This window comes from Solea solea, chromosome 14 (genome assembly GCF_958295425.1).
Source record: "Solea solea chromosome 14, fSolSol10.1, whole genome shotgun sequence".
Lineage (NCBI taxonomy): Eukaryota > Metazoa > Chordata > Actinopteri > Pleuronectiformes > Soleidae > Solea > Solea solea.
Genome location: NC_081147.1, coordinates 19,841,303 through 19,963,198, shown reverse-complemented (window position 1 = coordinate 19,963,198; position 121,896 = coordinate 19,841,303). Strand labels below are relative to the sequence as shown.

Below are 121,896 nucleotides of genomic sequence, written 5' to 3'. Positions count from 1 at the left end.
ATCACATTCTTTCATTTGACAAGAAAGAAGGACAAAAATAGACCACATACTGTTTTCTTTTATTAGTAAAGTAAACCTATTCTCTGTCATTTTGAAATGTATATAAATGCAAATATAATTCATAATGTGTATTTCTGTACTTCTAGGCATCCATTGCCATTGTCATTTGGAATGGAAAGGCAACCTGTGGTGTATTTATCTTCAGTTCAATAAGGCATCAATAACTGTGGCGTCTTTGATTCTCCACACACACTGATGAAGTGAATAAAATACACTTTTGCAGGCTGATTGGTGAAGGAAAATGCAGGTGAGCATTTTTCATTGTCAGTGACTTGAGCTGAATATGAAACGAAATGCAGCACTTTGCAAAAAAAATCATGCGAGGAAAGTTTATGCTTCTGAAGCGACTGAAGCGTTGCCAGTGACTCTCCCCAACAATGTGACCGTGAAATCAGAACCTCAGTGATGGACAATCTGCCATGAAAGTCGGTGTCAACTGTCAGAAAATGAGCTCTGCAGCACAAACAGCCTTTAGAGAGACCTTTTTGCATTTGAAGCTTGGAAAGCAATAGAGTGGTGGATTTAGTGCATTTGCACACGAGCAGAGGGATGGAAATAAGGTATTATAATAACTGGAGAAACTCAAAGAAAGAAAGAAAGATAGAAAGGTGAAGTATGGTATGGTGTGGCAGGGGGGAGAAGTGAGGTGGTGGTAGTGGTGGTGGTGGTGGTGGTGGGGGTTGCATTTATTATAAGGGTGCAGTATGTGTATAAAGAAGAGCACCTACAGAGTAAAGTCTACTCCTGACACTTTAATGACAGTGTGTGTTCCCTCTCAGCATCAGAGGAGCTGCTGTGCTGTGGCTTCTGTGTGTGTGAGTCCAGCATCAGCTCCCTCCTCTCCATCGCTCTGCTCTCCCCTCACTGCTATGGTCGTCCACACGCGCGCTTGCAATTTCAGCACCACAGACAGCTCCCTGTCCGGCTCCAGCATCAGCATCATCGCCGCCGCTGCCGCTGCTGCTCCTCCGAGTACCGGCGGGCTGAGCCGGACCGGCCACACGGTGGTGGCAGTCTGCCTGGGCTTCATTCTCGTGGCGGGGATCCTCAACAACCTGCTCGCGCTGCTCGTGTTTGCAAAGTTCCGCTCCCTGTGGACCCCCATCAACCTCATCCTGCTCAACATCAGCGTGAGCGACATGCTGGTGTGCGTGTTCGGGACGCCCTTCAGCTTCGCCGCGAGTGTGCAGGGCAGGTGGCTCATCGGGGAGAGCGGCTGCAAGTGGTACGGGTTCGCCAACTCCCTGTTTGGTAAGTGGCACGTGCAGTGAGGGCAGTCGTAAAAGTTCTCACAAGTGTTTGAGAAAAAGTGTTAGTTATTAGTAAAAGTAAGTGCAGTTTTATGAAAGTGTAATGACATGTTACTCAAAATGGAAACTAACTTATCATTAGTTAATGTTTAAAAATTAACAACCAACTCGCCATCCGTTAGTCATCTAATCATTAGTTAGTGATTCATTAATTGTTAGTGATTAACTAATCATTAGTTAATCATTGGGTAATGTTATATTATGATTAACTTATCATTAGTTATGTGCAGGTAATCCAAATGATTACTTGATCATTTAACTTATAATTAACTTAAACTGATTATCAGTTAATGGTTAACCAATCAGTAAATAACCATTATCGATGAGTAGTTAATCATTACATAATGATTATCAAATGATTAACTAGTCATTAGTTAGTGACTGATACATGAATGCCACAGTAGATAATCCTTAGAATTACTTCATAACTAATAACTAACTAACAATGGACTGATGATTAGTTAGACTAGTTAGTCATTAGGCAATGACTACCTAATGATTAACTAATAGTAAGATATTGTTTGGTAAATATAGGTAATCTGAATGATTATTTGATGATCACCTAACTTATAATTAACTTAAACTGATTATTAGTTAATAGTTAACCAATCAGTTAATAACTATCACTGATGATTAGGTATTACATAATGATTAACTAATCATCAGTTAGTGTTTGGTACATAATAAACAAATGCCCTGAGTAATCCACACATCTACTGGATGATCACCTAACTAATTACTAACTGATCATGAGGTAATGATTAACTAGTGTGTGTGTGTGTGTGTGTGTGTGTGTGTGTGTGTGTGTGCATCATTAAATTATAAAGTGTGATGTGGAAGTTGAGTACAAAAGCCAACTTGAATGTACTTTACTTTTTACTCTACTTTTTAATATAACATTTAAATGAAAACATCCCTCATGTCAGTACTGAGACAGAAACCCAGTGACTATGACTTACATTCTGCTAATGAAAGTGAAGATGATTCATGTACAACGTGTAAATTCATTTCCTTTGAATCTGGAACACCACCCCCACTCCAGCCTCGACACCAGACAAAAGCTTTCAGCTAAAGGCTTTTTGCAACTCAGACAGAAATGCGGATACGGTTTCTTCCATTTGTCAGACAAAAGAGGAAATTGTATAATCGCCACATCCAACCCGATGAGTCACACTTAACGCTCAGTTTCTACACCGTTCGACATGATAAGGTAAGGCCAGTTTACTTAGGCAGGATTATTAGAGACACAAGAGAAGTAGTGAGGAGCTATTCACAGACAGCCTAACCAGCCTTAGTCAGACCACACACTAACTACTGTTTACATCGTAACCAGAGCCACATAAATCAGGTTCTGCCGTTCAACTACTGGTCCAGAAAAACTCAGCGCTTATACCATGGACTTCCATTGATTTGGACAGAATAGACAAAGCATTATCCCTATAACCTAAACCATGAGATCAACCCCCATTTACGTAAGTTTAATATAGGAATCACTTTGTAAAGGCCTTTGTCCTTTTCCATTTATTTTTCCCTTGTACAAACCACGTTTTGCGTACTTTTGAACAGTAGGTCTGTTAGGTCTCCACCTCACTCTGCAGTGAAGTAGGCTAAGGTTTCCCTCAGTAAAATCAAATTTCCATTTTCTCCTCTTTTTGTGCTCGTAGGCATTGTGTCCCTGGTGTCTCTGGCTGTTCTCTCGTACGAGCGGTGCACCACCGTGCTGCGTTCCTCCCAGGTTGACATCTCAGACTTCAGGAAGGCCTGGCTCTGTGTCGGCGGCTCCTGGCTCTACTCTCTCCTGTGGACGTTGCCACCGTTCCTGGGCTGGAGCAGCTACGGGCCCGAGGGACCCGGTACCACGTGCTCGGTCCAGTGGCATCTCCGCTCGGCCACCAGCGTGTCGTACGTGCTGTGTCTCTTCATCTTCTGCTTGCTGCTGCCCTTTCTGCTCATGGTCTACTCTTACGGTCAAATCCTGCTTGCGATCAGGAGGGTGAGTGCACACGATACCTGTTGTACACAACAACTTACTAAGCAGATATCGGCTGCTGAGATGCAGCACTAACAGACTAAAGGATTCATTTGTCCACGAATGTGTTTGTTGTCTTGTCATACATGTTTGTTTCTACTGGCTGTAAAACTAATTGCCCCTCAGGGATAATAAAGCTTCTTGAAACTTGAAGCAGGAAACAACCAGATATTACAAGCAACATTAACCCTTTAACACTTGAGCCTGAAAATGTCCAGTAAGAAATGAATGCTTTTGCCCATTGTTTTCTTTCAGTATCTGGCAGTTATTTACAATTTACAATGTAGTTGTACACTAACACCAGATTCTGAGTGTTAAATGTGACATTTGAACAGTATAAAACATATTTAAAATAACGTTTTTTGAGGTTTTGTCTCAATGTCCAAAAACAGGCCAAAAATGGAAACTATGTACAGGCATTTTTTCCCCACTTTTTCCCTCTTTCTCGTGACAAACAAGCGGATTTGCCGGCTTCCTGCAACAGCTTTCAGAAACCGTTGGAATTTTTCCGTTAGCACATAATTAGCACGTAATTACGGTAATGCAAAGTGCACTTGGGAAAACGTGTCGCCTGCGATACACGCGGTGTTAAAGGGTTAAAAAAAAAAAAAGAAAGAAAAGAATTGGGTTCTGTAGGTTTTTGTGATTATGAATGTAATACAAAAAGTACATGATTTCTCTTTCTTGTAATAGAGGGGGATGGGAATTTCCTGTTTAAAAACAGCTTACATGGGAGCAATACAGTGAAACCCATTTCTCCCTTTTAGTCATCACTTGCCACGTTCTGTTTTTAAACACATATCATCACAGATATCATCACATATGTGTGATCTGTGGATTTTCTGACACTTGTGGCATTGCCAATGTCTCCATTCAACAGGTGTCACACACACACACACACGGAAGGTGTGCTGTGCTCTGTGAGCTGCAATTTTCTCAGGATAATGTGCTCAAAGTGCCACCTTTCACCATGCGGCTCGGCTAAATGGCCTCCATTTTGACACTTAAGCTGCCGGTATATATTCGATCGTAGCCCAGGAGGTTGTGGAGCTGCTCGCAGACTCCCACTCATGTCATGATGAGTTTCCGAGGTCATTTTTAATCCCAACATTTGCAACATCTTGCAGTAAATTCAGTCCCTGGCTTCGTTCTCGAGGGCGATGACCCCCTTTTTCAGTTGACCGTGACTCATCCGCACCTCAGTGTGGTTTATATAAAGCTGCTGTGGCACAAATAAAGGCTTATAATGGCCTCCAAATTGGTGGCGGGTGTCTTTGTAGCTCAGATAAATGAATCACCCATCATGGGGGGGCGGCACCTGTTACTAACGGATACCTGATATTATGCAAGCACTACCGCTAAAAAAAGTCAAATAAAAACGCAGTGCAGAGCCATGAAAGAATGTGCAGACTTGATTAACGTGCCCTTGAATGCGGGGTCAACGGTGCCGTGTTTGCCCTCTGACAGCGTTTTCCTAAAACACAGAGCATCTGAATATAGAACCTCCTGGTGGCCGACACGTCAGAGGCAGTCATGTGACTCAAGCGTGTGTCTCTGTTTCCAGAGCAGCAGCATCATATGATAGAAATGTGATGCTTAAACCAGAAAAATCTAATCTAATAGCTTTAGCATTTCAGCTGCTTTTCTCCATTACTAGATTTAAACGTACAGAACATACACAGGCTATAAGAATGAATATAGAGTGTCTTATATCCTTTTTTTTTCAGCACAACCTAGGCAATCTGATGGAAAAAAATTATAACGTTTACCAACTATCTAAATGTACTGAAATGTTTCAAATCGGATTGTTAACTTGGCAAAAACAAAAGTAACACGGTCTATTTTTGTGTCCTCTGCACAATTATTGCTACTTTATATCACTACGAAAAATGTCATATAAAATGAATCTTAACGTTTGACTCAACAACACATAAGAAGACGGAAAAAAACGGAAAGTTGCAGAAATTTCGATTTTTGAGGTGAGACGAGAACTGAGACAATGGCAGACATGAACAAGGAGACGGTAACAGTTCCTCTGTCCTTCTGCCCGTGAATCTCAAAGTTAAGGTTTATCTTTGGTTTGGAGGAGAGGAGAAGGTCATACCTAGAGTCAACCTTGGGCAGAACTGTTGTTGGTCCTTTGCCCCGGTGAAGTTAGGTTCAACAAAGATATAATAAGGAAGGAACATTTTGGGTTACCCAGAGGCCTTTGTGGTTTGAGTTGCAGCTGGCCTGATACGGAGTTGTTTGGTTTGTGCTTGGGGATGTAAGTTGCTGATTTAAAGAAGGCCGAATTATAGGTTTTTCTCTTGCACAATCCATATACTGTACCAACGATGAGAGAATTTGGCCCACATAAAAACAACAAGGCTGCACGGTTCTCTATGGGACAAACTGCATTCGTCCAAACTGATCCCTTACTGTCACTGTGTCGTCTTCCTGTTGCATGATTAACATGGTTTAACTGTACTTTTTTTCACGAATACAACTCATGACGGAAATAATGTCAGGACGCGCAGAAATCATTGCTGAATAATTATAAAAGAGAGACAGAGGTCAAGACCCAGTAGCTGTGTAATTAAGTGGGTTATCGATGCGGAGTAATTTGACATAAAATGCCTTCGCGTTCAAATCCACGAAGCGCCGCGATGAGCAGCACAGTGGTGATTACACAAGGCCGTGACCACCACAGTCCACATGAAATCAATAGGGAGGAAGTCACAGTCACTGCAGATTACACAACACTCCGGCCACGGCTCATGATACACGGCACACGGGAACTATTTTTATCCCACAGATGCCGCGGCATCAGGAGAAAGCAGCAGGACAGATTTAATGAAGCGCGCAGGAGCTCATGTGTGTGGTGGTCACAAAGCTGCCGGCCAAACTTAAACCATCAGTGTTTCTATGGTTACTGTAACATGACCATTTCTGAGTCTTATATTTATATACTGTATATATAGATATATATTGGATCTGTCCAACTGCTCCACAACAGCAGCCAATCATAAATCACACGTTAAGGCTCCCCAGTATTGTAGGTCGTTACTTTTAAATTCAGTTTACACTCATAAGAAACGGTGCTATCCAGACGTAAGATGTCGTGTTTGTGGAGCTTGACCCAAACATAACAGAAAATAAATGGCACTGTCTCTGCCTCGGTCTCTTTTGAGATCGACTTTAACTGTCTGAAATTAAAAACTAATGACACCATTCATTTGCCTCAGAGTCCACAGGAGGGCGCTGTAAGGGACAACAGAGTGTGTCAGTGTCCAAAGAGACATCTTTACATAACTGTACGTAGTGTTCCGTGCAAGGAAACACAGGTCAGAACTATCGTATTTTCCGGAGTATAAGTCGCGCTTTTTTTTTAGTACTTTGTCTTGCCATGCTACCCATATTTAGAAGCGACTTAGATATCAAAAATATACGCTATGTTATCTATGACCACAAGAGGGCACCGTCCACACTTGTGACAATTGAGCGCTGCTGCTACTGCACCACCGGAAAAATGACACGACTAAAGCGTAAAGACGGAGAACACGGATAAAATGCACCAAAAAGAAAAAGCTACACTGCAGAATTTAAACTGCAAATTATAAAGTATGCAGCCAAAAACGGTAAGTCGAGCAACAGAAAGACACAGAAATAAATGCGACTTATGGACTGATGCGACTTATATATGTTTTTTTCCTCTTCGTGGTGTCATTTTTGACGTATAGTCCGGAAAACACGGTGAATAATAAATGAAATGAAAACAGAACAAGGCAATCAGCGATGGAGCAGACTCCACCCCATTCACACAACAAGCCTCTGGCGGCCTCTGTTGGCCATGTTGGCAAGTGCAAGTGCAGAACACTCTGTGGGGTGAAGCGATAAATGCTCTTGGGTTGTTTAACCCAGAGAATCAGGAGCCACAGGGATTTGGGGAAATAAGGCAAACTGGGACACCGCAAATTGACCGTAGGTGTGAGCTTGAGAGTGGACGGTTGTTTGTCTCCATGTAGCCCTGTGATGGACTTTTTGCCCTATGTCGGCTGGGATTGGCACCATGTGGAGGATAATAATAAAGCAGTAGAAGATGAATGAATGAATGAATGAATGAATGTTGGGGAAATGGAGGCTCACCTTTTTCAAAATAATGTCAGGTGATTAAAAAGTGGATTATAAAAAGTTGTCCCCCCCCTCTTCCTGTCTCCAGGTGGGTAAGGTGAACCTGCTGGCTGCTCAGCGCAGAGAGCAGCACATCCTGGTGATGGTGCTGTCCATGGTGTCGTGCTACATGCTCTGCTGGATGCCCTACGGCATCATGGCCCTGGTGGCGACCTTCGGGAGGCTGGGGCTGGTCACTCCCACGGCCAGTGTGGTGCCGTCAGTGCTGGCCAAGTTCAGCACCGTCATCAACCCAGTCATTTACATGTTTTTCAACAACCAGGTGAGAGACGTGTGCAGGGGAGGGTGGTGAGGTGAGGAACAATGACTCGCAATCACTCTCATCTTCAAAAAAAAATGTGATAGGTGTGCTGGTTCAGCTTCTGTAAAGTGAAGAGGAAGACGAGGCATACCATTCTAAATGGTTTCCAGGCGTCTGTGACGTCATCCTCAGCACTTTTTACTCTCAGGGCTTATTAACAATCACTTGTCGGCCGCTTCTCGCTGAGAAGCCGGCGTGCTTCCACGGTAACCGCGAGAACGCAGCAAAACATTTTCCTAAACATTTACAAATCAACAAATGTGACGCAAGTCGACACAAAAGGAGCCCTAATTAAAGGATATGCTGCATGCAGAAATGACAAACGTGTCCAGGCAACGCAACAAGTGACTGAATGTGTGTGTGTTGGAGAAAAAGCTTAATTGTGAATAACTCAAAGTGTCATGTGTCATGTGTAAATGGCTGCATTGTTGTATTTGCAGTCGCTTAATAATCATTTTTATCACATTTCTTGAGACATTAATCATATGTTTTCTTAGTTAGCTTGTCATTTATCTGCAAGCTGATTTATAGACCGATTAATCAATTGGGAAAATAATCAGTTGCAGCCCTAGATGTATCCGTTTGCTCTCCGACCAATTTCACAAAATATCAAGTTATGACTTATTTCTGTATGTTTTTGCCTCATTAATAGATTCACTTTGCATAAATGCTTTCCTGCTGTGAACTATGTATCTTCCAAGCCAAAACAAACACTTTTATTTTGAAATGATGTGAAATATCATCATGAATATTGTAATTTCGATTACAGTATTGACATATTTGGACTTTCCATAGTAGTTAGACTTTTTTTCCCCACATGACCGACCCCCTACTGTGGGTTTGAGACCCGTGCCTTAGCCCCTTACATGTGATATACTGTAGATGTCCCAAATAAATATTGCGTTCAATGTTTTTTTAAAAAAAAAATCTCTCAGTTGCAGATTCACGATTGTTATGTATAGTCTGTTGTTGCTAATAGCTCAATTAGCTCAGGCTAGACTCAGAGAGGTCAAAATCAGACCAAAGCAGCAAAGATATTAAAAAACATCGACAGGCAAAGGTTAGGTCAAAAAAGAGGCAATGGACAAATTCACTAAAAAAAAAATTAAACCCTGGGACTCAAAGCACAAGAGAAAGAAGATCTGGCAAAGAACTGACTATAAAGACACAGAGAGAGGGGAAGACAACGACGCACAGGTGAAACACATTAGAGTAGACGAGCCAATCACAGAAGCGGGAAACTTGACAGGAAGTGAAAAGAAACAAGACTGGGACTACCAAAATAAATCAGGAAACAAACTATATATATGTATATATATATATGTATATACACACATATATATATATATATATACATACATATATACATATATGTAAATATATGTGTATATATATATATATACACATATATATACATATATAATAATGTTCCCTTCTTATATGAATACTAGTTTTAATTTAAACAGCTAGATTTTATTTTTCATTAACTGCAAATCACCCAAATAAACAAGTACTACGATCTCTTTCTATTTTTGTTGTCACGCAGTTCTACAGATGCTTTGTGGCCCTGATGAGATGCAGCAGAGAAGCCCATCACATTCAAGAGGAGGTGCATCCCATTCCGAGGGCGCAGCACTCAGACTTCTCCCCCCTCTGTCGACAAATGTCTGTCAGCACCGCACAGCCTCGAACCCACAGCAGCTCCAGAAGTGCCGTCCACTGCAGCCGACACAAGGAGCCCCACGCGCTCGTCGTTCATTTCACCCCATAGAAGTGTTTTGTATCTTTGTAAGGACAGACTGTGGAAACATATCCGTTAGTTTTCCAATCTCTCGTCTCCTGCCATTGATTTCGACACGTGACTGAAAATGAATGTGACATTTGAATGTAAACTCAGTGCCATGAAGCTCAGCCTTTGCTTGAATCTGTGTTACCCAATTCTGGTCCTTCGGGTATGAGGAAAAAAAATAAAAATAAAATAAAATAATAATGTCTTCAAAATAAATCAAAAAGTCATAATTCTGAGATAAGAAGTCATAATTATATGAAAAAAAGAAATCATGAGCTAAAAAGGGGAAATTATAAGTTAAAAAGTCATAATCATGAGATAAAAAGTCATAATTAATAGATATTAGGTCAAAATTATGAGATAAAAGTAATAATTATGAGACAAAAATGATGACATAATGGCACCTTCATCCATGGCTTGCTGGCCGAACCAGCTGCAAGTGTAATCTAAAATGAGTTACACTGAAAAAAGAAATTGAGAAACTTTAAAAAAAATAATACTTCAACTGGTAACAGCTAAATGAATGAAATTCACTCAAACTAATGTTAGCAGGTTGTATGCATATAACTTGGTAAATTAGTTTGAATTAACTTAATTAATTTAGCTGTTAGCAATTGAAGTAGTATTTTAAAAGTTTGTCAACCATTTTCTTTTTACAGTGTAACTATAACAGGTGACTTTAGTTACATGTTAGACATAATCGTTCAGTCTTTTAAACGACTAGATTAACGATTATGTCCAACATCCGATGCAACTAAAGTCACATTATCTCAGAATTTCGACTTACTTTCAGGATATTTTTATTATCTTTTTTATTATTATTTTTTGTCTGGCAGAAATGGGATTCCATATTCGGGGACACCTGTCCTGCATGTTTTTACATGATTCTCTGCTCCAACACACGCAGGGCAGGGATTGGGAAACACTGGCTTAAATGCACTTGGACACATGCAGGTCATTTATATGTGATACTGCCAATGTACAGTGTCGTATATGTTTTTAAAATAATCACCTTCATCGTGCATGTGCCAATTTTGTTTGCAGCACATGCACAGACATGAAAAATGTGTAAAAATCAATGAATGTCTTGTGTCGTTTGCATAAGAATAAAATGACTCTGTTATTACTTAAGTGTCGTTGATTTTGTTCATGGTCATACAGTCAGATTAACTTTAGTGACCATGCACACTGATGTTGTATCAGGACACATTTGGAGTAAACGTGTTATTTCTTGACCTTCGTGTCTTTACCGCACAGTATCCAGGCTGTGAAAACACCACAGAGACACATGGATACACTGTGTGGTGTAAAATGTATCATGCTTGTATTTGTTATCGTTGTAACACACCATTGTACTCTATTACTGTCATGCAGACATTAAAGAGTGAGCCAATGTAAAACCAACCAACTCAAAAATGTGTCTCACTATTCAACAAGGACACAGTTTGACTCGATTTTTTCTTTCTTTTATAAGCCTCTGTTTCATAGTGTCACAAGCCTCAGATTTTAATGTCAGCTGCTGCTTATATTACAATGAATTTTCTTTACTCGTATTCTGTAATATTCTGTGATATGTCTTTTGTAGCCCGTTTGCCAAGAATAATTTCCCTGTGGGGACAATAAAGTGTATTCAATTTGACAATCTACTGCACACTGCAAGGTGACATGACAGAGTTAAAAAAAGGAACAAGGTGTTTCACATGCAAGCACACATGAACTCACCAAAGGTCACGTCTCTTGTACGTTTGCAGACTTCACAGCTTCCAGGAAGTAGCGAGTAAAACTGTGATGCTTGAGAGCACAGAAGCTCACAAGTGCATGGGATGTCACGGACGCCAGGCAGTTTTAGATTCCACCACCACCACCACCACCACCACTCTCTACCATGATCAACACTTACCAGACCAGCATGGCTCCACCGCCGGTGCCTCCGCGCCTCAATAGGTCCCATCCAGTCCTCATCCCGGCTCAAATGACCACGCCGGGCCACAACAAGCCTCTCGTCCGATTCTTGGTGATTGTCGTGGTGCTACATTTACTGCTGTCAGTCGGAGGATTCATCTTTCTGTACAACAATGACCAGGTAAGAAAAAGAGTCTCTAATACATTTTGAAGTAGTTTGAATACATGAAAATATTTTTTTACATTGGACCTTTGGATGTAGATGTGTGTGTATATATATATATACACATGTGTATATATATATATATATATATATATATATATATATGTATATATATATATACATATACACACATGTATATATATATATATATATATATATATATATATATATATATATATATGTATATATATATATACATATACACACACATGTATATATATATATATATATATATATATATATATATATATACATATATGTGTGTTGAAAATAAACTTTTTTTTAATTTAAATACATGAAGCCACTGGTCATATTTGCTGTCAACCCAGAAATAGAGCTCATTTATAGATATACGAAGCACAGGAAATGATCTCTATAGAGCTGGTGAGGTGTAATATGAACACAAGGCACAAAGTCCTGTCACATTTACAGAGCAAAGACAGAAATATGATCAACAATAATGAATCACTAGAAAAATCTGCATTCATACCTGTCGTAGTGCACCAACTTTAACCGCTCGTCTTGATTTATTCTTACAGGAGAGACATCCCCCAGCTGCAGGAAAAGGTAGAATTCTTTATGTTATTTCTTTTTTTTTTTTCTTTTTAAAGAAAATATGTATTCATACAGAAATGCAGTCAGGAAATCTGTCCGTGACCCAGTGTTGACTCTCACTCTCTCCTCCAGCTGCAGCTCTGTCATCAGAAAAACAATCAACTTACTACAAAGCCTTGGCAAGAATGGCAGTTGACAGAAGTACATCTAAAATATCCACAGGTAAGACAAACATTTCTAACAAACATTTAGTTTCTTTAATAAACAAATATGATTTGTACTAATAAATGTCTCCCTCTGTCTCCAGGTGGTTATCTGCAGTGGGACATTAAGCACTCGGTTCTTAGTAACATCAACTACTACCAGGACAGCTGGCTGACGGTGCTGCAGTCCGGTGATTACTACGTCTACTCCAGAGTGACCTTCTCCAAGGGCGACTCGGTGAAGCCGCAGGTCAGCAGAGTCAAGCTGAGGAAGAGCAACGGGGAGGTTGGGGGTATTTTGATGGAGGCCTACTGTAACCTGGGCGCTCGCACTGGCATTCCTCATATGTGCACTGCCACACAGGGAGAGGTGGTCACACTAGAGGAGGGAAACCAGCTGAGCGTCTGGATAGAAAACCTTTCACTGGTGGACTACGGCGACAGAGTCACAGTCTTTGGGATGTACAAACTGTAGGGACGTCCGTATGAGCACGTGTGTGTGTGTGGACCTCAGCCCATTCAAACGCCCGGACTTGGAGATGCAGTGAATCTGCTTGAGAACAACGTTCAACACTGCGGATTGATCGATCCTCGTTCTTTTTGTGGATTTCAGAGCCGAGGCCACATTCATGGACTATAATTTATTAAATGACATATAATTGTTTGTTATTTTGTGCTTATATATGCCAGTATTGTGAATCACTCTTCTATATTTATTATGTATTATTCCTCTACGAGCTACTCAGGAACCCAAACTTTAGACTGCAAAGTGTACGGCAAATTTTTTGCTCATTTGGTTTTACTGTGGTTTGAAATTTCTAGGACACAAGAAGCCACACGAGCAAACGTGCAGTGTCTCATGAGGCTCTGCCGCAAGAGTCAGTCTCACTCGAGATGAGTTACCACTTGAGAGGCTTAACTGCCCCGCTCTGCAACACCAATGTGTATGTGCGTCAAACTACGAGTTGTTTTCAGTGACACAAAAAGACACTTTCAATCGCAATTGCAATACAAGTCTGACTTTCTTTGTTGCTCCTTTTTTTTGGTTTCTTAAGGAAACTGCACTTTCTACTTTGGGTTATATATTTCATTCATTTCCAGGCAGCCATTGGTTTACATTCATTTTCACACGGCGTATGAAGTTAACCAATATTCTTCGATCGTTGTCAGGGGATTTGATCGCACAAACGTATTCTCGACAGTCGGGTAGCAAAACAAATGATTATAGACCCACTTCTGTAAATAGTCATGCAAGGTGCAGCCAGTGATGGCATAAAAACAAACAATAAAACCCAACAGGAAATGTCTGAACTCCCTTCACATTTTTTTTTATCATTATTATTATTATTATTATGTTTTACCCTAACCCAGATTAAGTATCGACCTCTTTTAAATCTACAACCATGTGAAATATATTCCAAATCACTGTGACATCTCAAATCTTGTCATGGCTCTTGCAGCCACTGATGGAAATTCAATTTTCTACTGTTTGCGTGACTATTACCATAAGTGGGTCTAGTGCTACTTGACTGGCTGCACTTTTTTTCTACAGGTCTGAGTTTGTAACTTCCACCTGCACAGTGACTAATAATAAGTGAGTAATACAATTTTAATATGTATATATATATACATATATATATATATAAATAAAAAAAAAAGGTTCTACCCACCCCTCCCGTCCCCTCGCCATTCAAATCTAACAAGTGCAAGTTACAAACCCTAGCACGGAAACTATGATTATCTATGGAGGTGTGTATAGATGCAGAGGCGACACATTCTCACAGGATGTCATCTATTCTAGTCACTCCTTCCACCGTGTGAAGTCTTCCTGCAACCAAAACTGAACAACCTACAAATTCCTGAAGCGCACTTGCTGCATGGAAAAGCCCATCACGTTGGGTTTTCCACACTGAACCAATGCAGAATACGAGAGGGAAACGCAGACGATAAACGTGGTGGTTCAAACGTTTTCCGTTCATCACTTTGCTGAAACAGATGTCAAAAGGCTAACAACTGCACTTGTTATACATATATATATATATATATATATTTTTTTTTTTAATAAAAAGAATGACCATACCAAACAAAGTACAGAGTGTCTAGAAAAAAAAAAGAAAAAAAAGCATCACAATAATCGCAACAACAATAATTGCATAGAACCTTTGAAAAAAACAAAAAAAACAATACACACAGTGTGGTCTTGAGACGTGATTTCACACAGACCACGTGTTCAGCCCCCTCCCCACCAGTAAGTGCTTGATGAGGCCACTGGGATTTAAAACTACAGTATGTGATACGTGAACGCAAACCGTAAAAAGACAGAATGAGCAAACAGCCTTTTTTTTTTTTTTGATCTCGACAGCAAAGACGCAGTGAGACAGTCACACGTCTGTACAGGCAGCAGAGAATGTGGTCGCACATCCAGCCCAGCAGCTGTGTACAAGTTAGCCTGGCTGTTAACGGATGTAACCGGGCGCTGCCGTGTTGTACCTTACCACAGTGATATGTCCTCGCTGTAGAGAAGTACACGATACAACATTTGGATGAAAGATTGGGACCAAGAGACTGGATTAAATAAAAGGCAACACAACAAACGCACAGCACAGCCCTTTTTTTTGTTTGTTTTGGTTAATAATCTGGGTTAATTCATTCATTATTGCAATTTTTCCAAGAAAAAAAAAAACGTGGCCTACCATGCTGAGACTAAAGAGGTCGATCAGTGAAGCAGTCACTTATTGCATTTCGTTAGCGTCCAACGCATCCACAGCACGAATAGAGAACAGTGCTGACAGTGCACACAGTCGAGCTCATGAGGACATGTACCGCAGGGAGGTCCTTGCAAAAGACGGCACTTCTTTAAAAACGCCGAGCAGAGCCCTGTTCCTTTATTTTTCTTTTTTTTTCCCCTTACCCTCGCCCCTACCTGATATACACCCGTTAAGCTTGAGCCGTTACAGTAATCCATCTCTGACACTTTCGATGCAAATCACACATCGAGGCCCCAGTCTGGTCTTAAACTCACCCAAGTTTATCGACCCCTTTGGGAGGCACTTAAACAATAACACGCTACTCTACGCCAATCCGATACATGTCGTCAGTCCGACTCGCTCCGCTCGGCACAGACCTGTAAGAAAACTCTCCAGTCAGACTCCACATTACAGTCATGTTTCCTATTGTTTTTTTGTTCCTGCCTCCACACATCACTGTAGTTTTAACAAATGTTCGGAGCAGGCGTGAAGGCAGTGAAAGTGTATCTACAAAAGGCAAACACCACAATTAAATGGGTGTGCAATAAATAAAACAGATATCCTTTCAAAAAAATAAAATAAAAATACAAAATAAAGCTAGGCTATTCAAATAATATGGCAAGGGTTATAATTGGATATACTTTAGTGAGACGAGCGGGGGGGGCGATTTGAGTACTCGTGTGATAAATGAGACATAGTTAACCCTCTTCCGTTTTACGATGCCGCTGCATCCCTGATAGCTTAGGACTGACTATGTGTGAAGATTTCTGATGCAGAGTTTCTACTGTAGAAACACAGACTCCGGCAAAGGAAGCATCGGGAAACGACAAACGAGATGACCTGATGGACAGATCAGTCTGGAAACTTGTGATGTAAACTGTCAAGAAGGTTACGTAAAAGGCCACACACTCATGAAAGCACAATAAACCTATTTCCCCACTGAGCGGGGGTCCTCGAAACAAAATAAAATATGACAACGACAAAGCATCAAAACATGCGCAAAAGAAGACAATGGTTTCCCCTTGGTAACGGCGAGAGAAGTGCATGCAAAAGAATACATATTGGACTCCATGGCTTTCGTAATCTGCTGCCAAACCAAAGCAAAAATAAACGGAGAGAGAGAGAACTGTATTTTTGTTTTCAAGTGCCGGCAGCGGACAAGCCGTGATGTTTGAAACGTCCCATTTCACCAGTCTGTGTTTCAATGAGCTGCTTCAGGCAAAAAGGCATACACTCGTAGTCTCATCTTGTGAGGCCGGATAAGGAAGACAAGAGTTCAATGTGAGACATCAAATCAAGCTCCAGCACTTAAAAAGCCAAGAAACTCCAAGTGTCATCGTCGGAAAGAAAAGGGCCGGGGGGGGGGGGGCAACAGTCCGACTCTTGTAACGCGAGATTGAAATATGGAGACGCAAACACGGCCGTACACACGCATATACAAGCGCGCCTGGAACTTCCCTGTCCCTCTGCACGCACGCTCACATACAGTAAAATGTATCCATACAAGCAACAGGCACACTGATGATTGTGGGGGCACGCTCAGTGGCTGCTGTCCTCCCAAGCGCAGTCGTTCTTCTGCTTGGCCATTTTTCGGACCAGCCTCTCAAGCTCTTTGCGAGACTTCTGCTCCTCCTCCAGAAACTGCTTCATCCACCTATTCTCCTGTAAAATGAAAAAAAAATGGCAATGTTTTAGAAGCCATGTGCCTTAAACTCAAATGACCAGGCCCAGGTTTGCATTTATAAGCAATATATAAACATTTAATAAATAGCATATGTATATATATATATATATATATATATATATTAACTCGTGGACACTTTTACAGCGATTTCACGAGGAACAACCATTAGTAAAGCAGCACAGGCGGAAAGTTACACGCGGTGTTTGTGAATCATCGGTCAGTCTCATGGTCAAAACAAAACTCGCACCTTTTTCAGTTCATGAACTTCATCCTTTAATGCGTACACAGCATCAACGAGGCTCCTGAAAGAAACACGCAGACAGCGGTTTGGTTAAGGTTTGTAACAACAAAGTCCGCGCGGCATGAACGTCCAAGCTGAGGTCATTCCGAACCGAGATACAAGCCTCAGCGGCTCAAATAGGATCAATAACATATTTCTGAATCTAATTACAGAGGAAATCAAGGTGGAAAATCAATTGACAAAATCACTTTTGTCCGAACAACTTTGAGTTAAGGTCGAAAGTCAAATTTTCAATGCGCTCACTTCTCCTCAATGACCGTCTGCCCGTTACTCCTCATCTCCTCCACAATGATCTTCTCTTCTTCTGGTAGGAGCACCTGAGGGACACACTCTTTCCGCACCGCTGCACACAAACACACACACACAAATGAATGTACAAACTTGCAATGTACAAAAGGTATCAGAGTAAAAACACACACACACACACACCTGTGGTGGTCTGGTGCAGACTGGCTCCCGTGCAGTACGCCTCGATCACTCTCAGGATCTGAGCATCTTCCTCCAGAGCAGCCGTGCCTGTCAAAACCACAGATGATCAATGTAAGTAATAAATGACACTGAACAGTTTCATGAGTGTCGTTCAGGATGCTGAGGTGTCACATGTACAGCACCGTGTTAAAGTCTAAAGGCCACACGCAGCTTTGCTGTTTTTACGTCAGTCATAGAGAGTAGGACAAACACAGAAAACATTCATTAGGATTTCAGATTTCAGATTTCAGATTTCTTATTAGGATAAGCTATTTTTTTTATTATTTTAAAACTGACTACATGTTTCCTGTATTTGTTCCTATAAAGTAATTACACTGTATGGTCATGACAGCAATGCTAAAATAGCAAATCATAAGGACTTTTGCATTTTGCACTATTTTTTGTGCAGATGCCAGAAACAATGATGAGGAAAAAAATATACATATATACATACTGATAATAATTCCACTCTTTGCCTTTATGGACAACAGTGTTGAATGTAAAGTGGAAAATATTCACAATTAAGAAGCTGAAAAATGACAGAAAGTCAAAAATATTCATTTAAGAAGCTGAAAAATGACAGAAAGTCAAAAATATTCATTTAAGAAGCTGAAAAATGGCAAAGTCGAAATTATTCACATTTAGGAGGTAAAAAATGACAAAGTGGAAAATATTCACATTTAAGAAGCTGAAAAATGACAGAAAGTAAAAAATATTAATTTAAGAAGCTGAAAAATGACAGTGGAAAATATTCACATTTAAGAAGCTGAAAAATGACAGAAAGTCAAAAATATTATTTTAAGAAGCTGAAAAATGACAAAGTGGAAAATAATCACATTTAAGAAACTGAAATATGACAGAAAGTCAAAAATATTATTTTAAGAAGCTGAAAAATGACAAAGTGGAAAATATTCACATTTAAGAAACTGAAAAATGACAGAAAGTCAAAAATATTATTTTAAGAAGCTGAAAAATGACAAAGTGGAAAATATTCACATTTAAGAAGCTGAAAAATGACAGAAAGTGGAAAATATTCACATTAAAGAAGCTGAAAAATGACAAAGTGGAAAATATTCACATTGAAGAAGCTGAAAATGTTGCTTATAACATAATATATATCATAGTGTGTAAGAAACACCCCAAAATAACACCAAAACAAAAAAAAACACCCTACTTTTCCTTATGTGAACCTCGTCATCAGAGGGCTTCCGCTCTTTCTTCCTGTTGCCGGGCAGGAACTTCTTCATGGGCCGCGGACTCTTGCTGGAGTCCTAAAAGGAAAGGAGTGGCGGCATCAAATATTAGTCCACCTCTCTCCACGGAGACGCTCACGCATGCACACGCTACACACAAAAGGTACACACACCTGTAAAAAGGGGGCAAGACTCCAAACCAAACAGAACGCAAGCTCACAGGGACGCACGTCCCTTATAAAACAAACATCAAAGAACAAAATACCATCGACAAACAAGGCAGGCAAGCATGTGGTGATGACTGGGGAACAAAGCGCCCCATGTGAGCCATCTGTGCTAATATGAGTCCTGCGTTACAGAGTGATACAAAAAAAAAACACGCACAAAGAAAACCTAATATTTAATTTTGAAAAAAACCTCTTTTGTAACTTAATTAACATTAAAAAGACATTTACCCACCGCTGACGTCGGTCAGGACAGGAGAGGATACCTCTGATAAGTCGAGATATGATATATCTCCACCCTTATACACACAAACAACATAACACTATATCAAACCACAACTATCTGGTTTTTATGAATGACTTTTCCCATCTGATAACAGTCACAGTTACTTTTTCCCTCTTCTTAGAACAGCAAACATGAGGCGTTACGTGATTAAATCGACTCAGGAAACAAACAGCAACTGAAATGTCCCTGTGAATGTGCGGTGCTAGCGTGTGACTCGAGGATGACATACTCTCCTAACACCTCACAGGATGTCATTTGTTAACGTGGCCTTCCTCGGCTGGAAAGGAGAAGCTTAGACGACCATGTCGAAACAGGAAAACAGGTGTAAAAGAAAAACAACTGAATCATAACTGTGTGTGAGGAACATTTGAAGAGGCCAAAGTTCCAGTGTGTAAGAAATAGTGACATATAACAGTGTGTTAATTGAATTTAAAGGAATACTTCACCAATTAGCATTTAGCTTTGTGTTACTACAATAGGGGTAGTATTTTTAAAAAAAAAAAGAATTGTGCTTCCCAACGTCAGTTCTCCCCCGAGTTAAGAAATATCATCATTCTTGTCTTTGTTAGGTGCCCTCCACTGACACTTCCTGTTAGCGTAGCTGTTAGCAAAAATGGTGGACACTGTTTACATTCTGGGAATGAGGTCCTACAATGCTAATTATGCACTTTTTAGACCCACTCGTAGGGGGACGGGACCTCGTTCCCAGAATGTAAACAGTGTCCGCCATCTTTGCTAACAGCTACGCTAAACAAGAAGAAGAAGACATTGAAGATATTTCTCAACTCTGAGGTTGGGAAGCACAATTTTTCAAAAATACAATTTTTTCTAGTGCTACAAAGCTAAATGCTAATCGGTGAAGTATTGCTTTAACACCACACTATAGCATTATTGTTGGGAAGAAACAGAAAATGCACTTTGCAATGTCTGATAAATGGATTTCAAGAAAGAGGAAACCAACGACACCATCTAACCGTTGACGCCATTTTGCACTGCTGATTATTAAAGACTGTGGTACACGTGTAAGTATGCTCAGGGTTGAACGACAGCCAACTTCACTACATACATTTCCAAAAATAGCACCTGTAGTAAAAAAAAAGAAAAAAAGAAAGAAAAAATGCATGTTTTTTTGCACCAGAGAGTTTTTTTTCTTTTTTTCTTTGTGTAGTCAGTCAAAGAAGGCTCTCGCCCCAGAGTGAGAATGAAAAAAAATGCAGACACGCAGTGCCACAGAAACAGGAAACCAACAGATGACAGTGAAGGAGAGGTGAAAACAGAGCAACAGCATACCGGCAGGCCACACACACACACATACACACACACACAGAAAAAGCCAGAGTGAGATCTACCCTTACCTTCATGATATAAGACATCCTCTACAGAAGGCAAGATGGAGAAAGAGAGAAAAACGGGAAATGTGCATAAAAACTTTGATGAGAGAAAGACGTGATAGAGTGTTATGGTGAACTTTTTTTTTTTTTTTTTTCACACCCTCTTTACAGCTCACCTTATCTTTTAAGTGTTTCCTAAACCTTTAGTATGGGGACACACTTTTTAAAAAGGAAAGTCCATCACGACGCGTCTGACAACTGCCATTTCGGTAAAGTTAAGATATACAGTATGTTTGCCTTTATTTTTTTTAAAAACATTTACACATAAATCTTGAGTAAAAAGCTGGAGGAAAATGATATAAATTCACTTGGCAGGCCCCCCAAAAAATCTCCCATGACCCATCGAAGGGTCTCAACCCAGGCTCTATGCATGCACCCTCTGCAGCTACAAGTCTGTTTTCTTCTCACGGTGGACACGGGTGTTCAGAAACCATAATCCTTAACACAGTGCTGGAGTGTGGGTGGGCAATCGCAATCCGGGGTTTCTAAAGTGCTGACTGTGTGAAAATGTTCACCTCCCACGTGAATCTCGAGGTGAACCGGCCGTCATCGCGCGTGAGTAGCGGGTAAACCAGTAGGTCACTCGGTGCCAGTCAGAACTGAGCAATACCTCTGCTGTTTACTGGAATGAACTTATTCAAAGCGAAATGGCGTAGACCGCCGAGGGTTTCAAATAATACCATGTAACCAGTAATGACATTATTATTATTCTCTCGCAGCCCTCGTTTGGGAGTTCTTGCAGCTTGTTCTTGACACATCATCCGGGCAGAACTTTTTTTTTCATGTCATGTGACACTGAATCCGGCTCACTGCTGCTGTGTGGAGTGTCAGCGCATGTTTTATCGTTTAAAAAAAAGTCATTTAAATCCTCGCGTTTCTTTAAAAACAACAGTCTTAGACGATATTGTCTTAGACGATTGTCTCGCCCACCTCTATTTTAAAACGTGTCAAATGTCACTAATGGGTGGATAATAGCGGTTTTGTTGCAAAGACGAAACCATTAAAATCCATTATCATTTATACTGGAGTGCTTGTATAGGTTGAATAGGGTGAATCAAAGGTTTGCTGGAAGTCTTCGTGTCAAGCAGCAATACCAGAGGTCTGAATCAAGTAGACGGGGGGGGGGGGGGGGGGGGCACATTTGAAGAAGAGGGAGCCTTGTGGTTTCAGAGTGACTTCATGACTGCTTACCGGAAATGCACATTGTGTAGGTTTGTTTGTGCAGCGCTACATCCGCCTACCTCTTTGTAGCCCAGAGCCGCCGAGGGTTTCAGGGGGGGTGCAGGACGGAGGCAGCTGAGAGACCAGGGCTTGCTGGTCTTTGGCGGTTCCAAGGGGCCACGGCTGATGCTGCCGAGGTGGGACAGGTGAGTGGAGGTGCCGAGCATGCTCAGCGGCTTTCCTTCTACAGTCTACATGAGACAATAAAAGCAAGTAAGAGAAGTGCGGGGCAAATGCATTTGCGGTGTGTGCAGCGAAAGATGACAGTAATATTTGTCACCCGCAGGATGAGTGTTCACACCTTGACAGTGAGCAAGGTTTGCTGTTAGTACTGGATTGACTTTATTCCACGTGTGTGTGTGTGTGTGTGTGGTTGTGCATCTGTCCTAACCTTTGAAATGGTGCCTGCTGGGCTTCCTCCTTTGGTGAAGGGCTGAAGGTGCTCCAGCCACTCCTGCAAATCCTGTGAACTACTGCAGAGCACAGTGACGCGCTCAGCGCCTCCTGCGACATACGAACACAAAACGGACAAACACAGACAAGCGGAAAGTTACACACGGCAAAGAATCGTGCAGAGTAAGCACATGCAAATGGTATGCAGGTGCCATTTAGAGACTTAAAGGTCACGTCCACGATCTACATAATAAAGTTTCCCCAGTTTGTTTTGCAACACTGTAATCATGGACTAAATGTAAAGTGGAAGCCATCACATCACATGTCCGTATGTATTTGATTATTTGTGATTTGTGTTTTATTTGGAAGTACATTTTCTTAAACAGGTTAACACACCAGATGAAGACCAGCTACTGCTTGACTTGGGACTTGACTCATTATAGTATGTTATGACACTGCCGTATCCTCAGCTATGCCAAAGAAGACGGGTCATATTTTCTCCTCCACAGCTTCAGAGACAAACCTGTGATGTCAAAGGCATAGTGGGCACTGTCGGCATCGTCGGCGTGTCTTGTTACTGTTGTGCCCGTCAGTGACAGTCTTCCCTGAATGAGACAATGAGAGGGAGAAGAAATAAGTCACCGGATATAAACATGACACACTTTTATCTCTGAGTAAAGAAAAAAGTTTCTTTGCTCCACCATGACAGCTATATGAACGTTTTTGGACATGATCTAAGATTTTTATGGACCAAACAACTAATATTAATGAACAGAGAAAATAATTGATGATGAAAACAATTGTGTGTTCATTGCATAAAACTATAGAAATGAGTGGCATAGATAAATAACAAATCTATTAGACCACCTGTCATAAAAATGAGAGAACACACATATTTATAGAAATCTTTGAAAAACATGTTTTTATACCCAAATTTGAACCTGCTCAGAAGTTGGAAATCAATCAAACAGGATATTCAACCACTAAAACCTCCTAAACCACTAAAAAAAAGTAAATAACTATAATTTGACAAATAATAGTGTGCTTTACTAATTTTTTTTTCAGGTTTTTTTTGTAAAACAGTCCATTTGCAAACAATGCAAATGGGTAACAATAATAATTATATTTTAGCATTAAAAATACCACTTTGGTTAAAGAGCTTCTACATGCTGGTGTATTAACCATTACAGAACCATAAAAATATAATTTTGATAATTAGCAATGCTGTTAATTTAAGGCAGCTGTGGCATAAACCTTTCATTGGGTAGTGGTCTAATAAATTGGTTAAGTGATTTTTTTTATTAGTTTTAATAATGAATGTATTCATTTACTTAGTTTTTTTTGTCGGCACTTATGTGAGTGCCGAGAATAAAATCCCATTGACCACTATTAATCACTGTGGAGAAATATTTTTGTTACTCAAATAGTTTAAGCAACAGAAAATGTGGAGATTGTAAAAGTCGTTTGTTTGGAGATTAAAGAAAGATTAGCATTTTTGTGTGTGTGTGTGTGTGTGTGTGTGTGTGTGCGTGCAAACAGATGAAAGGCACATACGCAGTCGCTCACCTGATAAATGAAGCCACTCATACGGGGACTGGCAGAGAGCATTACCAACACACTGGGGAAAAGCATTAAATAACGCTCCTCTTTTTCCTGTAAGAATGAACAAATTAGGGTTCTTTATTAATTAGGGTTGCAACGAGATCACGCCAAGGACATACGTGCAACTGTTAGTTAGCTGGTTAAACAAAGGTTTTCTCCTGAAGCCGTTGTTTTTGTATTTGCACTGTGAGGAGCAGCTGAAGCCGTTCATCATGTTGTTCATGAAAACACAATGTGTTCCACTTTATTCTGCACCCAGACCCCACTTGTGCCCCACTGTGCTGGAAAATTGAGATGAGCAGACTTTGAGATGAAAGAAGAGTTTGAGATGTAAAAAAAAAAAAAGTGGTACGGTGGTTGGAAAGTGGTTGGCAGTGATCAAAATATGGTAAATCCAAATGTATACGTTGGGCTTTATTCCAACCATCAAATAAGGTCGACCCCCCCACATAGAAACCACACACAGAAAAGGAGTAGGCTTTTCAGCCTGCGTTTGACTGACATTAAGTTCCTGTTTTGATACAGAGTTAGTAAAAGCACATGTGATTCATAGACTGTAGGAAATAAAAACCCATTCATTCACATTTAAATTGTGGATGAACGTAAACACATGCATTCTCATCACAAAACGTTAAAAAAATGGGGGTTGGGGGGTTAGACCAGGGCTGTCAAACTCAAATGACCTGAGGGCCAATGAGCGTCTAATCTGGTCAAGAGGGGGCCGGTCTAGAGAAAAAAAAAAAGTGTGAAAACACAACTTTTCAGTAGCGTGTGGGCAATATAACAACCATTCACTCTCACAATCACACCTACTGTCAATATCGAGTGTTAATTTAATCTAATCTGCATGTTTTTGGAGCGGGGAGGACGCTGGAGAACCCGGAGAGAACCCACACACACGAGGTGAGCAAGCAAACTCCACACACAGAGACACATGGTCAAACTGGGATTCAAACCAGCCGCCTTCTTGTCTCGTGCCCCGTCCAGTTAGAATTGTGAAGATGAGCGAAAAGAGGGAAATTTAGTGCTATGCCTCCAATATCACTTTTTCCTTTTTCACCACTGATGTTAGATGTGGTAAAATCTCACATGCGTCTCACCTCACTGGACCCATTTTTCAAATGGACCTGGGACATGTAGGCTACATGACCCAGGCTCTTCATACTGTCCCCCTCCCAGCCCCGCACAGGTTCCAACAAGATCTGGAGCTCCAGGTTCTTGCGCTTCCTCAGTTCCTGGCACTGTGTCTAAAAAAAAAACAAAAACAAAAAAAACACGGACACAAATGTAAAAATCAGTCAACGTAGATGACAAAATATTTCAGGATTCTGTAAAAACAGAAACTTTATTTGCTGGTTGTTTCTTAATAAGCAGCAGAGGATCTTTTCGAACTTTAGAAAACGCATCCTTTTGTTTATGACACATATGTCTGCATAACTTTCATTACTTCACGGTCACAAGTGTAAGGAGAAACCTATAAAATAAGGTAGTTTACTTTCAGGTGATATGCCGGGGTTCTCCCCCCACAGGCAGGAAAAGTGACAATGCAACATAGGCAACTTTCCACGGCACTTGAAACAAAAATGGTTCTGTAGGGAGGCCTGGCTGCCCGTCCACCCCCACACACACACACACTGAGCATTGCAAATTTTAAATGTCAGTATTGTGCCTCTTTTTTTTTATCTCTCACTTTCCTGTGCAGCCCTGTCAAAGAGACAGGTGTGAGTCACCTCACCTATTCTTACACAGAACCCAGAGCTTTACCAGGGAAATGTGCACACAAGCAAGTGCGGTTGATCGTTTTTCTAATCCAACTTTTCAAAGATGGCATTTCCTGTCACACCCACTGTAGGAACAACATTATCATTCTGTAAATTACAATGGCATTTAAGAGCAATCCCTCTGTAGTAGTAAACAAATGGAAAAAAAGAACCACAATGAATGGTTCAGTGGTTTGATTGTTTGACTGGAGATTGTTAAATTACACACGATAACACCATGACGGAGAATTGATGTCAAAGGCTTACAGGTTTCGTTTAACGGAGACTTGACTCTGCTCAACGTATATGGAGACCAACATCAACCAACTTTATACAGACTAGGGTTCGTTTCCGCACGAAAAGCCCACTGGATTTCCAGACTTACCACTAGGCTCCGAAAAACTGCAGTTGCCTTCACAATGTCGGCGTAGTCGGGGTGGGCTTCCTGTGGTAAAGATAAATCAAGACACCACATGAAACACAGCAGGTTAAATCAAGCCGGCGCCCTCACAGTGACATAGCCCACGCGCGAGAGACGGGCTCTCTCTCTCGTTATATTTCCGACGCGTCTCCTCCTGTACCTCCACATGCCGCTCGAGCTCCTGCAGCAGGGTGGGATACTTGTCGAGCCTCATGAAGGGCTTGCTCAGACTGGAGGTCAGGGTCAGGATCCCCGGAGCACTTGCTCCCTGGCTCTCCATGAATTTGTCTAGTTCATCACTGTTAAACACAGAAACACACACACAGTTACGCTTTATGTCTTGTATTGTTTTGGGGGGTTTTTCCCTCCAAAGACACAAAATAAATAAAGAATACAGAGCATCCTGACGACATAGGAATATTTTATAAGACCTTTATAGCACCATGAAACCTTAAAAGGCTTAGCCTAAAACATAGCCTGACTAGAGCTGAAACGATTAATCGATTATTAATCGACTACTAAATTAATCGACAACTGTTTTGATAATCGATTAATCGGTTTGTTGCCTTTTTCATGATTAAGACAATATTTCCGATTGTTTAAGCTTCTTAAATGTGAATATTTTCCTCATTTCTTTGCTCTGGATAACAAAGAAATCATTAAGAGTCAATCATTTTGGTTTGTGAGAACATCATCATTTCCAGGTATGACGAACACTGATCAACATTTATTAAGGTTTGGTTTGAAAATAATCAACAGATTAATCGATTATGAAAATAATCGTTAGTGGCAGCTCTAATCCTGACACTGAAAATCAGCAATTTAAAAAGTCACACACGATATTTTTTTTTTTACTATAAATAACACATAGCAGGAGACCGTATTATGAAATACAGTACATTGATTATAAAGCTATGGTCACCGGTGCAGTGTATAGACAGCACTGCACGTTTGGGTTCACGTAGGAATCAAAAAACTACAGCAGGTTTCTCAGGGGCCCTTGTTCAGAAAACAGGTTTATCGCAAACTCTTGAGTTTGTTAAGCCTCAGACGAGGGAAACTTAGAGAAGTTTCCTTTCTCAGGATAAGTCACCTCAGTGTTCAGTTCAGAATCATGCTCAACACTTGCACTTAAACCTGCTGGAACCCAGTTTTGACAACATGATGTGGTAAACTGAATTCGTCTCCATGTTTGATAATAAATGCAATATTTGTGCTCATTTAAAAATAAAATAAATATAAACTAATAACTGATGAGGTCAGGATAACCTGGCATCACATATAAGCACACTTCCCCATTCATTTGTCACTGTAGCACATATGACTAACACATGTACCCAATTGCCTTAATAAAACATTAAAAGCAAAATTAGGTCCACACTTTAGCTTTTGCAGCTTTTATCAGCTGTTCACTGCTCTGCCTGCGAACTTAGTGAGAGACGCTCATGAGACGCAGAACACACTTAATGTGAATGAAAAACAGTGGCTCGCTCGCCTGTGACCACAACTGTATACATCCTGTCAACAGTTGACTTCTTCCGCATCTCTATCTTCACCTCTTCATGTAGAATCTGGCGAGGCAGTTCATTTGAAAAGCAAACCATAGCCATTTAAACTTCTGTGTTTGCACACAGTCTCAGTTTACCCTCCAGGTAACTTACAGATGGAACGCCTGACACCTTGTGGCTCTCAGCTAAACTACAGGTCACCAATTTAAGTCGTCCTCAAAATCGTAGGGTAATAGAAAGGTAACATTAACATTAAAACAGTGGAAAGGCATTTTTTTTCTGCCTTTGACTCATTAAATTAAAAGTACATGACTTGAATATCTTTGAAATAACTACATGGGAGTTGAAAAGCCGAAACAAAGAGAAGGGAATACAGTTTCGTGTGAGAACGTTTTTGTCATGTATCATTTCGACTTCGGTAAATCATTTCATGAACCATCACTTCATCATGTGACCTCTTGTTGGGAACCACTGGGTCAAAATATAGTTTGAAGGAAGTGGTTTCTGTTTTCGTGAAGTTTTCCGTGGCACGATTGACATTCAGTAAGTCAAAAAAGATTTTTAAAAAAGGACCGTGAACACTGAATGTTTTCATATCGGTGATCTACTGTACGGCTGTGTGTGTGTGTGTGTGTGTGTGCAGGGGCTGACCTGTGGTCAGTGAGGATGCACACAGCTGAGGGGTGGCTGGAACAGTAAGCCAAGTACAGAGTCTTGATCTGACACATCAGGTTTAAATAGCAGCCAGCCACTCGCTGCTGGCCCTCTGGAACTCTGCAAGGTCAGACACACGGAGACAAGGTCAGACACACAGAGACAAGGTCAGAGAAGTGGACCAAAAGGCGAAGTACAATAATATCACAGTCACCAAAAGGCATTGGCTGATATTATTTCTGTTGGCTTTATCCATCCTAAGACATTTTCAGAAAGCATTTTTGAAAAATGTAATTTTTAATCAGATAAGATATATTTTAAATTACAGTTGTGAGTTTGGCACAAATGAAAAAGCCATTGTAGACTGTACATTGTTCACTCTATCGTTATATTTGTGCCATGTTTTGTACACCTATTTGATGTTTTCTGAGCGCATAATCCCCGAGTGCTCACAAACAAAACAGTGTCTTCGCACGTGGTACGGTCTGCGCCACAATTCCAACCAATCACTGACTTACTGACCTCCTCCGTATCACCCAATCAGATCGCTAGACTGATATGGGAACACTGTAGGGTTGCCAGACTACTACGAAGAGGCTGTTTAGTATGTGAGCAGCCATTGTGTGCGCACAAAACATTGATTATGCACCTACAAAACAACAATGTGGCACAAATAGAACGCTTTGTGATGTATGAACCCAATTTCCTTCCAGTAATTTTAGATGTCTCTGTTTCCCCACCCATGCAATGCATGCATCACATAACATGATGAAAGAAGTTGTATAAAGACAGTATACACTTTAGGTGTATTTAGGTGTCATGTTGACTGTGATGCGTTTGCCTGTCTGAAACAAAACAGCAGTTATTGTAAAAAAAAAATATAAAGAAACTAATAGGAATATGGTGTCTGGGAGGAAGGAAGGACGTGAAGGCAATAAATACGAATGTATGTGTGCACGGTAAAAAAAATAAAAAATAAAATGGTCTTCGAAAAAGGACCTACTTGGTACAATCCTCCAAAGCCGCACATAGTCCCTGCTGGAAGGTGAGTATCTCCTCCAGGTTTCCACACAGGGTGGCGCTGTCCGCACTAGTCAGCCTGAACAAATACAGCAGATATTAGACGACAAGGAGTGTGGTTCAACTTCAGTACTGAAAGGATGTTGAGGATGAAATTATTGCAGTCGGTGTCATTGATTATAAATTCCATTGCCATTGCTTACTTACTTCTTACTACTGTCGCTGGCCTGCAACGGTCGTAGGTAACAAGTCAGCAGGGTTTGTAATTCTTTGACAAACTCTCGCTCATGTTCCACGATGTCTTGCACCACCTGCAACAGCAACGCGGTCAGAATGTTAGCATGTTAATGTCAGAGTCCAATAAAACAACAAGTTCGTTAAAAAAAAAAAGAAAAGAAAAAAAGTAAGTGGTTCTTGTTGTTTTTTAATTTAAGCTCACTTAAAAAGGTAAGAGGACAATAGAGTATACATTGAATTAGAGGATTCACACACAGATTAGAGGGTTGCGAAGCTTTTTTTTTTGACAAAATGAAAGCTATTATTCAAATAATAAATACAGTGAGCTCCACTAGCTACCCTTAGCCACACGCATCAAATTCAAATCACTGATGCTAGCCTACAGAGTGCTCCATGGGGCTGCTCCCACCTACTTAAATGCTCTCATAAAGGCTTACGTTACCCCTGGACTACTCCGTTCATCAAAGGATTGACGTCTGGCGGTGCCAACACCCCGCACAAGACAATCCAGACTCTCTTCGTGTGTCAGACTCTGTCTTTGACAGACAGGGGCGTCCCTGTCTATCTTCAAGAAGCTCTTGAAAACCCAGCTCTTTCAAGAGCATCTTCTGTCCTAGCACTTAGCCTAAACCCCCCCCTCCCCTGCACTCTCTCCTTCTGCACTTGGATCCACCTCGGCATGCTCACCCTCCGTCAGTCCACTGTTTCCATCTAGTGGATTTCTTACCAAGACTACGTCTATGTAGCTTGTTCCTCTTTTGTACGTCGCTTTGGATAAAAGTGTTCGCTAAATGCTTAAATGTAAATGTAATAAACAATCATTGTTCAAACTGTGACCATACAACCTCAGGAAAAGAAAAGGGCACAAAATAATAATTCACTCACCACGCTGTAGTAGTTCTTGGTCAGCTGAGTTCCTTTGGGAGACACGGGCTTCTCTATAAAGGAAATAAACATCCATCATGAAGGATTGCCAAGTTCCTACGGTTTTTTTTAAAACCTGCTTAAATTGAAATACATTATTGTTATTATGGATTTTTAGAAAACTTCTGTTTCTTCTGCACACAATGCCTTTTACGTCTTAGAACATAAATAATGCCAACTCAAGTCCCATCAAGCCCAGAAATTCATGATCATATATTCGTGTGATCCGACTCACCGCAGGGTTTGATCTCCCGTACGTAGTTGCTGGGAAACCAGCCCGTCTTGCCATTGAGCGTGCCCTCCCACCATCCTCCCTCCTCCTGCCGCGTCACAAGGATCATATCGCCTTTATTGAACGACAGCTCGTCCTCGTTGTTCTGCTTGAAGTTGAAGCGAGCCTTCACCATCGACTGCCCGCCGCCGCCGCCACCGTTCTCAGACATCTCCTGTCGGAGCGATGATCAGACGCGGTCAGCGACACGCGTGCAAATGTACAAATATACGATATTTTCTATTTGTGTTTTGTGATCAAAGGTTTACTCAATGATCTGAATGTAGGACATGAAGTGAGCAGACAACACAAAGACACAACAGGTAGAAATCTATAGAAGAGACTGTACCAGTGATTTGGATTGTCTACGCAGTGAGCCTTTGGATTTGGCAGAGGAGACGGTGTGTGACGACGTTGACTGACTAGGAGAGGAGGCACTGGACTGTGAGCATGACCTCTCCGCCGCACAGTCTAAGGACACAGAAGAAATGTGGAGCCTATTATTTCTGGTTTAGGTGTTTGAACATGATCTGACACAGGTGCACAAACTTTACTATACACACACACATACATATATCTCAAGCAGCAGCAAAAAGAGAGGCAACTTCCAGTATATAGATATAGAAATAATCAAAATAAACATGTCTCAGTCCAGGAAGTGCAACTAATTAAAACATACTGTTTTACATACTTTCCTACAACTCCGTCTCTCCTCTAAAATGCAGTCTGGCGGGTGAGTTATGTTACAGACGGCCAAGGCCTCTACTGTGTCATCAGAAAGCTACTGCAGCAGAGGAACAGTGCAGTGATTTAGGTTCAGGATCTGCCAGCTGTTCTGCACAGAGTGCAATTCTTGAGATGCTCTCACAGAGGTTGCAATTTTATTTCCATTACTCACTTGAAAAGTGACACATGGCTGCCCTGCAATGACGTGCAATCCCTCACACAAACGAACAAGTGCAAACACACTGGCTTAAAAAAAAAACAAAAATCCCTCTCCAAATCCAGCTGGACGCAAGCCAGGTCCTTCTGTCTAATCTCATTGCAAACAGCAAATGAGGATGAGCATGCACCACGGGCCTTCTAATTCAGATCTAATACGGAGTTCATCTTGGGGCCAAAGAACTGACACTCGCTTGAATGTAGTTCCACTGAGGGGCATTAAAATGTGTTATGGCAACACTTTCTGTGATACCCCTCCAGATTTTTATCAGCACATCATCTGGAATCTGTCCATGAACGTTAAAGATGGAAAAGCCAGAGATTCCCCGATGTTTTCCATACGCAGAGACGTCAGGGTGCATCTCGGCGAGGCATAACTGATGCAATGAAAATAACCCTGAAATCAGCAGGACAGTCCGCACGTACTGGTGGGACCCACTTATCCCTCATGCCACTCCCCACATACAGAGTCATCCTGTAAAGCTCTGTGGTTACTTTTGTAATTACTGTACGCTGACAGCGATCAAAGTATTGTTCTTAAACCAACAAATACTCAACACAAAAACTCCTGAGGGAGGAGCGAGGCTTGGAAAAGGACTGTTTGCCCCGTGGTTATATGCCTCTGCCAGTCTTCAGAAAGTAAATGTTTTATTCACTTTAAGAAAAATGTTTTGAGGACATTTTTAGCTTAATGGAATTACATGTATCATATAAATTCACCTTCAGCCCAACAGGACAGACACGTGTCTACAATCACGAGGGTTTCAAGATTAGAATCACTGATTCAACATCTGACCGAATGGGAATTACAGTCCTATTCTCCCATTACAGTGTTTCCCCTTGACAACGGTGTTGTTGTGCTGGTGTTCATTTGAAAGCGACACTGGCCCATGTTCATGCGAGTCGGAATATATTTACATTTCATTACAATTATTATAAATATGATCATTCATTCATGTTCATCGTTTGTGTCTCCGTTAACAGATGTTGAGATGTTTTACAGAACATTTTGTCAACACAAAACAAACTTTCATAATCTTATCAGGCAACTATTTAACACCCCCTATATGCTTCATATTCCCTTCTTAACCAACCAGATTAATAGAATAATCTGAAAATAGAATCAATATAATGCAACATAAAGCCTCTGCCTTTCAGGTGCATGAACACAGAGGTCTTGTTCACCTCTGAAGATGGGAGAGCAGCTGCTACTGGCGAGCATGTCAAAGATCTGCATATTAAACTGAGCCACTGTGGCATGCATTACCCTCTCCATTGATGTGCACAACAAAGTTTGATCAAACATAGTGCAAAAAAATCCAAAAAAAAAATGGGAGGAGCAGCAGAAAATGTATCTATTTGACAACTTTATCTTTTTAAAGTCACCTGTGGAGAAGATATACCAGACGTTTGCTTAATTGTGAGGATGTTGTTCTTGTGCGAACATGTATGTGGGTTTTCATAGTGTATTCATTATTGGAAAACACCACCTCTGACTCTGCTGGCAAACAGCCGCAGCATTCTGTTGACACGGCGTCCTGACATTCATAGATGAATCATCAAATATTAATAGGATATTTTCACATTAAAATAACCACCTCGCTGTCAGGCACAAGCTAATCCAGGTATGTCACAAATACAATGATCTGAAAACAGGCTTGAACATTACTGTATATTAACACATATGCAGAGGTGGCAGACTGTTTTGTTAACCTGCTAAACAATCAATATCACTGGATCTCAGGGCAACCGTGAGCTGGATACTTGAAGGAATCTACCTCTTCAGTTCAGCCCAAACAAGGGCTTTCAAGCAAAGCAATTAGACCTCAACTGCTGTGGTGCTGTGACACTGTCAATCAATTCAAGCTGTAGCTGTGTCAATATTGAACAAAAACACTCCTAATATGGACGCACAAAACGTATACAACAAAAAAAAAGGACACACATTATTCATTGAGCATATATGGATGCAAATGAGACAATATGGCCCCCAGCATGACACAAACACACACTGTCATGCCAGCTGGTCATAGGTAACACACCAAATCATGCTTCAGAATGGCTGCTTGGACAATATGCCCACCCAAAACACCATCATAGCACATATATGATGCAAATGACATCAGCTGTCCACTACTTATACAAAGCGGAGAAGTAAGAACACTTAAAAGACGCATTTATTTATTTATTTATAAATGACTTGAATTACTTTCGACAGTCGATGCCTATTTTTTCCCTTTGGTGCATCGGGAAACTAACATTACACTAACATTCTAAATTTCAAACCAAAACAATGTTAGGAAACAGTCCCCGATACAGGGGAATGGAGGAAACAGAGAGAAATCGCAACTCGTACCTTGTGTGGCGAAGTTGAAAGCCAGCAAAGTGGTGAGTACTTTGCCAAAATTGTCCCCAGTGTATAACCACTCCGGTTCAAATCCCTGAAGACATAGAAAAGGCACAAGACAACGCATTACAACCTCAACAAATAAGCAGCCCCAAACAATTTATTAACTGGAGTGCATCAGGTCATGTGGAAGAAAATACAATCCAAATAAAAAGAGATCGAGACAGATGACTTACTCAAGGCTGCAACAAACAATAGAAGCACAGTGAAAAGCAAACGGGAAAACTGACATGCTGTGCACTTTTAATAAAAACAGATAGTGCCAGACTCATTTGTGATCTGCACATGCCTACACTCCCAATCTCTCACGGCTTGCTCGCTCTGTCTTAGACTGCTATCTTCTTTCCTCCAGCAGATAAGGTTACACATTTTAAATAAAACATCTTAAATATAGCGTTTGAGTAGTACAGCCATGGTCATGAGTTGTATAGACCCTCATCCAGAGTTAAAGCAAATGTAACCATTACATTGTGATGTTATGGGATCAGCACAAGTTTTTACACAGCATGCTTTTTGACATTGACAAAAAAAAAAAAAATACTAGGAAGATGATGTTTTATTTAATGAATTTTCACCACTGGTATTTAAAGGATGGGGAAAAAGCATCCATTCGCACTGATAAAACAAAAAGGAAAGAATAAACGGGACCTTGACCGAGGCTGGGGTCAGTAGTTTCACATGAGTCATGTTATGAATTCATGTTACTCTATTTGACTGGATTAAATCAGCGCAAAGAAATCATACCATGCAGCTCATAAAACAACAAAAACCCTGAGCAGTAAATTGATGCTTCCTCTTTAAGCATTTCAGGGCAGAAGTGAAAGCAGTATGACTGCTCTCTTTGTGTAGTCACAGGACAAGTGGGCACAATTCAAAATAGCAACAAAAAAAAAAAAAGTCCCTTTACCATGATCACATCACTGACCATAGGATGGGCAGGGCTCGCCGACTGATACTTTTGACAGTGGCTCTTCAAAAACCTCAAACGTTCTAATTACGGGTTACGGCAGGGCTGATGGATAAAAGGCAAAAAGGGACCTCCCAGACATAACAAGCCAGCTGCGTGGAACGACTGAACCACTCGACTTTGCAGTGAGCCAGACCTGCTGACTCAATTGGCTGTTTAAAGAAAACCAACTGAAGTGATTCAAGACCAGAGAGGATTATTTATAAAGCTCAAAAAGAAAACGACTGTCCAGTGTGGCAGTCACAAACAGGCTGACATCTGAAAATGATTGGACCCCTATAAATGTAAAGGTATTTATTTTTAGCAACCCTGGCCTGCCTCCGCCACAGGGGCTATGTTAATTATGAATTTGGATGGAATTTTCTGGGGATAACGTGTATGGCCCAAGGAAGAAATATTAAGATTTTGGTGGTGATTCGAATACAGATCAGAATTCAGGAGTGTTTTTGACCCTGTGGGAAACTGAGCAGCCTTAACTGAGGTTTGAGCTCTGAATACTTTCTGTACTTTTTAAAGACATGCAGCAAAAAACAAGCCACTGCAACATGAAAGATAAGTTAAGAGGAAGTTAACACTGTTGAATCACAGGTTGTGCATCACAATACTAGTCCAACAGCTTCCCTCAGGTCTGGTCTGTGACTGACAGCATGCCAGGCAGGCACATGTGTGGAGAAAACATATGCTAGCTGCAGACCACAATACAAGCAAGAGTACATGTTGACGGTGTCCTCTTTGAACCGCAGTGGGCGTAGAGGGTTAAGTGAGTGATTTACTGACCGAGAAAAGCTCAGTCCGAGACAAAACATCACACTTGAGGTAACTTACCTCCACTTTCAAAGACGAGCATCCTCTCAAAAACTCCTTGATATTGGAAACGCAGTCGGCTTCGGTCCTCGGATCCTGGCAGTACTGCACGGACACACGGACACACACACACACACACACGACACAAATATATAAACAAACACCTCGGTTTAGTGTAGGTTATAAACACTGGACACGCGTTCTTGTCTGACGCTCCCTGCAGACCTGACATTCATTTGTTGTGTCATAAAAACGTGCTGTAGTGATACAAAGTAACCTACAGTAAACAGAGAGTGGAACTGTGGCTCAAATATTCCTGCGTCTCCACACACAACCATTTACAGAGCAGAAATGTAAAGTGCACCCGATTTGAACACAGCATCCGCCCTCTTTTCTGACTTCCAAAATAAAATATTAATTAACATTTGAAAAGGTGCGTAGAGAAGCTTAGATTTTCGCTGATTGTAACTGAATAAAAAACATGTTCATTTGTGGGGAAAAAAGACACTCGACGAGATAGAACAACAAGCAAGACATGACTTTAGAACATATAAGGTAAAAGTTACTATTTCCTGTTTAATTCTGGGTTTCCGGTTACATTGACGCCGCTTTACGTCTGAAAGAGACTTTCAAGAGGAAGTGACGAATTAGCTGTACAACTGTTATTCATAATTATCAACTTTTATCATCTCAGTAACGAAGCGTTATCAATGTTAGGGCCGTCAAACGCTTAACATAATAGAAAGTGTCTCTGAGTTCGTTAAAATAAACTCGTGCTCAGTGTCTCCTGATGTGTGTATGTTTCACGCACTTCTCGCTTAAAAATTTCTTCTGTTTTGGTGGGTGTTCACTCCTGCTCACTTGTGTCAAGAATGCGGAACATTCTCTGGGCTTCACTGGAAACCGTATCTAATAATTCCCTTTAGTGTAAACCCCACAGAAAGCAGATGTAGACAACCGCTGTACGGTGTTTTAACGAAAACATGAAAACTCAACGAGACCAATCTCGATAACTACAACAATGTATGAAGGCCCAACTGCTGCGGGGAGAAGTTCTCGGTATCAGTTACATCTGAAACCACTCCCTTCCCTTTTATTGAAAGCCGTCGGTCATTAGACATTCGTTAACTTGTGTTAGCTCATATCAACCTCTCACCTTGGGTGTGAAGCCAGGTATGAGCCGCTCGGCGAGCTTGCACAGGACGACCCCATCCTTCAGCGATGTTTTCAGAAAGTCCTCCGGGTCCGCTATATTCTTTTTCGGCGAGCTGAGCACTCCCAGTGATATTAACCACGTTACGGTTTGCTCCTCTGGATTCATCGCTCCCCAACGATCATTGCCTAAGCACGCATTGCTGTTGCAAGAAAACTGGCGGCCTGTTCCGTATCAGTATGCGACTCACATCCGCACTTCTGCCACAAGTTAAAAAAAAAAAAAAAATACGAGGCGGTGGGGGAAGGACGATGGTGTTTCTACTCTTTCAAACTGATGATGATCACCCCTACTGGCAAATAGGCACCTCAACAATGGACAGGAGCCTTTTCCTCTGCTAATGCAGCATACAATTTCTGACGTGCAACAAGAGATCAGATATTTATCTACTAAGGAAATAACTCAGAATAAGGCTAAAGTTACTGTAAAACCACCTGCGAATAACTAGAATAACTTACAGCAGGAAATTGCCTCAATAGGTCAAATTCACTAAAAGCACATCAACATTAAACTAAAGCATTGAGAGAGCACCTACCTTCACCACAGCCCCCATTTTCCCTCAGTGTCAATATACTCCCCCACTGAACATAGCAATTGCTAAAAATAAATCCCATATCTGGATCCCCACCATCTAATCATTTCAACGTTAAACCAAACCCCTTCATCCCCCAGATATTCGATCCAAATCCATAATTTTCCTTTAGATTTATGCTCTTAAAAAATATGTTTGGAAAGCCCATAATCAAAGATTACAAAACATCATCCAATAGTCTCAGATACCTTATGACATTTGAAATACGTTTGCTATTTCCTTTTTCTTTAATGACTGACAACACAGGGGGAACACTCTTTTCAAAGTCTTTATTGAAAACACCAGCAACTGTGAATTTGATCAAATCCTCAGCCTGTGTTCTTCCCACTTTCAACACGCTCCGCTTGAAGAAACCAGCAACTTCAACAGATGCCTGTCCGCGCCATTATCTGAAATGCTGTACACAATGACAAGTGATTTCACATGGTTTAATGTAATAGCAATGAAGAGTAATAAAAAAAAAAACAATTACACCCCGATGACAACCTTTTAACTTCTTCAGGAGTAATTAAACAGTTATTGATCTATATTTTTTCCATACATTCATTTTTTCAAAAAACAAATACAGTAAATATTTAGACTTACCTGCATGAGTGCACTGGGCTTGGTCAGTTTAATAACTTGAAGACACAGTTCAGGTTAAGTTTCAAGGGCAAGTGCCTTCAAGGGATGTTCATCCTGCAATGAGAATACAATATTAACATGTTGCCCTTGTCTTAATCATGTATTCATAAAATGTGAAAGCATTTTTTTTTTAGTCCTTGGTCCGACTTAGAATTTTGTTTTGTTAGTGTTTGTTTCCAGTTTGGCAGTTGTGACGATGGCATTCTCCCAGAGGTCTCCATTGTTTGAATTGGCATGCTTGTGGAAAAGGTTCTGATTCTGAGTAAATCACTGTTAATTTAAAAATGCCTTTTTAACCTAAAAAAAAAAAAAGTAACTTGACATTTCTACACGATAACAAAAAGTGCTGTGGCCAATCATTTGATTGTTGAGTGGAAAGGCAAAAAGGTGTTGTTTTGAGGGCTCAGTTGGTGTCAAAGGTTTCATTGTTGGAAACGGACGAAATGTCTTGAAATGCTCCTTCACTTGACAACTTAGCTGCTGAAAACTGACTACAATGAAAAAGCCTCATTTGGTTGACCTCCATTTGTCTTTTGTCCCTTGTGGCAAAAGTTGTCTTGGATTTCACCCCTTTGAGTGGAGATTGCAATACAGGACAATGAGAAACTCACTTACAGATGAGAAACAAAGAGGTTTGCTTTGCTTACCAGCTCTTGACTATCGGTCGAGTTGCATTTGGTTGTTGTGGCCTTTGGTTTTGTCGTTGCATGCCATCAAATGGCTCATAGGGAGATGGGTCCATTTCCAAGGAGACTACATTGGAACATTTCTAGAGTAACAGTTGCCTAACCCTTGAAAACAGCAGCGTCCAGTTGGAAGAATGAACTCAAGTTACTTGTCTATTTGTATAGTATGAGCAGAGACTCACCTAAACTTCAGGACACTTCATGGATATCATAGCGTTACTGAGATTCATGTTAACGCCTCTGATCTTGTTTTGAAAATGGATGAGCGGTGTTCAAAGTACAACTAAAAGCTTTATTAGAGTAGCCAGGCTTATAGGGCATTGCAGATACCAACAGCACTGAATGTACAAAACACTCACTTGGTAACTGTACTGTTACATGAGCAAGAAAATACTTAAAAAAAAAAGGTTTACACATAAAAAATTGGAAAAGTCAAGATACAGTTCAAAGCTACGGTTCATATTCCACAGATTTAGACATGGCTAGTTTGTCTCGTCAGATTTCTTCCAATGCATGTTTACTGTACACGGAGACTATCATTTGCTTTAGTTCAATTTCCATGGTCAGTTCAGTATCTGCTGCGAGCCATTCCTCTATCAGCTCGATTGCCCCCACGGCCACCTCGTGGCCCTCCACGGCTTGAGCTGCTGTATGAATCGCGAGGAGGGTAGCCTCTCTCAACAGGGGGAGCTGGGCCCCTATCCTGCCTGCCCATTCGCTCACCACGGCTAGGTGGGTATGGTTCACTCCGACTGCTGGGGTAACTGTCACGACTGCCATAGCCATCCCGGGAACTGCTGCCATAGTCATCATAACGACTGCTTCCACTGCTCCCACCATAGGATGGTGGGGGGCCCCGTGAAGGTGGGGCGCTGCGAGAGTTACCTGCAGGGTCAATGGGTCAGGTAATTGGCAACGTTTAATTTATACATTTTCTCGCACTGTAAAGTGCTCATTCTTTTGCCAATAGAAAAATTTCATGAACGACATATTTAAATGTCGCACCATGGATTCAAGCTTAAATGTAACATGGATATTTATAGTTGATATCTGCAGTAATATATCCAAGCACAGGAAATAAATGGTCAGTGTTACCCATCTCAGCATGCCATTGATTTGAGAAGCCTTTTTCCTTTTAGAGCTCCAAGAGTTAGAACTGCAGGTTAAGGACGAAGTTTTCACAGTTGTCTTGAGGGTTTTGAGACGGTTACTCCTTGAGGGAGTGGTTCGCTAGGCAACACATACTGGGTGGTCAACAGATGTTTCCAAGGACTTTTTGGAGTTCCTTTTTGTTTCAAATATTACATGTTACTTCTGCATATTGCAAAAAAATGTATGTAATTGCTTTTCATTTAAAATGCCAATGGTCCTAATTTTCTAGTAGCTGGAAAATGCGCAACAGGGATTTCATGTCAGAGACGCAGAAAATGGAACGGAGACGTTTAAAGAGGGTTTCTGTAAAGTTGTTTCCTCTGGGGAGGGGAGAAACTGTGGCATCTTCTGAATGGCGACTGTGGTAGTCGATACTATGATCTGGTGCGTTATTTGTGTAGCTTTTCCTTGTGCCACGGAGTTTTGTTTTTACATTCAGAGTCATACATATCTTACCATAACCATCATATGAATCACGGTAGGAGCCACCACTAGGGCGATCAATATAGCTTCTTGGTTCACGGCCTCCCCCATAATTATCACGATCACTATAATGTAAGAACAAGTGTTATTAACCAAGTGTAATATTATCTTTTAAGCCTTTCGAATAACTGATGCACTCACCTGTATCCTCTTGACATTGAGCCATAGTCATCTCGGGAATTGGAATTAGAATATTCTCTGTATGAGTAATCTCTGGGGGGAGGTCCATAATCCCTTGAATCTCTGGAATTATAATCCCGGCTGGAGTAGCTGTAAAACAAGCCACAATTAACTGCAGCGCTGTCAACAGAGCTAAAGTAAAAGTAAACTGAAATGAAAATGTCTTACCTGTCTTTAGAGTTGTAATGGTCATCTCGTGGTGATGGATAATCATCTCTCCTGGACATCATGGAGTCTCTGCGAGGTGGTGGACCATAAGGATCTCTGTCCCTTGACATGGGTGCTAGAGAGCAATCACAAACCCGCTCCTTGATGACCAAATTCACCCAAGTCACACGCACACAATTACTTGAAATAGAACTAAATGATAAATGATCAAATCTACACCCAAGGGTAACACAGCTGCACAATTCTAAAACGTTGGATACATTAAGCATAGTACAAACCAATTTCCTCATGCTTACCCCTGCTCATAGGACCAGATGGGGCCGACCTCTTCGCTGGGGGTCCTCCATTACGTACTGGGGGTCCTCTTTTCATTGGAGGGGGGCCTCGGGATGAAATCCCTTTAAAGAATGATTCTCCATTTCCTGAATTATCATAGTAGTCTTAAAAAAAAAAAGAATTTAAAATATTAACAAACTAAAAACATTTAGTATTTAAAATAACACATTCTATAACTTTCATGCACAAATAATTTTTGCGAAAAAATTTACCTCTGGATGGTGGGCCCCTCATACCGCCAGGACCTCCCCTTGATCCACGGGAGCCTCTGGGCGGACCACGACTGCGTGAGTACATGGGTGGGGGTCCTCGCCTGCCTCCACTCTCAAACTGGGGCTTTGTAGCTTGCTCCACTTTGATAGCCTTGCCATCAAGTGACTGTGGAAAAATGAACACAATTTCAGTCACAACTGATTCATAACAAATTTCTTAAAAGATTATGGTTAGCCAAGGACAGACTTACCTTTCCATTCATCTCACGTGCGGCATCCTTTGCATCAGCCGGACTTTCAAAAGTGACAAATGCAAATCCCCTGGATTTGTTGGTTTCACGGTCTTTCATCAAAATAACTGAAATTTACAAAGAGTGGGTACAAAAAAGAGCATGACGTCCAACCTATATTATTGGTACAATGGTAACAATTTACCCTACAACCAGTTGTGTTGTGTACATACATACATATAAAAAGTATGATATAATTACTATTTCCATTTTCTCACTACTGTTAACAGCTTTATATTATTTCACTTTTTCCCCCCCATTTCCTACAACCAAGGTCCTTTCCATTCAAGCCATCTGAGAATAGTGCATGCTGATGCAACTGGATAGGATATAAATGGGTGTAAATGTTTTAAATGACCACCAAGCAGATGCTGGGTGACTACATTTGCAGCCAAGCTAGGGCCATTACATGTACTACAACTTACAGCGCCGACAGGGAAAATGTGAGCAACATACAAAATAACTGGAACGGCATGCATATTTAACATTAAACGGTTTGACTGCGCTGAGAATAGTGGCTCCATTCATACCTTCGACTATCCTGCCATATTTGCTGAAGTACTGCTCCAAGGCCTTCTCAGTGGTCTCAGTGTTCAGACCACCGATGAAGAGCTTCCCTGGTCGATCTGCCTCTGCCATGCTGCAGAATTTACCACCAGCTACGAAAACACATAAAATGGTCACATTAACAATCGGGTGTTTATTCGGCATTACAGTAAATCGTCCGCCGTGGTCGGCGTCATCTGTACATAGATATTTCTGAAAGTACCTTGCTCTTGGTCAAAGTCGTACGCTGACGAATTCGCAAAATGGCGATGAACGTGCCAGCAGTAACACTTAGCTCCGTTGCTAACACCAGCTAAAAAATATCCGGGACCGGGACACCAACCGCCGCCAGCTACTTTTGAATCATAAACAACGAAACTACCGCGATATTTAAATTAAGAATAGGAGTAGGCGGCCGCTTTCTCCCCACGAAGGTGTATCTGTGAACTAGACGATATGAACGACACCCACGTAACTTCTTCTTTTGTTCCTTTTCCGGCGGCCTCAAAGCCCCGCGGCTTAACACTGCCACCTACAGTCCAAAACTAAGAATGAAGATTTTTACAATTTGCTCTTGGTATATTGTAACAAATCAAGTGACTGACCATCATGACTAATGTATATACAATATAGATAAAATGTTAACAATTAAAATGAATGTGTTGATTCAATCACCTGATATGTTATTACTTATGTACTATTGCCAAAATTTTCACAAATCAGGATTTGTCAGGTGTTAGTGGGCTTTACGACCTGTGTGTGCATGAAGGGAGACACCTCTGGAAGAACTGTAGAGGTGGGATGCCTTTTCCAGAAAGGTCAGACGTGAATGTGTACTGGGAAGAGGAAATCTTGTATGGATTGAACAGTTCCCCAGGAACTTTACGTGTACACACGGCACACCTTTGTATGTCTTTCTGATTAGGGGTGCTAGTATTATATCAACATACTGTATATTTGATCATTTTTATTATGAAGATCAACTGACATCAGTGACTTACTCAGGAACAATGGGTGTATTTCCATTACATTGGAACATTTACCAAGAGAAAAAAGATGACATATTTACGTCTGATCAGCCCAGGATTTAACAAACACATGAATGTCGTTTTCACAGCTCCACCCCTACTTCATACAACTACAACTGTGCCCATACCTGTTTTTCTTGTTTGTTTGGTTGTCATTTTCAATGACAATGTCAGAATAAAGTGCAATATCCGGTGTTTAAAATTTCAAATTAAATCTTTCCCTTTATACGTAGTCTGAAAATTCGGTCGGTTCGAAACTTTTCTTTTGCTACTTTTTACAGTGATATAGAACGTGTATATATCAGTATTAAGCGCACACGTTTAAAATATATAAATACGGAAGATTAAAGCAAAATAATTTGACTTCCGGTAGTAATCTTGTGACGGAGGCAGAGCAGGACGTCATCAAAACTGGCAGGTTAGCTCTGCCTTTGCGTCGCGAGTGGACAGTCCAAGCTAACACTGCCGAAAAAGCGAGCGTCTCGGCTTGAGAAGTGACCCTCTCCTTTTACAATATTAACCGTCGGAGAAAACGCGCCTCAGTGTTAAAATGAAGAGGCGGATACACTTCGGGTTTGTTCTGATTTATTCGCTGGTCTCGTATTTTTCTCCGTGCTCGGCGTTTTATCTTCCGGGTTTAGCCCCTGTGAGTTTCTGTGACGACGGCAAAGCGGGTGAAGAGTGTCAGGTATGTCGACTTCATCAAATTTAATATAATCATCTCACACAGCGTTTTTTCTTCTTATTTAATGGCCCGTAGTTGCATATTCATTTATTATGTTTCTTCCTGAATGCTTCTTACAAACGAGTGCTCTCTACAGGCCCCGGCTACCAGGAACACGCACTACATTCTGATGCATCGATGTATTTACTTAAATGTATCAACAAAGGCTGTGTTACAAGGGGACATTTGTTTTGTTTTATAATTAATCAGGTTGTCAGCAGCTTTGCAAGTAACTGTCACCACATTAAAAAATATCAATTACAGCAAGGTCCTTAACTACCTTGGTTTGGATTGCACTAGCTCATCGACAGTGCTTGTAATATGCAGCCGGAATCAAAAAAAGCTTTGTTTTTTGATTCGTTTTTTTTTTGCTTCGTTACAGTCATTGATTCAGCTGTTTGTCAATCGCTTGGACTCTGTAGAGTCGGTGTTGCCTTACGAGTATGACGTGTAAGTATTTAAAACTGTGCTTCATGTCATTCGTGTGCTGTTTGCATATAGGCTTCTCATTGTTCTATTCGTCATACTGTGAATTTTTACAGGTTTGACTTTTGCAAAGATGCCAAGGAAATGAGGCCTTCTGAGAACCTTGGACAGGTGCTGTTTGGTGAACGCATTGAGTCATCGCCATACAAGGTGTGTTACCATTCCAAACCTGCTTGCGGGCTACAGTTTAGTTAATGTTATGCCCACTGTCTGTGATATTAGAAAATATGAGATTATTACAAATGAATTCACTTGGCTATGACATCAAGTTTTATGATGATGAGGCATGGTGCAATGCCACTTTTTTGTGTCCGATACCGATATTTACAAACTCGATATCAGTCCAATACAGTCCTTTTAGACCTTTTTAAAACTATGAAGAACAACCCATTTGTGCTCTCCATGTGAAGCATTCGATATATAGGATTTTTGGATTGAATCACACTGCACATTTTAGCTATCTGATATCCAATCCAGTGATTTTGATCAGCTCACCCCTAAAGATGACACCCATTGAATCATACACTGTAGAAAAGAAGATATGACATCAGTAGGTAGTAGCAGCACACCTGGGTATTCAGATCTGAACATCTCTGAACATGGTACAGATACGGGGAATGCACCCAATGCATCCTCAATGCTTCCTTGCTTCTGATCTCAAAATGGTTTGAGGATGCATGTTGCCACATTCAAAATGCATGAATGCCATCTATCCTTGGGATCCATTAGAAACTGCCTCTTCATCTGACGTCCTTTGACTGGGTGCAGTTTTATAGTGAATTCAAAGTATTTTCTACACTTCTCACCTTGGGGACCATAAGGTAGAGTGCTGTGATAGAATCATTGATCTACATCTAAGTTAATTTTTCTAATGGTTGAAATCTAAAACATCCTTATGATTTTTTTTTCAAACAAACATGAAGTCAGTTTGTATTTGAATATAGCACGAGTGAAGCGTAATCTGATCACATGTGGTCATAGGAGACGTGTCAAGCTATTATTTTAATGCCAACGGGGCATTGGTATGATTCAAGAATACTGTTTGAAAAGGATCATGATGATTTACTGTTGTCTTGGACAGATCAAAATTGTGTGTATTGTGTAGCACACTTGAGATTTTAAATCGCTATCATTGGTTGACAGTATATGATGTACTCTCTTGATGTAACAAGACTCTCATCTATCTTTTTTTCCCCAGTTCAATTTTAAAGAAGATGTTAAATGCAAGACAGTGTGCACCAAAAACTACAAGAAAGGTGCCCAGGAGGATATAACCAAACTTGATTTTCTCAAGATGGGAATGCAGTTAAACTACCAACACCACTGGTAAGTAGATGATGCACAGGACTGTACTATAGCTCACAATGTGTCACTGAGTCACACTATGGAGTAGTATGGGTGTTTTGTTTGTGGTGCAGTTTAGCAAGTTTTTTTTTTTTCTAATTGGAAGCTGTTGATTACAAATTATTTTCTTCAGGATCATTGACAACATGCCAGTCACATGGTGCTATGATGTGGAAGATGGTCAGAAGTACTGCAACCCAGGCTTTCCTATTGGCTGCCTTGTTACAGCAGATGGTAGACCCAAAGATGCCTGTGTCATCAATGTGAGTTACGATCTGAAAATGTTGTGTTTTCCCTGCAGTGGTCACCTACTTCTAAAGTAGTCCCCAATTTTGTTACCTGTGATACTCACATTTATGTGAGACGTCTGAGGAAGACTTAATTTAGCTAATTCACTTTTATATGATTTATCTCTGCAGTGATTTGAGAAAAGTCATGAATTAAAATGTACATTTGATGTCATCAAAACGCACATACATTTACAAAACAATACAGAGCCCTGCCAAGCGTAAAAAAACCCCACAAGTGATGCAAGTAGTATAAAGATGAAGTCAGATGTCATTTTATAAATTGTTTAAATTGGACAATTTCACTATACAGGGCAATCAGGAACACGTTTGGTTAGGAATGTTACTCGTAGGAATCTGGGTAATTGATGTTGAGATTTTTTTTTTTTTTAGGCTGATTTCAACAAGAAGAACACATTTTACATTTTCAACCATGTGGACATTAAGATCATCTACCACAGTGGAGAATCAGAAGGATGGACAGGGGCTCGGCTGGTTGCTGCCAGTCTGGAGCCAAGGAGGTAAGTGTTGTGTGATAGATGGGTTAGGTTTTGAACTATGTCTGTCATTACATGCTGCGACTGCATGACGGTTAATTATACAAAACTAATCGTAGAATCCTTAATAATCTGAACTGAATGATTTTGTGTGCAATAGTATCAAACAGACTGATGAGAAAAACCCAAACTGTGAAGGAACCGCCCCGATGGAGATCCCCGTGGAGTTCAATGATGATGCCTCAGTAATTTACACCTACTCCGTCACTTTTGAAGTAAGATTTTACTTGTTACTTATTACTGTATGTCACACATCTGTTTAAAAGCATGTTGTGCTGTAATTTTTTTTTACTAAGACATTTACTTAATGCAACAGCAAAACAATGATATCAAGTGGGCCTCAAGGTGGGACTACATCCTGGTCTCCATGCCTCACACCAACATCCAATGGTTTAGGTATGAGGATATTTTTTACATAGTACACTACAGAAACATCCTCTCCAATAATCTTGGCAGTCCTTGGTGCTTGTAAGCTGATCTTGTGTGTCTTGCAGCATCATGAACTCTCTGGTCATCGTCCTCTTCCTGTCGGGCATGGTTGCCATGATCATGTTGAGAACCCTCCACAAGGATATTGCTAGATACAACCAGGTGGACCAGGTAAAGCTAATGTGCACGTGAAGCATTTGCATAACAGATTCCCATGTTGTGAAGGCGGATTTGTTTGGAATGCCAAACAGGTTGTACTCGTAAGGTTGCATGTTGGCTTTTATCAGTCTTTTGTCTTATTTGTCTACTGCTTGACACCATGGTACCATGTTATCACAGTGCAAACAAAGTAGTGCTTGTGCTTGGTTCTTTAAATTAAAACCCTGCTCAAAGTTTTAATCCTAAAGTGGATAATAATATTTTAATTCAGTGGAAACTCAAAAAAATAGTTTTACTGACGAGTAACTTGTACACTGGTCATTTTTATTACTATTGCTTAAACTTTGAATTGTGAAATGCCACCTTGCACACCAGGTGCTCAGTTCCTAGAATTGTACACATTTTGTTACATTTCACAGGCAGACTTGATAAAGCTCCCACAGACCAAGGAAAAATCCTCTCTACCCTATGTAAGCTTATCAAAAATGTTTTGAACACAACTCTTTTGTGGTCACGTAATCAAGTGTTTTGGTGTGTGATTGTAACTTAATACCACGTTAAATCAAGACTTAAATTGCGGTGTGTGGAAACATAGTTTTTCTGAACGGTGTTAGTACTCACACCAGGTGTCGGAGAGTTCGGTATTATTCACTGCTTGGTGGTTGGTTAACCTTTTAACTTTTAGTATGTGCACATGGTAACCACTTCCCGGACTGTTACACTTCCTGTTTTACTGACTGCCTTCTTTTTAGGAGGATGCGCAGGAGGAGTCGGGGTGGAAGCAGGTGCATGGGGATGTTTTCCGTCCCCCAAGGAAGGGCATGTTGTTGTCGGTGTTCCTGGGACAGGGCACCCAGATCCTCATCATGACCTTTATCACTCTGTGTAAGGACTATTTAATATCGAATTGCAATATATCATTAATGTAGTAATTGCACACACCGATCTAGAGAGCTGTTTTTATGAGCTGCTGTAATTAATTGACGTTATGCCGCTCAGCTACACAAAAAAGCTGAACAGCATATAATTAGAGGCAATTATTACATTCTGTATTTCAGCAAGGGCCTGCTTTGCTATTGTTTACCAAAGTACTGACATTGTATGTCATTCTGTTCTGCATATTAAACAGGAAAACAGGGAATGTGAAACTAGGACTGCAGCTGACACCATTTTTCACCATTTTCTCAATTCATTGATGAGTTGTTTAGTCAATAAAATGTCCCATAATTTTTATATATATATTTTGATAATCAGTTTGAAGCTTTTTTCATGATAAAAACAAGATGTCTTTTTCCTTAAAAGTTAATCATTTTGGTTTGGCATTTTCTTAAGGTTTTCTAATATTTTTTGGACCAAACGATGAATCGAGAAAATAATTGACAGATTAATCGTGTGAGCGTGTGTGTGCGCGCGTGTGTGCACGTGCGTATTATACGTGTGTGTGTGTAATATACATACATAATATACATATAGTTGATTGGTATTTCCAAATTTTCAGTTAACATTCAACTGTTGTTGTTTGACCCCTGTAGTCCTGGCCTGTCTGGGTTTCCTGTCACCAGCCAACAGAGGGGCTCTCATGACTTGTGCCGTGGTTCTCTGGGTGCTGCTGGGAACACCTGCCGGCTATGTGTCTGCACGCCTTTACAAAAGTAAGAGAGAAAAAAAATAATCCATCACGTAATTCATTTCTGTCTCAACGGGTGACACAGATGACAGTGAAGTAAATGTGGCGTTATCATGTTCTCACCAATCTGTTTTTATTCTCAGCTTTTGGGGGTGAAAAATGGAAAACAAATGTGCTGCTGACAGCGCTCCTGTGCCCAGGGTATGTTCACATAGCTATTGTTGTTTGAGGTCAGGAGTGAAACATCACACTCGTATGCCCACACATGATCCCTGCACGATGCTCGAATTTCTCTAACACGTCTACGTTTTCTCTCTACTTTTCTCGTCCCTAGCATTGTGTTTGCAGACTTCTTCCTGATGAACCTCATCCTCTGGGTGGAGGGTTCCTCAGCAGCCATCCCCTTTGGCACCCTGGTGGCAATTTTGGCCCTGTGGTTTGGAATCTCTGTGCCCCTCACCTTCATTGGTGCCTACTTTGGATTCAAGAAACCTGTGAGTTGGGCCACTGCCAGTCTTGCTTAAAGTGACTGTTTACTTTAAAGTGAAACTAATAAATCTGTTTTTTTTTTTTTTTTTATTATTGTGCAGGCAATTGAACAACCAGTCCGAACAAATCAGATCCCACGTCAGATTCCTGAGCAGTCTTTCTTTACCAAACCCATCCCCGGGATTGTAATGGGTGGTATCCTGCCCTTTGGCTGCATCTTCATTCAGCTTTTCTTCATCCTGAACAGCATTTGGTGAGAAGAAAGGAATGTGGTGTTACCCGAATTTCAGGGATTTGTACTTTGGCTGACACTCTGCTTACAGTAAGGGTTGTACATCGCTGCGTGTTGACGTCCTGTCCCGGTTATGCTTCGTTTTCCACGTAGTACAATTTGGTTCAGTTTGTTTCAGCACGCAGTATTTAGATATCCATTGTCGGAACAATGAGAAGAGTACCAGAATAACCGGCCTGCCCGTACCAATTTTTTTCCACACCCCTCTGTTGGGGTTCCAAGCACAGCGGTACGGCTCATAAGGTGGAAATAGTAATGCTGCACTCGTTGAGGGATCAACAGAGAATCACAATAATCACTATAATGTATGATGCTTCTCGGGCAACTCCTGTCTTTGTTCACTAGTGTCAGTTTTTGTGTAGCTGATGCAGCGATTGCCGCCCAGCAGTCGAAGCGCAGCCTGTTCCGAATCCGCACAATGGGAGGCTGACCTTCGCTGTCCGTGTCTGTGTTTTTAGGTCTCATCAGATGTACTACATGTTTGGCTTCCTGTTCTTGGTTTTCATCATTCTACTCATCACCTGCTCCGAGGCCACAGTTCTCCTCTGCTACTTCCATCTATGTGCTGAGGTAGGAGAGTTTTCCCGCAATTTAACCTACTTCATTTAACCTTTAACAGTTTTTTTAAAAATGCATTCAATGAATCGAAGCAATCAATTCAGATTGATTTATTAACTTAGTCATAGTCATATTTCTAGTCCCATGATATAGACTTTTTTATAAAGCAGAATAAAAGTCAATGTGATGATATTATAGCATAGCATATAGTCTTTCTCATCTGGTCCAGGCTTAATATTAAACTCTTGTCCCATTTTTGTTTTTCATGTGTCCAGGATTATCACTGGTGGTGGCGTTCCTTCCTGACCAGTGGCTTCACTGCGGTCTATCTGTTCATCTATGCCGTGCATTACTTCTTCTCGAAGCTGCAAATAATCGGAGCGGCCAGCACCTTCCTTTACTTTGGATACACAATGATTATGGTCCTTATCTTCTTCCTCTTCACAGGTGAGAGAAGGATATCCTGTTTGTCTTGTCATAGCGCAGTGACGCCTTGGTGTATCTATTTGTTTTTTGGTTGTGTGGGTGTGGGTGTGGGTGGGGTGCGTGTGTTCCATGTGTGTGTTCCATGTGTGTGGGTGTGTGTGTTCCATGTGTGTGGGTGTGATCTGTTTAGCTATGATGATGTTTTAAATTAGGATTCAGGATCTCAATCCACTTCTTATGAAGGAATTCACACGTGTTTGGCCATTTGTTTGTTAAAAAATAAAATAAAATACAAGCAGTGGCCTTGTATCTGCACTGACGAAACAAAAGCACTATGTCAACTAATTGCTAAGAGCATTTATTTGCAAGAATCCTATTTGAACTGTCATTCTTAAGTCTCTTTGAAGTTAAACGAAAGTCAGAGAGACTTTGGGGACATGAGATAAGAATATTAAAAGTCCTCCTTGGTCAGATCTACCTTTGGAGATTTATTTGGGACCATTTTACCATCTATTGCTGTTTGACAAGTTGTTTGTTGTTGTACTTTTTAAGCCTTGTAGTATGACTAAGATTGTACAGATCATGGCTTTGCAAAGCAAGTACGAACAAAACATCGATTCTGCTTTGGTCTCTATGTTAGACGACAGAGAATGACCTTTGTTGACATGGTAACGGCACACTTTGATCTGGTCCTGTCCAGCTCTCCCTCCCTCTCTCTCTCTCTCTCTCTCTCTCTCTCTCTCTGATAGACTCTGCAGGGAAAGTATAGTAGTGTATTTTCAATCCTGTCCAAAGTTGTTTCTTGAGTGGATGTAGATATGAAGGTAAACTGGTTATACACTTTCACACTTGCAATGTTTTAGTGCTTTTGGCATGCATTTTTTTTCAGGACCGTCATCACCGAACCGATTCCTCGATTTCTGTCCCATTTTATTTTTATTTTGTGATAACTTTTTAGCAAATAAAACCTTCTAACTTAATTTATTTGTCTCCTCCAGGAACAATTGGCTTCTTTGCCTGCTTCTGGTTTGTAAACAAGATCTACAGTGTGGTCAAGGTGGATTAGAGGACTTGGGGAGAGACAGACTCGCTGGTGCAGCACTGACCTCTGTCTGCAGTGCTGTTTTGTGAGATGAAGCAGTTTGAATGGACCTGAAAGCATCACTAATATTAAGACCAGGGCTCATCCTCTTTTGTGCTTTAAACCTCTTTTGCTATCGTTTTCTTTTTTAATTAAAATATATATAATTTTGTGTTCACTGTTGACCAGTAATATTTTAAGTGGCACCTTGAAAATCTGTGTGGGTTCCATTGATCTAGTTCATAGTGGGCAGTTTGTTTGGGTGGGTTTAACAAATATTTCTGAAGAAAGTAAGAAGAAAAAAAAAAAACCCTTTGTATTTTTGATTATTTTATTTTATATTATGTCTTAATGTCTAGATTTCGTTTTTTCCATTTATTACTTATATTGTAAAGATAAATAAATTGTGTACATATACTGTACAGAGGGAGCGAGTGTGAAAGTGGTACTTGGATGAGACCTTCCTTTCTTGTCAAAGGTAATGGTGGCGTTAGAAATCTGGAAATATTAGCTTGTATTGTAGATGAGAAATCATATAAAACACTGTCATTGCTATGATACATGTCTATTATCTTGTACTTGATGGCTACACATTTTCAAAGCATTACAGGTTACTCTTGGTTTAAAAAAAAAAAAAGATAATAAAAAAATAGCACATCTGTATAATAGAAGTTGCAGTTTTGCTGCACAATGGGGATTTTCTCTCAACGAGTTAATCGTAACGCAGGTCATCAAGTCACTCATTATGTGTGTATGCACCACTGAGATGAACCCAATTTGGGTTTAATAAGCAGTTTGTTAGTGTAACTACATACACTGCTGCCTTTTGGCTTCAAGCAGTGTGGAGTCATCACCCAGGGTGATAACATTTATTCAAATAAATGCCGTTAATTCAAAGAGAAGTCATGTTCATTTTTGCGGTTGGGGGTAAATAGAATTCACACAATCATATTCTCAATTCAAAATCATGGGAGTGTGAATTTTGGCCAATTTGGCTGAAATTAAAATTATGGTAAGGAAGGGTTGATGGTTGATCTAAAAGTTATGAGATAATGCTTACATGAAAAAGAGTATGCTGTTCTTGGTCTTGTGGTACTCTCCCACTGTATTGTCATTTTTATTTTTTTTATTTAACCAGGAAAAGACTCATTGATTTTAATAATCTTTTTTGCAACAGTGTTCTGGCCAAGACAGGCAGTGGCAAAGTCATACATACACACAAACACAAGGTGGACACAAACATTACCTCACTTAGTATCCAATACTGCAACCATTTCAAGGTCGGCTGCAATAATAAAAATCCTCAGGCAAAACATCTGCAGCCAGATGTTTCTGCCTCCAGGTCATCTAATTTCCCCTTAAAAGTGTTCAATGAGACCAACTTCTTTAGTTTCAGAGCTTTTCTGTAACATGTTCCGGCAAGAGCAAAATCCCGAGACCGAAGACTATAAGTTCCAGTATTATTTTGGTTAATGTAGGACAAAAGGTAGGAAGAAGGAAGTAAACCTAAGATAGCCTTGTAAATGAGAATATCCAGGTGTCTGAGTCTATGTGTTGATATGGAGGACCGTCCAACCCGATCATACAGTGTACAGTCATGAGTAAGCGCTTTAAAACCAGTAATGAACCTCAGAGCTGATGATGATACAGTGTCAAGAGCATGCAAGCTTTGATTAGTCACTGTTATCCATGTACTGCAAGCATGTAACGTAATAGTCTTTTAATTTATATGTAGTTGGTTTTTCACTCGCATTACAACAGGCGCTAATGTTGACACCTATTAAAGTTAAGTTTACCAATAGTTCAATCTGAGAAAGTGCTGAGAATCAAACAATCGTATTTTCTTATCATATATATATATATATATGTATGTGTATATATATATATATATATATATATATATATATATATATATATATATATTACTGTACTTGGAGTCTTTTTAGGTCTTTGGGTTTCTGACTATTTGCCTGATGTTAACCACAAAGACCTGTCTGCACAGACATGGTTGTTTTTTGTTTGCCAGTCTCTAAATTCTGGTGTTTGTTTATGGGGACATGGAGGAAACCACAATCTATCTATTGCATTGAATATAATGCCGTGACACATAATACATATAGTACACTTTTATTCAACAACAGAACGCTTCATCTAAACGATAAGTAATACAAATGCACAATATAAATCACAAAAATATGTCGATTTAAAGCACTTAAAACACAAATGTCTTGTATCTACGTTGCTCTGTACCTCATAGTCCTGTACAGGGAAACACGATCAAACTTACTGAAGCTTGATTGTCAGTTAAAATACTGTGGTGTGGACTTGTTTCCCCCAAAACAATCACAGTATTATAATAATAATAATAATAATATCAATAATAAAATACATATATTTCTTTTTATCTAATAGTTACAAAATGTGAAATAATGCACATAATGTCATGCGACTGTACGACATCATCTATCCAATCAACTCACTGAATTGCTGCTCGATGTGATGAGTCATGGTAGTTACACAACATAAGTACTCACATGAGTGCTAATCCTCTCCGTGGTAGCTTTGTCCACTCAAATACTGTGTCTGTGTGGTATCTTTACAAATGTACAAGGTTTAATAGAGTTTTTTTGGGGGGAATCCTGTGGTACATAATGCAGCCAATGCTAAAAAAAAAAACAAAAAACACATTTGAATCCATGTTGTTTTCTTTTACCGTATTCTCTGCACACGGTATGTTTTTTGACAAAAAAAAAAAAAACATTACCAAGATGGAAAACGTGGATTCCATTGACACTGAAAGGTGGACAACAAGGAGGCCAAGATAAACGTTTTTGTGTGGGAGAAAGAAGTCACCAACCCCAACAGGCACCAATTCATCTACTCGAAAAAACGATAATGTGACAAGGACATAAACATACGTACATAAGTTCACTTGCTCAACAACAGAATAAAGCGCTACAAATATTTCTTTTCTTTCCCCCTTAAAAGCAATTATCCTGAGTTTGTAAATTGCATGTGACGCTGACATTCACTAACACAAAGACGGTACATCCTCTGACTGGCAGGATCACAAATGATAAAACACACATACACACACGTAACATTTCAAAAGAGATACTTGTGTCGTTTATGCAGATTGATACCTTTATCAAAGACAACTAATTATAACTAAAAACTCATTTACAATGATCTAAAACCAAATAAATTCCACTTCTGGCTTCCATTCAATTAAAATGCCACCTTTTATGTAGCAGCAGATAGTACAAGTAACAGTTTGTAGACCCAAAACATAAAACGTTTGTTTTAGCTATGTATTTTTCAAGATTTGATCTAGTGAAAATAAATACTCTTCTAAGATTTCTTTACGCTGTTTCTATTACAAATGTATAATACAACAGTGAATGCTCAGGTACTTTTACAAATGCATGGCAAATTAAGTCGTAGTGATTGATGATGTTGGTGATGAATACCAATATTCCCAGTGTCAGCAACTTCATTAGCAATAACCCTGTTGTAAAAAAAAAAAGTCATATTCGTCGAATACAACCCACTGAGTTCATGTGCTTTGTTTGCTGTGGACTGTGAGCTCCCTCTCTGAGCTGATGCTGGTCGAGGTGGTGTCTTTACGGCTGTCCCTTGACTTCCTCTCAAAAGTGGGGGAGGACGATGTTGTGCATTCTTCCCAGGTCCGCAGAGGGAGGACTCGAGCAGCCAGACTGGGCAGGTGAGGGTGGGCACCCGAGCGGCCCTCACCTGTAGTGGTGAAGCAGCTCTCCACGGCCGAGCTCTGGCTGGCACGGCCCTGTTTGCAGAACAGTCCACAGAGCAGAGCCAGGAATTCCTTCCTCACACTCCGGTGCATGTAACCATATATGTATGGGTGTAGGCAGCACTGTAAGAAGAAGAGCACAAGGGCAAGAGAGGACAACCAGGGGGGTACGGCTGCTCTGGAGCTCATAGAGATTGTATTCAGTATGCTGTAAGGCCCCATGCTGAGGATATAAGAGGCCATAATGACAAACACCACACGAGCTGCCTTGCAGTGATAGTGGAAGCGTCGGTGCCTGACTCGAACGGGGTAACCCCTGGCCGGGTAAGGCCCATCGGGTGACCTCGTTGTCTGAGCCTGGGGCTGCTGCTGTGGACTCCCAGTTCCCTGGACGTCTTGTGGGGAGGGCTGGGAGTAGGACTGTGTCTGTATTGGGTGCACAAGTGCGTTCTGCCGCCGAGCTGCTCTGAACACCATCCAATAACATCCAAGCATAATGAGCACAGGTAGCCAGAACGAAAAGGTGGACACCACAGTGGAGTAGGACAGGCTGGAAGACCACACCACGGAGCACATGTTGTGGTGCCGGTCAAAGTCAATGATCCCCCAGCCGTAAAGAGGAGGCGTGCTCTGCAGGAAGCTGAGCACCCATGTGCAGATGATCAGGTTGGTGCCCAGGTGAGGGGTCATGCGGGTGGGATAGGAAAGCGGGTGGATGATGGCCAGGTAGCGATCCACAGAGACCACTATGATGGTGTTGACCCCAGCAAAGGCGAAAATGTGCATGAGCACCACCAGGGCCTGGCACAGTCGCACGTCCAGGGGCCACACGCCTGGGACGGCGGCCGCCATGGCAAAGGGCATGACGAGTATGGTCTGCAGGAGGTCTGCCAAGAGGAGGTTGAGGACAAAGCGGTTGGCCACGTGCAGTAGCTGAGGCTTCCTCTGGAACACCAGCAGGACCACCACGTTCCCAAACAAAGACACACACACAATGACGGATATGAGCACTATCTTGACCACACAGCTGGCTGTGGACAACCACGCCGGCTCTGTGAAACCTGGCTCCCCAGGAACATCTGTAACATTTGTGCCCATACCTGGTGCACGAGAGCTTTGCATTGTTTGTCCTGCACCAGTGCATGTGTCCATCACATCCAGCAGATGTGCATACAGTAGAGTCAGGTAAATCCCACCATCATCATCATCATCATCATCAGCAGCAGCAGCAGTAGCACAATGGCAGGAGAGCGAAGCAGCTCGGGTTTGGTTTTGCTTTCAGGCTGCCACACAAATGAGCTGATGTATCTGATGCTTCTCGCTGTATTTTCATTTGCACCCCACCTTCATCCAGGAAACACAGCACAGTGGAGTCACATCACTGTGACTGTGAGGATCATTAATACTGATGCTCATCGTGACCGGCGTTTAATCCCCTGAACGTTTCACCCGCCGAGCAGGCCCTCTCCTCCTCCTCCTCATCCTCATCCTCCTCGCAGCATCAGCACCAGTCCACATCTGCAGGGTGAAAAAAAGAAAAAAAAGGGAATCTGTCTGGCGACAATAAATACCACCGTACACGCCGCTCAGCGCCGAGCATCAATGTCCAGACGGAGATTACCGATGTGGGAATAACGCGTTAATATGCGCAGGTGATCGCTGATGTGATGATTCGCGCGGAGACGCGCTCGTTTCTCACCGCTTTGCTCCCCATTGCAGCCTCAGCTCCAGTCAATGGCACTGAGCTTTTCACGGCTCGGCTCACACGTACGGAGTGACGATCCGTGTCTTCGCCCAGCGGGGAGTCTCTCCTCCAGACGAACACATCATCTACCCGTTTAGCTGATCCGTTCTTTTCGGCGCAGATGAGACGTTTATTATTTTAATCAGCTTTCAGTCCTGCTCCACAGTCTTATAGGCTACTTACGGTCTGGTCCTGTCTCCGAGCTGTCGGTTGGGGGGGGGGGGACAATGACACCTGCACTGATGTCTCCTTCATCTCTCTCAGCTTGTCCCCCCTCCTCCATCCGATCTCCCCCCCCTTTGTTTGTTGTGAGTGTGCGTTTCTGTTTCACACGTTTAATACATGCGGACAGGGGCGCCGCTAGATAGTGTGTGGCCCACAGGGATTCAATAATTCTGCAAATGGCCAGGCTGGGGAATCTTAACCCTCCATTGTGTACAACATCAGTGTTTGATCAAATATGGAGTGATCTTGTGGAATTTCAAATGTGGACCAATGCATAACATTCAGGTTATTGGCAGAATCTGAATATATGACCCAGGGACGGCCCTTTTGAGGGCCCATTTTGGTGCCCTTTAGCAAGAACAGCAACAACTTCCCTGTTACATACCAAAACCAATATAAGATCCTCTCTACCTTTCTGACCTCCTTCATTCTTTGTGTTTGCTGCTGCCTCTCATGGCCAGGACTCCTTAATCTCAATGGGATTAAATAAAGGTTAAATAATATATTTATTTATAGCATGAACTGATGTTTCTAGTGACCTGAGTAGTCCACAGTTCTACCTCAAAATTGTTCTTTGCTGATCTGAGACATTTCTAGAGTTAGAGTTAAATAATGCTGTCATAGTCCTGAGGTAGACTGTAGCACAGTTGACCTAAAACTCTTGTATTCGACAGCAGCTCTTTACCAGATTTGCCACACGAGTACACAGAGGATGTTTTATGATGCACTTGGCACAAAGCAATTAAATAAATTGCTTAATTCAGGATGTAAATGAGAACGAGCATGCACATGTTCAATTATTATATCTCTTTGTGGCTTCATTATTCTGCCTCTAACAGGATGGAGGAGGCTGAAACCAGAGACTGGATAGATTGAAAAACCACTGCTGAGCTGAAATGTATTAACCTCCGATTGGTTCTGGAAAGCTGTTAACGCACATTTTTATATACAGGACCAATCCTGGGCAACATAAAAAAGTATTCTTCAACATTTCAGTGTTTAAAATGTTTTTTTGCCTCAGTTATTGCACAGAAAACAAAAGCAGCAGTGCATTACGCAATCCAATTAGTCTGCACGGCTTTCGCGGGCCTACTCATCAGTGCTCGTAATTAGCCATTTTATTTTAAGCCTTTGCTCTGTGGAAGGTTTTCAAAAAGCCCTTTGATGTGACTCACCCTGAGCTGCTTTAGATTGCAAATGAGATGGTGACCACAGAGGGGCGGGGAGATCTCTCCCTGTTATGCTGAATGGGAAACCATAGACCATAGACCTGCTACTAATACAGTATGGACGTCTGACGACACCTGCAGGTGAACATGATTGTGTCTTTCTCTCTGTCCCTCCTTCACTTTCAGGCCCCTTTTCCACCACAGATATCTGGACAGGACTTAGCAGGACAAGTACAGGTGTTACCAATATCATTCATGTGGTAATGAATGAACACCTGGTGCTTTTCCTCTTCCTGCTGCTGTGAAACGGACCGTGAGCCTGTGAAGGTGTAGTCTTTCAATGTTTCTTCATGTTTATGTAAGAATCCTTATAATAGCACACTTTATTAATTAATTTATTTATTATTTGTATAGCGTCTTTTTTAATACTAGGAGATTGCAGCTCAAAGTGCTTCACAATAAAAGGAAAATACATTTGAAAAAAGCAAATGCAACAGTGAAACTCATCACAGGGTGGAATGAAAAGGAAACGGCTATAGAGTCAAGAGGTTTAAACCCTGTTTTAGCTTTAAAAGAAACTAAAAATGCAAATAAAACACAACACAGGGTGGAATAAAAAGGAGCTAGAGTCGCAGTGTTCTTTGCGGTACATAGCTAACAAGGGAGTTGGCAATGTAGCTTGGTCCCAGCCCATGAAGTGCTTTGTATATAAGTTGGAGAAGCTTAAAGTCAACTCTAAATGTTACAGGGAGCCAGAGTAGAGCAGCTAACACTGGACTCATGTGCTCTCTCTTCCTGGTTCTGGTTAATAAACGAGCAGCAGCAGAGTTTTGGATGAGCTCAAGTCTGTAGAATAGAATAGAATAGAATAGAATAGAATAGAACAGAAATACTTTATTCATCCCCAAGGTGAAATTGTTTTAACATAGCAGCAATACAAACAAATATTATAAACATAAAATGTAAAATGTGCAACAGTGGGGGGGAAAAAAAATAATGCAATAGTAAAGGAATGGCATAAAGGAGTGGTTATGAAGTAACAAAGATTGTTCCTCAATATAATCTGAGGGGGAAATTAGATTTGAAAACTGTTACTGTGCTATTGAAAAGTTTTTTGTATTTCAATCCGACTGTGCAACAGTATGAGTGTAGTGTTGAGGCAATACAAGCCTGATTCAGTTCAAAAAGACGTATAAAGAAGGGGTTTTCATGACGTTCAAAGAGGAAGAAGGAAGCCCATAATCACAGATTATAAGGTATAATATATAGAGAAGATGGGTATAGCATATAAAGAAATGAATGAATGGATTGGTGAGCAGGAAGCTAAAAAATAAAAATATGTATATTATTATAAATAAATAAATAAATAAATGAATATTATGTTGAGTTGTGGAAAATGGGGGTGGGAATAAATAGGTTTATACTTCCTCCCACTGCTTTTTGAACATGTAAGTTGATAGATTTTGTAAACCAATGCGGTGGAATGCACATCTGCATTTGTTTTCTTTGGTCTGTTTTGTTTTTACATGTTCGAAATAAACAATAAATAATAAATAATAAAAAAAAGTTAATTAAAATAGCCCAGTCTGCTTGAGATAAAGGCCCGTGTTAGTTTTTCAGCATCTTTTGGATTTATAAATGGTCACACTTTAGTTTAATATATATATATATATTTATTTATATATATATATATATATATATATATATATATATATATATGTATGTAGTAATATATCTGTTTCTCTTTTTGTCAGTACAAGCCATAAAAACAATATATTATCAGTCAAGGACATTGCAACAGGGTATGAAAAGCAGCTGGAGTGGAGGGGCGGGGTGAGAAGGGTTGATTTCATTAGTGTGTGGCAAAATCAGTTTTGTTATTCTATGTTGTCGTCACATCTACCAAGACTGCAAATACATATTTGTTGGAAACTTCTTCAGTTAGCCCAGCGTCAGGCTACACCCACATATTTTTGGACGGTGACACTGTCACATCGGAGCAGTCTATTTCAGTTCCACACCTCTGGCCTCTTCACGAGAACGTGTGAAAATGTACGTGTCAAGGTAAACAGGAAGTTGATTTTCTGATCTGCTTTTGTTTGATTAGTTCCAGGAAATACCAGCGCTGAGAAAACAACGGTGGCGAAAAGTAAGTGAGGGCAAGGATTTGGTTTATGAGACTGACAATGAACTAAATAAACCAGCAGGGAGTAAAATGGAGTTAACTGTGTCGTACTATTCAACCGTCTCTGTTTATGTGCAGACCGATGCTAATGCCGCCTCAGAGTTTTCAAACCTGCCTCTTTTAGAGGCTCTGAAATGCCAATATATAGTGGCAAACAGTTGATGTGATTTAAAATGACAAAAGAGTAGATGAATGCAGCTTCATTTGTGTCCTTCAGTCCGATTGCCGGGTCCTGGGCCCCTAGTTTCCCTTTGAACACCCCTGCTATTAATACTGCTGATACTAATATGTACAGGTGGATTCACAAATTTAATAAATATATATATAATTCATTAATTAATTGTTAGAAACAAGTACACCGTTCACCTATAAACTGAACATTAACCCGTCTGAGGGATGCTCTGCAAATAAAGTTATTGCCAATGCTTAGATTACTGATAATGCATGTAATCAGATGTGCAGTCTCTTTCCACTGGTTTGGGAATGTTTGGAGGTCTTCTGCCCTCTGCTGGCCAAAGTTAGACCCAACCACCTTTTAGAGGGGTTTTTGTTCAGGACAAGTTGAGGATTAGTGAAGAAACAGGGCGTGGGGAATTCTCATTATTCAAAGCACGAATGCTGAGTGTCTTTGTCGCTCTGCCCGTGTATCTCTGCAGTGCAGCTGTTGAAACGAGACAGTCGGTAAAACCACTGCTGCATATCCAGGTAAATCAGCATTATTGCAGGTATGAGGGGGACTTAACTGTATTACCGTGCATGAGTTACAGCCATTGTTGCTGTGATCCACACAGCTTAGCTCACGTCACGAAGCTTTTTGTAAATATATTTCTTGAATAGTGTTTATTTTGTGTGAGAGACCTTAATGTTTACATATTTTCCCCGTGGCCTCTTCAAAACACCTCAGACAGTTAGCCTGAAATCACCCTGCCTTATGAGAGGAACTGTCTATGTAAATAGTCCATATTTCTTTTTCCAGGTGCCAAAAAGCCATGTCATTGCTGATACAAATGTGTCACGGTGCAATTTGGTTTTGGGAATCTACTTCCAACAGTGAAACAAAAGCTCCTCTCCCGAGATCGGCTGTTTTCCCTTAAATCAACGTCTTGTTTAAATTTATTGATAATCCCCCTTTTTTTCGTTTTATCTCTGTGATGTTGAAAGCAAGCGCGATTCACGAGGGAAACAATCAAAGGCTCGCCACTTGGCTGACAAAGCTCTCTGTGATGTTTGGAGTGCTTGATGTTTGATATTGAGGGTGTTATATGAAGGTGTTGTGACTTTAGAGACAATGTTCTCGTTGTTATTAAGACTCCAAAGAGAAAGTAACACAAAGTTTTTCAGCCAGATGAATTTCAATTCTCATTAGTACATCAACGTTGTTGGCGGCACAGTCTTCAATGACTTACTCATACAGCAAAGGTCAAGCATGTTATATGAAAGTCAACACTTGAACTGATACAAGAGAAACTCAAACCTCAAACATCTGCAAAGGTTCAGTATCACCACACCTTACATACATAGGTATAGAAAGACTATATGTACTTCAACATATGCAATGGTGTGTTGCTATAATGTATACACACTGAATTCTTTAAAAAGTCCCCTGTACCACACGCACCTTCATCTCGAAAGGTAATTTCCAGCATCATTGTGGAAACAGGAATTTATTCAAGCTGCTTCTCTAATCTGTCAGCTCCAGACCTCTGAAGTTAAATGTTTTTACTGTAGCGCTCATGGAAATAAATAAATTATAAAGTCACTCAGGATCCAAATTATTATTGTCATTCTGAAGACATGGGCAATAGCTTTCGCATATTTTGTCCGTGTTGCTTTGTTCTCCTCCCGGCGCTGCTGCACACATAATGAGAGAAAAGGTAAAAACAAGAACCTAAACACCATTATCTCATCAGTGCAGCTCAGGGAATCATCGTTCCTCTGTCATTGTTATGAAGAGGCCAGTGGAGGATGAACGGATGAATGCAGGAATGTGCTTAATTAACGCATTTATTGGAATGGACGGAACATCATAGACATGTTATGTCTTAGTGGAAACGGAGAGGCTCCTCTTAACACTGTGGTCTGTGCTGTGTAAACACAACAATAGTGTATGTTCGTTTGAATATTTTACACATCCTTCCACCTGTTAGGATTCCAGGAATAGACGCATGAGGACACACAGAGTAAAGGACACACACGGACACACACACACAAAGCATGGATGTAGTGGTCAGCTGCAAAGAGAAATCTGTGTAAGCAAACAAACAGGTTCGGGGCACTGCTCTCTAAAGAGAGCCTTTCACTTCATGGCACAATAGCAGTTGTCTCTGGAGCCCAAACAGTTTACGAGTAATTACTAGTGTTTTTTCCTCAGAAGGTGATTACTTTGCTACATTTTGCAGCCATTGTCACCGGCCGCGCACCGCACTCATCAGTCCCACAAAGCGGGGGGAGAAGTACTCAATTGATGATGAGCCCTCTGTGAGAATTTAAAAGTACTTGTATGAGGCTCTTTCAGGAGATTAACTTGCAATAAGGGCTACCTGCCACGGACACATTCCCTGTATTCATGGTGGTGGCACAAAGACTTTTTTTTAAGAGGGGCACAGCTGCATGAAAGCAACGGGTGAATGGGGATAATAGTCACAAAAGACAACAAACCTCAAGTGTAAAGAAATAGAGTGTTTTTTAAGATGGGGAGGCTTCCATTCAAAGAGCAGACCGTTCCTTCTTTTGACCATTGAGGATGTGGCCACTCCACCACCCAAGGCCTCACTCTAATTATTTTAGGACAAGACATGTTATGGTGCAAAGTGGCAAAGAGGGCGCACTCTGGACCAAAGTGCACTTACATTCAATCATTCTATTTGACAGGTTCCCCCCCCCTACAAATGAGCGTCACACACCAGTGGACTGGCACAATCGCGAGGCTCCTGGCAGGGCCCCGGGGCCCCTTTGCTGGAGGTAAATAACCGAAATCGCACACACACACACTTGTAGATGTGAGTAAATGTATACCCACATGTGAATAGGTGTCTTATTTAGTGGTGCGTTTGGAGAAAACGGTACAGCTGTTGTACGGGGGTTTTAGATTTAATTTTTATTTATTTTATCTGGACATTGTGGAAATCTTCAAAGGCAGATTAAGACCACAGCCGCGGGGGCCCCGGATCCGATTCAATTCATTATAAAGAGAGAGAGAGACATACGGACAGAGAGGAAGAAAGAGTGAGGGAGAAACCGGCATGGGTCCTTGATTGCCTAAATGTGAAAATTGCTTATGCCATTATTTCAGATGAGAAAGTGGGAACTGAATGGGTTTGCTTTAATATAACAGACATGGGATACCACATACAGAGAGACAGAGGGGGGGCCAGACTTCTTTGCTTTTGCTCACGCAGTGGAAAGGCCCTGACAGGTGTGCTTTTGTACGCGTATGTCTATGTAAGGGTGAGGCAGATTGTGTGTATGTGCACTTGTGAACCAGAATCAACAGACAAGGAGTGTGCGTGTGTGTGTGTGTGTGTGTGTGTGTGCAGTGCGTGCACGTGGGTTAAGTCTCTCCACATTGTGGTGCCACTCCCTGGTAAAGCGAGAGGCCTTCTCACTTCTTGTTGGTCTGGTCTCGTAGCAGGCCAGGATTCAGTGCTGAGACTCCTGTGTGAGAGAGAGAGAGAGAGAGAGAGAGAGGAAAGTGTGAGCACGTGAACGGTGAGAAGCGAGCGGTATAGCTTGAGGAGAAAATTGCATTTAACACGAGTGACTCAGTTCTGCGGTGTCAGTGGTCTGGATTAGTTCGAACACAGTTCAAGAACGCCGCCAACTCCAGTCTGCATCGCACATCTTTGGTAAGAAAATCTTCATTTGTTTTTGTCAGAAATGATTCTGCGTTGTATTATGTTCTTCTTTTTTTTTTTTTACAATATGAAATCACACAAACGTCATCTAAAATGTTATGGTGATGCCAGGTTTGCGATAAATTAAGGAATAAACCGTGTCAGTGATGAGTGGCACAGCTGAACACCACCTCATGCGTCTCAGTGCCATTGCCAATGAGGTGACACTGATAGGTCAGAGGTCACCTCATCTTATTTAGAGATGAGGGACCGGAGAGCAAGGAATAATCTCAACGCATAATCTTTTTGTGGTATGCCCTTTTATTAAAAATACCATGCATTTAGTTTTTTCACCCTGTATTTTAAAGATTCTTTGCTCCAGAAAAACACAACTCCATCAACAGGTTCTGTTTTTTCTGGCTTGAACTGAAACAGCTGCAGACTGATGTTTCAAATCTGACCACTAGATGTCAGAATTTGTCTAATAACAGTGCTCTGCTCCCCCTGCTGTCCCAGCCTTCACCAGCACCTGAGGGGAGAACTTGTGAGTAGCCTACACATGGTGTGACAGCTTCCCCAGGAAGCTTGGGTGACATTTGCCTCACTTAATGACACAAGCTAATTAATCATTAGCTGTCCCAGAGGTATTGCTGTTAGAGAGGCTTTGTCGTGCCTCTCCCCAGTAGGGGGTCCCAGCCTCAACATGTTATGTATGCATAACTGCCTCATCCCACACTACAACATCTTAATTCTCACTCGTTAAGCTAGTTTGACTGAACTGCATTCGGTCTATTTCAACCCTTCATCTGGGATAAAGTGTAATCTGCAGAGACACTGATCATCTTAATTTCAGCCCCTTTGCCTGTAACGTAGTCGGTCATGAAGTCTCGTGCAGTGTGTCAGGTGTACGGGGGGGGGGTGCTCGGCAGGCGGGGTGAAAACTGCCTGCACTGGTAGAAAAGCAGGCATTTCTGTTGATGGCTGATTGAGTGGACAAGAGGATGTGTGCATGTCGATTTGCTGCATCGCTGGCTTTAACCACATCGCCTTATTGGGGCCCAATGGGCAATTTTTCCTGAGATGCTGGTGGCGAGGCTTTCGCTTGTCGTCGACGGTTGTAAACATCACGTCCTCATACGGACTGAGACGCTCTAACCGTGGCTGTTGTTTAAATGAACACGTCATAATCAATTTGAGCGAACGTGTACATGAACCCAGGCTAACAGGGGCCGCGAGGGCTCTGGGTAATTATCTCTCCTGGGCCGAAACACTCTCGAGCTGCGCTTTGAGTTCAACAGGAATGTGAGGAAAAGCCTTTGTGAAATATGAGGAAAATGAAAACTGCCCCCTGTATGCGTTTCTGCCTCCTCAGCATCATTATTGCCCCCCCTACTGAGTCTCGGGTTGGTTTTGGACAGAGCGAGCCTGGTTGTCACGTACTCAGGGCTCCAGGTGATGCTCTCAAGCTCCACCTTCACCCAGCAGAGAAGAGTGTGGGCTAGTGTATGTATGCAGGGGGCCAGTGGGGGCACTCACTGATGAGGGCCTGGGCTGCAGGAGGGCTTTGAACAATGTTAGAGGTTTTGGGATGAGACTCAAGGTACCCTTGGGAAACTGTGACCTCTGACACTTGCTCGCTGGCCCTCATGCTTTGTTCTGTGACCTGTGAGTGATGTGTCTGCAGCTAATCCAAAAAGTTTTATTTGGACATACAGTGACAAGTTTCCGATTGGCGGCTGCTGCACACTTCGACATCTACGTGTGTCCACTGATGATGACACATGTATGTGTCTCTGTTTATTTACATGTTATATTAAACTTAGAGCAGTAGGAGATGATCGTTTAGTTCCATCAACAGGTCATTCAAATATTTTCTTAGACACACACAGGAAAATAAACCCCTTCTTTTTCTGTATAACCCTACATGATTTAAAAAACAAAACTACAAACCAGCACACCCACCTCGCCATTATCACATTTACAGTATTAAAAAGTGCATTACTCTTAATATAACAGCACGATAAGGGGAGGACAGAGGAACAAGTGAAAACACATGTCAGACCAGACTCTCAGTCTTGTTCAGGATGCAATAAAAACAAGTTACTGGAATAAAATGAAAGGTTGCCACTTAATAGTTAAATTGGCCCATGCAGCCTCTGAGGGCATATTTAATCTTTTCAGGGCTTTAAAAAAACACATGACATTTTTAGCCAAGAAGTCTGAAAAAAGAGAGTTATAGGAATAAAGTCCTATTCTTTAGTTCTGTATAACGTTGGGACAGTGGTTTAGATTGACAGAAGGGGGCGGGTCTTTAAAACACTAACTTCTTCTCATCAGATAAGCACGGACAGCTGCACTTATGTCATACGCAACAGACAACCTGAGGCAGTCTCCATTGGTGTCATCTGAAATGCGACAGGAAGGCATTTTTAATACTAGATTACCAATCTTACCGTAGAGGGGACTTGAAGCGCTCTGTAAAAAGTGTCTCCTGTCACAGGTCAAACCTTCCAAAGGCTGTAAACACAGCCCACGGGAAACGCTGAGGATCCTCTTGTTTGCATTATGTTGAAAGGTCGTTATGGAATTATTGATCAATAATGGCAACAAAAAAAACAACCTGCCTATGCTATTTTAATTTGCTGCCATTTGCTTGAATGTCAGCCATTGTGGGATAAGAAAAGGTGACATGTTTAGACGCTGCCTTCTACTGCAAATGCATTTAATCTATGTTCGCTTTGCATGCTAATTGCGGCTCCTACATCTCACATAATTACTCTGGTCCAATAATCCGGGGCTGAATTATTTCAAGCAAGTCTAGTGACTTGATATGCATGATATGCAAAGGCGCGCTGGGTGAGGCTTTAGCCCTCCTGCTCTGCCAGGTGTAATTTAATATCACTTGGATATACACGAGATCCTTCATTTCCTCTCTAATCATGGGCAAGATTTAATTCGCCTATGAATAGCCACTGTAATTCCGGGCATATAGAACTAACGCGGGTCATTTTCCCGCAGAAATGATATAAAGCAAACTTAGATTTTGAAGAAGTACGTGTGCAAAACAAACACTGGTCCCTGAGTAAACCCGCCTGACAGAGATGAGAGCCACTGAGCTACATTTATATGCTATCGTGCTCGCACTATGTCACCTTGATGAAGCTCCAAGTGATTTTTATTTCCTCTGTTACATTTAAAATGAAGCCTTGCTAAGGGAAAATCTTTTGTGCGAGACATCTAAGCCTTGACCTGGTGAATACAAACGCCCTAGTTTCCATTTCTCTGGCTTTGTATCTGCCGAGCCTTTAAGATGCAGAGATCTGCCGCCATGTTTGTCTTCGCCTCTGTCTCAGAAAACACCGGGGCGTGTCCCTCCTGTGGGAACCCCCATCTGCAGGCTTAAAGTGATGGGACCGCCCTTTTCCTCCACAACCATCACCTTTCACTGTCAGCGAGCCAAAAACACACATGCGCGCACACTGCAAATGTACCTGACAGTGGCAGCCTTTGTGCCCGAGAACATATTTAACAATGCACACTCAGCATCTGTCCCGGCTCAGCAGGAGGCCACGGGAAGCAGATGAGGACGAGTCGAGATGATCGCGAAACATACAGCCTACCTATACTTGCCATGTGCTTGCACTGCCAACCCCTGGGTTTATTAACAATCAATCAAAATAGAAAGCGATGCACAGGCTTGAAAGCGGGTCGCAGAATAATAAAGGGGAGGGGAATCACTCTACCGACACTCCACCTGCATCTATCATGCTCCAATACGTACAATTATGCTTCCTGCGAGTGGAAAATCAATACGAGGACTTTTAAGATAACTTATGAGCTCACTTGCTGTTTGTGCATCAAAGTGATGCCAACTTCTCTGCTCATCCCCCTTTTGCAGCTGAAGCTTTTTAGCCACAGCCCTTTCATAGTGTCAGGGGTGGAGCTATGGCATTGCATGTGATTCACTATCTCCAGGAACCCCGGAATTACATCTGGCACAACTCTGCATGAAGTAATGCTTTATAAGCCTTTGTGCCTCGCAGCTTTGAAGACCCACAGCCTTCTATAAGTTTGCTTTTTTTTCCTTTTTCTTTTTTTTGTTGTCCCCTGCTGTTGTACAGCTCCCCCATTACCCCCATCCCCCAACTCAGGACAGAAGACAGAATGTGATGTGTCGTCTCCCTCCCCTCACAAAGCGCTAGTGCATTGGACACACCTTGGACAGCACAAAGGATGAAAAGCACGACGAGGCTTGGACACGCAGGACCACGCTGCCAAGCCCGATAAAGACGCTTCAAAAGTCGAGCGGCAAACAGTGGCCTTCTTCTCTTCTGCCCTTCTTTTTTTCTTCCCAGGGTCTTGCAGGGAAGAAAAAAAAGAGACAGAAGAGAGCCCAAAGAGAGTAAAAAGACATTCTTGTCTTCTGTATTTCGAGCCGTACTCGACCCATGAATGTGAGTTTAGGTAATGTTGCCTGTGCAGTGTGTAAACACCTTAACACTTTAGTGTGAGCGCCGGATTAACCAAAAACAGCCCAGCTTTAATGCAGACAGCCCATAAATGTCCCATCTCCAATCCCTTGTCGCTCAGCTGTCTGCTCACAGTGGCACGCCACAGCTAGACTGAAGAACTGCCATTTAGTCTGGAAATATGAAGAACAGATGACATTCAACCCATTTGTGGTTTAATTCAATCATTTTCACAATCGCTCATTTATTTTATGGACTTCAACATACTTTTTTTTTTTATATTTTCTTTTAAAATAGAATGGACTGACTGTTTTAATTTTTTTTATGATCCTATACTTGTGAAATGAAGAAAGCACGGGCGCGAAATGTCACCGACCCCTGTTAGTACACAAAATTGTCCAGACGTCATAAAAACGTGACTTTTCACCGGTAGCTCCCTCCTCCTTCCTCCTGCCTCGCTCTCCCTCTTTCTCTGCTGCATGCCCTCATTGAAACAGATGGCGTTTTATGCTGGGCACAATCAGGACTATTCAGTGTCAGCCTGGGCAGGCCCTCCCCACCTGCGCTCAGCCCAATCACAACCTAATGAACACATTGGGAGCAGTCTGTTCCAAATTACTCCCAGTCGGAGCCAGGGCCACAGGTAAACCCCCCCCTGCCATCACACTCGGCCCCTTCCTCTCCACCTCACCTCCTTTGCAACAGTCTCCCTCGCACACGTGCCCGAACACTGGCTCCAGAGCTCAGCGCCCTCAACTCTTAACTCTGAATCAAATCAAGATCCGTATCTCTGTGCTGTCAACATTCCAACACAGCTCAGGGACGCCGCGTGTGCTGCGGCAAGCGTATACGTTACACGTGGGGAGGAGTGGATTGACAGCTGATGTGTTTACGTGTTGGAGCGGAATCGCTTCTACTTGATAAGTCTCTGAGAACCGGCTTCTCTATCTTGTGCTTTTTACGATGAGTCGCATGACGCGTTAACAGCATCAGCTCCATCTGTGAAGTTTCTATCTATAGTTTCTTGTGATCGAACATAAAGACCAACAGGATGCGACGTGCTTCTGCTCCGTCTAAGGCAAGAAGTACCTTGTATGTCACTGTGACCTGGCGATGCATGTGTGGGCAGGCGGGGAGCAGCTGTATATCATGGGCAGTTGACACCAGAAGTGTGCTGTAGCTAAGAGCCACTGACATTCTGATACACCCTCCAACATCCCATGGGACAAAAGAATGAAACCAGGGCTGCCTGCCTCGTCATGTCCCATCAGCTGCTATAGCGCCACAAAAAATGCAGGCGAGCCACCAGCCCCCCCCCCCCACGTGGGTGTCCATCACTGGGTTTGACAGCACTGCCCTGCTGACCGCCCTTCTTCACTGTCCCTCTGGTCAATCTGCACCTCAATTGGCCCTACAACGGTGGGCGATGCCTGCTCCCTCTGCTGCATGTCAAAAAGAGCCACAGAGGAAGTGCAAATATCCTCTAATGGCCTTGATCCAGATGGATGCGCCCATGACAATAGGCCCTCGTGCCTGTGGTTTGGGGTTTTTTGTCAGCGAGAAACACAGAGGCCAACACAATAACACAGCAAAATTATGCATGCAGGCCAAGTACCATTGACATGTTAAAGAGCACTGCCAGTTGCTATGATAATTAAGTTAGCTCATTCCAAGGCAGAGAGGTCTTTTCTCTTAACATGCCTTTAAAGACACTTTCGGCACATAAGGCAGGCTTTAAGACAATGGATGTGGGAGGAGAAATAATGGATTCAGTGGGTCACCATTTCTCTGCCCATTTGCTTAACATAGGGCTATACATCTCTGAGTGAATGCTACTTGATGGGATTGCCTTTACGGGGGTGTTTGTGGGTTTTTACTTGATATCACTCAAGAGATTGACACTTTCTATCAAGACGGAGATGGAAATATTCCGATAGTGGCAGTCTTTGAATCGTGGAAGCCTCGGAACATCGCCTACGCATATGATATTACAGTCTGTACTATGACACTTGCCATGAGTGAACACTGACCTGGTTTAAACAAGCAACAACATCAATGGTCCCCCCCTCCGTTCACTTTGCTTTTAACTAGGATGTTTAGTTACATCGAGGGGTGTCCGTCTGATCTCCCTCTGCCTCCGTAGGGTTTCGGCGAGAGTGGCCACTTTGTGTACAGCTGGGGAATGTTTGGCTAGTAACGTAAAACCAGGAAGCCTTTGAAACTTAACCAAAGCCTCTTCAGGAAGAGGTTGGAAGTTCACTCTTATTTTGAGACTCCAAAGCGTTCTCCTTGGACACACTGCTGCAGATCATGGACAACAGGAGTCCTTTCGCTCTGCGTCCATGCAGCTGCAGAAAGTATTTGTGTCCCACCGGTGATGGTTTTTTTTCTCTCTCGTGGACAAGTCTGTTTCTATAATATGATATTTGATTACGGCTTCATTCACACCACTCAGTTTTCATTTAAACATGCACACATTAGCCAATGTTTTATTTTGAAAACCTAAGGGGATGCATTTTAGTCAAACAATGGAAACCTTTGGAAAACAAATGACACAGTAACCCACATTCATCCAATAATTGAGTTAGCTGTCAACTAACCCATACTTTCAGTTTTATGACGTATTTCCATCGCCTCGCCACGGCACAGTTTAAGTAGCATTTCCACTAGCATAGTATCTGGTACCAGGTACTATTTTTAGTACCTGCTCGGGCCAGGTTCCAAAAGCGTAGGTACTGAGGTACTAAGCGATGATTGGTCCGACTGCCGTCACAGGAAGAGACAAAGTGATTTGTGTGAGACACAATCTCATTCACACATTCGAACAGTGCCGAACTGTAGATCAGTTAAAACTACTTAACAATCCTAAAAAACGTGGGTTAATCTTCAACGACTAACAAAAGGTCACTAGTCACCGCAGTTTCATGCAGCCGTGCAGTGATGACTCCGCCCACGTTGAGTAGGTACTACTTTTTCGTAGAGGAGATGCAACCTAAACCGTGTCGTGCCGTGCCGTGCCGAGGCGAGTAGAGCCGGTGGAAATACGCCATTAGTTTCACCTTTTTTATCATTATGGTTTCTTGTTAGTACTTTCTCAAACCAAACAGCCACAGAGGAGAGAATCGGTTTTGTCTTTACACAGATTACTTCTAAGAAGGCGCTGAATCGCTCGTTTAGATCAGTTCTTCTTTTTTTTTTAAATGTTGTCATTTCGATGTAACTATCTTGTTTTTCTAGAACTTTAAGAACAGATCCTGGCTGCCTTTCTGTTCATGTGAAGTCAAGCCTCGTGTGCACTGCCACGTTCATTTTCACATCTGCTCTAAATGGTGCCAATCTGCCACAGCAGACAGGCGCTTAGCGAAAATATTTTAAAATGCGACTCTAGCACTTTCAACGCATGCAGGTCCACTGTGTTAACAAGATGGGAGCTAATGGTTCTGCTTTTATGGCGGTGGTCGCATGTATAATTAAACTGCTGTTGTATTTGTCATAAAAACCACCGGGGGTGCAGGAAATGTTTGCCGGAGCCATTTTTAGTTTGAGCAGTGGAAAATTAAAACCATCAAACCCCACAATGTTGTTTTGACATCATTCCAATGTTTATGGATTTTCCTGTGTGCGGTTGAGGTTTTGTTTTAAAAAAAAAAAAAACACTTAAGTGCCTCACCTTGTGTTTGTTGCGGGAACAGACGTTGCAATGTTTGCACAATGCAGATTGTCCCTTCTGGGAGGTCTTGCCTCCGGTGCTACTTGTTACATGTTGAGAAACATGTTGCACGCCTGCCATTAATGGGCGTCTGTCTCTTACCTGCATTGTTCCACTTAGTTCATGTAACAATATTGTATCCGTTCACGGTATTCAGTAAGTGAATTATAGGGGATTTATAACGCAGGCCAACACTTAGAAATAGGAAATCCCATTGAAACATGTTTTGCAAAGCCACGCTGATAAACTCTTAGCCCAGATATCACTCCATCTCCAGCACATGTGGATGTCAAAGTTGAACTCTGGCTTTTCCAGTTTTATTGATATCTTTATCCATTTTCAAACGATCCCTGACAGATATTGTAATGCTAAACTTTGGGAGAAACCAAATCAGGATTAGGAATAAATCATCTACAAGAAAAGCTGAAAGTGAAGTTGGCTGCTTGTTGACAGAATCATGCACTGCAGACATATTAGATAAGCCTGATGGTTTATTTATCAGCGTGGCCCCCGATGATATCTATGGAGATGAGTCAGGGTGTCACGGCCCTGGTGTCACCTCCATAACACCAGGCCCCTGCCATGTTGATGACTCTGTATCTATGCTAATATGGGGATCAGTGGAGCAGAAAGCTCATCTAGCTTGTTCTTTTGCTTTATCTTATCACTCCCCTCACCCTAAATTGGTCTGCACCGCATTGCCACATACCTGGCATGCTATGCACATAAAAAAGGAGCCCAGCCCGTTGTCAGTCTTCCCTCCATCTGTCACACCGTTTTTCCTCCATTTCAAATTTCAACATTTTTTTTGTCCTCCACTGCCTCAGCTCCTGTAATGCCTCAGCAAATAACGGCTTCATATATAATGCACTAGACCTCGCTGAGACGGTATGATACCCAGGATTCAGCGTTTTCTGATTCTAGTCAAAAATCACTTCATCAGAAAAAATTGGATACGATCAAAAAAAAGCCTAAATGTCAGATTAAAGCTTCACTCAGCAGAGACGGTAAACATGTTAATAAAAACAGTATTTTGACTGAGTCATGTTGTGAGATGTTCATTTCTTGTTCATGGCAACATGATTGTTTCTCTGTTGATGCATCAGCGCAAATGTGTTGATAACAGTTTGGTACTGACACAGTTATTGGTAGATACTGGGCTGTGACATCAGAATCAGATATGATGAAGTACTATCAAGCCATTCCTAGAATCAGATATGATGAAGTACTATCAAGCCATTCCTAAGACCTCGTTGAAAAAAACAACCAAGAGCTCAATCAGTTCACAGATTTCACTTTCAGATTTCAGATCTGAGTATCCTGACCAAAAAAAAGCTTCAGTCTGAACGATCAAAGCCGACACTCGAGCCAAGAGAACGTTTAAAAAAAGTTGTCATGCCTTCAGTATTGTTTTTCTTTTTTCTTTTTTTGGATTTACTGTCCATCCAGACAGTAAATCCTGTCCGTCTTAACTTAACCCCCCCCCCCAGCCTCGCCCCCCTTAGCCTCTTTGTCTCCATTGCGCCCTCCCTCCCTGGCATGATTATTTCTTATCATGTATTTATTTGTTTAATCCACCCCTCCCCCCACAGCACTTGGCGGCCCTCTCCCTGTGCACGAGCTGCCTGTCTGGCAGCAAGGAAACACCCCCCCCCCCCCCACACCCACACATCTCCCCACCTCCTCCCACTTGTCCACATCCAGTCCCCAGACCCTCCCCACCCAGCTCCAGTTCAGCCACAATGGGCGGATGTTGCTTCCAGAGCCTCGCAGCTTCACTCAGGGGGAAGGAGACCCCCACCTCTTCACTTCATCCTTACATCCCTCCCACTTGCATGTGGCTACCACTAGCCAGCCTCTATACACTCTATAAATAATGGATGCATTAGCATGCATGAATATCTTTTTAGAAGAGGGGTGGGAGGGTGGGAGTGCCTTAATTCATTATTAATCCCCTTCATGAAAAAAAATGGTCCGTGGCTCTGTTAGAGCAGGGCCCCTGCTAAACCCTGCTTTTGGGACTTCACTTGTATGCCGGACTTCTCTTTCTCCCAAAATTTGTCACCAGCTCCACCCACCCCCCAGCTTACTTTTTATCTAACCCCCGCCTCCTGCTCCCCAATCCCAGCTAAACACATCTGGGGGGGTAATCTGTAATGTTTTGAGAGGAGTTGGGGGCAAATTGTGTTCTTATTAGTCAAGCTAGTCAGGTGATAGATTTAAAAAAAAAAAAAAAAAACGTGGTGTCAGGCGAGATCCAGTTTGCCATGGTGGAGGCAAAAGGATGCATCATTTAAGAGGTTGGCTCGTCTCAAACCACCTGACTTTGAAGTTGCCACGAGTGCCATTTGGTTCAAGAGCGGGGCTTTGGCTGTGAGAGGTCGGAAGTTGGGGGGGAAGGGATGGGGGGGTGGGGGGGGGGTGTTTGAGGTGGAGCTGATGCTACAATTGCACACAAACCTGGTTAAAGAGCTCCAAGTCACGTGTGGGTGGTTGGTAGGGAATTATGTGTTATTTTTAAAGCTGGAACACTATGTTGGGTATTGAGGATGTTTGATCAAATGCATGGGTTCGAGTTTAAGAGCATGTGTTGCGAGGAGATAAATTACTGTACAGCGAATCACCAAAGCATGTGGGTTTGATTGTGCATGTGTTTATAAAGACAAGATAGCAAGTGACTGTTTGTGAGTCTATTTGCAGTGCACTCCTCCCTGCACCACACACACACACACACTCACACACACACACCCCTCTTCCACCACTAGGTCGCACTGCCCGCCTCACAGCCTCTCCTCAGGCCTGCCACAGATCTGTGAATGATCCAACCAATCGTGGGCAGTCACAGCACAGCCACATGAGAGCGATATCCTATTAAAAAAATAATAAATAAAAATACTACACCACACACACACATGCACCTGAGCGGTCCTACACATAGTGGAAATGTGTAGACTTTACTCAGCACTCCCTTACCCTGTGCATAATTCACTGTTGCTCATAAATATAAAATAACTAATTCACAGAACAATCAAAAGTCAAACATGGCATTGTGTTTTTAAAACAGCACGTGCATTTGTCTCATAATATTGTGTTTCTAAGGATTTTAGATTCAATAATAGAGCAGCTGTTTGCCATCAAAGTGTAAAAAAAATGGTAAGGTTCAGCAGTGGATGTTGATTTTATTTAAACACAATAACAAGGTACAATTGTGTGAAAATATTGGGAAATATTTGGAATTTTGATGTCCAAAAAAATTGGACACACATTTTACAATTTTATATACAGAGTGTTGTTTTTTTCACAGTTTCCTGAAAAACATTGCATTTATCCGTATCTGCAGGGAATCCTCTCATATCAGCAGTGAGTAGCAGAACAGACCCAAACCGTGGCCAACATCAGCTTAACCCTGCAGAGAGAATACTTACTCTACTTTTGAATAAAGCGGCCTTTTATCTTTGTAATGTTGCACTGACAAAGACTGTTGGGTCTCCTGTCAGTGTCCGCTGCGTTGCTGTCTGTCAGGCAGGACTATAGGGGTTGTTTTGTTGACATAGAGGGGACCTGGTTTCTGGAATGTTCTCAACTGAATGTTTGGTCTTTGGCACAAGGCTTGGGGGCTAGTTGTGAGCTGGAGGCACCACACTGTGCCTCTGAACTTCAGTCAACCCCTTAAATTCTTCTTCCTGGGCAGGAAATTGAAATATTGTGCAGTATTGGCATGCTGATGGTCATCTATCACTGGGGCCTGCGAGGGGACGGCAGTAAGAAGAGACCCTGTGTAGATCAGAGATGGGCTGCTGGGTCTGGGTTCAAAGGTAAAGAGGAGAGACCTGGGTGAGGAGAGAGGAGAGTGCTCCTGGCAGTGTCAACTCTCAGAATGACTTCCATCACCCATCACCACCCAGATCATCACATCAAGTTTAAGACTCTTCCTCACCAGAAAAGAACAACCAATAATCTCCTCCTGTTCTTCATGGTGACTCATCAGAGTTACGTTCAACTACAGACAGATTTCTTATAGAAGCGATGGCCTTTAAATCAAAACATAACAATGAATAATATAACAAAAGCTCCTTTTACACTGAAAAGGAACTGGCGAACTGAATTTAGAATTTAGGTGTTGTGGTTAGCACTCTTGCCTTTGCAGCAAGAAGACCCGGGTTTGAGACCCGGTGGGAAACAAGGGCCTTTCTGCATGGAGTTTGCATGTTGTCCCCATGGGTGCATGGGTTTCCTCCAGTTTCCTCCCACAGTCCAAAAACATGCACATTTGGGTATTAGGTAAATTATTGTTTCGTCTCTATTGTGACGGACTGGCAAACTGTCCAGGGTGTGACCACACCTATCGCCTTATGTCAGCTGAGATTGGCGCAGCAACCCCTCATGTGAAGGATAGAAAATGGATGGAATCTCTTCTGTTTTGATTTTGGTTAAGACCGTATACTCCGTAACCTTTAAATAAAAACAAATCTCCCTCACATTCACACCATCATCAAATGAGTTCACACAATGCTGTTTAAGCCTATTACCTCCACGGGACGATGTGTTTTTCCGTGGTGTTTAGATCACATCCCCGCCCCTGCACACAGGAAGTGATTTCTTTTATGTCAAGTCAGACAGCGGCTGCAAACAGGTAGTAAGTAATAAGACTGAATGAACCGTTTCAGAAGTGAATTCTGCTGCTCAGCAGTTTGATTCTTCCTGTCCCTCCACAACTGTGCTGCTGCTGTATATGCACAAACGCTCCCTCCAGTCTGACAGAGCCTGCGTTCAGATGACAGGAGGCAGCATTGTTACATCATCACAGACCAAAACAGAGGCGGAATAATCTCATCATCAACAACAACAACAAGAATCACCAAAAAGTTACTGCACTATCAACAGGTGTTCCAGCACGCTGTGATATACTGCAGCTGTCAGTGAGTTGTGTGTACTTGGTAATATTTCCATGCATAGTATTTGTCAAAAAGCGATGACGCCTCCCTCAGCATTGCATAATCGTGGCCATAAATGCGCACAGCTACCAGGAAATGATACTCGCCGGCGCATCACAGGGGGTATGATGATGTGGATGTGACTGGTTATATAAAAGTAGTGCACGGTTGGAATGATTCAGATGGGATGATGGCTGTCATTTTTTTTGTCCTCTTCTTTCTCCTGTGCGTCTGGGAATTGGCTGCATCATGATGATGACCTTGTGAACCTCGCCTGCCGCATGACCTCGGAACCACCCCCACCACGACGTCTCCCCGAACGCGCACCCACCCCCGACATGCCAGGGCTCATTTATTACCCAAGCAGGAAGTGACATCAACGGGTCCAAACAAAAAAAAAAAATAAAAAAAAAAAATGATGTCGCAGGACGGGGGCTGTCTGGGATTGACCAGGACCGGTGTTTGTCCAGGAAGATGCCGCGCACTGGCTCCAAAGTGATGCTCACTGAAGGATGCAGGAGAGCGCCAGCCACACACACGCCGGCAAGACAGGCAGACACACGCACTGGAGGCTGAGTGAGTCTGCTGCTGCTGCTGCTGACGGAATGCTTTCATTCATGCAAGTTCAGATATGGTGCCATACTTAGTTTCTCCCCCGCAACCCCCCTCTGTCGCTCTCTCTGAAGCCGGTGACGCAGCGCTGTTAAGGCGATAAGACTTACTGGTGGTGTCGGTGCAGTGGAGACAGATGATGAGAGGAGTGCGGTGCAAACACCTCTGTTTTTTTTTGGCTTGAATGGCAAGTGCAGGAGGAGACTGAGACTCGTCTGCTTTGCTTTTTGCGCATTTTTGTTTTATATCAGTGAACTGGACATATGACATTGGTTTGTATTGATGTCACCAGTAACAAAAAACAAGCTGTTGTGGTGAAGTTCACCAAGTTGGAGGTGTAAACTGTAACTTCTCAACGCACGGATGACGTCTTGTTTTTATCCGCTCAGTACGTGCGTGTGTTTGGTTCTCACCAGGGAGACAGAACCATGTCGTGTGTCCAGACAGAAAAGTGGTGCAGTCACGTGGTGTCTGCTATAATCCACCCCCCAAGTCAGGTACAGCCTACTGCTGCGTGCAGGCGGTCTGAGGGACGGGCTTGTTATATTATAATAGTGTAAACAAAAGCCAAAGGTTTATTTAAAAATAACAATAATAGGGTATTGTTATTTGGATATTGACATTAAAATGTGTAAGCATTTTTTCATTAAATTTTCCATCTGATATCGTTACTGTAAATAAATTCATTTTAATTCAACAAATACAAACATATCAATAAAGGCAAGAATAATCAACAACCTAAAGAAAGATTAATGATGCAACATCACAGTTAAATAACATAAAAAAAAGTAAACAACATAGGGCAAAACAGAGGACTATGCTACATTGTTATTCTAAGTATAACAATTAATCAAAATATAATAATAATCATTTCTTCCTTGGGCCATAATTAAGCCACATCCTCCCAAAAAAATGTTTCCCCCAAAATCGTCCCCTGCGTTTTTGCGTCATGTTCCTCATAATCAGCCTGACAAAAGCTGGCAAACCCAACAGCTCCTTGGTGGAGGTAATACATGTTATTATATTGATAAATACACAGTGATACACTTCAGCTGCAATGATAATTAAAGATTAAACCTTACGTGTCATCTCAGACGTCCAGATCTTAACCTGACATGAGACGTAGAGGTCACTGTTTGCTTCACAACACTTATTATTGTATTGTCCTGTGAAACTTCAATTAATCATTGAATTATTGCCGTTATAGCAAACTGGCAGATGTTTTCTCCTTATTGTTGATTTTCTCCACTATTTAAACTAGAGAAAGCACTCAGAGAGAGTAAAGTTTCCATATTTGGATCATACCATTGCTTCCTTGGGCTGTAACCTATATTCCTTGAAGGTTGTTCTTACATGTTTGAGTTATGCTGCTCAAAAACGGACAAACACAGTGAGTTGCCAACACATTCAGTTACATTCTTACATATTTCCGTACACATGAACCGCCAGAATATTTATGATTGATCGATGTATTGTGTCGTGGTCTCACTCTACATCTGTGCTTTCATTTCTCTGCCTGTCAGTGCTAACTCCTGTCTGACTGCCACATACAGGACATATCTGCGCAGGCCGTATACTGTTACTTGAATCAGCTTTCAAGGACACTTAACATATAACCCTGTCTTTGCAGCTGTTCCAAGTGGCTTTTCACGCCCTTGTCCCATTGTAAGATAATAGGATTGTAAAGCTAAGTTGATGATCTTTTACTGAATTTCCGAACCCCGCCGAGGATCTGCGTTTTCTGCGTTGCTGAAATAATGCATGAGCGCGATGTACAGTGGTGCTGCTACTGTACATGCTTGGCACGTGTGTGCAGCAGCCTGTGGGATTACTGGTGTGTATAACTCACACTGCTGTTGCCTGCTTGTCTGCAGTGATAGCTTCATTATTCATGGTTGCGTGTAGACAGCAGTGCTTAATCTCTGGGTTGAATGGGACAGCCTGTGACTCTGGAAATAAATGCTCGTGCTCGGTCAGCCTTATCTGGCCCGTGGTGAGGAGCGGAGGGGCACCAGAGAGAGAGGCCAGACTGCTGAGCACTGTCTCAGGGTGGCGACAGCAGCTTTAGCCCCATTTCCACCACGGTTCAGTTTGGTATGTTGAGCAATTATCTGCGTTTCAACTGTCAGATCTCTAGAAGAGTCAAGATCTTCCAGTTGCGGTCCAGCTCCTTAAGGGTGGAGCTAAACACACTGGAGGCCATTGATTGGCTGACTGAGAATCACCACTTCCGTGTGACGATAGGGGCAGATTCATTCAAAGCTTGGACGGCCTTCCGTGTCACGTTCCTGCGTCTCACTGGTATAACTTCACGATATTTACGTAGCGGTCACGGCTACGCACTCTGCAGTGGGAACGCAAACCAGATCAGAATGTTACGATCCAAACCTGACCAGAGCGAGCTGTACTGCTCCGTCTCTCTCCACTCTGATAAGCACCGAAGCCAGGTTTGCGTGCGGGAGTAGTCAGCCGGACTAGAACCAAGGCAGCGGGGTCGTATATTCTTTGTGGTGAAAGGGTCTGAGCAAGAGGTCTATTGGCACTCGACAGGTGCAGCGGGGAAGGAAGGCGTCAGGAGCTTGAGGAATCGAAACCAGAGATGAGGCCAGACGACCGAGTCTCTGACTTCTGGGGTCAGATACTCTCTTTCACCCCTGGAGGCTCCAAAGTGAGAGCCTCTTCCTGCCATGACACTGTTTCATGTGAATGCACACACGCATGTGTGCCCACTCATTTTTTGTGTGTGTTCAGGCATGTGTGTCCAAGAGGGCATGTGAATGAGGCGCTTATTGGCGTGTGACAAAGAGGTGAGAGGATCAGAGGGCATGAGTTGTTGTAATGTAGGCTACTGTCTTGTTTTATCAAGCTCACGCTCACACAAAGAACACCGGGGGGAAACCCTTTTGTTTGTGTCCACTAGAATTACACAACCGCAGCTTTGATCACGCGGCTGTAAAAGCGGCGGTAAAAATGAGTTTTGTGTCATTTGACATGTTTTTGGAGTCATTGGAGAGGAGTTGTAGAACTGATTGAGCTGTGTCATTAAGTTGTAGTAGTAAACGGAACTATCCTGCACTGTCGAGGGGGCGCACATTAGTCATTGCGCTGGCCATTGGACGGAGGCAAAGCAGTGTTACCGACCATGTCAAGTTTTTTTTCCCCTGCTTCCTGGCTGTTCTGCTTGAACTCAATAATCCTGGTTACAGCCATTACAAATCCTGCTGTCTTGACTTGAGACCCCAGACAGGAGACAGGCTCTGCAACTTGGTTTCATTTAGCATTCCTCTGGGCTTTACGGGCAGGTGTTTAACATTACTGGCGGGATATTTATTGGCAACTTTAAAGGCAACTTTTTTTGCTTACCTCTCAATTAGGCACACACACACACACACACACACACACACACACACAATGTGTGTACTGTATAGACACATGTGTACACACAATCGTGTGTGCGCGAAAACAAAAGCACGCGACCACCTACACGCAGACAGTGGGGATTCTTAGCGGAGCATATTCTCACTTCTTTTTCCCCAACTCTGTCACACACTTCACGCCTTTTTAAAGCACAGATCCATATCCCTGTAATCCACCCTCGACCCGTGACCACCTCTATCTGACCACCCCTTCCACCCCCTCCGCCACCATTTATGCCAGGTCAGTGTGATGTGGTCCGGGGGGCACGGTGGGATGTGTGGCCTGTAATTACCCAAAGCTTGGCGAGGCCAGCAGTTGTGATGTGCAATTCTTAAATCAAGGTGCTGCCTGAAGACTCAGCCGGCCTCGCGGCTGCCCTGTGCTGCTTGATTGCAGGCAGCTGGGGCAGCCATGTCAAGTGGCAGGCTGGGAAATGTGAAATCCCAGATAAAGCACAGAGCCCTAAAAAGCCATGACGCTCCAGTAATGAGGAAAGTGATGGGGTTTGGGGTTTGGGCATGTTTAGCAGGCAGCGACAGCAAACTGTAACTCTCTCTCTGCCTCTATACCGCTTCTTGGTGAGAAAGAGAGGAGAGGTGAAGGTGCGTGTATGTTTGACTTTTATAATCCCCGGATTAAGGAGGATCCACCAAACTCCCAACAATGCAGAACTGATAGGTAGGTCGTCATAGCGCTAGATATACTCCACCTAACTGCTCCTGGGTCACTCTCCGACATAAATCATAAACCTACAGTGCACCCTGGCCCAGGAAGAGTTCCTTTTGAAAACCATGTTTAAACTGCCGTCACGTTCCCTGCTCAAAAACGGACGGAATCATTTCCAATATTAATGGCAGCAGTTCGATTTTGAACGATTCCGGAGCCGTTTGTAGCAGTTAAGCGCATTCCTAGTTTTGTGGAGGCCATTATTCCTGCTTCTTAATCACCCCCTCAGCTTTTATAACCTTCCCAAGACTTACTGTGTGGCTGGGGGGGAAGAGGGGAGGGAACCACATGTGGGCAGAGACCGGGAAATAATGGCACTGCCAGGCCTTTCCCTTATCTAAACTAACCACCACTAACAACACACAGCACAACAGTGCAGGCGTATTTAGTTTTCTTAATATTTAACACAGGTTTTCGAGAGGGTTCTTCATCTCACATCATCATGGACATTATTTATTAACCCTAAAGAGCTCAGTGATGTCCTAAATCAAACAAGCACTATAACTTTTCATGAAATGTCTTTCAAACACGGGGGGGAAGTGATTAGTTGGGGACTATTTTCAGCTAATATAATACACATTTAGTGTTCAAATTAGTACTGATGGCAGCAGGGTGGTGTTCTTGGAACTCAGTAAAAACCACAGTGCACACATTCAGTGTAATGGTGTCACGTGTTACCCTGTGCGACAGTATGACTTTAATGGTTTTTGCACAAGGAAAAATAAGCAATTTTCCATATTTGATCTTTTAACAAGATTTCTTTACATTTTTGGTATAAAGTGTATTTTTTTTTTTAAAGCTTTTACTGATTTATGTAGGACTTGAGTTTGACCGGTGTTCTGTGGACCCTGCTGCAGTGAGAGTGAGGCCCCATGCAACAGAGAACAGGGTTTGGAAACAAAGAGTGTAAGATGAAGCATTTGTTTCTCTGCCTCCATCCATCACTCCCTCTTTACCTGCTCCCAGGTTTGTAGAGCGACACAGAAGGTGTGATTAGACTGCACAGATTCTTTTTTTTTGTTTGTTTTGTAGCCGTTTCTCTGCTTAGCTCTCTTCGCTAACCACCTTTTTTCACGCAATTAGCCTTTTGCCTGTAAGCTTGTAGCCGAGAGTACGTGTGAAGTGGTTTGCCTGACTGAGTGTTTTGTTACAGTTAACTGAAACACCTGGGTGCTCACACACCAAACAGACACACCGCACTGTGATGGGTAACAAGTTGTCACACCGGGCTTGATGGCATAATTTACCCAGGTCACAAACATGCATTCTGTTTAGCAGGGGTGGGACTGGGTGCTGCACACGGAGCCATTGTTTACCCTGTGCCTGATGGCCCCCTGCCAGCAGCTACAGCAATTATCACCTTGGAGGAATGTGGGACTCTTGTGTTAAATTCTCTTTGACCCCCTCCGTTTGAGGAGGTCGGGAGGTGGGCACTCTCCCCAGGGGGCAGCACGCAGTCAGTGGGTGCTGGGTTGAGTGGTGCTCTGTGTTTTTGTGGAGGTCTGGGGAGGCCCTCTAGATCTCCATCTTCGGTCCTGAAACCAACCACCATGCTTGCAGACCTCCAACATGGCAAACAAGATTTGCATGTGTGTTTACAATGTAAATTGGTTGCTTAAGGTAATGAGAGGCACCAAAGGTGGTCTGGGATCATACAGGATGACAGATGGCTGTAGGAAAAATAATGTCGTGGAAACTTGATGTATTCTTCTGTATAGGTTGACTGTATTAAAAAACACAAAAAAACAGTTGTTTTGTGCACAAACCTCCAACAACTACTTCTTGAACCGCTGTCACACTTTAAGGACCTCCGCGTTTGTGATTTCATTGTGTATCAAGCTGTTTTTTAGTGCACACGTGCAAATCACAACTTTACAAGTCAGCGTTGTGCACCACAAATGGCGGCCATTCGTGTGCACCGGTGTAAGTAACATAGACAAGGCAGAAAAAAAAGAGAAGTAAAAGAGGAAAAAAATGAAAGAGGTTGAAACAAAAGAGGCGCTTTTTGTCTGATGCTTTTCACTTTTGAAATGAGATGTAAATGTGGGCATGTTCTCAGACATTCCTCTCTCTGGCCAATCCCACACGTTTAAGTGAGTAACTATGATGAAAGTATTTGGAAGAAAATAGAGGATACTATGGAAATTGACTACGTACTGGCTCCCTGTTTTCTGACTGTGATTGATGCTCTGAGCTCATGCAGTTTTATTTTCTCCTCAACAGGCTCTCTGTCATGCTGTGTGCTGAATGTGGCGCTGTCTGCCGTCGTGTTATGGCTGAGGTAAGATACCTGCATCACGAGCCCGACTGCTGCTCTGTCTCCTTTAGCTGACAGTGCCGACTTCATATACTGTCACGGTTTCTTTTGTGAGGTGTTGCCGGTGCAAAGTCGGCGGCTAAGAAGAAGAAGAAGAAGAAGAAGTGAGAGTCTTTCTGAGAAGCCTCACTGATTTAACCTCATTTACCCCGGGACCTGCTCTGTCCGGAGTAGTCTGCGTTAGCCTGTGCATTGATGAACTCCTACTTAAAGTCAGCCACCCTTGAAATGTTGGGGACTTTACACGTTGTGACAAACCAGAGTATCCCCGCAGTGTCATTAGATCACCTCGCCACTTCCAATTAGCGGCCATCTCGGGCCTCTTTTCCCTCTTGCTGGTTAGGACGGAAGACCTAAAGCAGGCCAGATTAGCAGCCTAGTTCTTTCCCAAAGGTCCTTCACTGTCATTATTTATTCATCCACACACAGGCAGACAAAATATCACACACCCACCCTGTACCGGGACCAACAGCTGCCATTTGGAGGGTAGAGCGGAGTTAAGGTGGAAAAGGAGAGGCAAGGAGCAATCACCGTATCTGCACCTCCGTCTCGAGAGTCATCATGGCCATATAATCCACTCGTCCAGAGTATTTTGTTGGTGGGGGTTGTGTGGTGTGGCTATGATGGCTAAGAATTACAAAGCCTTTTGATTTCAGGTTCCGTGCAAATGAATATGGGCTCAGGTATGCACTGAGCAAAACACTTGTTTATTCACACGGCTCGTCGTGTAGATCTACTCCTCAGACATGATAGTGTCATGTTTGTGTCTCTCGCATTACCCTCATTCTCATTCCAAACATAACTGCGGCAGTTGCCAGGATGCTTTGTCTGTGTTGTGTGAGCACGCGCAGACACAGTTAAGCCTCTTAAACTGTGCACGGCTTCTTGTGCGTTTGATAGCCTGATTGTAAGTCAGCCCATCTCACATCGCAGACCTCTCTCTCTCTCTCTCTCTCCCTCCCTCGGCTCCCTCTGCTGCTGCAGCACTCACCCACGAGCAGCAGACTCAGTCAAACGTGGCTCACGCACGCATGACTACACAGATGCACAAATGCCGCTTCAGCCTTGACTGGCTCACGCACACAATGCACACTGGCGTACTCGCTCAAGAGTTATCGTGGCAGTAAAACTAGAGAGGAAGAGTGTGGGAGACAACGGGGGGGGTAGAGAAGAGCAATTGCCCCAACAGAAGTTATCCCCAAGTGGTTATTAAACACTGCCATGTCCATGACCCAGTCATGAGAACACGCCATTGTTCTCGTGTAGCAGAACATTGAGCTCCCGCAGCTATACCGGAATGTAACTTACAGTCGTATTGTTTCAAGTGAAAACTTAAATATTTCAGTTTTATGTCTGTTCTATGAGTTTGCTTTGCTCCAGGTGAGTAATGTGAAATTCTAAGGCCAAACTGCTCAGCATCGTGTTCTCTAAAGGATATGACAGATGTGTAATTGAGTGTGTTTTTGTGCTGCTCTCTCTCTCTCCCTCTCTCTCTCCATGTGTGCGTGCTCCTTGCTCTGCTGCTTTGGCGCTAAAAGGAAAGACCAGGCCGCCCTGTTCTTTGTTTTGTTTCTTGTAGGAAACTACCAGCAAATGGTGGCTCAATGAGGCATTGCTGTTTTGTATGGTCTGATAAAGTGCAAACGAAACCGTCTGTCTGGGCTGCACTGGCCTGCTGCAGTGTTTTCCATTGTAGCACCGGTCTATGAATGTAGGTCTGTGTGATGGTTGGTTAGTGTTGAACATTGGCGATGGGGTCGGAGGGGGTGTGGGGACCATTCATATAGTTTTTAAGATGTTACCCAGTGTTTGGGGGCCGCTGTCTGCTGGGTTTAATTGTGACGAGGAACGATTAGAGAGCCGCTTAAGATCTGAAGGAGAGCCGCCCGTCTCGCTTGCTTCCGAGGGTTTCCAAAGCCCAATATTGTAGAGTTCTTAGATAGCGCCAACATGACACAGTTGTCAAAGCGATCGGAGCAGGGCATATGTGTGTGGGTGTATCGATGTGCATGTGGGAAATATCCCAGTTTTTACTTCTATGCATTCTCACACCTGCACTAACTACTTATGTTGGAAATAGAAGGAATGACTCACTGAACAGGCAATCATTTCCTGAAGATTTTGTACTGTATACTAAGCCGTGCGCAAACAAACTACATTTACATGATGTTAAGAGTTTATTTAAGCAAGTATTAAAACACTTTTGTTAAAAAAGTGTTAAATAATGAGCACATTTCAAGAAGAATGTTAAATATGTACACTGGATGTACTCATACATACTTAATACTTAATTTTATGTTTTAGAATAATTTTTGTGTTTACTATGTCACAAATCACATCTTTTTTAAGGGGAAATTGGGCTTTTGCATATAATATTTTCAGTTTGTATTGGCTTGACAGTCCATTTTAACACCACTGAGATGCACAGTAAAAAAAAAAAAAAAAAAAATGCTGTGAAAACCCAGATCAAGTTCAATAAGTCAAGCAAAACAAACAGGTAGCTTGGGAGATAGACAATGAGGGAGGGGCTTGGTGGCGACACGTCCCCGGTCTAAAGCACTGGGGGTGTTGTTGTTGTCGGGGTAATTATCTGCTGCGGTGCGCGTGGACGAGTGTGTTTGTTTGAGTGTGTTTCCGTGCTCATGTCTGTTGTAAGTGCACATGGGACTTAAATGCCGGGTTTCTGAACATCTTGTCCTGCATCCTGGTGATGTGGCCCCAAACAGGGTTAAATGTATATCCACTTATCCCTATATACTTCACGCTTGTGTGATCTATATGCGCTCTCCCACACACACACACACACAAACACATACACACACACATATGCACCTTTTTCTGGCACCCCAGAGATGAGAATGGGGATCTTGGAGTCTCAGAGGAGTAGTGTGGCTGGGAAAAGTGGCTAAGGAGCCATCTTTGACATGGGGCCCGACGGCACAAAGCCCCATTTCCTGCTCCTCCATGTGGAAAATGGCAAGAGAGCAAAAGGAGGAGGGGACGGGGGGGCAAAAAAAAGTGGTGGAAAAAAAGGAGGAGGGAGTGACAATTAGTGGAATCTGCTAATCACCACGGGCAACACTCATTTAATTGACATGTGAAATTCGAAATGAATCTAACAAGTCGATTATTACGATAGGTCAGTCGTTTGAAGACGCTGCCGAACGCCAAGGAGAGGAAGCGACCGCTAAAGGCTAAGGCCAAGGTCTTTGTCTGAAGTAGCAGTGCTGCTGGGTGGGAAGGTTGTCCATGAGGAGATTATAACCCATGATGCCTTTGACCCTTATGGATAAGTAACTCCACGACTGCCCTTAAACAGACACACACACATGCACACACTCATAATACAAGGACAGCAGCCGGCAGAGTGAAAAAACAGCATTTCCTTTTTTGCGTACCATAATAAACCTGACCCTGATGATTCGAGTGGCTCGTAGGAGAAGAGAAAAACAAGAGAAACAGACAGCTGCAGGAAGTAAAGAGTGTACAATATTTTACATTATAATATCTACTCACAGGACATTGTTAAAGCATATGTGCATCTAGTGACATAGAATTGGTTTGCAATTAAAAAAAGCCAGAGACCATCAAATAACTGACATTCTAAATGTGTCTAAAACTATCAGCATTCCCATCAGCCTTTGCTGTGTTTAGTGCTAATATGGAAGATAAAACCCCCAAAACTTAAAACCAGATGTTAATCTTGTCACTGCGTGTGAGTTACCATGTTGACATGAGGAAAAGATCATAGTTGTGCTCAAATTGCAGCTAAAGTGCAGTTTTTAGACTGAACATCACAAGAAATTATAGTTTTGGAACATACAAAAAAGTGTACTTGGACTGCTTCTCTACTTTAACAAACACTAAGTAACAAATCAGCTGTTCCTCTAACTAAAGTGATGTTTACACATATTAAACAAGTGGGATCAGAGCAACAACAATACAATATTACTCATCCTGAATCCCCCCTCCACCTGGATCACATTTGGTACATTCCCACAGGAACAACTCCATAAAAGGAGTCTAAAGAGGTTGGCTCTGGTTTAGTACTTCCTGGATGTAAAAGTGCATGGCTAGATGTAGCTAAGAGATAGCACAGGTAAGAAAATAAAACACTTAAACATTTATTGGTAAATCAACTCAAATCTCATTTTCATTGTCCTGGAAAAAGCCATGTACACAACAACCGTGACCTCAAGTAGCATGACCAATGACCAAACATGACCCATGACCAAACAAATGAGTCCAAAATGTTTGTAGTGGCCAAGTGCAATGGCCACTACAAACATTTTGTTTGGTTAACAGGAAACTCCACTTTCACACAACGTTTTTTCATTTTCTTTCTTTTGTTGTCAATGAAAATGTAAGTGTACTAAAGATTAGAAGAAAAAAAGATTAATAAGATTTAAACTAAGCTACATGACAACTCCAGTGCGAAAACAAGCTTGTAACCATGTAAACTGTGTACAGTGTACTTAGTCTCATTTACATGTGCACACATATGTTACCTTTACAAATATAATGTAGGTCTCTCATTTTCAGCTTCTGATCCACATATAGTGGTTTAGATAATCTGGCAGAACTACTGGCTTGTCCACAGTCTGTTTGTTAGCTCTCCACTTTGCTATGTTGCCATACATCCAAGCCAATATTTATATATAGTTTCGTGAGTACAGCATAGAGAAGACAAAACCTCATAAATTAGACGCAGACGGAACATCAGCATGTTTTATTCCTGATGAAACTAATGCTGTTCTTTTTCTTTTCTCCTGAATCCTAAGTGATACCTGCAGGCCCGGATGACGGCATCGCACCAGGTTCTCATAGCACCGGTGAGTCCCATTCACTTTCAAAACGCTGTAAACAGAGCACAGTTTACATTTCCTCTGTGCATTCATGCTGGTTTAGCCCATTACGCTGTGCCTGTCTGCTCATTCTTTAAAACATCTTTGCACTGGGCCTCCTGAACGACCTCCGTCACCACCACACACTTCCCAAACGCTTGTGTAGTTTTGTGTTCATTGTCCGAGTAGAGTCACGTGTGAATGATTCTATGACGGTCACGTTTTTTTTTATTTTTCCTCTTCTAATTGTCATCTGTATCTCTGTCTCCCTGTGGCACGCTCACCTGCTATTTCAGTGTTCGCCATCATCATCCTCATCTGTTTTCTGAGTGATCGCTGACATGATGCTGCTTTTTATGAGAGAAAATAAGCTCTTACACACACACACTAACACACACACACAAACACACAGTCTCCATCTTGCGCTACAAGCCAGACAAACAACTTGGATTACGTCCAAGAATCACAGCTGGATTAGTGTATGTGTGTGTGTGTATGCAAACTGGAGATGCTATGTGTGTATTTCCATGGGTGTGGGTTGGGAGTGGGGTTTATCCGGGGCATCCGATTGGCCTGTTGTCACGGGAGCCGGGTAAGATGCTGATGTGATAGATGTATAGAGACTCAAGTGCAGGTTTGTGTGTGTGCGCCATGTTGCTGGGCAATCGCTCTTAATATTGGATGGGTTACAAATTACAGCCAATGCAATTGTGTGCACATTACTGTCTGTGTGCCATAGAGAGAGAGAGAGATGGAATATGTGTGTCTACACAGCTCAGCTGTGCAAAAGCACTTTCATCCTTTTTATGAAAAATGTCTGCATTGCTTCCGTTCTCTGATTCACGTTTGGCCTTTCCTACGTTTCTAAAGGCAGATTTGACTTGCCATTCCAGGCTGATGCAGCAGCGACCTGCCAGCACAATATTAAGACTGCTCTTTAAAACAAAATGTGAGCATTTTGAAGGGCAGACAATTATCACACCAAGGACTTTCATTCACCTTAAAGTCTGTGCAAATAATGAGTCAGTTTTCTTCGTAACGTCCCAAAGTAATAACATGTTGAGCGCTCACTTATAATTTGAATTGGTCATGTCTTCTAGTCCTTGTTTGATTAGAATATACTGCATACAAGCGCACTTTGCATTACCGTAATTACGCGACGGTTTGTGTTGTCGGAAAAAATCCAACGGTATCTGAAAGCTGAGAAGTTGCACGTCAAAACCGACATGTGGTTATTGCGGTAATTCCGCTTGTGCTGTTTCAGGACGCCGGAGAATCAGAGTCTTTATCACCAGAGAGGAGAGAGGTGGAAAAACACCCAACAGTTGTTTCTACAGTGTTTTTCTAAATAAAACGTTTTGTTTTTCTTCATTTGAAATCGTTAATAAACTATTTTAAAATGCGCTTAGTTGGAAATAACTGCCAGATATTGAAAGTTATTCTGGGAAAATTGACAAAAGCACTTCAGGACATTTTCTGACACTTTTATGGTTAAAATAAGCAAAAAAAAGTCCAGACGGACATTTTGAGGCTTAGGTGTTAAAGGGTTAATCCAAAAGCTGAAAGAGTCATAGATGAGAAGCAAAAGTAAGAATAGTGCACACAAAGAGAAATGAAGTGTAGCATATCCATGATGGGAGTACAGGGTGAGACCACCGGGGCTTATCATGCAAAGTTGCACATACATACAAAGCACTGTTTATTGAAAACATGGCAGCGTGGTGGCTCTCCTCAGTCCAACCTGTGGGGAAAAAAAAAGTAAATAAAAAAATTCACCTGGCTGGTATCTATCTCAGTCTTCTATCTCGGTGCTTAGCTCAGCTTAGACCAACCATCTGGCTCAGCAGCTCTGATTCCCTCTCACCCTCTTCACCAACTCTCACTCTCTCTTAGTCTTTTTAAAGCATGTCAGCAGTTACCACACACAGCTGTCTTAGTAAGGCTGCTAACGTGGCTAAGTGTCCCTGGGCCTCTTAGTCAGTGGGTGCTGTGTGTGTGTGTGTGTGTGTGTGTGTGCGCGCGCCTCACAGATGGCAACAGGAGGGGAGGGAGAGTTAGAGAGGGTGATGGAGCGAGCTGTCTGAGGCTCCAGCAGCTCTTGTGTCTCTCAGGCGAGGCGGTCTGTCTGCGGGCATCTGTACTGGCAGCGTCCCCCCCCCCCCTTACTCCGCGCCTCCCTTATTTTTCCGTCCTCCGTCGACGCGGCCACTTCGCCACGCGGCGCCGCAGCTTGTCAGCAAACCTCCAGTCCCTGAAAGATGACTCCCCTTGACCTCAGATGTGTCACTTTACTGCCAGCTCCCTCCCTGTTTGCCCCAGCGGATGATTATGTTGATAAATGATGGGGGTGAATTATACATCATGGTTACATTGGGAGAAGAAGCAGCTGTGGGGGGGGGGGGGGCCTTAAAACTTCAGGGTGAAGTGTCTGTTTGTGTTCACATACTGTACATGTGCACACATTTACGTGTGTGTGTGTGTGTGCGTGCACATGGACTCAGGTGTGTTGCGTTGTCATGTCAGACAGTGAGAGTCTTTGATTCGGAGACGGTCTCAGGGTTTTGTGTTGGTCTGTGAGACCTTGAAGATGATGAGATGAGTTGTGTTTGTAGTGTGCCCTGTGCGATCGCTTTGCTCTCGGCGCCGCTGGCTTATTGATCTCACCAGAGTAACTGGCAACATTATATTTAATGACACATCTCCTCTCGTCAGGGTATAGGCAGATAGGTCAAGATACTCCCCCCTCCTCCTCCCCCCGTCTTTGATCGTGCAGTTTTAACTAGCTGTCACATTTTTCCTGTTCATTTGCTCCTTTTTTCGTTAAACGCAGAGAGCCGCGCTTTTGAATGCAATTTTTTTTGTTCCTAATCAGATCTTTGAAATTTGGTTTGAACTTCTTGTCGCTACTTGCAGAAATGTGAGGAAGGACCTTTTTCTAAACAGTTTTTTTGTGTCAGTCAATGAGCAGGATAGAGTAACTTCTGCTTCTGACGACGACGGTTCTGATCTGCCTTCCTTTTCCTCTCTCTCTCTCTCACACGCACACACACACACACACACACAAAGACGCATCATTTATGCAGACATTCTCTTTGAGTAATACTCTTCTGATTGGCTTACGCGCTGCAGTGGCACAGCATGTACGCGCCGGCACAGTTGACACATCTGTTCCTGAGATTCATGGAGGTTTGGGCGCTGGAGGTGTTGGTATGCACTGATTAGCGCAAGGCTGTTTTTATCCAAACCACCGGGTTTCTTACTGGGCTTCCATAAACTGTTTACTGAGGAGTCTGTTGCCATGGTTTTCAGCCACGTTCCAATCAGCCGTTGACCACTCAGCTTCATGTATTCCCTTAAAAAAGCCCATGCCTTCTGTATCAACCAACTGTTGTACCCATCGGATCAACTGACACGTGTGTGTGGTGAATTTAATTCATCTGGAGAAAAGGGGGCTTGGATGATGATTTAAGTCGGGTTGGATGAGCTGTGGAGAGAGAGAGGGAGAGAGAGAGCCTTGCAATCTGACACCTTTGGCTCATAGGTGGTTTTGAGAAGAGAAGAGATCTCTATCATAATCAGCCAACAACGCTGTGTTTTATGCGTATGCAGGGCTTCTAGTTACAAACACATGCTCGCCATAGTTTTTGATCTCTGTCGAGAACAGCGATCCCCCCCCAAAAAAGGTGCTTTAATGACACCCTCGGGCAAGATGTGATGTAAAAAAAAACAAGATAAGATAAGACAGCCACATTTATCTTTACTCTGATCCTACATGTCCTTTCTCATTCAGCCACTCTGTGTCGATTGTCTTAACATTAGTGATGAGAACTCGGACATGAAATGTGAAATCTGGAGGTCAGCTCACACCTGAAGAGTGCACTGATGCTCGGTGTGTCACAAAGGGCAGAAGTCTGTCTCCCTGTAGGCTGCAGACAGCATCTTTAGTCATTAATGGTCCTGTAAGCTGTTTATTTCGACCCTTTGCACCTCTCTGAACAGGAAGCCGTATGCCGTACCCCGCAATTGGATTACAGCTAATTAAATACTGCACACGTGTAGTGTCAACAGACTGAGGTGTCATACACCCCCGTCCCCTGCTTTTTGTCCTGCCATGTCTCCTCCTCCTCCTCCTCCTCCATCTCCTCCTACTTTGAGCCTGTCTTTTAATTTAAACACTCTGCTCGAGTCTTGTGAATTTTTAAGCATTTACCCCACTTTTTTTTTTTTTTTACTTGAGTTGGTTTTTGCCTCTGAGGCAGCTTCTTCCGCACCGTTTCTCCCCTGGTTGCTGTAGAGAATAGAAACATTTAATTACAGTCGTGTTCTTGGAGCAGAATGTGAAATGTTGGAGGACCTTGTGGATTTCGAATGTTAATTGAATTGATTTTTGAGGTGCAGCGCGAGACGCTGTCAAGTGAGTTCACACGGTGCTGATTTAAGCCCATCAACTCGGCACACGACGCTCTGTTTCTCAGCGGAGCGATGTTAAGATCCCGTGTAGCAACAACTAAAGGCCCAGTGCCTAACATTTAGGAGTCAGAAATTCAATATAATATCATAAGGATCTTTGTTGAAGTGTATAATTGCGTTAAAATGAAACCCGTTTGGTTTTCATAGCCTTAGAAAAAGCAGTCTATATACATTTATTTCCTTTCTGGTATGCAAAGGCCACCGTAGTTCCTTCCGAAAGGGAGGGGTGAGTGGAGGAACCCTCCATTTGTTCCAGTCTGCAGTCTCAGCATTAGAAATCACTGATTCTTCTTCTACAATTGAGCTTTTAATGTTTTATTTCCACATCTTACATTGTGGAAGGGATCAGTCTAACATTTTTTGACATTTGTGTGCTACAGTAGGTGTGTTATATCTACATCGGTCACGTTTGTTCTGACACCTGCGTTTATAAGTTGAATGTCTTCCTGCGTAAACCGGTGCCAGCTGTTGCACTGCACTAACCTACTGCCTTGTTTCCGGTCCATCAACCAAAAAAAGAGAATACAGAGCATATTTTCCAAAATTGCATTAAAAAATTTTTTTTGTATACTGTACGTATATTACTTTGGGTTTATTTACTTCACGTAGCAATTCCAAGTAAATCATTCACTCATTTGAGACCTCCCGCTATCTTGTGACCCACTGGCTGGTTTGAGGTGACACAAGGTTACGTGTGACTGTTTGCCGAGTGTAAAGATGCTCATTTGGGCTATTAATGGACGCCAAAAGGGAACCATTAGTGACGTGTGAACTCGTGATACCTGCTCGGCGTGTGAGGGGTGCCTGTGGGCGGAGAGCCTCGATGACTGGGGGGAGAGAAAAAAAAAACGAACTTGGAATTTAAATTGTCCCCATGCAAATGTGGTGAAGTGAGACTCAGAGTTCATTGCTCCCTGAGTCATGTTTATTCTGGTGACTGTGTTTATCAGTGGGATGAGAGCAGCTGACGAGGTCTTCTCGCGTAAACGGCGATGCCAGCTGTTGCAATGCACGCAATCTACTATCATGCATTTGGTTTTTGAAACTAACCGCTCTGTCAAATCTAAAATGAACAACAAAAACCGTAATCCATGTTTACATCCATCACTTTTACCCTTTCATAATCTCATTCTCTTCGTCGCCAGGACACTTTCTTATAAAAACTAAATTGGAGGCACAAAGGAACTGCATGATGAAAAATAATGGCTTTATTATTATATATATTAATGTGGTGTCATGTTTTTCATGCACCGGCTCCGTGTTTTAGGACGGTGAGCAAACAGGAGCCGGAGAGCGATACAAATTGTGCCTGTTGCTTTAATGAAGGATACAAATAAAAGATGAATGCCACGATGTAAACACTGTACAGTATCCTCATTGCCAGTTTCCCTGCAGCTCAGTCTCTCTCTGTTTTTGATATCTAATAATCTTCTAGTCTGTCAGTCAGTCAATCAGCCAGCGAGTTCAAGCGCTTACTGGTTTTAACACCTATACTTCACGGTTCTTGGAAAAGGGATGAGAGGGAGGAAAAGAAGAAGAAGAAGAAGTCATGACACTAAAGAGGTAAAATGGTGGACTTTCACAATCTGTTTTCTCGACCACTCGGTCAGAACAGTTGTTGTGGTCCTTATTGCAGATAGTGTAAGGACAAAAACTTAATTGCCTGCTTGGTAAGAAATTGAAGTGAGTGACTCCAGTGATCAAACTCATGGAAACTTCAAGGATCCTGTAACCTCAATGTGTCTTATCATTCTACTGAACCCTCTAACACATGGAAATCACCTCCTCGCACACATGCACAAACATAAATAGACGCACTACAACTCCTTTGCAAGACTCAAGAGAGTTTTTGTCTTTGATTTTCTTTTTTCGCTGCTACATTATGTTGCGTGTGCATGTGTAATCTTCTACAATCAAAGGCATCTAGTTTTTTTTTATTTTATTATTATTACCACTGCCCTTTACATTGATGCCGAGGCAGAGACCCATCAGGGCGAGCGTCCTCTATAGGGAACAGCACCACATCTCTCGCTGACACCTCCGTCTCTCCGGCGACATCGTCTTCAACTTTCACCTCAACAGCAGCCGCTCGACGGGGAAAATGTTACAGCAGACACGCGGGCTTGTGTGCAAACTTTACAATACCGAGCACTGATCGAGAGACACGAGGCATTCTGCTGCAAATAGGAGAGTGAGAGGGGTAGAGAAATGCAGGCAAGGCAGGCAAGGCAGGCAGGCTGCCACGAAAGGGAAATACACACAGATGGCCTTGACAGACTGACAGACAGAGGATGGGGAAAAAAGTAGACGAACGAAGAGGCAGACACAAAGACACATGCGTGCAAAAGATCTATATGCATTTATGTACCTGCGCCACCGTGTCAGCACAGCTTTTAGTGATACATATGCTCACAGGACTTCATATTCATATTCACATACACTTTAAAGGTTACAACTGTATGTCGGCGTCTCCTTTAACGTCCACTAATTGCATCCAGCTCTAATACAAAAGGAATTGTCACACACATAGTCCGTCGAGGTTGTTTTAATATCACTGTAAATGTATTTATTTATTTTACATCTTTTCAGATCAAGCAATTAGCAGAACTCCGGGGACTCTGGGTAATGAGTTTGGCATGAATTTACCGTATGTTAACAACATCCAGAAGTGCTAATTTTGGTTTCATCAATTTTAACTAAAAACACATATATGGTGGTTGGTGGCAGCAGGTGGGCCCTTGCTCGTTGCTCATGGTGGCTGATGTTCTGCCTGGGTTTTGGGGGTGGTGATGGTGTGTGTGTGTGGGGGGGGGGGGGATGCTGAGCTGGATCCTGCTGGGTCTTTTGTCACCCCTGCTAATTGAGTGATCCTGGTGACCCTTTCGTTGCTGCCTGGTAACATGTCAACAGGAGCCGGCGCTGCTGTTTTTTCCACTTAGAGTCATAACTAGACGTGCCGCTTCCTGATGAGTGGAGGAGGTTGTGGGACGCACTGGTCCACCGGTAAATGAAGCGCGATGGAAGGGCTAGGATGCGAGCGTAAACGGGCTGGATGCACTGGGTGTAGAGTAGTCAGGGAATCAAGGTTAAGTGCAGTTGAGTGGCTCGCCGTTGATGCGGTTACCATTTCTGCTTTGTTTCCTCGCGAAGGCTCACGGAGCTCGAATTGAAACCACGAGCACTTTGAGGCGCGTTGAATCAAAGCATCCAACCACTGGATGGTGGATGTGCAGGAGTGTATGCTCCACGTGTCGGGAGAAATAAGCTATTTTGCTCGCTGCAGGTACACGGTCGTAACGATGAGGATGGCGGGATTGAGAGGGACCGCGAGACCATTTCATAATTGGAATGCTACGAACATATGAGAATAACACTTGACAGATGCTCTCGGGGTGATATCATGCCCCATCGTATGATTTTTCATTAAGTATGCCATAACAGCTGCACTTGTACATCTCACTCTGTGGCGACAGGCGTAGCATGCCAAGTCTTCAAGGAAAAAGAAGGAAAAAAGGAAAATAAATCACTCATATTTCAATGCATGCCTTTGGAATCTCTTTTAGTGAACATGTGACACATTTCACATAAGTGTTTTTGTGTTAACTAAATGGAAATCTTAATTTTGATAAACTAATTATAGCTTGTAGCCTGTTGCTAAGCAACCTAATGACAGGAGACAGCAGGGAGTCAAGAATCTAACCTTTGGCTGGATTGAGCCAAGAGGTGACATTTGGATTTTCTTCATATTACCCTCGATTGATGCACTTTGTCCTGATTGTGGCTGAATTGCTCTTTTCAGTTCCAACGGTGTAAACGTGTGCTTTAAAATGACACACGTATCAATATATATGTATATTTTTTAAATCTCAGACGGTTTAAACTGCAAAAATTAAGTCTTTCAATCAGTGTCACGGAGCTTTCGACGGCGGCACTCTTATGCAAATGACAGTATTTATAGGGGTGCATGAGTCACTCTGCGCTGTAGAAATGTGCTTTCAGACTTGTCATCACTACCTTTTCATTTCTACTTACAGGGCAATAAAACATGTGGTTTGTCAGGAGGAGCGTGTCATAATTATTCCCAGTAAAAGAGAGAGGTGCCGGGGCCGAGTTATGAGGCTGAGGCTCGTCTGTCGTTACTGTAATACATGGTCACGTTATTGGATTAAAGTGTGGGACGCTCTCATGCACTGTAGAGGCTGCAGGGTCCTTCGCTCTGACGCTGTTTGAATGAATACAACATTAAAAACATACAAGGAGCATCAGTGCTCCTTGTATGTGTTTATGTATTAATCTTTGTAGTAGCTTCATATATATATGTATAGATATATGTGTTTATATGTATATATGTGGGTATATATATATATCCGTATATATGTGTGTATATGTGTATATATGTATATGTATATATGTGTGTGTGTATAGATATATATATCTGTATATATGTGTGTATATGTGTATGTATGTATGTATGTATGTATATATGTATATATGTGTGTATATATATATCTGTATATATGTGTGTATATGTGTATATATGTATATATGTGTGTGTATATATATATATATCTGTATATATGTGGGTATATTTATATGTGTATATATGTGTGTATATATGTATATATATGCATATTTACACACATATATACACATATATATATATATGCACACTGTTAAACCATTTTTTATATTTCACTACAATGCAACACACGCAAAGTCTAGCCATCGCATATCGGCCATAAATAAGGTCGGTATGCTCTGAAAATTTCTTTGTGGGTGTCTGATTTTTTTCCTCCTGTTGAGGGGGGGCGTACTCGGGGTGGTGGTGGTGGGGGTGTCCATGGCTCAGCGCCAAAATAGTTTTGAAGTATCTGTGAAAAGACTCCTCTTAATCCGTTTTATTTGCTCTGCTACCTCCGAAACCATTTGTCCACGCAGAGATCCCAAAACCCTGCACTCCACCCGGCCATCTCAGGGATTTAGAATGGTAGAGCAGAGGTGCAGGAGCCCACAGACAGTTTAAAAAAAAAAGAAAAAAAAAGAAAAAAAAAAAAGCCATCTGGCTGGGGAGGGGATAGCGAGGTGGGGGTGTTGGGAGGTTCGGGGTGGAGGAGTCGTGCTGGGCAATCAAAATGACGGACAGCAGTGAGAAGTGTTTTGTGGGCTCCCACGTACATGCAAAGTAGCCCGACTTGTGAGCTTTCACAGCTCCCTCTGGTCTTCAGGTAAACACCGACTGGCCGAGGTATGCGCGGCCTTTCCCCACCTCGGTGCTAGTGTGTGTGTGTTTGTGTTTGTGTATGCTAATAATGTGTTTGTTGGCTTGCTCGCGACAGGGAAAAAGTAGACTTTGCCGTGTTTACTTTCTTGTCAGTGGCTCACGTGTTTGTGTGCTCTACGGAGAAGGATTGCCAAGTTTATTTCTGCAGTTTCTCTTCTTCTTCTTCTTCTTCTTCTTTTTTCGCCATTGATAGTTTTTGCTGATGGAAGCGGTTTGGCCAGAGAAGTCTGGGTTAGCAGGTGAAATAAACAACATCCATATTTCATGAACCATCAAAAGAACCTTCTTGGATTCGACACAGGCTCAGATCTAAGACACTGTGAAATGGGCGCACAATTGTTCCTCTTCGCTCTGAGCAAATATTATAATCCTATTCTCTTATGCTTTCCATCTTGCCCTCTCTCCCTAATGTTCACCCCAATGGCGGCCCCTTTCCCTCAGTGAAAACCCCTCCGAATGTGTGGAGGCTTCATTTTTCACTCTCCCTTTGGGGCTCTGTTGTCAGAGAGCAGCCCTTAGGAAGTCTTTATTTCTGCCAGGCAGGGCCTCTTGCGTTCCTCCACCCTCTCCCTCCGTTCTCATGGCTGTCCCCCCCACCTGCTGGGATCCTGATCCCAGCCGGGGCAGGGCTTCAGCGGGGGACAATTACTGCTGCTCCCCAGCTTTGATCATCTGACCACATGGAAGCATAACAGCTGACCACATGTTTCAACAGACAAGAAGACGGAGTAAAGGGAGAAAGGAGGAAGATGTAGAATAGGGGGAGAAGAAGAAAAGAAATCCCCTTTTCATTTAAGCCGAGCCCAAAGTTCAATTCCACTTTGTAGGCTTTGCAGAGAGTTCCCCAGAATGGTCAAATCTGTGTTTTAGACAGTTTTCCTTTGATGGTGATTATTTATTTGGATCAGGGCAACCATACTTATTCCGGACTATGTCTGGCTACAGCCGCCAATAAAGTTCGGTTTCAATTTGCCACTCTCTCTTTTGTGAGTGCTGCGGAGAGAGAAAGAGAGAAGCAATTTGAGGCAGCCCTTGTAAAAAAGTGAGTGGTAAGTCTGCTGGTATTGTCTGCCAAATTGTCAGCCGGCCAGCTGGGCTCTGCTTTCGTGTTCTGGGCACTGGCTGGCTTTTTCTCAGCTTAGGCCTCCGTTTCATTCAGGCAGCTTCTCCACAAAGTCAGAATCTTTTCATACGAGTCCACAGAGGTTACCGTGGTGAACTGGCGCAGACACACAGTCATGACCACATCGACACCACACACATTACAGAACAGGTGAAATAGTTGTTAAGCTGAAGGCGATTGTGTTGAAGGAAACTGCATTCGGAGTATTGTGTTGTTTTTTTTAATTAAATGCAAATGATTGGTTACTGCCAAAGAATGCAGTCGCTCTGAAGTGTCGCACATGATGCTGATTCTTTGCTCCGTGGAACTATCTACTCACAGGATTGATGTGAGGGACCAGGGGAGGGAGCTTGCTTTGCTCTAGTTGTCAGGGATGGCCTCTTGGAGTGTCCCAATTGTGGAGGAGATCACTTTACCACATTAAGGGTGTCTCAAAAGAACCTCTTCAACAGCACTTTGGCCTCAGCCTGGAAGAACAGGGCTTGTTTTGACTGCTCTGCCACCTTTCATTGTCACTGCTCCCGCCGACCGACAGCTCGCCCCCCGCCGCTGCTTCGCTGCCACGCTTTACGCACACATACAGTACGTGCACAGACACGGGGATGCAAAACTACAAGTGCCCAGTTGCAGAGCAGCAACCTACGCGACATTTATAAATGCTGTGTATTTGAGAACCCAAGGGCATGTTTAAAAAAGATTGGAAATAACAGATTTAGCATGGAAAGCAGCAGTGTTCAAATAAATAACATGGGCCTTATAAATATAGTAGTAAGTGTTTTTAGGGTGCGGGGTGTGATCACAAATCAATTGCAGAGTAAATCATGAGTACAAGTTTCCCTATGATGTGTATGATTACTCTACGACCAATACAAGGCGTTTGACATGATGTATGTCAGCAGTGAGCGCTCCGTCACCAAAACTGTAAATGTACACAAATCTGAAAGCATTTAAGAGTCCATCAGCGAGCGTGCAGTTGCTATGACGAATCGTCGGTGTTCCTGTGATGACGAGCTGTATTTTTAATGCAGTAAAATGGTCAGTCAAGTGGTTTTTTTTTGACATGTGATGACAGCCACTTGTAAAAATCTCTTTTTGATCATCAGTTGTGTGCAGAAGAGAGAGAGAGAGGAGAAAAAAAAGAAGAAAAATCCATGGCATGAAATCTGTTCTGCAGGGGAAGCTGGAACACACACACACACACACACACATTCTCACGCTTGTACTCGAGCACATACCACTAAAAAAACACAGACTCGTATTCCTCAGAAAAACTCTGCGAAAAGTCTGAATTCGAGAATGAATGAAGTGCTTGTTTCGTAAATATAAAAAGGTTGCGATTAATTATTTCACGTACGCTGCTGTAATTAATGTGACATGTTGGAATATATTGAAAGACGGATTTCTTAATATAGATTTGATTTTTAATCACGTTATAATAGATCCGCGGTTTTAAAACGAGGTGCGTGTCCTTGAGCTTTTCTTTCGTCTGTCCAATCAAACAGCTAATTGTGCCTCATTTGTGAATTCCTTTAATTACATGAGATATAGCAGAAAACAGGCACGATAGTGGCGCTCTGTGCGGCGCGCGTCCACGTTTACCCCCGCTAACGCTGGAGTCAGCTCTTCCTCCAAAGACGGGGTCACTTTATGGTGTGGCCTCGGCCATTTGTGTATCCTGGCTTACTTCATAATCATTTTTATCCTGCAGTTAAAAATAATTAACAAGTCATGCTCTTTTGTCGTCCACCATTTTAGGCCCTCGCTCCAGCAATGAAAGGCCTCTCCAGCAACACGGTCACGTAATAGTGTCAGGATGCATTTTAGAGTGCAGTAATTCAGTGGTTTACATGGCCTCATAAAATACCGACATGCCCCAATAATGAGAAGCATGAATGGAAACTTGGAGTTCCCTGTGGCCCCTGTGTGTGTGTGTGTGTGTGCACGTGTGTGCATGGAGATGCAGATAGAAAGAAGAAAGGAAGTGAGCAAGGAAGAAAGAACAAGAGCGGGCAAGAAGAAAAAAAGCCAAGAAGAAAGAGTTGTTTTTTTTTAAACCACACAGCTGCTCTCTAGTATCCTGCTCCTTAAAGGGAAACGAAAAATGATGACAGAGACATATGCTCCAGAATGCACATAGTCCATATTCACACTACTATATCCATTCATTCATTCATTCATTGAATGAGTTTCATGGGGGATGCCGGTGTCAATCCCAGCTGACACAGGGTGAAAGTTGAGGCCCATCCTGGACAGGTCGCCAAGTCCATCACAGGGCAAACACACACAGAGACGAACCACCATTCCCTCTCACATTCACACCTACGGTCAATTAACCTCTGCATACTTTGCGACTGTGGGAGGAAACCGGAGTACCTGGAGAAAAGCTGTGCGCACACGTGGGGAGACCGCACTGTTTCCGTTTACATTTACAAATGTATAAATTCTGCTCTGAGCGCGCTCGCTGCGCCGTGCGTACGACTCCAGCAACTTCGGGCCCTTGAAAATGGAGCTGTTAGAAAATGCTGTTGGACTCTGTTTTTGTTTGAAAGCTCTTGGGCTGCGTTTGAGTCCGACCGGAACTGAAACGACAGACAGATGACGGACGGTTACACTGAGTTTCACCTTGTCGTCGGCCTCCGAACAGAAATCCTTGTTCTTACCTTTGGCGAATTGTTGTTTTTCACACCTGGAGGATTCACATGATTATTAGGTGTGTCAGTATGTATGCGAGGTAACTTATAAACACACGTCTCTGCGTGGATCGCTGTCATCGGAAAAGGAGCTGTTTTCAAACGAAAGGAAAAAGCGCAGTGTGGATGTAACCATAGTCCGCGGCTAGTGTGCAGGTTTAGAGTGGCAGGAGTGAGACCGGAGAGGAGTCCCGTGGTTTCTTCCTCTCCGAGTGATATCATATGCACAAACAGCGAAGGTCACAGACAGCTTGAGCACATAACTCTTCATCTTTCGGCCTGCTCTGACACTCTTTATGGTGTCTTGACCTACTGACAGACAGGGCTGTGCGTGCGTACGCTCTGAATAGCTGTAACGGAATCGGAATATGTTCGCACAACTAACACAGCAGCTGTGTGTGTGTGTGTGTGTTCTTTTAAACACTTGTTTTGTTTTTCTTCTCCAGGTGATCAGTGTCAGGCGTCTTAATCTCGCGGCCCCAACGTCCTCGCTGTCATGGAATAAATCATGATGCAGCGTGTGGCGGCGGCGGCGGCGGTGGCAGGCAGCGTGAGTCAGAGAAGCCGTCTGCTTGACATCACACTCGCTGGGGATCTGGTAACTCAGCAGGTAGTCCGAGCACAGATTGAAACGAGCGCTGCCTTTCCGCGCTCAACACATCCCGAGAGCTTGATTCAAGAGAGCATGACTGTTCCTTCAGTGTGGAATAAATTCCAGTTCTCCTTTTTATTGTGTACAGATGGGATGGGTTCAGGGTTGCTCAGCTCCTTTTCTTACAAGGTGCACGTGTGTCAAAGGCTTGATGTCATTCCGATTTTACTGGAAAAACCTGCACGACGGTAACTTTAGGAGCGGGGGAAAAAAAAACCCGCCTGCGTGAAAGGGATAGTCGAACGGCATCAAGGAGAAGATTTGTTAGTCTCTGATGGTCACTGAGCATTAGTGGGTTAAATCCTGGAATCAGACTACGACCTTTCTGTGAGGTTACCACCACAAGTGCTGTTTTTCATCCCCCCCGTGTGCTCTTTTGCTAGCACTAACAAGATTGACTTATAGCAAATTTGCACTACTGTGCGTGTTGTAGTCGCCGACTAACTAACAGCCATTCATCCGCCCAGCTGAAAAGGCCTGGCATGAATAGGGGACAGCTGATTTATATTAACAGCTCAGTGGTCACATCTGTGTTTATCAGGCAACAGCTTTTGAACATGACTCAGCCAATCAAAACTATCTGTTTTCTCATGTCGTCTATTGCTGAGGTCGAGTGTAAATCAGTGGTGTGCTGCAGGCAGTTGCCGGGGCCGTCGCCAAGGAGTGTGTGAATTACATCCATGCATAAAGCTGCCCTTGTGTCCCGCTGGCCAAGAGCTACAGGGAAGCTGGAAATGATCGTAAATTAAGCAGCCCCTTGACTGAGTGAGGAAATCATACAGACTCTGGAATTGAAAGGCACATTTGAAATCATTACCACAGACCATAAGAGTAGTTCATTTAGAGCAGGGGGGGGGGCAGGGGGGGCTGCGGCCGACCGCGGCAGAGCGTGGCCTGTATGTGCAGTATCGGAGAGCCGGACGACACGACACAACAGAGTGGAGGAAGAGATGGTGGAGAGGTCAGGTCTGGGATACGTCTGTCACAGTAGCAGGAGTCATCATAAACGCTTGTCCCAGCTGATGCCTGCCACGAGAGATAAATTATTCACTCGCTTGTCAAATCAATAATGACTGGGTCTTTAGTGGCCTACTCTCCCCATGCCCTACTTATTGGTTTTTGCGGGGTGAGGACGACGCGCCAGAGAAGATACATATTCGGGCGGTTTGAATTCATCGCAGAGGGCACGTGGCCCCATGCGGCGCTGCGTTGTCTGTGATATGTTGTCACTTTGTGTATTGTTTCTAGAAAATTGGACATTTTCAGGAGGGAAACGATGGAACTCAGTGGAGCTGGATTGATGTGCGCACACATGATTAATAAGGCAGTGTTGTTGAAAGGGAGGGAGGCAAGTGGAGGTGGGGTGGCCTGGTGGTGGCAGCGGTGGCGGGGTTGAAGGGGATGGTGGGGATGTTGCCATGGCTTTAAGGGCACGGGCATGTTTGGATGGTACCCCCCCCCCAACCCCCCCAGCCGCCCCTGTGCCACTGTTCATGTGTCACTCACTGTCTTCCAGCCTGTAATTTTCCATCTACTGTAGCAGCCTGGGCACATCGCCACCCAGGGAACTTTTAAAATAAATAAAGAATTCATTAAATAATTAGTATCTCCACAACAATCTCTTTTGTTCTGTCAATCTCCGAGCGCTCAGAAGTCACCCAGAGAGAGAGAGAGAGGGTGAGAGAGAAAGACAGAGGGAGGGAGGGAGAGAGAGAGAGAGGGAGAGAAATTAGTGGAAAAATCAATTTGAAAAAATTAAAAGCATTGAATTTTTTGAAATGCGTTTTACTTATCCGCCATTGATTACGTCTAATTGAACCTCATTTCCTGTGTGTCTGTGTGCACACGTGCACGTGTGTGTGTGTGTGACACTTCCTAATGGTTGGGTGCATAGATGATAACCACTTGGCTCGGAGACAGACAGATATGAAAGGCTGTCACTCTGAGCAGAGACGACTATAATGGCCCCTTGGGTGTGTGTCTGTGCATTTGTGTGTGTGTGTGTGTGTGTGTATACATGAAAGGGTGATGACAGGGGGGGCCCAGACTTTTTTGGGGAGGGGGGCCCCGACCATGCTTCCTAATCAAAACCCATCCACTCCCTGGGTGCTCATGCATCAGTGTGCATGCAGTATAGTGTTTACATTGGGATAGATGGAGCAGAACCACCTCTTTGTCCCCTCAGAGATTTGACATCACTTCCCCTCCCTCCCTCCCTCCCTCCTCCCCCATCACCCCGCCCGGCTTCATGTGAGGTTAGTCACCTAGAACATCCTTGTGTTTCTGAACGTTGGTGCAGGAGCCGCACAGAATCATGTAAACCTGTCATTAAAAAAGGACTTAAGCTCTGGAAGTAAGTCGATGGCGCAGGAGTTAACTTACACGTCTATGAGTCGCCTGAACCTTTACCGTGTGCTGAGACTTTTCCACACTGAAATTAGAAAGTAATCCAAGGATTTTTGAACCAAGGTGAAACCGCTAAAAAATCTAAAAAATAAAAAAAACTAGGATTGACACCATTCTCGTTGCCAGTGGTTTGTTTCTTTCATAAAGTCACCTGTGTGTGCTAATGCTGGAATAAAAGATACCGAGCTCTGTCCCAAGTTGTACAAATGACACTTAATGACTTAATGAATTCTTATTAATGGCTAATGTTATTGACCGGAGGATGAACACGCACTAGCGCTGCCCTGGAAATGACGCCTATACATTTGTCCTTTCTGACAAAATGTCTCGAATTTCCACTAATGTCGATCGAAGTCTGAGTCATTTGACCTGGGATCACAGGATCAGTGATGATGGGGTAATAATGTATATGTCAAAAACGATACGATCAACAAAGACAAAGTGCAGCAGGTTAGTTTCAACTAACAAATAAGAAACCAAAGGAGTTTTTAAATTGTAAATAGTGACCATCTGAAGCCGCTTCCCCTCCCATTGTGTTTGCAGTTGTCATTTACTTAATCCAAAGCAAAGGTAAACACTGGATTATACATGTGTTAAACCATCAGTTTGATGTTTGACTGTTGAAGAGTCAAAGTGCTGTGTTGGCACGATGACCTCTGGTGTATCAACATCAAGTTCTCTCCCAGTGCAGCAACTTTGAGTTTCATTTTTCAGGGGGGGGGAAATAAAAGAGAAGAAAGAAAATATCAATATTTGGTGCAAACCACAAATAGACACCCCCAACACCCCAGAACATAGTAGTTTTTATAAACTTTTAATGAGCAATTGTGCCCCTGTTTCCACGAGATGTTTGCCGACTGCCTTCTCTGTATTCTAATTATAATGAATAATAACATTACAATATGGCGTTTCTCCCCCCCCTCTGCCCCCCCAAGCAGATATGTACACTTTTGGAATGTGGCCCTCCAACACATTTCGGTCACATGTCTTAGTCCTGTCTTTTTATTTTGTCCACAGCGATGCGTCGAGTCGTGGTTTAGTTCTTTTCTGAAATTACTGGGGAATTAATGATTCCGTTATTCCCCCGCTGTGCTAGGAAGGGGGGGGGGGGGTCGGTTGGTGGTTGGGATTCTTTTTTTAATCGCTCAACCTCTAGAAACTGATTGGAGCAGAAAAATACACCCGGTCCCCTTCTGCCAGGCCTCACAATGGAGGTGCTGATTTTTTTTTGATAGGGCTCTATGCTGTCAGGGGGCCAGCTGGAATTAGAAGTGGATTAATAATTTTAAACAAGGCTAAACCGCTTGGACTGTCTGTCTGTCTGCTCTTTCCAATGCTCAGCCAAGGGTCCTTCTGCTCACCAACCACATCAAAACAATCTGAAAACACCATATCTTTCTAATGAACAGGCCGTGGTTCAGTGTGCGAGGCTCGGGATTACACGGAAACATGCTCATTTGAGAGATTTCACAAAGTTGTGAATCTGAGAATAAGCCAGGATTATCAGCAACATTTATACATCACCAGATTTGACTTTACTGTATCCCCATATGTGCATATGTTTGTTTGTTAGTTTTCCTCTGTTTTTCTTGTCAACTGAGCAGTTGTTGTACTTTTATTAATATTTTCAACTCAACTCTATTTTCTAATCTTGAAAAATGAGCTTATCCTCCTTGTGTCATCTGTGTGCTTTGGTGTTGGATGGCTGATGCTGATGCTGATGCTGGTGCACTACGTTGGTCCAGTGGCTGATTCACAGAGACCACCAGAATGGTGACCCTCAGTCAGAGGAAAGATCAGACTTGGCACCAGTGGGAGTGGTAAACGGCAAGTCGCAGGGATTTGGGAGGGAAATGATTTGCAGCGATCGTGTTACCCAGCTGAATTTTGGGTAAAAGTAAAGCCTGACAAATCAGGTCCCACTGGTGAACATCGCCGCCTGAGCAAGGACCGTGTCTCTGTAATCCCCATGTCATTTACATGTGTGTTACATGTACACAGACGAGTGCGAGGGCGGAGGCGAGGAGGCGAACGTGCACGCGTGTCCCCTCTGTGGTCATGTATGTGGGCACTGAGGGGATGATGAGCACAAAGAGCACTTAATAATCATTTTTTTTCTAACTGACAAAGCAGGCTGATGGAGGAGGGGTCATAAAGGGCCCAAAATGGAGGCAGGAAATACCAGGTTGCACTGCATTTGACAGGTTATGTCCATTTCTTTTCTTTTTTTCTTTTTTTTAATCAATTTACACTCCTTAATGCACCTATAGGAAAAAAAATATAAAGAATAAATAACAGCTATGGCACAGGAATAAAGTGGCAAAACAAAGTTTAACATCAATCTATAATCTATACACCCCCCCCCCCCTTTTAATTCAGTCATTATAAAAATGTTCTGTGAATGTAGCAGGGACATTAGCCCCCTTCTGAGCTATTATCCTGGCTGTCTGGTGTTGCAATTTCACACTCCACTGAATCCGACAAGCAATAGAGAGTCTGCATGCCCCAGATTTCACCTTATTTAGGTAATAGAAGAAAGAAAAAAATTCCCAAGACAAGGTGAATTAAACTGGGTACTGGGCTGGCACCAAATATCAAGAGAATATGACAGGATTGTATTTGTATTATTATTGTTATTATTATTATTATTATTATTATTATTATTATTGTTGTTATTATTATTAGCAGTAGTAGTATTCCACTACATAAAGTTGACTGTGCAAAATGAAACTGAGCTCATGCACTTGATAAACCTGAAGATTTAGAGATGTATTGCATGTTATTTAACAACTGAAACGACGGCACAGTTCTCTTCCCCACAAAAGTAGAAACTTTCCACTCAGCTTGTTCACTCATTTATTCATATACTCATATGTGTTGTTGTTTTTCTTACTACAGACCAAGTTCTTTATGTCCTGGCAGGGTGTGAACTTGGTCGTTGAGGGTTGAGGTTCCCAGTGTCACGTCTAATGCTACTACTACTACTACTACTAATAATAATACTCCCTTCTTACCACAGCCTCTGTACCGCCCTCATGTCTAATGTATGACCGACGGCATATTTAATGTCACTGACAGACACGAGAGGCTTATACAATATTCACCACGCGCTGCGAGAATGAAAACAAACGTGTCTGCGTGGTAACTGCTTTAAGAGTTTAACTGGATCCTGGACACAACTTGAGTATATGTATTTATTTAATTTAATATTTAATACAATTTTATTTGATTCATTTATTTATTTATTTTAAAATGCTTGATCTTTTTTCTTCTTCTTCATGACGGTGTAATAAGCATCGCGTTTAAAGCGATTCAAAATCGAACACCAGTACATTCAAATATGTTTTTATATTAAAATATATTTTGCATACGCTGATATTTTTGTCCAAAAAAGAAAAAAGTAAACGCCTTTTTTTAAGTCGTTAATTTCGTTATTATTTCAGCTTTTTTTTTTTAACAAAAACAAACACACAAAAAAACTTAATTCAGCTGCTCCCACATCCATAAAAATCGGCCCTGCTTTGCTTGAACTCCGTTTCTTTCACTTTTAGTGAGTCGTTGATGAGTTTTCTTTTGCTGTGATTTTCACTTGTGCACCGTGGTCAATCCTGTTCCAAACAAACACACCTTGCGTGTTTTCTCTCACCTTTAAATAAACAAGGACAAACACAAGTCGGCGCGTTTGTATAAACTCCGACTTTTAAAGATAATATTAATAATAATTAAAAAAAAAACGACATCGAACTGAATAACAGAGGTGTCAATTCTAATTAATGTCACAGTTTAATCATTTAATATGGCTAAGTTATATATATATATGCATATATAAAAACAATTAAGGAGCAAAAGGGGGAAAAATGGATTTCGAAATGAATATTATTGTTATTAGAGAAACAAGTCGAACCATCCATTAAGTTTTGGTGAGAACTGTGTGCGGAGGTTTTGAGTTTCACGGGCCTGCTGCGCCTAACTCTCTCCATCAGGAGAGAAATGTGTCAGCGGTCATCATAGCAGAGGATGGATAGAGTGTCTCTGGGATGCAAATGAAAACATTTTTTTCCCGTGTAACTTTTTTTATAGATCAGGAGATACAGTTACAAAAGCCCAAAGGTGTCCGTGAAGAAAAAATGTGCAACATATTAAGGAGACATCTGCCAATCACACGCAGCCACACACTCTGGACTGTCAGCCCTGCTGGATGTGCCCCTGTGGCAGCTTTTTTTTTTTTTTTTTTTTTTTTAAAGGAAAAGTCTAAGCTCCATGTTTTACATAACACACTCAGATAAATTGTAGTCCTCTTTAGAACTATAGTGGCTCTAAATACAATACCCCAGTCACTTTAGCAGTGGTGAGAAGCAAAGTCTTCTCTCTTTTGTCACTGGCCCTTCGACCAGAATTGAAACAGGAAAGGCAATTATTGAAGAGATTGTCCCACAGGCATTGAAAAGCTATCAGCATGAGGGTTGAGATTGGTTTGGGGGACACCTATGGCCCCATGCATTATCCTGGCATGAGGTCGCTTTAGCAATCGCCTGCCAATTTCCAACAACACCTGGCTTTCCTGTCCCACCTCCCCCTTCACCAGGCCCTCCTACCTGGTTCCTTTTCTCCTCCTACACCTCCTCCTCCCTGTCTAAACCCTGCTCACTGGCCATTGTGCCAGGATGGGTGACCATTAATAGAAGGGGATTAAGACAGCAGCAGTCTAGCGTGGCAGAAGTTGAAGGTGTACCATCGTACACTGAGTTGTTTGTCATTGTGATGGAATTGATTGGTAATAATTGTGGGAGAGAGAGAGAGAGAGAATGTCTTTGAATGTGTTGATGCTGTTGCAGAAAACAACCAAAACCCACAGAATAATAGAAAGTCTAATGCTGTGAAAATATGAGTCGGTGGTGTATGGTTTGGACCAAAAGGCACAGTGGGTGAGTCGAGTCTGCATTAGTGGAAAAGTGAGAAGAAAATAGCTGGTGCTATGTCTAACACGTTTTTATTATGGCTGTTGAAAACCTGTATAACACAGCTGTTGAATAACACTCTGCTTTAGCAGCAGAAACCCCCACCACCACACCCCACCACCCCTCCTTAAACCTGGTCCCTTCCCTGCAAGGCCCAGCTACCCAAACACATCTTCTTCCAGTTGGATCACCTTTGACTAACAAGAGCACAACAAGGGCCCGAGCTGCACATATGGAAAATCAAAACATAAAAAAACCCTATTGTATACTCATGAACTCAGGCTTGTGTTTGTTATCATGCATCATGCTCCTGTCTTTACAAATGTGGCTCAGATGTTCACACACACACAAACAAGTGGTACTGTTTTAATGGTTATTCCCTGAAAAGATGCTGCAGGTCCACAACATGTCTCACTTCTTATTTGATTAAATGATTTGTTTATAATTAATAAAGGAAATTGGGAATAAGGCCAGGGAAGTGTAAGGAGAATTCCCCGTAGGAAGGGGGGGGGGGGGGGATCAAGTGTTTGTTTTCAAGGTCAACGTGACATAACAGCTTCAGCAGTTTAGGCACCACCAGCAAAGCGAAATGGGACACTCGGGTCCCATTTATTTACTTATTTAGATACACTTGTAATCTGATGAGCAACTGCTTTGCCAGAAGTGTCTGCAGCAAAGTCTTCGCATGAGGGCAAAGACTCTCTTGGGGAAAGTTAATAACATGCATGATGCATGCACGTGGTGGAGAGTGTATAGCGCCACGTCACGCGCGATCATAACAAGTCTGTTGATCTTTTAACAACTGCTACATTTCTCAGGTCCAGGCTTCTCATCGTCATCAGCAGCCGGCGATGTTGAACCTGTGCACGTGAAAGCGCAGTGTGAAATGTATTCTATTTTATCATAAAATATTGATGGGCGTGTCTGCCATTTGTGTCAGGTGTGAAACCATTTATCTCTCTCAGCATCTGCAACGCAGCGGTTTGAACTCGTGAAATAATTGGGAGGAAAAACAGGGCTTTTCACCACCTGCCTGCATGGAAAGTTATATAAAAATATCTATCACCATTGCGCACGCGCAGAAGAAACACAATGGTCGATGGTGAATAGTGGTGGCGCGCTCTTCAATTCTAATTCATTGTCTTTAGGAGGAAAAGAGGACATTAACGAGCATTGTCCTCTTCATTTTGAAAGCGCGATGAATACGTGAGTGCTGCTGTCCGTCCCCTCAGGCGAGGGGGACTCGTCCTGTGAGGGGGTGGCGCGGGGGGTGGAGGGGTGAGGACCCGTGACGAAGTGGCTCTCAGGTGAAAAGTTTGTCTGAAGTGCTGAATTCAATGATTCAATGAACGACTTGGTTAAAAATGTCCCACACGTCCTCCAATAATCAGCACGTGAGAGCTTCACTTGTGCCTCTTGTTATTTGGGCCATGCAGTGTGTGTGTGTGTGTGTATGTGTGGGGAAGCATCAGTGCAGCAGAGCATCGATGCATTAAAGAGATGTCAATTGCTCATTTACCACCTCTCAGAAGAATTGCAAACATATCTGTCAAAAGACAAACGCACGAGCACAATTGCCCAACATCTGCTTTGCTGAGTGAGCGTTTGCCGGAGCGCGCACTCTGGGGACCTATTAGAGGGATGCATCTCCTCTCTGACACCCCGCCAGATGTTGGAGAATTAGCGCTGTCTCCTGTTGGACATCCTTCTAATAGTTTGCATTTTACTCCAAGTCATGTAGCCCGAATAGAAATACTCTATGAGAGCGTAATGTGTTGTGTGTTGGGGACTGTTAATGCACTTATGGCACTCTGGGCTATAAATCTACCGTCTAGACTCTTTATTTATCATGTACATTGGCGGTATCTATGGCAACAGCAATGGATTGTGACTGGCTTGTTGCCTATACGCGTGTTTATATGACTTTCTGGGATGAAGTCACTGAATAACTCCGCGTCATTTTATGTCTCAGAATTGGCAGCGCGACCACTTTTACTCATTTCCTCATCCGCAGAAAACGCCCGCGGGCCATATATACGCTACAGTGCAGGGCCTGCAACAGTGCGATTTGGTATGTAAATGTGTGTTAGGAGTCAATTGTAGAATAATTGAACTTAAAGACAAAGCCATTGTGTTAATCAGTTAGCATCACAAGAGCCATGAAACGCGTTACGATACAACACACCGTGGATTAAGGTACTTTGTGAATGCATATTCAACGCACCGCTGGAGGTGAAATAAGCATCGATAATTGGCGGAGCCCCATCAACTTCCGCGCAAATGGAAGTCCTGTAAACGCTGAGCGATTATCACGTGTACGTTCACGCACATGTATGTCATTATTTGTTCATCACGCAGTCCTCTCCCTTGGTGATGCCACAAATCCATCTAACTACAATCCAATTGCCGTGATGCGTTTATGGTGACAACACTCCGTACAGGCTTAATGTCTTTTCATTAAAAGAAACCACTGCCCTACATACAGTATATGCGCTAATCCACTGCGTTGACGCGTTCCGCCGCTGTGGAGAAAGGCAAATCCTGCATTTTACGCACATCGTCAGATGACTGGTTGAATTCATGATGGTGATTCAGTTGTTTCTTCTTCTTGTTTTTGTCTGTTGAAGGTTAAAGAGGAAACTCTGGTGTGTTGGTTTTGTGCTGATGTGTGAGTGGCTGTACTTTTGTATCCAAATACGTCTCAGATTCACACCAGGGACCAAGTGCGCTTCTAAAAATGCCCTTGAGCAAGACCTTGCACCCTGCACAGTCTCACTCACTCTGACGCCTGAACTGTGCCAAAAAAGCGTCATACTTTGGGCTGTAATTACTTTTACAGCAGTGTAGTACAGTGTGTTTTAATTCATGGATTAAGTTGTGCGTATATGGGTAATAAACATGAACCCATAAATGAATGATAAACGAGCCACTTAGGTTTCGCCATTTGTTTTCTTTTTATTGCAGCCTCAGTTGCGTGACAAAAGGCGTTGGACCTGCTCGAGTCGGTTTATCCTCTTACAGAGCGCGCTCTTCTGCTCAGCCAGCAAATACTCAGTGACTCAGAAGACTGAGGATGGCACGGATAAATGGGCTGGGGTTGATTAATCGATCCTATATTAAACTTCAGCGTATAAGGCACGCGCAGAGAATTCAACTCAGACCTGATCCCCCCCCCCCCGCCCTCCTCGCAGATTACAAACCTTGCAGTCTGTGCCACCTTCCTGCCCCAGATTCTATGTAATAAGAGCGCGACAACAGGCTGATAACAGTCATAACCGCGCAGCAGCGTCTTCCGCGCTGCAGCTCATTACAGCAATCCATAAGAAAACTGGAGATGAATGAGCGCCACCGCTGAAATCTGCCGCAGACGGGAAACTCGCTGTTGTGATGAAGCCGCTCGTCTGTACACGCAACTGCATCCACGTGACCACGACTGCTGTCTAATCCATTCATGTTTTTTCTGGGTTATATATATATATATATATATATATATACATATATATATATATATATATATATATATATATATATATATATATATATATATACATATATATATATATATATATATATATATACATATATATATATATATACATATATATATGTACATAAATAATAAGCGATTATTTGTATTATATATCGTATTATATTATCGTATTATATATCGTAAAGCGAGCAATAATACCGGATAATCCCCCACTGCAAAGTAAACAAAGTCAGAAAAATGACAGTTGAGACGAGGTGTCAGTGTGGAGAACTGATGTGTTTGGTGTTAACATGCTTTTTTTCCATTGTCATATTCCGCGTGCGTGCCGCGATCGCCGCTGCGCGTCATTGAGCAGCCACCTTTTGTGTTTTGGCACATCCCAGATGCTTGCGTAAACACGCAGCCTTCATGTGAGCCCGCCGTGTTTGACTGAGAGCCGGGTCTCTGTTATTTGACGTCACGGTGTCTGAGAGGAGGAACTTGAAATGTGCGACTAGACGAGCAGGGAGGAGGAGGAGGAGGAGGAGGATGGGTTGGGGAGGCAAGGAGCAGAGTGGAGGGAATGGTGGGGGTGAAAAAAAAAAGAATTGAAATCAAATGGAATGCAAAGGGTGCGCTTGCGCAAAGTGAGGATCAGTATTCCTAAAACTGTTATTAGGTGAGTGGGGATGAGGAAAGAGAAGGAAGCCTGATATGAATGTGTTTATTTAACAACAGTCTTCCATATAAACACTGTTGTTTTTGTTCCCCTTGCTTTAACCTAACTGTCACTCTATAATGTGAGCGATGGAAGACTCAGGTTTGTGCTGATGAGCTTCTGATGTGATTCAGGCTTTTCTTCTTCTCCTTCTCCTTTTTCTTCTTCTCACCGTTTAAATGCTTATTATGGCGTCCATTGATGTGTGGCAACTGCTGGTTGTTTTTATGAAGCGGTTCCTTGTTATTGGGGTGGTGGGAGACGCTGAGACAGCGCCGCCACTTTTGGCAACCCCCCCCCCCCCCCACACACACACACACACACTCCACTTCCACGGTCTCACGGTGTCCTCACATGCCCGTCCTTCCTCCAATCTGCATTTTTTTAGGATTATTTGCAAGATGTATATGTTCTTTTTTTGGTCCTGGACAGATGACACCCCCCCCCCCCCTACCCCCGCACACACACACTCTCTACATCAAACCTTATATACTACACTTCACACACACACAGCCAAGATGCTAAGATGGCGCCTTCATCACTGTCAAGTTCAAGTGACTCCTTTTGGTCCGACACAATCAATCTCCACTGTACACATGAAGGTGCAGGCAGTAAAGCAACATGGTGATCATCATAAGAATAATAATAATAATAATGAAATAATAATAACCAACTTCGTAGCCTTTAAGTCAATTTTCATAATGCTTTTTTTAATTTCAGTCAAAATTTCCGTTCACATTTTTTTTTTCATAAATAGTTGGTAAAACAAATCAACCAACATATACAGTAGCCTAAAAAGTACAAGGAACCTCTGAGCCTCCGGTGGCTGAGGCTAACGCATAGGCCTGCTGTTCGCCTCAATGTGGCACAGTGACACAGTTCATCAGTAAAACATTTTTGCTCTTCAGGAATAACTTGGAGTTTGACCCATTTCTCCCAGGAAAAATGTTACAACATCACATTCTAGCTCTGTTTGTACATCAGATGTTTTTTTTTTTTTGTTTGTTTTGTTTTTTTTTGTTTTTTGTCTGACCTCTGGACATTGGGGGCAGAAAGGTGGTGGGAATAAGAAAAAGTACTTCTTAATTCAGGTATAGAAAATAGCTTATAAAACATATATTCCTTAAATTATTTAAATAAACTTATTTCTTATATCACTGTCACGAGGTACCATTTTTTTTTACATTTTATTTTAAAAGTAGTGCTGGTGGTCTGAAATTGTTCTCGTACGAGTACAATATACTTTGTGTATGCATAATATTTAATTCTTGAGAATAGGTTACAATGCAATGCTGTAACTCTTCTTCTTCTTCTTTTTACCACTGAACGTTATTTTGTTTTTTCCTCATCCCACATAGAACTAAGATTCCCTTTCACTAAAATTCTGTTAAACAACAACAAAAATAAAAAAAAAACAAGTTATTCACACAAAACAAGCAAAATGTGTCATCAAAACTGCTCTATATGCAACACCACGACGAAGAACACGCTCAGTTTTCACAGAAGAATTTACGTTTTAAACAATGCAAGCTGACAGACAAAAAAACTTTTTTTTATTTTTTGAAGATACGGTGTTGTGACAGTTCCATTGTTGCCGATGCACACATTTAAACATACTTGCACAAAGACATTGCTGGAACTATAAAGACTGTCGTACTGGCGCATATATGGGCTCTTGACCCGAATTTGCAATACTCAAAATAGTGTCACCTTGTTTTGGAAATCATGAACTTCACACACGCGCCTAAAACCTGTGCAATAGGCAGATGGGTTTATTCTTTTTCTCCCCCCCTCCTCCCTCCCTCCCTCCCCCCCTCCCTCCTCCTCTCCTCAGTAACCGAGTATTATGCTACGAATTGACATCTATTTCTGATTCTATCAAAAGTAAAATACACAAAAGTTTAAATTTAAACCCAAAATAAAGATATCAACAGAACCGGTTTTTTTTGTTTTGTTTTTTTATAGCTTCTCAGCTCAACAGAACTCAGTTCTACAAAGTGAATGATACATGTCAATGGTCTCATAAAGAAAAATAAAAGTGACGGAAATATCTGCATTTTATATATAGACAAATATTCATATAGATGATTTCTTCGATCCAAATAAGACACGTGTAGGCTTATTGGTTAAAGATAAAAAAGAAGAGAAAAGAAAATCAAATAAAAAACAAAACAGAAGGATACAATCGCGATGTTGGAGATTTAGAGTTTATCATTTTTGTTCAATGTTAATGACCAAAAAAAAAAAAAGCTGTACAGTTCTTGTTAGAAAACATTTCCATAAATATCATTTTAAGTTTCAGAACTTATACCCATAATTAAATTACAAATCGATAAATACGGCATCATGGATATGTATTTACAACGGTATTAACAAAAGGCAACGTTATATTCAACGGTAACAATCGTAACCTAATACCACATTTCTCCACCTGAAAAAACGGACGTTGACAACAGATTCGACCCCATCAAACAAGGAAATACATTCACGAGTATAATATTTATTTATGCTTCTTTTTTTTTGTTTGTTTCCTCTTTTCTGTGTTCAAGTTCATGACAAAGACTTTGGCACGTTTCTTAAGACTGTTTGAAGTTCCAACAATCGATTTTTGAAGAGAGGCGACAGCAGCGGCGGCGTCACCGTCGTCATATATAAAAACAGCATGAAATAATCTTCTTCTTCTTCTGCTTCTTCCTTTTTATTCTGTTTGTTTTTTTAAATAAAAAATATGAGAAAATACAGGAAAAATGAAAAATAAAACTTTTTTTGTTTTTCTTCTTCTGAAATTTGTAAACTAAAAGATAAAAAAAAAATCCCCATTGGTTTTATACTGAGAGAATTTATACTGGGATTTAATTGATTTCCTCCAAAAAAAAAAACAAATAAAAAACACCGGTGGAATCATAGTGGAATTGCGTGATCCTGAGAACGGACGTGGCCTGCGTGGTGCTGGCTTTTGCTCTCATCTGTTGTTGTTGTTGTTGTTGTTGTTGTTGTTTTTGTCCCAGTCCGTGTGTGTGTGTGTGTGAGAGAGTGTGTGGTGAACAGGAATAAGTTATTTAAAAACGCTGTTTTTTTTTAAATTATCCTCATTTCTCCTCATCACTCCTTGGTCCACATTGAGGGAGTTTTTATTTTTTTTGCTCCTGTGGCTTCAAACGTACCATTCATTAAAGTTGGGTGCCAGTCCTTCGCTGTGGCCAGACGTGTTTTGCACGGCTGATGGTGGTGTTTTTGTCGGGTCTTCACTGCCGGCTGAGACCAGCACTGGCGGTGTGGACGACTCGTATCCAGAGCTTGCTGCTGGGGACGATTCAGATCCTTGAGACTCATGTACCTATAAACAGAAAGAAAAAAATAGTAATAATTAATAAAATAAAAAAAAGGAGGTCACGAGGTGCAATGTGAGTCAGTCTGGTGGCAGCAGTGCATTGAAAGTAGTTTCTCGAAGAGTGTGTGCATTTAAATGAACACTTGGGAGGGGTAAACATGCTTTCCTATTCGGTTTTAAATCAACAAAACTAAACATCTATTGAGTAAAAACAACTGTATTTTATTAAAAATGTATCATTCGCTGACTATGTGGCACCTTAATAGTAGATGAGAGCTATTAAGAAATAGTTGAAGTTGTGATATAGTCCCCTGTCTGTGGGGGTGGGGCTGGGGGGTGGGGGGAGGTGAGTGAGTGAGTGTGTGTGTTAATGTGTTTAACTTGTAATGAAGACGTTAATTACCTTCATGTGTTTCCTGAGAGAGCTGGGGTGTGTGTAGGACTTGTCGCACACTTTGCAGATGTATGGCTTGTCTGATGTGTGCACATGCATGTGCTTTTTCCTGTCGCTGCTGTTGGCGAAGCGTCTGTCGCAGCCGTCAAATTCACACTTAAACGGCTTCTCACCTGCAGGATTAAAATACACACAAGACACCATGAGTTAGTGTACTCCCCATCGTCACCGGGCCCAACAAACACGCACCCACAGTGTCACGCCGCATGCAAACCCGCACTCTGAGACGTTACATTTGGCCCTGTAGACTGTTATATAACAATGTAACCTACATTTTCGGGGTGAAATGGATACAACTGCACTACTACTACTACTACTACTATTACTACTGCTACACGCTGCTCTGTCAGGCTTTATTTATTCAAGAGGCCTGCTCCTTTCTTGCTACTACTGACCTGCTCTGTGTATCTGCTCGTGTGTTTTTTTGTTTGTTTTTTAGTAAACACTGAATCAACAGGGCTGCAAACACAGAGCAACAACACACGTGCACACGCATGATTTGAATTGTATGTAGTAATTGTGTTTGAGGAACCCCGAGCTTTTTAAAATCATTATGATTGTTATTATTAAATCCGTATATTACTATGGAGTCACCATGAGATTATAATCTGCAAATGAAACTGAGTCAACGCACGTTTTTGGACTTTTATCGGGTCCAAAATGCGGCTAACGCTCCAAAACTCTGACAAATGGCAAAAGTCTCTCCTTGGGTCTCTCTCTCTCTCTCTCTCACACACACACACACACACACTCACACAAAAGCAACAAGAATGAATGAGACTCAACTCCACGCATCAGTTACTCAACACAGCTTTATATTATCTGTATTATTAAAGCAGCTATAGTTTCCCCACTGCATTTAAATGTAATATACATACATAAATATATATATATAAAATCACAAATACAAACAATAATTTGGGGACACGGAAGTAAACCGTGCTGATAAATGTGGGCCCAAGTTCTCAAGCTGTTCATGTGAACGACAACAACAACACCTCCCCTTCCCTCCCCCCTCTTGTTGAACGCTCCAATTCAAAAGAGCCACCTAAAAAATAGTGCTATTTCACCCACGGCATGCCGGGATCCTATTTCTCTTGTTGCCTTACCTGTATGCGTTCTTTTGTGGATTTTCAAATTTTCCGATCTGGCGAATATTTTCCCACATCCGGGGAACGGGCACGGGAAGGGTTTCTCGCCCGTGTGCACTCGGATGTGGTTGACGAGTTTGTACTTGGCCTTAAAAGATTTCCCTTCCCTCGGACAGTCCTCCCAGAAGCAAATGTGGCTGGTCTGCTCGGGGCCGCCGACGTGCTCCATGGACACATGAGTGACCATCTCGTGCATGGTGCTGAAAGTCCTGTCGCAAGTCTTTTTGGGTCTGTTCATCTGGTTCTCGTCTATCCATTTGCAGGATAATTCTTGTTTAATCGGCTGCCTCATGTATCTGAAGAAGGCCCCTGCGTGACCGTGGTGCGTGGGCACATTCATTCCCATGTTCATGTTGATGGGGTGGTTGTAGTTGTGGAGCTGAGCTCCGTAGGGGTCCGTGCGAGGGCTTGCGACCGGACGATAAGGATCGGGTCTTCCGAAAATGTCCCCGCGTAAGCCAAGATGCATTTGGCTGTTGACTACATGTCCACTCGGTGAAGCGTGGCTCACCCCCTGGTCGTGGAGTCCTGGAAACAACAGATGCCCGGGGTTGTCGGGGATCCCGGGTGGCCCGTGCAGGCTCCCCGCCGAAGCTGCAAAGATCCCATGCTGCGCGCTCGGCGCTGTGGACTCTCCAACGCCCCGGTTCCGGAAAAGAAAGTCCCGTGTTGAATTGAACGCTCCCCCTCCGTAGGAACCCACCTGCCCGCCGTGTGAGTGTCCCAGGGCGGCTGCATAACCGGAGGCTTGCGGGGTGAAAGCTGAAGTCTGGCTGGAGGCAATGTCGTGCGCCACGGGGCTGATTTTGAAAGCCGCGGAGTGCGAGGAATCAGCGAACGGATTCAGTCCCAGACCCGGGTCTCTGTTACCGATGTCGTGGTGCCGTGGTGTCCCGAAGCCCCCCACTCCTAACGATGCAAACTGCGGACCGCTATCAAGCAACATAGTCATGAGCTTGAAGCAAACTTAGGAGACGGGGAAGAAAACAAAATTAAAATCCAGTTTAGCGGAGCGCGCACGCTGCAGGCACCGCGCTGAGATTTACCACGTCTCAGGAAAGAAAAATCATAAAATGAAAAATAAAAAAAAACACACAAGCCAAACGGGGAAAATCCTCTGCGAACACAGAACCGGGAGAAAAAAACTCCCGTTGACTGCGATCCGTGAGAAAGAGGATCAAACTTCCCCCCCTTTCCAGGCGGATGATGTCCTTGGACTGATAAAGTCAATCACTCACTCCCAGAACATAAATGAACTCGGGAGGCAGTGCCACGGCAGCCAATCGGCGCGCAGCTACCCC

At 42.5% G+C, this 121,896-nt stretch overlaps 7 protein-coding genes across 13 annotated transcripts; 3 read left to right on the top strand and 4 right to left on the bottom strand.

Annotated features, from left to right (window-relative positions):
• Positions 1 to 929: 929 nt before the first annotated feature.
• tmtops3a (teleost multiple tissue opsin 3a) lies at positions 930 to 9,644 on the top strand. The gene is made up of 4 exons (XM_058649142.1): positions 930 to 1,311; positions 3,035 to 3,363; positions 7,601 to 7,834; positions 9,420 to 9,644. The coding sequence occupies exons 1-4, from the start codon at positions 930 to 932 to the stop codon at positions 9,642 to 9,644; spliced, it is 1,170 nt and encodes a 389-aa protein (XP_058505125.1).
• A 1,774-nt stretch (positions 9,645 to 11,418) lies between these two features.
• Positions 11,419 to 14,132, top strand: cd40lg (CD40 ligand). The gene is made up of 4 exons (XM_058649141.1): positions 11,419 to 11,745; positions 12,327 to 12,354; positions 12,475 to 12,564; positions 12,650 to 14,132. Exons 1-4 carry the CDS (start codon positions 11,548 to 11,550, stop codon positions 13,018 to 13,020), a joined length of 687 nt encoding a protein of 228 aa, XP_058505124.1. The 5' UTR covers positions 11,419 to 11,547; the 3' UTR covers positions 13,021 to 14,132.
• A 441-nt stretch (positions 14,133 to 14,573) lies between these two features.
• arhgef6 (Rac/Cdc42 guanine nucleotide exchange factor (GEF) 6) lies at positions 14,574 to 37,489 on the bottom strand. 3 transcript variants are annotated; one of them, XM_058650100.1, is made up of 22 exons: positions 37,127 to 37,489; positions 35,992 to 36,075; positions 34,149 to 34,233; positions 31,200 to 31,321; positions 30,815 to 31,025; positions 30,541 to 30,593; positions 29,626 to 29,729; positions 29,402 to 29,497; positions 28,396 to 28,518; positions 26,397 to 26,535; positions 26,201 to 26,260; positions 25,156 to 25,302; positions 24,020 to 24,106; positions 22,977 to 23,058; positions 22,452 to 22,564; positions 22,081 to 22,251; positions 20,804 to 20,824; positions 18,920 to 19,016; positions 17,707 to 17,793; positions 17,521 to 17,620; positions 17,224 to 17,278; positions 14,574 to 16,954 (listed from the first exon to the last, which is right to left on the bottom strand). In XM_058650100.1, exons 1-22 carry the CDS (start codon positions 37,289 to 37,291, stop codon positions 16,832 to 16,834), a joined length of 2,325 nt encoding a protein of 774 aa, XP_058506083.1. In that variant the 5' UTR covers positions 37,292 to 37,489; the 3' UTR covers positions 14,574 to 16,831. The 3 variants fall into 3 exon arrangements, with proteins under 3 accessions (XP_058506083.1, XP_058506085.1, XP_058506084.1); XM_058650102.1 differs by lacking the exon at positions 37,127 to 37,489 and adding an exon at positions 36,252 to 36,333; XM_058650101.1 differs by lacking the exon at positions 20,804 to 20,824 and having other exon boundaries at positions 37,127 to 37,486.
• Positions 37,490 to 38,029: 540 nt separating this feature from the next.
• rbmx (RNA binding motif protein X-linked) lies at positions 38,030 to 42,774 on the bottom strand. Of its 2 annotated transcripts, XR_009242163.1 has the most exons (10): positions 42,676 to 42,774; positions 42,437 to 42,565; positions 41,868 to 41,974; positions 41,617 to 41,782; positions 41,365 to 41,508; positions 41,069 to 41,183; positions 40,862 to 40,990; positions 40,694 to 40,785; positions 38,361 to 38,453; positions 38,030 to 38,172 (listed from the first exon to the last, which is right to left on the bottom strand). XR_009242163.1 is itself a non-coding variant. In XM_058650473.1 (9 exons), exons 2-9 carry the CDS (start codon positions 42,543 to 42,545, stop codon positions 39,654 to 39,656), a joined length of 1,179 nt encoding a protein of 392 aa, XP_058506456.1. In that variant the 5' UTR covers positions 42,546 to 42,565; positions 42,676 to 42,774; the 3' UTR covers positions 39,357 to 39,653. The 2 variants fall into 2 exon arrangements, 1 of the variants encoding a protein (XP_058506456.1); XM_058650473.1 differs by lacking the exons at positions 38,030 to 38,172; positions 38,361 to 38,453 and adding an exon at positions 39,357 to 39,970.
• A 1,104-nt stretch (positions 42,775 to 43,878) lies between these two features.
• Positions 43,879 to 52,497, top strand: tm9sf5 (transmembrane 9 superfamily protein member 5). Of its 2 annotated transcripts, XM_058650359.1 has the most exons (18): positions 43,879 to 44,168; positions 44,587 to 44,654; positions 44,747 to 44,840; positions 45,889 to 46,016; positions 46,168 to 46,297; positions 46,715 to 46,842; positions 46,979 to 47,093; positions 47,195 to 47,274; positions 47,373 to 47,478; positions 47,886 to 47,936; positions 48,219 to 48,351; positions 48,999 to 49,118; positions 49,237 to 49,294; positions 49,428 to 49,587; positions 49,684 to 49,835; positions 50,333 to 50,444; positions 50,708 to 50,879; positions 51,857 to 52,497. In XM_058650359.1, the coding sequence occupies exons 1-18, from the start codon at positions 44,031 to 44,033 to the stop codon at positions 51,922 to 51,924; spliced, it is 2,013 nt and encodes a 670-aa protein (XP_058506342.1). In that variant the 5' UTR covers positions 43,879 to 44,030; the 3' UTR covers positions 51,925 to 52,497. The 2 variants fall into 2 exon arrangements, with proteins under 2 accessions (XP_058506342.1, XP_058506343.1); XM_058650360.1 differs by lacking the exon at positions 47,886 to 47,936.
• Positions 52,498 to 54,050: 1,553 nt separating this feature from the next.
• On the bottom strand, positions 54,051 to 57,656 carry gpr101 (G protein-coupled receptor 101). 2 transcript variants are annotated; one of them, XM_058650010.1, is made up of 2 exons: positions 57,330 to 57,656; positions 54,051 to 57,226 (listed from the first exon to the last, which is right to left on the bottom strand). In XM_058650010.1, the coding sequence occupies exon 2, from the start codon at positions 56,858 to 56,860 to the stop codon at positions 55,496 to 55,498; it is 1,365 nt and encodes a 454-aa protein (XP_058505993.1). In that variant the 5' UTR covers positions 56,861 to 57,226; positions 57,330 to 57,656; the 3' UTR covers positions 54,051 to 55,495. The 2 variants fall into 2 exon arrangements, with proteins under 2 accessions (XP_058505993.1, XP_058505994.1); XM_058650011.1 differs by having other exon boundaries at positions 57,408 to 57,656.
• A 61,131-nt stretch (positions 57,657 to 118,787) lies between these two features.
• zic3 (zic family member 3 heterotaxy 1 (odd-paired homolog, Drosophila)) lies at positions 118,788 to 121,837 on the bottom strand. Of its 2 annotated transcripts, XM_058649369.1 has the most exons (4): positions 121,692 to 121,837; positions 120,554 to 121,561; positions 119,394 to 119,557; positions 118,788 to 118,996 (listed from the first exon to the last, which is right to left on the bottom strand). In XM_058649369.1, the coding sequence occupies exons 2-4, from the start codon at positions 121,545 to 121,547 to the stop codon at positions 118,814 to 118,816; spliced, it is 1,341 nt and encodes a 446-aa protein (XP_058505352.1). In that variant the 5' UTR covers positions 121,548 to 121,561; positions 121,692 to 121,837; the 3' UTR covers positions 118,788 to 118,813. The 2 variants fall into 2 exon arrangements, with proteins under 2 accessions (XP_058505352.1, XP_058505351.1); XM_058649368.1 differs by having other exon boundaries at positions 120,554 to 121,837.
• Positions 121,838 to 121,896: the final 59 nt, after the last annotated feature.

Bases quoted from the DNA above. Each gene is read 5' to 3' on its own strand.
- tmtops3a (XM_058649142.1), top strand. From the start codon at position 930: ATGGTCGTCCACACGCGCGCTTGCAATTTCAGCACCACAGACAGCTCC. The intron at 1,312-3,034 runs GTAAGTGGCACG...TTGTGCTCGTAG, and splicing joins GTTCGCCAACTCCCTGTTTG to GCATTGTGTCCCTGGTGTCT. The intron at 3,364-7,600 runs GTGAGTGCACAC...TCCTGTCTCCAG, and splicing joins TCCTGCTTGCGATCAGGAGG to GTGGGTAAGGTGAACCTGCT.
- cd40lg (XM_058649141.1), top strand. From the start codon at position 11,548: ATGATCAACACTTACCAGACCAGCATGGCTCCACCGCCGGTGCCTCCG. The intron at 11,746-12,326 runs GTAAGAAAAAGA...TTATTCTTACAG, and splicing joins TTCTGTACAACAATGACCAG to GAGAGACATCCCCCAGCTGC. The intron at 12,355-12,474 runs GTAGAATTCTTT...TCTCTCCTCCAG, and splicing joins TCCCCCAGCTGCAGGAAAAG to CTGCAGCTCTGTCATCAGAA.
- arhgef6 (XM_058650100.1), bottom strand. From the start codon at position 37,291: ATGAATCCAGAGGAGCAAACCGTAACGTGGTTAATATCACTGGGAGTG. The intron at 28,519-29,401 runs GTAGGTCCTTTT...CTGACCTTGCAG, and splicing joins GCTTTGGAGGATTGTACCAA to AGTTCCAGAGGGCCAGCAGC. The intron at 23,059-24,019 runs GTGAGCGACTGC...TGTCTCATTCAG, and splicing joins TGAGTGGCTTCATTTATCAG to GGAAGACTGTCACTGACGGG.
- rbmx (XM_058650473.1), bottom strand. From the start codon at position 42,545: ATGGCAGAGGCAGATCGACCAGGGAAGCTCTTCATCGGTGGTCTGAAC. The intron at 41,509-41,616 runs GTAAATTTTTTC...TTTTTTTTTAAG, and splicing joins GAGGGGCCCACCATCCAGAG to ACTACTATGATAATTCAGGA. The intron at 41,184-41,364 runs GTAAGCATGAGG...ATTGCTCTCTAG, and splicing joins ATCTGGTCCTATGAGCAGGG to CACCCATGTCAAGGGACAGA.
- tm9sf5 (XM_058650359.1), top strand. From the start codon at position 44,031: ATGAAGAGGCGGATACACTTCGGGTTTGTTCTGATTTATTCGCTGGTC. The intron at 44,841-45,888 runs GTGTGTTACCAT...TTTTTTCCCCAG, and splicing joins TTGAGTCATCGCCATACAAG to TTCAATTTTAAAGAAGATGT. The intron at 46,843-46,978 runs GTAAGTGTTGTG...TGTGTGCAATAG, and splicing joins GCCAGTCTGGAGCCAAGGAG to TATCAAACAGACTGATGAGA.
- gpr101 (XM_058650010.1), bottom strand. From the start codon at position 56,860: ATGGACACATGCACTGGTGCAGGACAAACAATGCAAAGCTCTCGTGCA.
- zic3 (XM_058649368.1), bottom strand. From the start codon at position 121,547: ATGACTATGTTGCTTGATAGCGGTCCGCAGTTTGCATCGTTAGGAGTG. The intron at 119,558-120,553 runs GTAAGGCAACAA...TTAATCCTGCAG, and splicing joins CCACAAAAGAACGCATACAG to GTGAGAAGCCGTTTAAGTGT. The intron at 118,997-119,393 runs GTAATTAACGTC...TTCTGTTTATAG, and splicing joins CTCTCAGGAAACACATGAAG to GTACATGAGTCTCAAGGATC.